Raw genomic sequence first — 121,797 nt, forward strand, 5'->3', positions numbered from 1 at the left:
ACACTTTGGCAGTTGTCGTTCATTTCAAACACAATCCCGTTACAATCTTTTCGAATCAAAAAGTCAAAATTCATTAAATATTAGTGGTTTGCCTACAAAGTGGAGTGGTGGCCCAAATGCTGCCTACTTTGGATCCTTACAGCGTTTAATGCCATACAATTTGGAATATGATTTTACTCTCACCCAAGATCGTACAGCATTTGATGAGGAAGATGATGAGTTCAATGATCAAGATGATCGTATGAAAAAATATTGGGGCATAGCTACTACCGAACTATAGAGGATATTTGTGAGTTATTAGCTACCAGTGCCGGGTGATAGGGATTACGATTGCAAGACGTGTACGACAGGAGTAGTTGCAATTTCGATATTTTTCTTAAATTATGCTTCCAAACGATTAGCATTACGATACCTAGACAGAAACTTGTACAGTAGTCGTAACTGACACCTTTTTCAATTCTCTATTAATAATTGTTAGCCTATCGAACTACGAAATTGTAATAACATTAAAGTAAGGATTAAAATAATAATGTTAAAATATGATAAAAACCAGGGCTGTTCAAAATTTTGTATATTGAAGTGCAAATCACAATACATATATTAAATAAATAATAAATTATATATACGCTCAAACTTTTTTAAATTGAAAAAAAAAAAAAAATAATAATAAATTTTGAATTAAAATTTTTCTCAGTGCTACAATATTTTGAAACATTTTTATACTCAGCTGAGCAGAGCTCACAGAGTATATTAATTTTGTTCGCATAACGGTACCCCGTAACGGCATAAACTAATCGAGATAGATATAGACTTCAAAATGATCTGGGCGAAAAAAGAAATTCATTTAGCCATGTCCGTCCGTCCGTAAACACGATAACTTGAGTAAATTTTGAGGTATCTTATTGAAATTTGGTATATAGGTTCCTGGGCACTCATCTCATATCGCTATTTAAAATGAACGAAATCGGACTATAACCATGCCCACTTTTTCGATATCGAAAATTTCGAATAACCAAAAAAGTGCGATAATTCAAAGACGGATCTAATCCAGTTTTTTTTAAAGAACGTGAAGTTCCGTACGCGCTGAGGGACTCCGTCGAAAAAGAATTAGAAGCATTGGAAGTTTCCGGTATTATTTCTAAGTGTGAAAAGAGTTACTGGGGATCTCCGTTAGTGATTGTCCCAAAGCGACTATGTGTGGACTACAAACAAGGGTATCTGCTAATTACCCAATACGCAGGATCGACGAAATTTTGAACAAACTCAAAGGGTCAACATTTTTCTGTCGCCTTGATCTCTATAAGGCATATTTGTATTTTAGGGTAAGTCCAGAATCCGCCGAAATTCAAACGATTTCGACCCATAAAGGAACTTATAGGATGAATCGACTGTCATTTGGGATAAAGGCTGCACCTTCATAATTCAACCGTATAATAGAACAAATATTATCCGGGTTAAACAAAACCATGTCCTACTTCGATGATATTTTGATACACGGTTTTACAGAAGCCGATTGTAAACAAAACCTAATCGAATGCCTCAAACGATTAAAGAAATACGATTTGCACCTGAACCAAGCCAAATGTTCGTTTCTAAAAACTCGGGTGGAATACCTCGGACATGTCGTACAATTCAACCAAATTTCAAAGGCACCGGCTAAAGCCGAAGCAATTGTAAACATGTGTCGTTCAAAGTCAATCGATGATGTTAGAAGATTCCTAGGCATGGTAACATATTATTCGAAATTCATTCCTAACTTATCATCCATTACGTATCCACTACGCTAGTTACTCCAGAAAGGGAAGATATTTCATTGGTCTTCAAATTGCGAAGCCGCGTTCATAAAGCTAAAAAACACAATCAGTAGCGATCAGGTACTTACACCTTTTAATCCGGAACTTCCAGTCATCATTGCTTGCGACGCTAGTCCTACGGGCATAGCAGGGGTGCTCTCTCATACAGTTAATGGCATTGAACAACCAGTTGCGTTCGCGTCCAGATCACTGACTCCAGCAGAAAGGAACTATAGCCAGATAGATAGTGAGGCATTAGCCATAGTATTCAGTATCAATAATTTTTTCATGTATGTCTACGAAAGGAAATCTCAACTCGTCACAGACAATCGCCCCCTTACAAGAATTTTTCATCAACACAATAAATTTCCAGCAATAACATCTGCCAGGCTGCTACGATATGTAGAATTCCTATCGAGCTTCAATTACGAAGTAGTTCGCAAAAAAGGTTCCGAACATATTACGCTGATTGCCTTTCCAGAGCGGTACAAAACCCTGGGACGCCTTGCACTTTGAACTTTGTTTGCTATCTGTCTTTGAAATTTCCAGTGAAAACATAAACTATGAAATATTGGCGTCAGAAACCGAAAAAGACCCAGAACTTTCGATAATCGTATCGAGTATGATTAGTGGAAAGGAAGAAGGTACCTACATGCTCAATAACGGCGTTATCTTCAAAGGGCAACGAGTTTTAATCCCAAAAAGCCTTCAGTCTAATATTCTACGGGAATTACACCGCACACACCCAGGAGTAAGCAAAATGAAACAGCTCGCCAGCAGGTATTGTTTCTGGAAAGGTATCGACCGTGACATAGAGCAAACAGTACGATCATGTGAAGCATGTTTGAAGGTACAAAACAAACCTACAAAGGTTCCTCTGCACCACTGGGAGGAACCAAAAGAAAACTGGGAAAGGATACACATAGACTACGCCGGGCCATTCCAGGATCATTATTTTCTTGTAGTAATTGATGCAAAATCTAGATGGGCAGATTTTCGAATCGTCTGGGACGCCCCAACATCCCAATCCAAAATTAACATTCTTTCTTACATTTGCGCTACGCATGGGTTCCCTTCAATTATGGTATCCGACAACGCAACCATCTTCAAAAGTCCACAATTCATATACTTTTGCAGCAGGAACGGGATTTGCCAAAAACTCATAGCAAATGGCCTTGCTGAGCGCAATGTTCAAACACTTAAAAGGAAGTTAAAGGCTATGGAGTCAGAACCAGGATCACTGCACAAAAAAGTTAATGAAATTCTACAAATTTACGGCAACTCCTCTCACTAGTGGCTTAAGTCCAGCAGAACTATACTTCAATAGGCGTATTCGAATTAGATTAGACGCACTTAAACCAACGATGAACAGCAAAGTTACTAAACGTGTTCCAGGTGTGCGTCAAATCAGCGAGGGGGAAAGAGTAAAAGTATTACATACACAAAGTAACAAAACGATTTGGAAAACCGGTACTGTACGAGGAATAGGTAAACTCCATTATATTGTTAGGTTAGATGATGGATATAAATTTAAACGTCACATAGACCAACTAAAGGTCACAAAAGTTCAACAGCGGAAGGTAAGCTTCGCTCCAGATCAAACAAATTACATGGAGTTTGTGTGTGTATGTCCGCTCGCTGTTGCCACCTTACGGCTTCACCATGGCTATAGCATTGCCAGCATAATTCAAACATAAAGTATCACGTTTTTGTTAACGTTTTTAACGTTAACGAAAGCTTTTCGTTTCGGTTAAAAACCAGATACAATTTATCTTGATAATTTCTTTATCGGTAATATTTCGAAGTGTTTCAACGGAAACGGTGGACATTTTTTAATAAACGATTAGCTTAACGTTAAGGTGCATCCCTGATGTGAACATTGGATTTCACAATATAAAAATGAATTTCGTTATTTTTAAAGAATTCCATGAAAACTGCAACTATTTTATACCTATGTATGTACGTATATGCAATCCTATATATATGTATATACATATATCGTTAGCTTAATGTGAAAATGTGTTAAGTCACTTTTTTTAAAAAATTGTATTTCAATGCAATTTTAAAACTAAATTCAAAATACATCGATCACAAGAAAAAAATATTTTAATTTTTAATTTTTGGTTGATATTTTAATTTTTCACCCAGGTTGACAATTGGGTTGGAGAAGCTATATATTGCGCTGGGAAACCCTTAAGAGGGTTGCCTACACAACCCCTTGAAATTGGATTCACCCAATTCACATGCCTTTGGTGTCTGATAAATGCTTTGCGCTGAACATAATCTACTTCAATTCTTACATGTCGATAACTACATGCTTTCTTACAGACTAGTTAAAAATAGAAAACAGTTCAAGCTTAAACTTATATAAGTTGTTATTAAAATTAATACTGAATCGATTTGCTAGATGTATAATCCTAGTTATAGGTTCATTCATAGCATAATTCGTTTTATTAGTTATTTAGATAAATAATCTATTATGCCGAAGATCACGCAGTGGAATATATGGAACGAACAAATTAGATAAATCAGAGCAATTCGTGCTAAAGGTTATTACATTATGGGCAAGCATGAGTGAGATAAAAGTTCTTCTGTCATGCAAAGCCTGAAGACCAAGCAATTTGTGACTGTTGGTATATGATGGGAGGCCGTCTGGCCAGTGAAGCACACGTAAAGCATTTTTTTTTTGAATTTTTTGAACTTTCTCAATTTTATAGGAGTTAGATTCATAGAGAGGATTCCATATTATTGAGCAATATTCAAGACCACTTCTGACTAAGGATATATAAAGTGCCTTCAACGTCATAGGGTCCTTAAAGTCACTGGTGTTACTTCTACTGAACCCAACCATTGGAACAAATTTTGAAACAACGAAGTCACTGGTACTAGGAAAAGAGAGTTTGGAGTTAAAAATGACACCCAAGTCTTTACTCGCTTGACAACGATTAAGAGATTCAGTATTTAGTTTGTAGATAAAGTATGTGGCTGTTGTCTTTTTGGAATAAGACACAACCCAGCATTTGTTTGAATTTAAATATAAATTATTGTCTGCGCACCATTCCGCAAAAGAGTCCAGATCAGAACCGTTAGAAATAGTTTGACAAATAAATAGTATTTTTTGTAAAATATATAGTTTTAGTGTTTTATTTCAAATCATTAAAGGTGAGGAGTGATGGGAAAACATATTGAGTAAAAAGTGCTAAGTCATGAGAAAAGATTTATTTTGAGTGCGGAAATTGTGTTAAGTCATAAAATAGCTGCTGGGTGGGCATACATGATTTTTATTTATCTTTTTAAAAGCTTCTACACTCAAAAGCATTTCAATTAAGGTATCCATATTCACAGCTTTGAAAAAAGAAGGTTATTTAAAAAATTGTTCATTTTTTTGTCTCCTGTAAAATTCGTAAAAGTTGACTTAGCATATTTTCACATTAAGCTAACGATATCCTATTTTAACTTATATCCACAGAATGGATAATTGATGTAACGATTTTCCGTCATCGGCGTTGTGCCGGTTTGTCTCGATACCAAATTTGAAAATGGATTTGGTTTTTACGACAATATTGTATAAAAATAGTTGCAGTTTAGATGGAATTCTTTAAAAATAACGAAATTCATTTTTTTATATTGTTCACATTCTGAAATTTGGTTACCTATTCTGAAATTGAATGGAGTTTTCTGAAATAAAATAAACCATTTCTGCAACCAAATTAACATTTTCTGAAATCCAAACGATTTTTTCTGAAACACGCAAAACAATAGTTCGTAAAAATTCCTGAACACAAAGAAAAGATTGGATTGGTTTTGCGCCATAGCAACCATTCCTTAATTTATGCAAGTAATTTTCTCAACAGCTGGGAACATTTTTCTTAAAAAAGGAGACAATTATATAAAAAAAATTTAATTGTGTAACTGTCACGGATTTCTAGTCGAGCTCCACAACTTTACAGTCGAGTACTATTTCTTAGGCCCACTTGCAGAACGGCAAGTTATTTTTTTTAAGCTCAGGGTCAGTTTAAGAGTTTTCAAAAATTTATGAGTTTAGCCCCTCATGTCTGGTTGACTCTGAGTTAAACTTTTCACTTGCCATTATGCAAGTGGGCCTTATTCACTGAGATAACTCATATGTAAATATTGTGTGAAATGTTCAATCAAATGTTGTCGATTGAAAGAAATTAAGAAACACTTTTCCTCAAATTAAAGAAAAGATTTGAATAAAAAGAAGAAATTCTTCCGCATTATATTGAAATTATTTAAAAAAAATGTTTTCCTCATTTTAGATAAGTTTTAAGTAAGTGTAGGTTTTAGCAAAATTGTGGTATACTACCTACGTACAAGGGCTTTTGCTTTGTAGGAAAACGCGCTTTGTTGGCAAAATTTTTATTTCGGTAAAAAAAAAATTTACTAAATTGAACGGAATTCGAACCCTCAACAAATTAACAGAACGCTGCAGACTATACAACTGCGCCAAACACTATGCTAAACATTTGTTGGCTAACAGCGCAATTCAATCCAGGAATAGCAGTCGAGCGATTGAGTGGGGAGATGCATGCGAGTGACTATGTAAATATAACTAACGGTAGTTTTTGACTTCGAAATATACTGATGTGTTTGTGAAGTGACTTAATTTTTGCTAGTTCCTGTTCCGTCGCGAAACTTTAAACACGTAAGTTGAATCGCGAGTGAAAAGTGTGTGAAATATTATGAAAGAATAATTACTATTAAAAAATAGTTATAATTAAAAGTAAGCTAAGATCAATTTATTTACATACATATATGAAAATGTAAAAAGTTCAGTGTATTGCATTTATATAAGAAAATTTTAAGTTCACAAGACGCGATAATACAACAAGTGGCTGCGGAAGCACGAATGTTCCAAAAGTACAGAAAAAGTCTATATGTATGTATGTATGTAGTTATATGAATATGCGCGTTTGTGGAATTCAATTTTCTGTTTGTGCTCTTTGGTAGTATTATTGCAAGTTGAAATTAGTTTTATCTCGCGATTCAATGCGCATAGCTACATACATACTTGTGTATATATGTATGTATAAAAGTGTTGCTTTTAAAAAATCGTTATAGCGCAAAGCAAGAAAAAAGTGGTTAAATGTGTTTTCTTGTAATAAAATATTGAGCAATATTGCTGTAAATTTGTTATTATATAAAAATTAAAAATGTATGTAAGTCAAGTGAAAGTTGCTAAATATGTAAAAGTGCTCCGAAACATAAATCGTAATTTTTAGAAAAAATTAAAAAAAATGTATGAAAGAAGGAATTGGAAGTCACACAATCAAGAAAAGAGGGTTAATTTATATTCAGGTAAGGTGAGTAATTAATTTTTGTTTCTAATAGTTTTTCAAGCAATTACCACCTGATACTCCACATTTTTTTTGGACGAGTATTATAAAATTATCTTTAATATTGTTTAATCCATAAGTATTTGGTCACGTATTGGATTTTGTTATGCTATGTCGTCTTTACGTAGATTCACAATTCTTACGTATATTACCTGATTAATTTTTTCTGAATTCCGCATAATCTATTGCGATGTTCTTATCGTATCGGTTCGAGCACTTTCATAAAATCGCCTCGGAATTAGCGCGTCGTATGGTGGTCGCCGTGGTGTGGTGGTAACGTGCCCAGCCTGCCACGTCGAGGGTCCTGGGTTCAACTCCCGGGCAAAATAACAACAAAAAAGTAGAAAAAAGTACTTTCAATTGGAAACAAAAATTCTTATCTGGGCCGCCCCTCGGTAGTGATTTGGCAAGCACGCCGAGTGTATTCCTGCCATGAAGAGCTTCTTATAGCGTTTTATTTGAAATAAATTGTTGCCTAAGTAAGTGGTAAAACCTTAATAGAGTTACTCTTACCCCAGAAAGTTCTCAACATTTATGGTGCATGCAAAGAACATAAATGACTACCCCGTGTATTAGCTGATTTTCACAAACGCGCTGTCAATGATAATAACAATTCATTAGCAATTATTTCCTTCATTTAAATTTTCTTCGCTAAAAATTTGTGAAGTTACGAAAATAAATTGTCACGATCAGCTGGTTTAGCAAAGTTGCACTGCCACACAGCCATTTTATGCAGGGTAAAAGTGTAACGCTTTTGCGTTATCACCGACACTTGTATACAGGTGTCGTCTGCTGTCCTTGAGTGGGATAAGCGGCCTGTTTACCTATTTTCAGCTCTGCATACATTTTTCAATTGATTCTTCTGCGGAAGGTCAAAGAAAAGGTTGATTTGTTGTTGTTGTTGTATCGATAAGGTTGCTCCCCGAAGGCTTTGGGGAGTGTTATCGATGTGATGGTCCTTTGCCGGATACAGATCCGGTATGCTCCGGTACCACAGCACCATTAAGGTGCTAGCCCGACCATCTCGGGAACGATTTATGTGGCCACATTAAACCTTCAGGCCATCCCCTCCCTCCCCACCACCAAGTTCCATGAGGAGCTTGTGGTCGCCAGAGCCTCGTCTGTTAGTGAAACAGGATTCGCCGCGTTTAGGTGAGGTTGACAATTGGGTTTGGAGAAACTATATATTGCGCTTGCAACCTGAAGGGTGCGCTACACAGCCCCTTGAATCTGGTATTTTAGTCGCCTCTTACGACAGGCATACCTACCGCGGGTATATTCTGATCTCCTAACCCGCTGGGGTAAGAAAAGGTTGATCACATCTCTTGATTGTGTGGAGATACCTGATGGGTAAATTAAGACCAAATTGATGCCTATCGTTTGTGGATAACAATTGTTAATTGAAAGAGTGAGGTATTCGCTCACTCTTCTTTTTAAAATATTTGAAACTGCGTTATGCATTGCTGAACGATGGCATCGGGTTTTGTGTAAATATGATTAGTAGCTAAGACAATGCTAAGATGTCATAGATGCAAACGGAAATTTTGATTCCATGTGACGAAAATGTTGTAATCACATGCCTCAAACGAGATGCAGTAGTACACAATTTCGGTTGTTACTCCTGGTGCTCAGAAAAGATTGTTCATATTCCTTTATTCTGTAATTGTAAAGGTCAGAATATGATGATGCAGCGAATTATGCCATTATTCATAAAATGGAAAAGGTTCTAGATAGACCTCGTATCTTACCAAGGTAAGACCTTGTGATTTTACACCCGATTGCAAGCTAGTTTGGTGCCAAGGATTGTGCACGGAAATGTTTGGCAGATCCGTTATGTGTTTGACACCGTGAGGTTCCGCCATATGATGGCAGCTACTCACGTTAAGCAGGGTGCAGACAAACGTCTCTCCTAATTATGAAATCCTTACAAGCTGAGCGTTTCAAATATTTCCCGGCATATTTCTATTATCCGTTCTTAATTTACTACACAGGAAAAAAATGTGTATCCCATTTTGAAACCAAACAAGTAAACAAAAAAATTAAATGGAATTATTTTTAACAAGTTTTATTTTGTTGTGTGTCAAATAGTTTTTAGGTAATCATGTAGATATAAACATGACATCTTTTTTTCGTAAATGATATTTACTAGTTTGGTTTTTTTTTGTATAAAGCATATGTTTAATAAATAATTTGTCTATATGTCTCAATATGTTTAAATGCTTTCTATTTTACACGAATACCTAATGTTTATTTACTTAAATATATATTTACAATATTTACATGTAATTCTTTATATATTATTTTTTATTGTTTCGAACAAATTGTAACACATTTTCCTTGAAATATTTTAAATAAATGGAAATCACTTGAGTTTTCATCAAGAATAAATAAATTGCGTAATATTAATTGATTTTTTTTTTGTTTTTGGTTTTTAAACAAAACTTAGTTACGGCTTTTTGAGCAATAATTTTTTTTTTGTTTTTGTCTCCTTAATTATAATACATTACTTACATACAATACAAAAATGTCGACATAAGTTCAAAAACTTTTGTTTGCTAACAAATAAATACTTAATTTTAAATTTGCCGCAAAATATTTTGAAAGTTTTAATGTCTACACATTTGCTCAAATATTTAATTTTGTATAGCAATTGTTAATTACTCGTAGTAAATATTTAATGCTATAGGATTTCATGTGAGAATTTAAATTGATGATCGCTTTGTTTGGCGCGCCAATATGAATAATTGCGCATTTGCAAATATTTAAGCAATATCCGTGTCGCGTACGAGTATCAGTAATGAACGCCCGGTGTTTGTGAGTTCGGATTCGATGTTGTATTCCCTGAGTCGCCCAGCCATGAGTCAGGACTTGGTGGAAAGTCTGGATAGCCGTGATCTGGACTTGAATCATTGCTCAAATCCGATACAGTACTACCATGTACTCGATGCGCTTTCGACGCTGACACATTATTCGATGATGTACTATGATGATCTGTAAGTATACAGTAAATAAAACATTAATAAATTTTTTACTTCATGAAGGTTCTTCAGAATTCCAGATTTGAAATTAAACTGGTCAACAGTGTTTGGGTTAATGTTTTAGTTTCATTCTTAAATTTTGTTTTTTGTTTAGTTCCATTTCGGGCTTAAGTGTGGTCTTCAGTTCATAAGAAAGCGCGCAAGAAATTTTTTTCTTTTCCCCCTGGTAAGTCGAAATTGAAGTATTCTTATTTGTAAGCAACTATTTTCCTTTTTTATTATTCCTTTTCTTTATATAAACGCCTTACGAGATGCGTTCTGCATGCATCAAATGATTTGATAAAGAAAATTAATAATAATAATAAAAATAAAAATACTTAAATTTTGACTTACGAAATGAAAAGAAAAATTTAAAATAATAATAACGACCCCAACCCGTGCGCATCTTGCGCAACCAATATAAAAGTCTCTTATCAAATATCAACAGAATTCAGCTGTTCTATCAATCAATTAAAACTTGCAGTTGGCGTATGGTAGCAACTGTCGGTAATGCAGTGAAAATATTCACAATAGCGCCATAGTACAAACAGATTTCTTTGTGTGCTCACAATCGTTTATTTTTAACAAATTATTTTAATAAAATATAGCTAAACAAAAGCTCTACGGCCAAAATTGCCCAAAGCTCGCTAATAGCCCAAATCTCCACCCTTACAAACAAAACTTTATTTATAGATTTGGATTCCAAATTAGAGCGAAAAAGGCACCCGTACATGAAAACAGCAATTAGAAATAATATATATGATTTGTGTATTTAAGTCAGTAAATAAATTTTACCATCTTTCTCGAAAGCTTAACGTCATCAACAAAGACTACGACAAATTGTCAATTGTCAAATCGACAACCATAACAGCCGGGCTTATTTTACAAGTTTAGAGTTGATAAACGTTACTGAATAGCAGCTTTGTAAATCTAATTTACCGCTGTCAAATGTTGTTTAAAACTTTAGTGAATAGCGCTGCAGGTGTACTCTGTATATAGGTCTACAATGTATTATAATTTTTATAGATAGGTTGATAGATTCATATATACCGTTTGAGTGAAATTGGTTGTCGATCCGTGACAATATAGGCCCGTTAGACGAATTCATTAACTTTTAACGATGCGACTTGCCGAAATTTCAATTAACGATTTTTCACTGCGATAATGGCTGTGCCAATGCCGTTAAACAAATTTAAATGCTCTGCTACTATTTAGCGACAAAAACTGTTTCTAGATTAATGAAAATGGATAAAAAATTGTTATTGAAAATCGAAATCGTCATATTTAACGATTCGCTATATAACGATGGCGAATGCCATTAAAAAAGTCACCGTAGTGGCTTCGGTTTAATTTTTGGTGTAGTTTTTAGAAATCAACTGCAGTCTCTATTTTGGTTTCGTTTTTCAAAAATAGTTTCTGTTTCATTCTCCAAACTTTTTCTTTGTTTTTGAAGCATGTTGGGACCATCTCCGTATCATTTAGGGACTTTTTATTTAATATTTTGGGTTTGTTTTTGATCATTTGAGGATGTGCCATTTCTGGATGGAAAATTTTTGAATTGTTTTCGAGACCACTTCGGGGTTTTTTTTTCGTATAAGTACGCTTCTATTTGGGGACTATTGATGGATCATTTCGAGACCATCTCCGAAAATTTTAGGGGTTGTTTTCGTTATTATTTTAGTAGTATTCCCGCATCCTTCCTATTTTATTTCGTACTAACTAGTCACGTTCTTATTTTAGGACAAGTTTCACAATTTTGTAGGTAGTTTGTGTGTTAATTAAGATTGAGGCTTTAATTACGAAAGTGTGCGCTTAGTCTTACCTATATTTGTATAAACGATATTATCAGGATATGAACCAAAAGAGTGATTATGCCCCACAGGTGGTGGTGATCGACTTGTAGGATACTGCGGTGGACTAGAACTACCGTGCAAATATGATCCTCTTATACTGTGTGGTGAAGCACCTTCGTCTAAGCCTAGATTGACCGTACTGTAGCTATCGTTACTTAAATCTGTAAAAAGAAGTGAAAAAATTTAAATATCGTGTAAACTATTAATAAAGGATTCAGCTAGGAAATAAATGTATATCAAGAAGCGATACTTTTTTATATATGTATAGTAGGGTCGGTCAAATTATATGGGGAAAAATGGGGAAAAAAACTTCAGGTGCACATCCAATTTCTGAAGCTATGGGTCATACTGAGTAATATTGTCCATGGGACCATAGGTCTGAAATGAATTTCGAGCCTCCCAAATTTTGTTAGAAAATTTTATATATTGTACTAACCGTGGTGACTAAAGCTGTCGTAGTCTATTTTTAACTCATCCTTGTCAAGGAATTTCTCCGTTCGCGGAGAGCAGCTTCCTTTCATTGATCTAAAATATTGACTCCAGCGCGTTCGGCCAGCATCCTTCTTCAGTCGTTTCTCCTTCGCTCTCCTATGTAGGGAATTTTGAATAAAAAAATTGTATTAAAATAAGTGGAACAGTATTCATAAGAGTAAATAAGAATAAATATGACAAAGGAACCAAATTCTGGAAAAGGCTTTAATGCCGCCTCAAAGGTTTTCGGCCAGTGAATTGCGATTTAGAGATTAGATTTTTGCTCGATTCAAGAATTTTTCTGGAAATAGTCTTTGAAATCAAAGAAATTTTCAACTATACTACATCCATTTTAATTGTACATAAGATTGTAAGAGATTCGCGTAAAAGTTGCCCGGAATACAGCTGTTGTACGGAACCCATATAATCTTAATCTTAAAATAGTTCCACACAATCGCAAGCGACCCTGTCGCGGTTGAAATATAAGATTAAATGTTGAATTCTATCATCCTTGTAGCACTCGACAGCATATCATCCTCCGCATCTTTGGTTGTGGAAACTTCCGCTTGGATGCGATACAGGATCAGGCAACTTGAACGTACATAGAGCTTCTTGCAGAAAACCCCCCTCCCTTCCTTGATTAAGTAAGCGCCTGTCAGGTGAACCGTTGATTGCAGCTGATTATGGAATCCAATGATTTTCCTATAACAGCCCTTATCTCCTACGATCGAGGTCTAAGCTGTATATTTATTGACATCTAGGCGGTCCTATTGGCTAATTTGACAAACCTCAATATCTACCTCTATTTGGGTCCCTTGGCAAGGTTTTCTGCTTTCCGAAGGAAAGTAATAAATTGCTACGGGTATGAACTTCCTACGCTCCAAGGGGAATGATTGCGAGGTCTCCAGTTCCCCATGGTCATGTTTAAATAGCAAAAAACAAGCGCCCTTCTCAAACTAAAGAAGTATGCAGGCGTATAAAGGCGTCGATCAATCACTTTCTCTGCCTATGTCTAGGGCTGCAGAGAAAATGACTCAGATTTCTGAAAGCATGTTTTTTCGATGGTTTCGTAGAGGATTAGAATTATTACAGAAATGTCTTCGTCTACTGTCAACCTAAGCTAACCTTACCTTCCGCTTCAAATGCGCAGTGTATGACCGAGGTTAAAGAATCGGTTAGGATATTATCACTTCTCTAGTAGGGACCTAGTTAGAGTTAATATGCGGTATTTTATTCATTGTGGGTAGCGAAACTTTTAAGGCAGACTCACAATTTTCTTTGTCCTCAACTTACCTATTTTGAAACCAAACTTGTACCACTCGCATATCCAGCCCAGTATCTTGTGATAATTGTTCTCGTACATGTCGTGCAGGCTTAGGACTATTATTGTAGGCAGTTTTTAATGTTTCTAATTGTTTTGCTGTAATTGTTGTGCGCGGTCGTTTATTTGGCTGATCGCCATCCAATGAACCATCCAAATACAATCCTATACAAGAGTAAAGAAAAAGTGACAAATATTTTCAACTTAAATTAATTATTATTATTTTTATTTCGATTATTAAATCACACTAATACACACACACACAAACCCACCTTTCGCCTTCGCATCTTCATAATCTCGTTTACATATTAGCTTTCTATCTTCCATAAGATAGAATTCATCTCCCGTGTTTAGTGTTCGCGAGCATATTGTACATAGAAAACATTGTAAGTGGTAGACATTATCTTGCGCTCTTCGTACGACTTGCGTTGGCGGAATGCCCATATCACATGCGGAACACTTTGTTCCATAACGTCTAGTAGGCCCGAACATTGGAATGGCAGAAAGTTATAATTAGTGCTACTTATTTTTTATTTCAATTTCAATAAATATTTATTAATATTCTGACTTATTACAAAATAAGTATTGTGACGAATATTAGCATCACTAAGTGATACTAGCATCACTAAGCTGATACTAAGCAACCACTTGTATGTACGCAAACAAATCAATCATCATTTACACACATACATACAAGGCAACGAAAAGATATTTTACACACACACATGTGGTCATCAGTTGAAGTAGTCACTCACGCATACACACGCATATGGCTATGCGAGAAGCTATAAACTACAAATACACACTCATATAGCTGGTAACCAAGCAGGAGATTCTAGAAGGAGAAACGTCTCGACCTTTGGAGAAATATGCGGACAAGGCAACAGAGAGTATAAAAGCAGCGCAAGGAATGACAAATCAGTTTTGATTTAAGCACGCTATTGGTTGTGAAGTATAAGTGTTATTGTGAAGTAATCTCAAAGTAGTCTAATAAAGATCATTTTGCATTGTTGAATATTGGAGTTATTTATTCAACAATTTAGCTATTCGAACGTTAGCTGAGGGTTACAAATAAGTGGAATTTCCCAAAATTCGTTAAAGTATAAATATTTTTCTAAACTGCGTCGTTTTTAGTGTTTGATTTGGCAAGCCCTTCAAGTGTGTTTCTACATTGAAATGCTTCTCAGTAAAAAGAGAGTTTATGTTATTATTGTATTTGATCAAAACGATTGCTCTTGTGTTAAACTTAACTCGTCTGATTTTTCTCCAACTGCATCTTCCGCTTCTGTGTAGATTTCCGTCTCTATTTTTCGTTTCGGCCACCTCTGTCTCTCTTTCACTAAGCAGCCCTTAACCTTTCACTAAACAGCCCTTAATCTTTCTTAACCCCTTTCTTTACGACTCCTCCCACTCCACCATCTTTTCTCGTTTATTTACTTTCCTCTTTTCCGCTTCTTCTTGCTTTTCGTCTTCCAAAACCCTCCATACTTTTATTCTCTTTTTCTTCTTCCTACTCTTCATGCCTTTCATGCATGCATTTCTCCAGAAGGGGCATAGTACCGCCCACTTTTCCAAAATTACATATTGCCCTATCTATATGATAGAAATTCTAAAGGCTTGATAATAGCTTGCACTTATGTTGAAAGGTTTCTCCTACCCTTTTACCATCTTTTAACATTCTTTGACATAGTTTGGAAGATACAGCGACTTTGAGTGTTTTACACTGAGCGGCATGGCAATGATGTTGATGGCTTTAATGCTACTATCTATGAGTCATATATTTACCAAAACTGGAGCAGGTTTAAATAACTTATCCATACAAGGGACTTAGAATAATATTGCGGGCTTAGGCGCGCCTATCCTAACAAGCGACAGACATCCACAAACCGGAAGATTCGAGGGGTCCAACAAATTCGTTCCTACGGACTACTCAGATCTGCAACACTCCCCTAAGGATCGAGGAGTGATTTTGTGGCTACAACGACAAAATCATATAAGCAAGTAGTTCAAAAGAGGCTAAGTAGAGCATATCTGTTCTGATAGATACGCCCTCATCTGGCAGAAGTCTGGGTAATTTCCCTATCAACCTAACTTGACCACAGCCACATGCTTATGTTCTAGTAAATATGTATATTTATATCTATTACTATGAATTTATTAATTTTGTAGCTTAACTTACTTAAAAAAGTCTTCTTTACAAAAAAGTTGACCATTTCGCGCGAAGCACTTATCATTGAGCTGGGCGTGGCATTCGCTGCATTGTAAACACTTCGCATGCCACGTTCGCTCTAATACTTTTAATATAAATCGGTCTAATATAAGTTCATGACAGCCTCCGCATTTAGGAATAGTTGCTGAAAAGAGATAAAAAAAGGTTTGATTATTCTATTTTGAACTTAATGTTACTTATTGTTACTTTCCACGTGTGTATAATTTCTTTGGACCCTGCTTGTATATATACATTAGGGTGAGTCGATTTAGTAACCGATATCGCGCCATCGATTTTTCGATAGGATTTGGGCTCAGGAAAAAAAGTTCCACTACGCATACGCAAAAGAATAAAATTCGAAATTGCGAAATTTCATTTTCACTACACATTATTTGAAAAAAAAAAATGTAAAACATTTTCACCACGAATTTTTAATAAATACATAAAAAAATGATTTGGAGCCTTAGAAATGAATGCATGTATGTTGGAAAAACCCTTAAAAAAATGGCGAAAGTGTAAATTTTTCGACCAAAACACCCCCAAAACCCAAAAAATATTTCGCATGCTCGAAAATTATTTTTTTGGATATGCGTAGTGGAACTTTTGATCCTGAGGCCAAATCCTATTGAAAAATCGATGGCGCGATATCTGTTAATTTTCGTCCATACAAATGGACACACCCTATTATACATATCTAATATAACATTACACTAACAAATTGACAGCTAAAAAAAATATTCAAAACTGGGCCTGCATCGTCTTATACGAATTTTGATCGAAGTAAATTTTTTCGATCGCAATAGCTCTGGAATGGTTCATCGGATTAGGGTAATTCGTATGTGAAATGGATCCTAATTAGATCCATAACTTGTTATAATTTTTACGAACCTTTTGACAGTTTCTTATTTATCGTTTGAGTGAAATTGCGATAGGATACGGGTTCTGAATCGAAACAAATTTGTATTCAAAATTAATTCAAGAAGAAAAGTATATGTACATTAAAGTGGTCCTTATATATCAAATAAACGATTTTTCTCCAATCTCATTTCTTCAGATGGTAATACATAGGCCAAAAATATAACATATAAATTTTTATCGCGATTGGAGACGATATAGGGATGTTGCACAAGGGTCGCAGTTAAGATTGTTCTACAGAGACTTAAGAGATTGTACTTGAGTTCACATAAAGTCCCGGGCAAAGCCAAATCAAAAACTTAGAAACAATTAGAAAACTGTTTCTAAGCGGTGTCGCTCCTCCGCAGTGATTTCGAGTGTGTTACTGCCATGGAAAGTTTCTCATCTGCCTTGCAATAGAAAAATTTAGGCAGTGGTTATCTAAAGCAATATTTATACATGGAAATTTACTCCAGTTTACGCATATTCACATACATATTCAATGTACAGGCTTAGTCTACTTTGTGAATTTTTCAGCTAATTAAAAGCTGTATTCGGCTGTGCCGAAGATTTCATACCTTTCATGAATGGCACTGAACAATAATCTTTTCCCATTCGTAATATCAAAATAATCGTTTGTATAAGATATGAAATATATAGTGAACCGATGTATATACCTATACGATTTTTAAGATAAATAAAAAATAAAAAATAGGTAAGTACTTTGTGTGAGGATGCAAAGTTTCACGTTTTTTGTGGTCTGCATGAAATAGCTATGACCAATATATGACATTAAGGTAAGTATTTGATGAAATTTGAAGCTTATAGCCGTTAAAAAGGGGGCAGAAATTACAGTTTATATAATATATATACCACCGATCTTTATGATTTTCTCAGACAGCGATATGTACGACCGATTTCATACATTTCTGATAAAGGAAGATATGGTATAAATCCCCTTTTCTGACAAGTCGCTTGTATGGGGGATATACGCTATAGTGGTCCGATCCGGCCGATTCAGACAAATGTCTAATCGGATAAATAAATATACCCGCTCACCAAATTTTGGCAAGATATCTCTAAAATTGAGGGATTAGTTTGCATACAAACAGACAGACATGGCTAAATCAACCCAGCTCTTCATCCTGATCATTTCGGTATACTTATTGGTGGGTCTATCTATTTTCTTTTAAGGACTTAAAATTGTGAGATTCGGGACAAAGTTTATATATCATTTCATTATCATGAAAGGTACACAAAATTGGTTGCTAGGAAGTTCCTGAGAACTATTTTATTTAAAATTTGTTTTTCCTTTTTTTTCTATACCATTTATATATCGTTTTCGTCTTTTCTCAAGCTGATAATTTCAAATTCTTCCCCCTTGGTACATTGTGGCGTGCTATATTTAAAATATATTGACATTGAAAATTAACAACTGGAGCCAACGAAAATCCGCGAAAGTTAACGATTTTCCATGGAATGATCGTACTATAGACTTTGTCATTATACTGCTTGCTAATGCCAGATTTTTCATGCAAGTTTAAACTCCAGTTAAAGCTGACTGCCACACAAACATAAAATTTTGTTGCTTATCTCAGCTTAAGTGGCAGTCAACTTTAAGTGTAGCTTAAACTAGCACTGAAAAATCGGGCCTAAGCTAAGTGGGGGGGTTTACTTTTACCCAGTTTCGATAGAAATCGGCAAGTAGAAAGAATCTGCATTAAAAACAAATTTTTTTCAAAAACTGGAAGTGCTACGTTTTTGTTTGGACATTGTGAGATGTATTTAGGCCACGGGGCGTTTACATGAGGACCACTGGGCGTATGATGAACATTTCATGGTGCATTCGAGTTTTTGTTCTTATTTTCAGCAGGGTATTCTTATTAGAGGTTTAAGCCAATCACTTTATTGGCGGTGGTGGCGTAGGATTTGTAAATATTTTTCTTTTATTATTAAAAAAAAATTTAACATTAGGAGATATTTTGTTTATGTGTATGCAGCAAAACGGACGTTGCGCCATTTCGAACCTCCCACTACTGACATTTCAATGTAACGCGGCTGAATTTCTCGCGGATTATTCAAAAGTTGCCAACCAAGGTTGCCTGCGGAGGGACTGTCCCTCATGCACTTACTTAAGGGAGGCTTCGAACCCTAGATGCTGAACTGCAGCGCCTGTCGAAAAGATGAAATACTTAAAACGACCACATCCTTGTCTATTTGCCTCGTGCAAATCGCGGTTTCAACGAAGGAGGTATTCTGGGCTAACCCCTAATACACGATTTCCCTAAATTATTTATGGCTCCTTGCTCCTTACGCTCAAATGCGACCTATGACCACTATTAATAGTCTTTTTATACTCACCATACTCAGGCAAAATTCTCGTTGTTGATCACGCCAAAGGGCGCTTTCAAGGCTGTTTTTAAGAGCTACAATATCTGAAGTTTTAGCGGGAGCACTACCGGGCACCAGTCGCTACCGCAGCACTCCCCTTTTTTCCGCACAAGCATTCAAGTGAAACAGCATCATGAGGACCTGGCCCCTCACACCGTGCGTACCGTATGCCAGCACAAACTCTATAGGACTGCGGCTTTAACTTCATGCCTTCTACAAGAGATTAAGCAAATCACCCGATAAACACCTTAAAAGAATAGGGAATAGCTGTTCGGCCAGAAATGCCGCCCTCGAAATCATAAACTGTCTAAGTCCATTGCATAAGTCTCGGGTGAAAATCGTATAACCCACGGCAACTCTACATAATTTCAATTTTGCAGTTTGGCGCTGAACTTCCTTTTGTGTAAAATTTTCCATTAGTGTACCAGACAATAAACATAAATAAGAGTGGGTAGAGGAATCCTCGCAGATCCCAAAGCTCATTTTAAATTGTAAGATGTTAATTTTTACATATGTGACCTGGAATCATGAAGGGACCTATTGAGCGAAAACAAGTTTTCGAGAAAAACGCGTTTAAAGTTTTTCTTTAGCTTGACTCTGTGTAGCGGCCGGCCGTTGTGAACGAATTTTGTAATTCAAATTTAAGTAACTTCCCGATAAGCTAAAGGCTGGAAACTTGGAATATAGTTCAGAACCCGATCACAATGCAATAATAAGAAAAAAAGTCTCCGATAGGTGGCGCATGGATGGAAATATTTCAAAAAATGGTATTTGTGGTCCGATTTGGCGGTTTGTTCCATTTGAAAGAGTGTTAAATTTCCTATAAGAAACACTCAAAAACCGAAGAACGGTATTTTCGCACAATAGGTCCCTTTTATGATTCCAGGTCACATATATGATCAGTCCAAAATGTTTTGCCAGGCATTATAGTCATAAGTTGACCGCGGAAATTCAGTTTCCTGACCAGAATGACTGTCCCCTTCGTTAGGGTATTAGCACACCCGGCCACTAGCCTGACTGTCTTGGGAAAGCTTAGGCTTTTCCACTTTGAGTCTCCTTGAGGGGAGCCAGAGCCCAACTTGGTAAATATGTGTGCCTGAATATTCACATTTGTAACAGGAGTCGCAACGTTTTGAAAGGCTATAATCATTGTGATTCACTCCAATAGACTGTTTGGCATAAGAACCGTCAACTTCGAGAAATCCCATTTCCCGGGATTTGAGTTTCAAGCAAGATAATCGAAATTAACGTCTCAGACGTCATTTTATAGTTACAAAGGTTCGAGAAATAGATAAGTCTCAATTGGGTTTCAATTAAAGGCCAAGCAATTTTCAAACATTTCTCATACGTACGCCTTCAACTTGAGTATGTGGTGAGAATCATTTATATGGAGCATTTAAATCTCTTTGAAATCCGGTAAATTTCTCAACTTCAGAACTACCGAAAATCCCATTTAGTATCTCAAATTGCAGGAACGATCGGTTGAGTGTTGTACTAAAAAAGGATTTAAGTAAACTATCAAGGTTCAAATATTTTACTTGGAAAAAAAAAACCGTCAAATTACTTAGCAGGTGTAAGTATTGAGTTTTCAATGATCACGCCGGTGGACCCGGGCGTTATCGTCCGAAACACGTTGACCGAAGGATCCTCCCTAAAACCCGTAGTTTCCGGGCGAGAATCGGATGCTTGACGGCCCTAGGTGATAGTTGCTGTAGAGAAATTGTATCCGAAAAGAGATTAATATGTGGCAACCCTTTTGAGGAAAGAATTTACACAATCTTTTGCGTACATACATATTTCGTATTTTATACCTGGATCTTGCCATATCAACTGAATTCAATTTGAATGTCACTAAAAACAAGATAAAATACACATAAAAATAAAAATAAAATACAAAAATCTTAAGCACTTCCTTTATATAAATGGACAAAAATCAGCGAAAAATGTCTCCTTATATAAAGATATATTCTTGCTAAACTTTGATTTTTAAATTTTGACATAGAAATTGCAAAAATATTTATGAGAAGTAAAAAAACTCCGGAACTTCATCTCTTACTTGGCGTTATAAATAAACTTTATGAAAGCACGTTAAAAGAATTTGAAATAGAAAGCAATGAATGAGGTAAAGAATGCCATGTAGATCGTGAAGTTTACTTCGGACAGTCTTCTTTTAACGGCAATTGCTGCAAAAAATTGCTTAAAAATGTAGATATTTTGAGAAGAGTTTCAGAAAAACATGGCCGTAAATGTATGAAATATGTTCAGTGTTTTCAAGGTATTGGTCTGGTAGTTAACTCTCGCTTTTCGCATAATCTAGACCCGCAATTCAAAGTGCATATTAATAAATTTAAAACAAGTTATGAGGACTTGGAAATTAGTATTACACCTAAAGTTCATGCTGGAATTGATCACGTGCCTTACTTTTGTTCAAAACATGGAAAAGGACTCGCTTTTTGGCGAGAGCAAGTTTTTGAATCTGTGCATGCAGATTTTAAAAAGACGTGGGTTAAGTACAGTGTTAAAATATCTCATCCAGAATACCCTAGTCGTTTATTGAGAGCAGTTTGCGAATATAATAGTTGCTATTTGTGATTCAAATAAATTGAAGAAGCTGATTAACGAACTTTTGTGGTTTCAAACAAAAATATGCATTATTTTGTAAATTTTGCTTAAAATAACTGTTTGCATTGTATGTAACATTACATGAAATAAATGTTTGCATTATTTTTTGGAAATAAACATGATTATTATTGCGTTAAAATAGATTTCCCTATCAATAATGCGTAGAAAGCTTAATTGCAAAAATTAAAAAGTTCAAATGACTCTAAAGAAAAAGCGCCGAATATGCGATTTCGCGGTTGGCTTTGTTTGACACTAGGCACCGCCTAGAATAAGCCCACAGAAAAATTTCCCGGGTGGTCGGCAGAAAAATTTAAATTTTTTAAAACCCACCGTGTGGATTGCCTTCATTAGATTGTATTGCATTTCTGAGATGACGAAAATTCTGTAGCACCAACAACTACAACTGAATGCGCTTTTTAAGAGATTTTCTTTAAAGCGTATAAATGGCCAAACTGACAGAGTAAAGCTAACTTTTCTTCTAACTGCAGTTTAAGTTGGCACTGAAAAACTGGGACTTATAATTTATTGATTTGCTCTTTTGATTGTAAAGATCGATTCACGGTCACTTTATATAAAATATATCACTATAATACCATTATTCACTTGAGGAATGTTTTTAATTTTTTGATTATTCCACATAAGGATTGCGAAAAGGAATAATTATTCCGGAGAAACAAAAAGGAAGAATGACTAAAAAAAATTATTCATTATTCCAAAAAAAGAAATAAAGGCTGCAATCCAAAAGTGTAATTCAATGGGTGTGCATTGATTGCATTCCGCAGTGATTGCATTCCTTGCCAATCGGGATATATGAATTAGTAAAACAATTCTCATCTTTTAATAACAACTAGTTTTTTTAATAACTCGAAAAAAAAAAATTGTGCGACTTAAGTCGTTTTATTTGCATTTATCACTTTTAATGCATTTTCTGAAAAGATTATGCAAAATGGGTATTTAAATTATTTAACTTTTCTTATGTTTTTTTTTTTGTAATAACTTCAGTGATCATCAGTGATGCAAAATCCATTGGATGTTGAGCTGGTATGGATAGCGCTAGTTTTTTATATATTTTTTGAACGGTTAAAAAGAGTTAAATTTTGCAATTTGATTATAGAATAAGAGAAAACTCAAAGGCCACCGCCGCCGCGCCGTATCACTCGGCGGCGGCATGCGAAAAACGATAAAATTCCGCAGGAGTGCGGCGGCGTTTATCTGTAGGGAATAATTGAAAAAAATTGTGTATGGATAAATGGATAACATTACCTAAACATGTAATTTAGAAACAAAAAACGACAAAAAAAGTTTCCATTCAGAAGGAACCAAGAGTAAATCCTCCATATAAATATCTTCCCTATGGATTTTTTATAAATTGAAGTGAAGAAATACTTGCAGTTGAATAACCTATGCTCCGAAAGAAACGAAATGGTAAATTCAACAAATCAGGGTTGTTGTTCTTAATTTAACAGTTCTTCAACGAAATTTATCGCATTATGATTAATTCAACGGAGTTTTTTTTTTTGCCAAGAGGACTTGTATAGTAATTTCAACAAAACCAAGCTGTTGGTCTCAAGTTAACACTATGCTCTAAAAATGAAAATACTCTCAATCAATCTAACTAATTTTGCTGTTAAAAGAACAGATTTAATTAGTCATTTCAACAGCGAATTGTCAATATTATGGAAATGCATCAGCTTGCTTATTTTATAGAGAAACTTACGCTCATGGCACTCACTACTTTGTTCTTATGACTATGGTGCCATTTGACGGACGCCGTAGCGTGATGGTAGCGTGCTCCGCCTACCACACCGAGGGTCCTGGGTTCAACTCCCTGGATGGGAGTTTTTCACGGAAAATGTTCAGAGTCTTTTACAGATCATGTTTTTCTCTGCCCAAGCTCTTAAAAAATAAAATAAAAACTTTTCAGTCGGTGGTGGCTTACTGTATAAAAAGAGTAAAAAAATATTTATTCGGCGAACTTAGTATTTACCAAAACTAAGAAGATAAAGCTCGGCTAGAAAACGTCAATAGAAATATTTGTATTTTTGTCGTTTAACGACAACTTCCTTTTTTCTACGCCACTGCCCCCATTTGACATAAACTGTGCTACTTGTCTTTTTCTTTCGATTTTATTGGTATATTTTTTTAAAGTTCAACAAGCTCTGTCGGTGTTGAATTCAAGACCAGTCCATGGATATACTTGAACTGCATCTGTCGGAAAATATGTATCTTCATCGTTTGTATGCGGTTCAGCATAACGGTTGCTTCAAACTTGACCCAACCCTAAACATACATACATCATAGTTTCTTTTGGATCTTAAGCCATTCTTAGGGCAGCTAGCTTGTCACTGGTGTGATGGTTCAGCCGAACTCCACAGTGCCTTACTATGTTGCTGAGCGGCCTAAATTGCGCGGTAATTTAACGGTCGCGTGCGAAGTAATGGGTACTCTACCGCAGTAAGGAGCGCTGCTACCACAAAGTGATTGATAAAATAAATAGCGGAAACAAAAGAAACTTCGGCTTACTCATAGAAAATGCTGCGGCTCCCTTTGTCGCCAAGAAGATGAACAAAGCGACGAGTTCCCGATTTTGTATCGCAGGTACTCCTATGGGTGGATATCTATGGAAATTTGGAGATCTGAAGAAAGTTCAGAATTATTTTAAGATTCTCAAAGAGCTCAAGGCCGGTTTTAAATAAGACAAATGAAAATGTTTTTGTAATTAAGACTGAGTTCGAAATATCGAGTGATAATAAATTAAAAAAAAACATATTCATTTGTTTTATTTAAAACCGGCCTTGAGCTCATTAAAAATCTAAAAATAGTTTATATTGACGGCCAAAAACATTCTACAGAAAATTCAGAATGTTGAGGAAAGAACCCAATAAGCCGCTAACACTCTCCAAGTTGATAAACTCGAGCAATAGTTAAATGGAGTTTTTCCAAACTTCCAAAGGCATGACCTGAATCCCATGTATAGTGAAGTCAGAGGACGCACCAAACCGGTTGCAGCATTAGAACAGTAGTATATCGACGCGGGATTAAAAGCTGCTTCGCACACTTCCGTTCTCCAAATAAACAAGTAGGCGGAGTATATGTTGTACCCAGAGCAAAAAGAAGACGTAATCGCAGTGCTCCAAGAGGGGGGAGGGGGGCAATTTTGTTGAATTGTCAATGTTGTTGTTATTGTTGTTGTTGTAGCGATAAGGTTACTCCCCGAAGGCTTTGGGGAGTGTTATTGATGTGATGGTCCTTTGCCGGATACAGATCCGGTACGCTCGGGTAACACAGCACCATTAAGGTGCTAGCCCGACCATCTCGGGAACGATTTATATGGCCACATTAACCCTTCATGCCATCCTTCCCTCCCCACCCTCAAATTCCATGAGGAGCTTGGGGTCGCCAGAGCCTCGTCTGTTAGTGAAACAGGATTCGCCGCGGATAGGTGAGGTAGATAATTGGGTTTGGATAAGCTATATATTGCGCTGGCAACCTGAAGAGTTGCGCTACACAACCCCTTGAATCTGGTATTTTAGCCGCCTCTTACGACAGGCATACCTACCGCGGGTATATTCTGACCCCCTAACCCGATGGGGATTGAACTGGAAATTCATTTCCAGCATTGAGCAACTAACACAGTTTATGTAAAATATGTCAAAGTGGAACTACCTTGTTTTCTTGTATCATGATCTTTATGGTTTTTTAAGTAAAAACTATTTTTAGCAATTTTTTCGCACACAATGGCCACTTTCACTTACATAATAAAAATTCTGGCAATTGACTTAAATTGATTGGTGGCACACGATCATCACATTTTCCACCAACGGAGCACAGAAAGTCACTTTTAAACATCATAAGCTTCAAAAGTTCCATTCTGCTGTTTTGGAATTAGCAAAGCACAGCATTGGATTAAAAACAATGAAAACGAACATTCGTCGTTTAAAAATATTTACACACTCTCCATATTGATTGCTATTAATTATCCATTGCGCTAGCTTTTTTCTTTACTACAAATGCACTAGTGAATGTGAATTTTTATAATTTAAATTTCATAGAAAATATTTCAAATAAATTTTTCACAAACACAAATCGTTAAAAGGCGCCGTTCTTTTTAGCACACATCCAGCACAAAAAAAAAAGTGTTCCGACGACACTCAACTACCGACCGTCCGATTTAGCACAGAATATACGTGAGATGTGTACTCGTATTATTTGAAAGGTGCGTCTCGTAACGAACAATTCACGTTGACCGAATTGATGCACTGCAAACCCATCTTAACGGATGGACGGTTAGGTTAGATGTGCTCTCACTGTGCAAGTGCACTGGATAATTCAGGGTGAAAAATGGTAAACATAAGCGCTGACTATGAAAATACTACAACAACAACATACATACATGCAAATAAACAAACAAACAATGTTGATAACTTTATATTGGTATTATTTTTCTTTCTTCTTATTGCTATTCTTGTCAGTTTTGTATAAAGTTGCTGACATAATCGTGGTGGCTTCTATCCTCAATTTTTTCAAGCTCAAAATTGCTACTTCCAGTGGAAATTGGAAGAAAAATTCTCGCGTGAATGTGCTGAGTAACCACCAAATTGTACAGAGGACATTCGTTCATTTTGTGTTTAAGTAAATGTGTGTGAGTGTGTGTATCCATGAGGTGGTAATGAGGTTGGTGGGCGTGAGGGTAACACTCTAAATGTGAGTTGGTTCATATCCGTTTGACTTTCGATAAAAGGCACAGTGAGTTGGAATGTCGACAGTAGTCGATACAAATTTTGATCTATAAAAGTCCAATTTTCACATCCATTCTGCAACAGATGTCGCAGTGTTGTGAATATCAATTGGCACGAACCAGAATAGAAGTAGGATTAATGAAGACAAACAAAAAACCGCTGTGATGGCTGAATGGTTATAGCAGCGGCGCCTAAACGTTGCCGATGAAGGAATTTAGCAGTTCCCAAAATGGATCTATACAACGAGCTTTGTCAGTTGTCTACATTTTTTTCTTTCTTCTATTCTAATTTAAAAATTTTTTCAATTTAGAAAAAATGTATCATAACAATAATAATGATAAAAAATTATTGTTAGGCCTTGAGCTCGATTCGAACCCGCGATCTTAAAATTTTTTAGGCAACAAAATTCTATAAAGCAGCATGTCATATGGTAAAACGGTGTCAGATCACAAGCAGACCGAGGATTTGGATCTAAAAAATGTACGATATCGATAACATTTTTTAAACAATTTTATATTGAAATATCGATAAATATTAACGATGAATAATAATGTATTGAAATTGAATAAAATTTTTAAAACTGTTAGAATCTGAGAAAAATGTATTGAAATCGATAAAAAATTTCAAACTCATAAAACGCTATAAAAATCTAAGGATCAGCATGAAAGCATTGCAGTCCAGAAAATGCAATAAAATAACAAAATCGAAAATTATATATAACATACAAAAAAAATTTGCATATATGTAGCTACGGACTAAAGACGAACTGCGTAGCTCTTTTTGGATATCATATTTGTAATGAAACTATATGAAAAGATTAAACTTTGCATTTTTTTCAAAATTTTTATTTTTTAATTACATCTGCTTACAATAAAACAAGTAATGTTCTGATAAACATTCAAAGTGAGCGAGCGACAAAAATTACTAGCCCTAATAAAAATTTTAAATATATAAAAAGTTTCAGGGAGCTACGATGGTGACAATTTTTATACTCAGTTGAGCAGAGCTCACAGAGTATATTAAGTTTGATTGGATAACGGTTGATTGTACATATATAAAGGAATCGAGATAGATATAGACTTCCATATATCAAAATAATCAGGATCGAAAAAAAAATTTGATTGAGCCATGTCCGTCCGTCCGTCCGTCCGTTAACACGATAACTTGAGTAAATTTTGAGGTATCTTGATGAAATTTGGTATGTAGGTTCCTGAGCACTCATCTCAGATCGCTATTTAAAATGAACGATATCGGACTATAACCACGCCCACTTTTTCGATATCGAAAATTTCTAAAAACCGAAAAAGTGCGATAATTCATTACCAAAGACAGATAAAGCGATGAAACTTGGTAGGTGAGTTGAACTTATGACGCACAATAGAAAATTAGTAAAATTTTGGACAATGGGCGTGGCACAGCCCACTTTTAAAAGAAGGTAATTTAAAACTTTTGCAAGCTGTAATTTGGCAGTCGTTGAAGATATCATGATGAAATTTGGCAGAAACGTTACTCTTATTACTATATATACGCTTAATAAAAATTAGCAAAATCGGAGAAGGACCACGCCCACTTTAAAAAAAAAATTTTTTTAAAAGTAAAATTTTAACAAAAAATTTAATATCTTTACAGTATATAAGTAAATTATGTCAAGATTCAACTCCAGTAATGATATGGTGCAACAAAATACAAAAATAAAAGAAAATTTAAAAATGGGCGTGGCTCCGTCCTTTTTCATTTAATTTGTCTAGGATACTTTTAAGGCCATAAGTCGAACAAAAATTAACCAATCCTTTTGAAATTTGGTAGGGGCATAGATTTTATGGCATTAACTGTTTTCTGTGAAAATGGGCTAAATCGGTTTATGCCACGCCCAGTTTTTATACACAGTCGTCCGTCTGTCCTTCCGCATGGCCGTTAACACGATAACTTGAGCAAAAATCGATATATCTTTACTAAACTCAGTTCACGTACTTATCTGAACTCACTTTATCTTGGTATGAAAAATGAACGAAATCCGACTATGACCACGCCCACTTTTTCCATATCGAAAATTACGAAAAATGAAAAAAATGCCATAATTCTATACCAAATACGAAAAAAGGGATGAAACATGGTAAGGTAATTGGATTGTTTTATTGACGCGAAATATAACTTTAGAAAAAACTTTATAAAATGGTTGTGACACCTACCATATTAAGTAGAAGAAAATGAAAAAGTTCTGCGAAATAAAAAACCCTTAAAATCTTGGCAGGTATTACATATATAAATAAATTAGCGGTATCCAACAGATGATGTTCTGGGTCACCCTGGTCCACATTTTGGTCGATATCTGGAAAACGCCTTCACATATACAACTACCACCACTCCCTTTTAAAACTCTCATTAATACCTTTAATTTGATACCCATATCGTACAAACTCATTCTAGAGTCACCCCTGGTCCACCTTTATGGCGATATTTCGAAAAGGCGAACACCTATAGAACGAAGGCCCACTCCCTTTTAAAAATACTTATTAACACCTTTCATTTGATACCCATATCGTACAAACAAAGTCTAGAGTCACCCCTGGTCCAGAAAGACCACTTCATCTTAAAATACTCATTAACTCCTTTCGTTTGATACCCATATTGCACAAACGAATTCTAGGGTCACCCCTAGTCCACCTTTATGGCGATATCTCGAAACGGCGTCCACCTATAGAACTAAGGCCCACTCCCTCTTAAAATACTCATTAACTCCTTTCGTTTGATACCCATATTGCACAAACGAATTCTAGAGTCACCCCTGGTCCACCTTTATGGCGATATCTCGAAAAGGGGTCCACCTATAGAACTAAGCCCCACGCCCTTTTAAAATAATCATTAACACCTTTCATTTGATACCCATATCATACAAACAAATTCTAAAGTCACCCCTGGTCCACCTTTATGGCGATATCTCGAAAAGGCGAACACCTATAAAACGAAGGCCCACTCCCTTTTAAAAATACTCATTAACACCTTTCATTTTATACCCATATCGTACAAACAAAGTCTAGAGTCACCCCTGGTCCACCTTTATTGCTATACCTCGAAAATGCGTGCACCTATAGAACTAAGGCCCACTCCCTCTTAATATACTCATTAACTCCTTTCGTTTGATACCCATATTGCACAAACGAATTCTAGAGTCACCCCTGGCCCACCTTTATGGCGATATCTCGAAACGGCGTCCACCTATAGAACTAAGGCCCACTCCCTTTTAAAATACTCATTACCTTTCGTTTGATGCCCATATTGTGCAAACAAATTCTAGGGTCACCCCTGGTCCACCTTTATGGCGATATCTCGAAACGGCGTCCACCTATGGAACTAAGGATTACTCCCTTTTAAAATGCTCATTAACACCTTTCATTTGATACCCATATCGTACAAACGCATTCTAGAGTCACCCCTGGTTCATCTTTACGGCGATATCTCGAAAAGGCGTCCATCTATAGTACTTAGGTCCACGCCCTTTTAAAATACTCATTAATACCATTCATTTGATACCCATATCGTACAAACGCATTCTAGAGTCAACCCTGATCCACCTTTATGGCTATATCCCTAAATGGCGTCCACCTATAGAACTATGGCCCACTCCCTCATAAAATACTCTTTAATGCCTTTCATTTGATACACATGTCATACAAACACATTCCAGGGTTTCCCTCGGTTCATTTTCCTACATGGTTATTTTCCCTTATGTTGTCACCATAGCTCTCAACTGAGTATGTAATGTTCGGTTACACCCGAACTTAACCTTCCTTACTTGTTTGTTTTGTTTTGGTTTTCAATCTTAAACATCAAAGTCTAGAAACTGTTTGAAGGACCCACTATGCTCTGGCGTTAAGGCCGCTGTCAAAATTGGCCTAACGGGTCGTGGTTGGACACTTGCCTCAAAAAACAAAAGAAAATACGAGCGCATGTTATTTAAGATACACGCGATCCGATTCCGAACTAATTTCAGTTCAAGTGCAAATAAAACAATTATTTTACTCTTACACCCGACGTTTCACTAATGGTTATAAGCATCTTTGGGGATTCGGTAAACCTTTGTACGCCGAAAGAGTCCCCGAAATCATCGTAAAATAGCCCCTAAACGACCCCGAAATGACCCTTAAATCACGCCAGAAACCCCCGAAAGAGTATCTAAAATCATCCCGAAACTACTCCAGGAGGACACCGACGGAGTACACGAAGTCATACCAAAATTATCCACAAAATAACCATAGAGTCCCAAAATCATCCAAAAATCACCCCGCACGACCCCAGGAGGACTCAGAGAGAGTATCCAAAATCATTCTGAAATGACGCCCAAATGAACCCGTGAGTACGCCAAGGGAGTCCCCCAAATCTATCCCAAAAGTTTGCGCAAATGACCCCGGTAGGATCCCGAGGGACGGAAATACCAAATTCTATATAATGAATTTTGCTTTTAGCGGATGTGCCAATATTTGTTTTTTTTTTTTTCAAAATCAATGCCATTTGCAGCACTGTGCAACGTGAGCGGATTGTGCGCTCAACACTTTACTATATCGGCTAGCTGAATGGTTGGCTAGCTGTGTGCTTGGGGTAAGCGTTGCATTTGCTAAAGTTGGTGTTGTTGTGCTCCAGCAAGTCAGCTAGGTGGGCTAGTCGTTTTACCTCGAATAATTCAGACAGTGTTCGTGTGGCTGCGCTGTGTTCAAAAATGAGTAAAGATGTGTGTACGCCGCATCTGATTGTTGAGCCATGCATCCATGCTTATGGCTCTTAGTTGAAATTCAATGCACAAGCTTTCACTAGGATATCTGCAGCTACAGGAATGTAGATAGTGTGTACATACAAACAAATGTATGTACTTAAATAAATTATTTTTTTGCTACGGCAAATATTGTAAGCTCGTTGAATATTGTGAGATTTCAATTGGGAATGAAAATGGAAAAGCCAAAAGAGGCGACTTGGGGGAGTAAGAGAGTAAAATGAAGGAAATAATTCCTTTAGCGAGAGCAGACTGAAACGCTTTTGTACTGATCTGGATTGGTTGTTTTGTGAGTTTGCATTTTTAGGGAGTGGTCTTTAATAATGTACGTTTTGTTGTTTGCACATATGTACATATGTATGTATGTGTTTGTGTGCTTGTAAATGCGGGTGCGTATTTAGTGAATTTTGTTTGAACTTGTTTCAAAGCATACATATACTTACAATAATTCTTACATACACACAAACATACATACATACATACATATTTACATATGTACATGAAGTGCATTCAGTAAAATAAAAATCCATATGATGTATGTATTTACTGGCAAAGTTATGTACTTTAGTAGGCACATACCTGTAAGCACATACACTGATTCGTAAGCACTTAAACTACTTAGTCTGTATGTATAGATGTGTTTATGTACATACTTATGGACTTGCAATGCGTTACGAGTCTGATTGTTTTGGCGTTAAAACGTTTTCTGTCATAGACATTAAAGTGACCTTAAATTACTTAGTGGTATGCTTGTTTGTTTGTGTCTGATGTAAAATTCTTACATACATTTCCTTATACCTAGGCACTTAGAACTTGCAGTCCTTTGACAATTATTCGTGTATAAAGTGAAGCAAACAAGTTAAGCCACACGAATCTAGTAAATTTGTATATTTTTTTGTTTTTGTAAGAGTACCTATATTTTCCACACTTGGTAATATTGAACGGCACGTTTATATGCATTATGCTTTCATAAATGCAGAATATATATATATCTGTGGCAATTTGAAAAAACAACCTCTTCGAGTTAGGATATTGGCGATACATAGACCCTTATCTGAAAAGCTAGCCACGATTCGCCATTGTAACTTCCTATATTTTGTAGCTGCCATTTGGCGCTAGGGCTATGAGTAAGTAACACAAGGAGATCTGTAACGGATTTCTGTTATGAAGCCAGAATATCACTTTTATCCTAACTCGAATTAGGTTGTTTTTTCAAATTGCCACACATATGTGCTTGATAAATTTTTTATACTCAGCGTGCTTTGCATACAGAGTATATTAACTTTGATTGGATAACGGTTGGTTGTACAGGTATAGAGGAATCGAGATAGATATAGACTTCCATATAACAAAAGCATTAGTATCGAAAAAAAAAAAATTATTGAGCTATGTCCGTCCGTCCGTCCGTCCGTTAACACGATAAATTGAGTTAATATTGAGATATCTGCACCAAATTTGGTACACGAGCTTTTCTGGACCCAGAATAGATTGGTATTGAAAATGAGCGATATCGGATGATAACCACGCCTACTTTATATATATATGTATAACATTTTGGAAAACACAAAAAACCTGATTATTTAGTAAATAATAAACCTGGAATGTTGAAATTTGAATGTGGACTGATATTGAGACTCTTGATAAAAATTTGAAAATTTGTGATAAAATCAATTTTACAAATATTATTAATCAGAAATCAAAAATCGTTAAATCTATCGTAACAAAATTCGGCAGAGCGGTTTCCTTTAACGAAATGGGTTAAGGACGACGCCCACTTTTATATATCTTTGCAAAAAAGAACTTTATATCAATGGTATTTCATTTCCCAAGTGGATTTATAACAATAAATAGGAAAAACTTCAAATTTAAAAAAATGGGCGTGGCGCCGCCTCTTTTATGACTTAGCAATTTTCTATATTTCGGGAGCCATAACTCGAAGAAAAATTAACGGATCGTAATAAAATTGGGTATACATATTTATAAAAATATTTCTAGTAAAAATGGACGGGATCGGTTAAAGACCACGTGAACTTAGATATAAAACAAGTTAAAAGGGTCGTAGACTAGAATAATAAGCTATAACTTAGCAAAAAATAGTTTTGAATCAATGATATTTCACTTATCAAGTTTTACTGTAAGAGGAAATGGGGAGACGTTTTTCTTTTAAACGGGCGGTGCCACGTGTTGTGTAGAAAAGTAATTTATCTGAAATGAAATGTACGTTGAAGCTCACGCTGGGTATATAATGTTCGGTTGCACCCGAACTTAGACACCTTTACTTGTTAAGTATACATATGGCAGAGTGTATTACATAAATACGAGCCAAACCCGTGCGCATCTTGCGCAACCAATCTAAAAGTCTCTTATCAAATATCAACAGAAATCAGCTAATCTATCAACCAATTAAAACTTACACTTGCGCTGCCATCTGGCGTATGGTAGCAACTGCCGGTAATGCAGTACAAATATTGACATTAGTGACATAGTACAAACAGATTACTTTGTGTGCTCACAATCGTTTATTTTTAACAAATTATTTTAATAAAATAAAGCTAAACAAAAGCTCTCCGACCAAAATGGCCAAAGCTCGCTAATAGCCCCAATGTCCATCTTTACAACCAAAACTTTATTTATAGATTTGGATTCCAAATAAGAGCGAAAAAGGGACCCGTACATAAAAACAGCAATTAGAAATAATATATGTGACCCGGTATATGAAAAAGTGGCTTATGACTCAAAAAAGAAATTGCGAGAAACAGCTGTTAAAGATAAACAATGCATTTCTTCAGTTTCTTAGTAGTAGTAATTCTTTTTTAGTCATAAGCCACCTTTTCATAGACCGGGTCACATATATGATTAAATTTATCTCAGTTTCGTATTGACAATGGTTGCAAATTTGATAAAATCGTAGCTGAATTTAAAAATCGATAGTAAAGCTGATATTTAATGTGAGAAAACTCTTCAACCGGCCCCTTTGCGCAAGAGTTTCCTTTGAAGAGTACTGCAATGCGGAAACTGCGAGGCTTGTAAATGTCCTAAGAAGACCAAACAGTAGAGCCAGGTTCATATCAGGCGCCTGACTTATTCTTTACGGACACAAGAAATGAAGTTGAGCGGTCAATGAAGACGTCACATAGACTGTTAGCTTAACTAAGAGTGATCGATTGCACATTCAAATACCCCGATAATAGGGAACGAAAGTGTGAGATTCAGAAAATGCAATTAGATACATGGTTTGAACTTTGGACAATCTGAAATCGCCTGATCCGAATGGTATTTCAGCTAATGAACTTAAAGCAAATTTTGATGACTCTGAAAATGTTCTCACAGTGCCACTTGCATTAGCTTATAGGTATCCTAGGCATGTAACTATTAGTTGACTTTGGATTCATTATCAAAGTGCGTAAGGACGAGTACACTAATCACAAAAGCGTTACACCGGGAGACATTTTCCGAGACATCTTTGTAGATATAGAAGATGCCTTTGACATCGCCTCTTGCAGTAACGTGACTAGCGCGGGTCTAAGTCACAGCGCAGATGATGATGTGCTAGTAAGACAGGTTCATTTAATGCTGGAGTACAGAGTCAGTGGGGTTTGGGTAGACGAAGGGGGGAATTTAGGGGGGGTTGACTGTTGATAACGCCAAAAAGTGACGGTCTTTCTACCTTAACATGGTTCTTGGTGTTTAACTTACTTCGCCTTGTTTAACCCTAAACATTCTATTTTCATAATTGGACGAACCGACTAGGCAGGGCGATACAGTGTTACTTAAAGTCACTGGTATGGTATGGAATGTCGCTCCGGTTCGGAAAAGAGCGACGATTGCGCCATGCCCACAATGTCTACAGCCGCTGCGGTTCGCGCTGCATGAAAGCATTATCATGAGATGAAGACACTTAGAGGAAGGTATTGTATGGAGCATAAGATAGTAGCTGATGGGAGTAATACCCCTCAATTCAGCCAGAAAATACGGCGGAGGACAGAACGTTTAAAGACGGGGGGCTAATTCTTGCTAACTGGCTAACAGAGCAGGCTTAAGTTATGAAGGCAATACTTCTCCTCATTGTTAGATAACGAGTGGGGTTACGAGGGAATATACATTGCCTAGCCCGACTATGACGAAATGAGAATTGCAACTCTTATTCCGCCTAGAAAATAGAAAAGTGCAGGGAAGCGACGACCTAGCGCCAAAATTATTCAAAAGCGCATACTAAGAACTCGTAAATACTGCGCACTAGCTCCTATCCGAAATAGGTCGGACGAGCGCATGCCTTCAGATTGGAGTTTAAGTATGTTCTGTCCAAGGTGACGGAATCAGACAAGGCGAAGTCTTTCGTACGATTTCTTGAATCTAATGCTGGATAAGATAATTCAGAGCCAAACCGCGGTGGCAAAATCTATTATATATGTTGAATTCGGTTGATATTGATGCCATTGGCTTTCGCAAACGCGGCGAAAGTTCTGCCCTCCAACGATTGAATAAAAGAAAAATTACTCCTATAAATTGGCAGGACGCGACCTACATGTTTTATGTTGACCCCGACCGGCATCTACAGGCAGATGAATTTTAACTGAGAAGAATTTCATGGCAGAAATACAGTCGGAGCGATTTTCTAACACTGCCGACGGGCTACCCTTCTTAGGAAAACTTGTTGCTATCGAAAAAACTGCATTCCAAACCTTCGATGTTGCCCGGGACTTGAACCCAGTACCTTCGGTGCAGTGCGTCTTGTGGTAAATGAGGACAAGAAGAAGTACTTTCATTCGCATCACTGTTGACGGATATAAAATGGAGGCTTCGCCTATTTTGCAATCATCATCAATCCAGCGACAATGTTAGCCCAAAAATCAAACGGTTCTTCTCTGATGTATTTGCTTGAAATCATGGAAGGTATGGGAGACTATGGAAGCGTATTTGAAGGTTTCGAGAGATAAGATCTCCGAAAGATCTATGTTCCTGTCCGTGATGCCAATGGCAAGTATCGAAGGAGGTGTTATGACGAGCTCTGTGAGCCTTACGCAGATGTGAACATAGAGCAGCGAATAAAAATTTCCTATCCGTAATTAGGAACCCAACCAGTGAGTTGGGAGTAACAGGTGTAGAAAAACTTGATCTCTCTTGCTGCTCCTAACTGGCATCAGATATAGTGGAGGAGGAATAGCTGAAGTGAATTGTTACACAACGACCAGAATAGCCTAATATCAATGATGATGATGATAACGAAGCAGGGAAAATAATAAGAATAAATAATCATGATACTGATAGATCTAAAAATATTCAATAGGAATTAGAGGGGAAATGTGTTTGAAACAAGACTTTCCGGTAAATTATGGCGTTTTAATTTTCCGGAGTTAGCAAGACCTTTATATCGACTTTGAACCGGATGCGCCAAGTAGTAGGCATTTTCCTGGGAAGCTTTTCATCGCCATCAATTATTAGCACTTCATTGGCTAAACGATTTTGGATATTTCGTGACAAGTCACGTAAGTTATCCTTGTTTCGTGATAACTGTGGCCATTTGGTAGCATCACGGGAGGTCAAGGCTTCCACCACCTGCCTAGCCTCTGCTTCATAACTGCTTGGCCGGTGCGTCTTGGTCCATTTGCATAACATGATCAGCCTACGAAGCCTTTGGGCTTCATTCGCTGCACTATCCTCATATCTGCGTAAAGCTCAATATAACTCATGCGATACTCGCCATCGCCATCACGGGCAGGGTCACACATAATTTGTTTTTCAAACAATCTTAGAGCCATCTGATCTTCTCTTGATACCGTCGATGAAGTTATACATCAGGACAGGTATGATGAAGGACTTGTGGACCGTGATTTTTTTTCGTCGTGAGAGGATTTTAGTTCTCAACTGTCGACCCAGTCCACTTGTCATGGCTCGAATAAGTCCAGTCGAAGCTTTTGTTCAAACACCGCCAAGTGCATTTTCACTTAAAAACACTTCGAACTAAATCCTCTTAGAATTATTAAAAGTCAAGCAAAAGAGCCTGGAGTGCCATCGGACTATGCAGAACCCTTGCGAATTTCCATGCTAGGTTTTTAAAGTTATTCAAGATTTGGGTTAAAAATTTGAGCAAGGACTTTTTTTGGCAAATATACGCCTAACGTTGCTTTTGCTTTAGTCCATTTCTAGTCCATTTGGTTCTCAATCGGCCTTCCAAATTATACTTAATGTACGGATCGCTTTCTATTATAATTGGATCGGTTTCCAAACAAATGGAACCAGAAGTATAAATCAATAGAAAGTTTCGACGTTTCGGACATTCCTAATATATAGATACATATACTAGGGTGGGTCAAATTTATTGTTGAAAAGGCACATCCAGTTTCTGAATCTATGGGTCATACTGAGTAATATTGTCCATGGGACCATAGGTCTGAAATGAATTTCGAGCCTCCCTAATTTTGTTAGAAAATATTTTTTTTTCAATTTTTATTATTATTTTTGTTAGAAAATATTTTGGGCTATTTAAAAATTGAATTTGCAATATGGAAAAGTAAAATATTCGTCGCTATAGGGCACTTTCCTACTATTTTTCGCATTTTATCGCTTCTTTTTGGGGAAAATCGACGAATTTGTTGCAAAATCCTACAAATATTTTACTTTTCTATATTGCAAATTCAATTTTTAAATAGCTCAAAATATTTTCTAACAAAAATAATAATAAAAATTTCTAAAAAAAAATATTTTCTAACAAAATTAGGGAGGCTCGAAACTCATTTCAGACCTATGGTCCCATGGACAATATTACTCAGTATGATCTATAGATTCAGAAACTGGATGTGCACTTGAAGTTTTTTTTCCCCATACAATTTGACCCGCCCTAACATATACATATATATTAGACTGGGTCTATTTATTAACCGATATCGCGCCATCGATTTTTCGATATGATTTGGGCTCAGGAAAAAAAAGTAAAAGTGATTGTAAAATTTTCATAAATCCAAAAAAGTCCGCTAAAAAATATTTTTTTTTCAAAAATCTGTTATCGCCAACGTTTTTAGCGGAAATTTTTGGGTCGAACAGGGTATTCATATGAAAATTTGTTTAGTAAGTCATGGAAAAAACCTTAATAATCAAAGTCGAAAAAAAGTAAAAAAAAATGAAATTTCGCAGGCTCGAAAATTATTTTTTTGGGTATGCGTAGTGAAACTTTTTTTCCTGAGCCCAAATCCTATCGAAAAATCGATGGCGCGATATCGGTTAACTTTCGTCCATACAAATCGACCCACCCTAATATACATACTACATATATTGTCAAATAGTGCTAAATATTTTACCACCTCACAAATCTTCCTCATGAGTTTAGATTTTCTCACTAGAGTGTTGTGAGCTTTAAAAATTCAAGAACCCAACTTACGAGTACATAAACTTGCATTTATGTGTATAGCTGCTAAACGTTTAAATTGTAATTTATGAACATATAAAAAGTCGTTGCCTTACCGACATAATTTCACTGAAAATTGTATTGTTGTAATGTCTATAAAACTACGAGTAAGTATTGTACGACTAAAAATTGGTGACAACATCACCGAGGGAGTACCTTGGAATTGCCATTAAAGACAATAAAATGGCAACCATTCGTTAAAAGTAAACAAGTCAACATTGTTCGAGGATAAAAGAAAAATTCAGACAAATTTATCGTATCCACATACTCATATATACAAACATACATACATACACAAGCATGTAAAAAGGGCGTGCCACAAATGCCTCCCCACTAGTTGACTCCATATTGACGCATAAATGGGGGTTGGTTCGCCGGCAAGTGCAAAGTAGAAAGCAATGGAAAATCGCGGTTCCTTGTATCTACTAAAGTTATGTACCTTAGTAGGTATATATGTGTGTTTTTTTAGATATGTTGTTGCAAAAAGGTGGGTGGACTCATTGCTTGTTTTGGGGAGGAAAGATTTTTTTTACTTCATTACTCACTTCTTTTACTTTTCTACAAATACGCGTACACTCAAATACTCATACCTTATTTGGAACTGCACTTAAAACTATTTACTTAGACTCAGTCATATTTATGCACATATATGCACATCCACAAATGTTCTAAATGCTTTTAAGCTGTCAAACATTCGTATATAAAGTCATCCATACCTGCACACTTATATTTGTTTATAGTCCTTTCAAAATTTCTACAAAATACAATGTGTCAAAAATAACTTTATGTCCTCATGTTAAATAAAAAAATTGATCGATTTTTAAAAAAAGCTTTGAAATTATTCTTGTCATATTCAACATGATACTAAATTATTATATTATTACAAGCAGACCGGAAGATGTTTTCCTGCCCGAAAATTGGCTTTCACACCATAGAAAAATTGTGAAATCTTCCCTCATCTATCGCCTACTTTTCCAATCGTTGTTGTTGTTGTTGTCGTAGCGATAAGGCCACACCCCGAAGCCCTTGGGAAGTGTTATCGTTGTTGATGATCATTTGCCGGATTCAGATCCGGTACGTTCCGGTAGCAAGCACCATTAAGGTACTAGCCCGACCATCTCGGGAACGATTTGGGATGACCACATGAAACCTTCTAGACCATACCGCCCTTCCACCCCCTCGATCCATAAGGGACTTCGGGTCACCAAAGCCGCGGCTGTTAAAGAAACAGGATTCGCCACGTGTATGTTAGCTTAACAATTGGGTTGGAGAAGCTATATATTGCGCTGGCGAACCCGTGAATTAATTTGGCATACATGCAGCCGGTATATTCTAAGCCCCTAACCTGCTGGGGGTTTCCTTTGGTCCTCCATCTCTCTATTACTCGTCTTCTTCTTCCTCTTTTTACTTCCTCATCATATTTCTATGTTTCGCCCACTTTGCCTTTCCTCTACATAATCCTCCTTCTGTGACTATTTCCTTTTCAGTTCCTCTGATTCTTCTTATATCACTAACTCTATTCCTGCTCCTATTTTAAAGATAAATGTTGAGGAGTTTACTGCGACCACTGGTATATTGTGCCCTCATCTCCTTTGCGACACCTTATCAATGCCGACTTCCCTAATGAAATCTAGTAATTCTCTTGGCTTCTCTCTTCCAACAAATCTGCCAACTGCCAGAAGCGGCTCCGGCCTAATGGGTCTTATAGTCGCTGCCCTGCCAGCAAAACTTATACATTTTTATTCTGTTCATATTGCTATTCATATGCCTACTCCTGCTCCTATTCCAATTCCTGTTCGCACTCATATTCTTGTTCCTATTCCTACTTTTATTCTAGTACCCTTACTATTCCTATTCGGAGGTATGTATAATGAACTGAAACTTTATACTGTCTTGTACGGCACGTGATGATTTTTACCCATTTTGAAAATTTCGTAAAGTACGGAAGTATGGCTCTGACAGGCGATACAGGCGAAACACACATACACGAATATTATAGGTGTCTAGAACTTGGAAAGTTTGATGCCGGTGGACCTACGTCCCGCCTTAGCACCAAATTTGTGATTTAGTACCAAGCAAGTAACAATTCAAATTGTATTCCCATCACTTATATGGAAAAGCACTTTCGGCCTAACTGAAGGTCTAATTACTTTGGACGTCCATATGGTTCATATGAAACTTATCATCTTTCACCTAAGCAATACAACTTTCAAATAATAATTTGATGAATATGCAATGTTTATAAGTTCGCACCTAAACATCTGGTATGCATAAAAGCTAAAATGCCATATTATTTAGACTTATTGGAGTGCCTTACATTACTTAGAGTACCAAATGACGTGCATTCACGTCGTTATTGTTGACCACACGCAATGCATTAGAATCCATCCGAAGTTAATTTCAGGTCATTTATTCACGCTTCCATAACATTTGGTTGATTTTTTTTCGTGTTGCGTAAGCTCATAACGCCTTAAATATTCATTTGGTTGCAAATATACCCGGTGGTTAAATAGGCTACAGACGACCATTTCCGCAGTACAGCGTCAAGTACTGATGGTTACCCAGTTCCTAAGAAGCGTTAATGTCAGAAACAGCCGAACCAGGAAATAACTGCGTTCTCTGGTGTGGCCGTAGGAAGTCATAAGGCGAACTTCATCTATAATGCTTTCAAATATGCCATATACTCTTTATAGTCCAACTAGAAGACCCGGCAGACGTTGTCCTGCCCTAAATTTGGCCTATCTGCATACATTTTAATAAGCTTTTTCCGTCTGACTCTGCCGTCCCCCCTCTTCAATTCTTCCTAATCCTTTTATTCACTCCTCCCTCCGTCTTTTTCGCTCCATCCATCTCCATCTTCGAATCTCTCTATCTCTTTCTCAATCTCCTTCTCCTTCTTTCTTTTCTCTTCTCTCAATTTCTTCTCGTTCTTCTGCATCCCTTATTGCCTGTCCCAGAGGGTGGTATGTATTTTATTCCAGTCCCAGTCTCAGTCCCACTCAGAGTCTCAGTCCCAGTCCCACTCCGAGTCTCAGTCCCAGTCCTAGTCCTAATCCCAGTCCCAGTACGTCTCCGGATAATATATTACTCTGTACAAAAGCACTCATCAACAGCTTTCATTTGATATCCATATTGTATAAACACTGTCTAGGCATTCACTGACCCACGTTTTGGCCTATATCTCGAGACCCTAGTCACCCAGGGATATGAAAATTACCCTCTACACAATTAAAGACTCTCCTGAATTAAAAAAAATGTCATAGTACCTCTAAATCGCGGGCCCCCTCAGAAACCCCCCACACTCTCGGCAGGCCTGGTGATGTGCTATACTTGATATCATTCGCTATAATATTTTTTATTGATAAGCAGGTTGTTTAATTAAACACCAAGCAATTACACGGGGTTTTATCCGCACCACCTGAAAATACGAGTGCCACTGCGTATAGGTAACATTTTATTATTACGTATAAACAAATGAAAAAATTTGCAATAAATTAATATTGCGACTATATACTGAGATATATATCTTATCCTATATCTCAAGTTAGATCAAACTACACACGGGGTGCAAAACAAATTCAAAATCGGTTCAGTAGTTTAGGAGTCCATCGCGGCCGAAAATGTTGTGACACGTGTTTTTTATATATTAAGATGTATGACTCTATTAGATTATTGATTGTGTTACGAATATTAGCAACACTAAGAGGTACTGTCATCTCTAAGCCGATGCTAAGCAGTGACTTGTATGCACATAACCAAATTAATCATTATGTTTACACATATGTACGTACACGCAGCGGAGAAGCAACGCACAACAGCATGCATATATCTGAGATACTCCTGAAAGTATGCAATAATTGTGCAAGTATTACTCACAAACACACGCGCATGAGCTATGAGAGAAGCTATAAAAATTGTGCATCCGTAGTTATAGCTGAGAAATTTATAGCAGATAACCAGTTAGTAGATTCTGGAAATGGAAGCGCCTAGAAGATGCGAACGAGAAATCACACAGTATAAAAGCAGCAACAGTACAGGCGCGACAATCAGTTTGATTTGAGAAGCAACCTGGCGAGCAATAGTAGTGTTATTATGAAGTACGTTATATTGTGAAGACCTTCAATAAACGCCATTTTGCATTATTGAATAGTGGAGTTATTTATTCAACAGTTCAGTGATTCGAACGCTAGCAGAAGATTGCAAATTAGGGGGATTTGCAGTAAATTCGTTACAATTGCATAGATCTGCAAAGTGATATTAGTATCACGACTAAGCAAAACTGAGGCTTACAAGTTTTACCCCAGCGGATCAAGGGGTTGAGAACATTTCCCTAGTAGGCATGCTTGTCGTAAGAAGCGAATTATCCTGAAAGCTGAAGGAGTCATTGACGCAGCAGTAACACTACTATCAGAAAATGCGAGCTCCAGAGCGGGCCGAACTCAATTCGAATAGGGACTTACCATAACTGTATCACTCCCGAGGACTTTTATTGTCAGAAGAATATTATCGACCCCTTAACTCTCAAAAATATATTCCCTACTGCGATAACTTATTAAATATATAGTCTTTATATTGGATCCGTGCTCCATCGCACCATTCTGCCGCATAGAAACACTTCAGAGAAACCTCAGCAAACACTCTCTTCATCGAATGTACTCGTCGTGATCTATGCTTTCCTGTAACCTGCGATGTAGAATCTTAAATGTAAGAGTCTCTGTTTTAGGAGAAATATGGGACATTAACTTATCATAAATATCAGCACAGGTTTACCTGAAGTTCGTCGTTATTTTCGGCTAAGGCTGTGCGTTGACGTTTCTTTTTTTTTATTACCATGAAATGAACGCCAAAGCCGATATCGATGCTGGGACTGAGCGCAATGGCAAGCGAGTTTTTGACGCTGATTAGTACTGAGTTGGCGGTTGCGCGAATGAGTGGGTGAAACTTGTGCGGCAGACATGAATTTGGTGTTATTGGAATGATGGTAGCGCTTTATTATATATGAAGGATGCGGGTAAGACTGTTATTGCTTATGACTTTGACTATAACACAGCACTTTCCTATCTTGTTAACAGATGTTTTTCATTAGGCAGCACTGGTAATGCGGATTTTGTACTAGATAAATTCATTTCCTTTTATCTGTAGCTATTACGTAGATCTTTTGATAACTGCATGTATCTGGAACAATATGGTGCTCGTCATTGAGATGAGATGAGTTTGTAAAAGGCTGATGTTACTGGCACATTACATTGCGCAATGGTGTCTTTAAATAGTGTATTTGCGCCAATAACTTTACACTCGGCATCAATTCAATAGCTCAAGAACGTGCAGAGTTACACAGCCTTAAGAAAATCTATTAGTTAGTTTGACGGGTCGCTCATCGAACTGTCTGAGCTGTTGGTTGATAACCAGCGCTCACAGCAGAGGTGCTAACAACCCGCACTGTTGTGTGCCCCTGATCACCGATTGTGTGGCCTCAACCAGCCGAAAATGAGAAAAAATAAGCCAGCTAGCATCTTTACTGTGCCTGCTCAGTCGTCAGCAAAATAAGGTACCGCTGCTTTAATTAGATTATAAAAGTCGTCTTGAAAAGGTTGATGTGAAGTATAGAAAGGTTAGTTAAGTTCGCAAAAACTCCTACATACCTACCCATATATGTAAAGAAGAGACACTTGAAATATCTTTGCAACTGACGACCAGAAATATTATCGATGCCCTTCCTCAAGTACAATCGTCAGCTCGCTCGGCTTGAAAACTGGCCGAGTCTACTTAACTATTTTTTTTCTCGGTGCAGTTCCGCTACTGCTCCGGACTAGTTGTGAGTTATTTTGTTAAAAGTTGGTTTGACTGCTAGGTATGCATTGGCATGTGTGTGTGTGCATAATGAATATTTAAATAGAGCAAAATGTTCAACACGCGCCAGCATTTTGTTAACTTTCATTAAAAAATCGTTCACTGACCAAAATAATAGCAGTTGTTGTTGGTGTCTATCTAACATTATATTTTGCAATTAAAACAATTTAGCTTAACCAAAAGTTTTGCCATTTAGGATCAAAACCGTAATTTCTATAAGGCTATTCAAAGGTGGCCGCCGTGGTATGGTGGTAGCGTGCGTCGCCTACCGCTGCGAGGGTCCTGGGTGCAACTTCCGGGCAAAGTAACATAAAAATTTTGAAAAAAGTGTTTTCAATTAGAAAAAAGTTTTGCTAATCGTAATCGCCCCTCTCAAGTGATGAGTGTATTTCTGCCATGAAAAACTTCTCAGTGAAAATTCATTTGCCTTGCAGATGCTGTTCGGCCTAAAGCATGTCGTGCCAATTTGTATGGAAAATTAAAAGTAGCACGACTCAAGTTGGAAGAGAAGCTCGGCCTAAATCTTCTCGAAGGTAAATCGTGCTAAGTATTTATTTATTTTATTTATTCAAAGCTTTTTAGTTGGTAATTAAAGAATTTCTGAGCTTTGTGCAAATCAAATGTAAATAAAAGAAAGGTTTATAAAAATGTTCAAACCAAGCGATATCGGAAAAATAGGAGTTGCATACCGCAGGCTCATTTGGGACGGAAATCAAGTGACTATACGACTTTTAATTGGTTTGAACTTTCACAACCTATGAAGCTTTCCTTTACATATCTCTGTAACTGAATGGAAATCTCCGCGTTCTTTTGCCAAGAAACAAGTTAGGAATATTTTTTGGGCCGAAGCGTGTGCATTCATTTGCACCATATGACCTAGCCAGTCAAGCTTTTGTGCTTTTAATTGTTTCATTATTTTCATATATGCGTAGTGCCGATACCTCTCACCATTGCATCTTTTTCAATACACACGTTTGCCATCACGGGAAGGACTATAAATCTTCCCTGGAACCACTCTCTCCAATACTTCAGGGATTCTCGCATCTTCTTCTACACAGTCCATGATTAGGAGCCATATATCAGTATAGGTATAATGAACGACTTATAGAGCGGAAGGCCAACTTTTTTCATATTTATCCAGAGAAAGAAAGCATAACTGCGCGTTTATTGGGGCCAATTATATTAATATCATTGGCATATGCCAGCAATAGACCATAAACTACTATGGCTTACATTTGCTGCTGGAATTATTTTCTTCAAAATCAGGTTAAAGAAGACACACTATAGGGCGACGCCTAGTCTGAAGACTTATTGGGTTTCGAATGGATCGAAGAGATCCTTCTCAATCGTATATCGGCAAATAATTTCGCGCTGTTAAAAGCTGATATGAAGTCGACAATTAGATGGGGCTTTCGTTGCTCTTATTGTGAGTCTTCTCGGGAACAGCTCGCCCGATTGTCCATCCGGAATAATGCTATTCTCTCGTCGCCATAGTCGGATGGTGTAAAGAATATGCCAACCTCGAGCTTTAGGGTATCGGGTTTCTTGGTACGCCGGTACCAGGTAGTTGGATTCTACCGTCATTAGCGGGATTTTTTGGCAGAATTTAAGCGAATTTTTCTTTGCAGAGAGCGGATTTCATCCCTCACGCGTCATGGAGACGCTATTATTTACCGCGCTTACATGCACCAGTACGCAGCGTAGCTCTGCAATCAGTGTTCTTCTTTTCTGAGGCGGTTAATAGATTTGAATTGCGTTGAGTACAACCATTCTGATTTAATTTAGTCTATGTAAATGCTCTTGCATAATGCATGTAAATATGTTTGTCTATGAAAATAATTATAGCACAAGAGTCATTCATTAGTTACACAAACTATAACGATGAGTTTCGTAACTATTCATAATTTCGTAAACTATTCATAATAATAAAGTGGTGGATCGGGCAATTGGGTGGTCACTCTTAATGTCCTTATGTCGCAATAGCTGTTTATGTCAAAAAAAAAAACTGTGAGGGGTGAATTAAAAAGAGCGCGGCAATCAAAGTTTATGCATACATAAATATGTATGCAAATATGTATGAATGTAATTATTTGATAATGAAGTCAAATTTAGGACTTTTCGCGGTGAATCTTAAGTTTATATTGTGTAAATAATGTATTTTTATTATAAGTAAAGCCACAATATTAATAAAAAATCAGCAATTGCTCCCAAAACTAGTAAATGTGTGCATATTTAGGTGCGTCTTGTTGTATAGATATTTTTGTCTCAAGCTACAAAGCAAATATCTCCCAGGAATGAATGTTCGCCAGGTATTAGAAACGCTGCGGGGATACTATTTTCTAGGGTTGTTGCCAAAAGTTCAAAATTTAGTTTAGGCCAAACTGGTAGGTTATGATATGATAAGAGATAACACAACAAGATACTATAGATGTACATAGCTCAAAATATGTTTGATATCATCGGTAATATGAGATGATATCATATCGTCGCCGCTTTGCCAGAAGATGACTGTGGATATTGTTTTCGATTTTGAGCTAAAGGGTTCACTTGGTTAACCACTTAATGCCCTCCTGTATGTTACGTTATATTAAATAGTTAGTATCATATTATATGCCGTCTGACTTGATGTAAAATCACTTGTCGAGTTTACATTTGGGATAGCAAGAATATATTTTAATTGTATATGATGTCATATGATTTAGTGGCATATGATATGATTGGACTTAAAGAGAGGTCGTCTATCAATCAGTCGTCAATTATGATCATAGCATACGACACAATATCATATCGGTATAATTTATAAGACATCACACTGACTCATTGTTTTGATATGACTGTGCAAAGGGATAGACTTGTCTACCCCTCAATTTTCATGCATTTTGACTGAACGACTACTTTTATTAACATGATAAATGTGAAAGTTTAGATGGCTGGAACTATATTGAAACCAATTCTGAACTATTTTGGGATTATTTAGCTTTCTTTTTGAGGTTTATTGAATACAATTTCGGTATAATTTCGAATTGTTTTCTGGGTCGATTCAGGACTATTTCAAGATAATTAAGATAATTTCGATCATTATGACATTGTTTTCGGAATAATTTAGCAGTGGATTCTTCTTAACTCTATGTGAGGCAAGTTTCATCGAATAAGTTCAGCCGTTCTGGTTCAGTTGAGTCACAAAGGCAATATTTGGTTATTCCGACATTAAAACATCCAGATCACAACTGTCCCATTTATTATATACATTTGTATGGTTCATGTTTCATATGGATTTTGATCTAAATAATTTGGGAAAAGTTGTTGGTTTTTCATTCCGGTACTATTGTACTACATACAATTCACCGTATTCTCCGTTTTCTCTTATTCGCAGTCGTTCCGGGGCTATTCTTGGATAAATACGAGAATATTAGGAATCACTTTTGGAGCATTTCGAGACAATTTTCGGGTTGTGTTTGGAATCATTTCGGGGCTATTTCGGAATGATTTTTTAAATAAATGCGCGACTATTTGTGGTAGTTCGTGGCTATGTTTGGAATCATTTCGGAATTGTTTCTGGATTATTTTAGGACCTTTTCGGGATTGTGTTCGGAATCGTTTCGAGATTTATACAGGATTATTCAGGGACTGTTTCGGGTTGATTTTACAGATCTCTTAGGGGATATTTCAAGATTTTTTGGACTATTTCGGGACCGTTTTGGGATTGTGATAAAGATCTTTTCAGAATCACTGTATAATTGCGGTTTTATCTCCGGGTTATTTCGCTATAGTGTGCGCTATAATTTTGGGATCTTTTCGTGGCTGTTGAAGATTACTTTCTGGATTGTCTCGAAACTGTTTTCGAGTTCATATCGTGATATATCACAATAATTTTATGTTATATTTTCTTCATGCAGATTGGGGCTCGAATAAGGGCTAGTATCATATATCTTTTTGCAAATTTATAATGGTGGAATCGACGGTATAAAAACAAACTACCAGGTTATGTCATACAAACGCGATCTGGTATGATTCGGTCTCTCTGTCTTTCAGAAACCCGCATCTGCAAGTTTTGTACAAAAATTAAACCATTTTTCGGAACGATTTCGAGTATATTTAATTGAAATATTTTGTCACGCTTCCAACGATAAGTACGTACATATGTATGTTTGTGGTATATTGCTTTAGTTTCCCTATCAATAACAATAGCCTGCTGTAAACAAAAACAACTAAGGCATTTAAAAAGAAAAAAAAAAAAAGCCAAAAATAAAGCAGCTCAACAGTTCGTCAAAGTGATTTGAGCAAACAATGCATTAAAACCAAACGGCCCGCCACGGCAGTCGACCGACACCCCATTACGAATGACTTGCCGTTTGTCGTATACGAGAGAGCCTTTCGTGTGTCAAAATTGCTGGTGCGCGCATCTGTTATGAAGCATTTATCAAAATGTCAATGCAGCACTTTAGCCAAATCCATTAAATAACTTACATTCATTCATTGGCCACGATGACAAAAGAGGACTCGCCGACGAGAACGAACATTTACCGTTGCCTGAATTTCATTTAAGCTCACACTGATATCTAACTTTGAATATGTAGTAGCTTGCCTATCTGCCTGACTGACTGACTTTTGGGTAGGACAATCAATTGCGGGTGGGTGTGTAAAGAAGTAGCGCACCCAATGCATTATCGCGCCCGTCGCTAAGTCAGATATACTACAAATATACGAACTTTATTGCTGGCTAATGGCTGTAAGGAATATAAGCATGCAACATTCATACATATGTATGTGTGTATGTTTATGTATAGCAATAGCCATGTAATCCTTTAAGTGTATGCAAGTGCAATAATTTGTTTGCAGTTTTCGCTAAGTGCTCTATTTACTTCAAATGGAAACATCATAAATACACATAAATGCGATACTTATAAGCATTAGCGTGCCGTGCAAAAAAGTAACATTTTTTCAATCGGAATTGTGTGTTTTGAAAATATTTGTGGCTGCACTCAGCAGCAGGGAGAGACATGTAAACTTTTGCTTCAGAACTGTGTAGGAGCTTTGATCACTCAAATCTAATAGGTGGCTTGCCGTCTGTTGGTGGAAAAGAAAACAAGTTTGACAACAAAGCTTATCACTCTCAGTGGTAAACAAGTGCTAAGGCTATAATTTATTATTTGGGAAAAATTTAAACAACGTGACATCAGGACGGACAAGGCGACAGCTGTTTCGATTATACCTTGTAAATCTCTTCAAAGCCTTTTCTCCCGGGAGTGGGAGTCGAACTCGCACCCCTACGATAGTTGAAATGGTTGTAAACGCATTCAGCTACGTCATGCCTGTTGTGAAGTCTTTCCCAATTGCCTTCTTTTTGCATATTTTAATCTTTTACACATTGCATACTTCGTATGCACTTATGTGTTAAAGCTATGCTTGGTACGGCGGTTTTCAAAGAAACTTTGGTTTTGTTGCTGTTTTCGTTCTATTTATAGTGCTAAGGCTGTTAACCTCTTTCCGTCCATTTAAACATCCAGGACACCATGGGGTCCACCCTTGTCTGTTACAGTAGAGAATAAAGTATGTAACCTCACTCTATCCAATTTATACAGAGTGGCTCTTCTGGTGGGATACCAATAGATTGTCTATCAACCCGTATGCTAAAAACGCTAGAACTATCACTAGCGTGGCACACAAACAGCAAAATGCCTATTCGTTACACCAGACAGAACCTTCATGCGGTAGGCTCATCTAGCAGAAAAAGCTTTCCGCCAATAGAAGGCCTTGTTCCAATACGACATAGTTTTCATTTGTTATATATGTATATGTAGGCGTAAACTCATTAGTGGCCCACGCTTTCGTCGGACGGCAGAAGGTTAGGAAATTACAAGCAATACTCAATTACATTATTTCATAAATCGGTCGATACGGTTTATTTCAGAGGCGATGGGTGCAATAGTGGGAACAAAATTCCATTCGCTTTTCTTTTAGAGAAAAAGGCCACACTTGATGCACTAAGCTTGATAACGAGAATATGACGAAATATTTATAGACAATCCTAAATTGCAACTAAGTGCTACAAAATCCTTTACGCTCAGAATTCCACGAAACTATGAGAAGCGGCCACCGTGGCAAAGCAACATCAAAAGTTTTAGAAATAAGGTTTTTCAATTAGAAGGAAATTTTCTAAGCGGGGTCGCCCCTCGGCAGTGTTTGGCAAGCACTCCGAGTGTATTTATGCCATGAAAAGCTCTCAGTGAAAACTCATCTGCCTTGCAGATGCCGTTCGGAGTCCGTATAAAACATGTAGGGTCCGTCCGGCCAAATTGTAGGAAAAATCAAAAGGAGCACGTCGCAATTTGGAAGAGAAGCTCGGCCTAAAATCTCTTCGGAGGTTATCGCGCCTTACATATATTATTATTTTTTTTATGAGAAGCTAATTGTGAACCGAATGCTCTGGAAGCAGGGATTCTATACAATGACTTTAACTCAGAGTTTGCGTACGCAAATGGGCGAAAACGCGAGCTAATATTAATGGCCTTAACTTCAAGAAATCGATACCATTTTTTTCAGCGGAACTCCATATAATAGAAGTTTATAGTAGATAAAGCTTAAGTTTATGCTCGAAGCGGGTCTACTTTATGCTAGCTAGCATGCTGGATACTGACTGCCTATGTAGGGTAAAGATAGGACAAACTGTTTATAATTACATCTAAAATAGAGTTGAAGCACCCTAATGCGTACGTAAATAAAATAAAATAAACAACAAAAAAATAAAACTCCAACTCCAAAATACGACCGGAGTGCGACAATATTTAGTGCACAAGGAGTGTACAAACAACAACAAAACCAGCACGATCTCAGCGGGTGGCGGCTTTTAAAGAAAGACGAGCGGATAGAGGTTTGTGGGCAAACAGCAATAATTCATAAGGGTGTTAACGTTTTTCGTAGCAAAATCATTTCGAAACTTTAAATATTAGGGAAAAATGAGGGCGTGCGGAACATGCAACGTGAAAAGAAAGAAAATTTAAGCACCAGCAAGGAGTAGCAAAATTTGTGGTCTCAGAGATATTTAGTGACATTATATAACAAAGTAAGTGTGGGAGTAGGAAGAGTGCGCTGACGAGACAGACGCGACGGACAAGCGTGACGACACGAATACCATTCACACCACTTAAATCACTAACATTTACGAATAGAAACATATTCGATATTGTTTATAAATTATTTTTTTTGGTTTTGAATGCATTTTTTTTGTTGAAAATTGTTGTCGACAAGTATGCATCTCATTAAACCGGTAAACATTGTTTGCTAAATTCTGTTGCATTATGTACTCATTGACTGTTAAAGAAAAACAGAAAATGATGAGTTGCACATGAAATGAACTAAAAAAATCAATCTCTAACATTGGAAGTGTCCTCTGCCAATTTTCAAATAGTTGTACTAAACATATACTCTAGCCCATCGATGATAACGCTAACTTTTCTATTATTACAAAAGTTGTTACAACAAGTTTTTTAATGAATATCTATGGCAATTCAAAAATAATGCTTTTTATTATAATGGGTTTCCGAAAAATATATTTCCGACCGCTGAGTGGAATATCGCGCTATCTCGGCGGTTAGTTCAATAAACGCTCTATCTTAGACATTGTTTGAAGAACGCCCTGCTTATGAAATTTATTCAAAACGCCGAAATCTGAAATAAGGCGTTTTTAAAATCAATCTATCCATATATACGCCCAACGCAAAGCTTCAAACTCCTTATTTGGACGCACCGTTTGGCCGACTTAGATGAGACATCATATATATTATTTATTTTGTTCGCTCTTATTTGGAATTTCATTTCATTTCATTTATTTTTAGTCTATGATTTCATTAATCTTACAGACTAGATTTACATTCATTCAACTTAAATGCTAATAAATTTATTTTATACATAATACGAGTAAAGCTTAGCGCTAAAGGACGCTCTCGGGAGTGCGAAGTCAAGCTCAAGGCTAAAAAAGATCCTGTTATATTCACTGAGGGCCCTAGAGATTGGATCAAAATTGTGATAGTTAGCTCCGATAACTTTCACGTGGAACGGATATTGGGCACGAAGGGTTCTGCTCGGGACATTGAAGCCAATTTGCGCTAGTAGTTCCGGGCAGGCAACCGAACCACATATAAGATCATACACAAACAGCAGAGATTGAATATAACGTCTGGCCGCAAGCGACTTCATGTTTATGAGGGCACAGCGGGCGCGGTAAGAAGGTATTGGTTCTAAAATCTATAAATAAAGTTTTTGTTGTAAAGATGGAGATTCGGGCAATTAGCAAATTTTCGGCAATTTTGGTCGTAGTGCTTTTGTTTAGCTATATTTTATTAAAATAATTTGTTAAAAATAAAGCATTGTGAGCAAACAAAGAAATCTGTTTGTACTATGGCGCTATTGTGAATATTTGCACTGCATTACCGACAGTTGCTACCATACGCCAGTTGCAAGTTTTAATTGATTGATAGAACAGCTGATTTCTGTTGATATTCGATAAGAGACAGGTCCGGCTCGTACAATTTGATAGGAAATAGAGTTGTTCAGTGCAAAGAAAGCAATTTTGGTATTTTCATACGCCATACATAGAGTAGTAATACCAGGACAAAGATACTTGGAAGGCAGATGCCCAACATCGATATTATATAAGTCGTTGCAAAGAATTGGAAAAAAGGGAGTGTGGCACCTCCCACACAATTTTTATTTTCAAATCGTATATCTCATGTACCGGTTAATTTATATTGCTGAAATTTGGCACAGCTGTTAACATTGTTAATGTCAAAATTTTAACGAAAATTGGGGTATATTCGAAAGAGGGGTGTGGCAAATTAAAATTTTCTTATGTAAATATCCGTTACCACAGAATCTGCATCACGGGTATTCGCTGGATATTGATAATATGCGAAGTCTAGTAAATGAAAAAGTGCGAAAAGGTAATCTCAAATATTAAATACACACAAAGTAAAAACCCATAAGACTAGTTTACTTCTCCCCCAGCGGGTTAGGGGGGGTCAGAATATACCCGCGGTAGGTATGCCTGTCGTAAGAGGCGACTAAAATACCAGATTCAAGGGGCTGTGTAGCGCAACCCTGCAGGTTGCCAGCGCAACATATAGCTTCTCCAAACCCAATTGTCAACCTCACCTATCCGCGGCGAATCCTGTTTCACTAACAGACGAGGCTCTGGCGACCCTAAGCTCCTTATGGAACTTGGGGTTGGGGAGGGAGGGGATGGCCTGAAGGTTTAATGTGGCCACATAAATCGTTCCCGAGATGGTCGGGCCAGCACCTTAATGGTGCTGTGGTACCGGAGCGTACCGGATCTGTATCCGGCAAAGGACCATCACATCGATAACACTCTCCAAAGCCTTCGGGGAGCAACCTTATCGCTACAACAACAACAACAACTAGTTTACTTCCGATGCCTTCCACGGAAAATTCAAATAGGTTCTTGTCTGCTATGCAACATTTTTGTATGTCGGTTAGCAGCACTAAATGCAGAAGACTTTAAAACCATTATAAGCCAATTATGCGGATGATAGCACATGAAAAAAATTTGGTAAGGAATTAAAAATAGAGCTGGAATGGAGTACGAGGCCCTTAAGGGGTTGATAGGCGCAGTACAAACTTTTATAGCTTCACAGCTTCCGCAAGCCAACTGTCAACCTCACCTATGCGCAGGGAATCATATACATATTTAGCAGGCGATGCTCTGGCGACACGAAGTTCTTCATGGAGCTAGGGGGTGGGGCGGGATGGCCTAGAAGATTTAATGTAGTTATGTTCTCGTTACCGAGATGGTCGGGCTAGTACCTTAATGGGGCTTGTTCTTGAACCAAGCAAACTGGCAAAGTTTTTGTTTTTGCAATATGTAGGCCTCCTCTTGTAGATTACTCCACATATTATTTTAAAATTCCATCAGTAACCCTTCAAGGCGAAATTGGGAGATATCAGTACAAAAATGCAACATCATTTAAATTGCCCCAGATCTCTTGAACCAACAAGATTTTCGATTTTTTTCTTGCATTATATAGCTACCTAACTGAAGCTTAGGACACAATTTGATTCAACGTTCTATCTTTAACGGTTCAAACGCTACGTAAGATTTCCGATGCACGACATCTACTGTCGACAAAACCGATTGTTGTGTATATCTCTTGAACCAAGCAAAATTTCTAAATAATTTTCTTTTCATTACATTGGCACCTACTTATAGATTAATTCACAATTTGACTTAAGGTTCCATCATTAACGGTAAAGGCGCTAAATGCATTAATCGGTTTTTCGATAAATTGTGTCCATTTCTTGAACCAAAGCAAATGTTAAAGTTTTTGGTTTTTGCAACATGTAGGTATCCTCTTGTGGCTTAGCCCCGAATTTGAAATAAAGCTCAATTATTAGCCCTTTAAGGAGAAATCGGGAGTTATCGGTACACACTGAACGGATAATAATAGAAGAGTATATCAAATTGTGGATTAGTCTACAGGTGGGTATTTATATATTGCAAAAACAAAAACTTTACCATTTGTTTTGGTCCAAGAAATATACACAATTTATCGAAAAACCGATTAATGCATTTAGCGCCTTAACCGTTAGTGATAGAAACTGGAATTAAATTGTGGATCAATCCAAATTAGACGCTGATATGGATGCAAAAGAAAAAAGTTGAAATTTTGCTTTGTTCATGAGGTATACACAAAAATCAGTTCGTAGTTAGCACTGATCGATCAAGCGATAAATCGCACGTAGAAATCGAATGGTTAACAATACAACATTGTGTCTAAATGTTAACTAATTCCCATTAAGGTTGCTACATAATACAATAGAATAGTTTAAAAAATCTAGCTTGATTCAAGAGATATGACGCAATTTATGTGTTGGGCCATTTAGGGAACAATATATTTCAGTTTTTGCCTTGAAGGGTTAATGATGGAACTTTATAGCAAGTTGTGATTAATCTAAATGTGGAGGCCTAAATATTGCAGCAAAAAAATTTTTGTAATGTTGCTTGGTTCAAGAGTTATGGGGAAATTAAGTGCTGGGTCATTTGTGTGCCGATAACTCCCAATTTCGCCTTGAGGGGTTAATGATGGAACTTTATATCATATTGTGGACTAATCTACAAAAAGAGAGCTATACATTTCAATAACAAAAACTTTGTCATTTGGCTTGGTTCAAGAGATATACACAAAGTCACGGTAGTTATCGAAAACCCGATTAAATTGGCATATATCTCTTGAACCAAGCAAACTGGTCGGCGTAAAACATGTGGGTCCCGACCCGCCAACTTGTAGACGACGTGAATTGGAGGAGAAGCTCGGCCTAAAAACCTCTTCGGAGCCTATCGCGCCATGCATTTATTTATTTAATAAGCGAGGTTCACTTTTCAAATGTCGACCAACCAGTTTTCGGTCAGAACAAAGTCTGCCGGGTATTCTAGGTTTACTTTATGTTTGGTAATAGCACACACCTCACTTTAATTTATCTTATACTTCCCATTATCTTTCTTTATAAGACAAGCAATAATAAACTCGTTATTCTTTATGCTCTATTCAACAAAAAGTCAACAGGTGCAAAACGCCTTAAAACGTTGGAGTCTATATAGAATATGTATATGTATAAGTGTATGTATAGATGCTTATTGCAAAATACGCTCAATATTAGAACTTGTCTATAACTAATTATGAACAATAAACACGAAGAACAAACAGCTGTGTTTTATGACTTTCAGCAAAGGATACCATTATCTTTTTAAACTTAGAAAGGTCTATAAGATATAAAATGTATCAGGCTCGTATAGATGCATATAAAAATATTACTTTAACTCCCCTGCAAAAAAATAGTGCGACTAATCCCTAAAGAGACCGGTCTCCGATTGATATCTTTTGTCTATCTTGGAGCATAATTGATCCCCTCTAGTCGCTTTTGGGTACAGTTGGGATTGGTCAGGTTGAAATCTATGTGGCACGTTTTAAGAAACATAAAAAAGTGGCAACGAAGTGAGTTAAATAAAAAAGATTATAGGTGATTGATTCGAATTATTTAGGAAAAATGCAGAGCCCTATAGCGAACCTAAATGACTTGAACCATATGTTGCATTATCGTCGACCCATATCTCTTGGAATGAGTTGGCGACTTAATAATTTTTTTACATAGATATATATAAAAATTTGTTGCACGTTTTAATATTGCGTTTAAAATGTACATAACCTCGTACCATATTGTGGCGAATTTTAACATCACTAAGCTGTTATTAAATAAAGGCACAACAACAATAAAGCAAGCTGCCACTCTTGTGTACGTAAACAAATCAATCATCATTTACAGAGATAAATACAAGGCAACGAAGAGATACTCACAAACACATGTAATCATCGGCCGAAGTAGTACTCACATATACACACGCATATGGCTACAAACTACAAATATGCATGTATATGGCTGGTAACCAAGCATGACCTTAGGAGAAATGGGTGAACGAGGAAACCGAGAGTATAAAATCAGCGCAAGCTGAGGCATGACTAATTAGTTTTGATTTAAGCACGCTATTGGTTGTGAAGTATAAGTGTTATTGTGAAGTACTTTCAAAGTGTTCTAATAAAGACCATTTTGCATTATTGAATATTGGAGTTATTTATTCAACAGTTTAGTGATTCGAACGTTAGCAGAAGGTTTGGAATAAGCGGAATTCCCCAAATTCATTACAATACGAGACTCTTTTATGAGAAAAGAGACAAGTCTTCATTCGTTTCCATATGGGTACAAAGAGATTGGCTCTATCGCTCCTATACAGTTCAAGGAACAGTTCAACGCATACAAAGAGATCAAAACTGGCAATAGTCGCATAGTCCTTTGCGACTCATCCTAGACTAATTGCATTTTTTGCAGGGTCAATATATAATACTTACACATTACTTTCAGCCAACTTTTTCTCAAACTCGTGCTCTTATGTAATACAATAGCTACAAAGGCTCATATTATATTAAATGAGTACATCGCACGCACATAAACACACAAACATACATTTATATGAATATCCTTATGAATCCTGTGTATAGTATTCCTTTAATGACAACTTTATTGTTTTTATATACATATATTTTTTAAACGGCGGCCACCGTGGTGTGATGGTATAGTGCTCCGCCTACCACACCTAATGCTCTGGGTTCACACCCCGGGCAAAGCAACATCAAAATTCTACAAATAAGGTTTATCAATTAGAACAAAATTTTTCTAAGCTGGGTCGCCCCTTGGCAGTGTTTGGCAAGCACTCCGAGTGTATTTCTGCCATGAAAAGCTCTCAGTGAAAACTCATCTGCCTCGCAGATGCCGTTCGGAGTCGGCATAAAACAAGTAGGTCCCATCCGGCCAATTTGTAGGAAAAATTAAAAAGGAGCACGACGCAAATTTGAAGAGAAGCTCGGCCTAAAATCTCTTCGGAGGTTATCACGCCGTACATTTATTTATTTTTTAAAGATATTTTTAAAATTTTTTTTTGTATACTTCACACCGTACACAGTTCGAGCACAAATAAGTTGGGTTAATATTTCATGGCCAACGTTTTTAATTACGAAACACTAAAAGAGTCAAAGTGTTCATTTTATGACAAGAGGAAGCTCTTTGGGTTAAATGCTTGTTGTGTTGCTCATTAACGTAAACGTCTTTTTGTTAGTGTAAAGCTTAAGTGCACATCTTTAGTTACATACTTTAATGTTGTTGTTGCTCATAAAATTGTGCCCTAAGTGTGGTGACCTCACTTACTTACCACTAACAAAGTGCCTACCTAAGTATTTATATGGTTTATTCATAATCACACACACACACACACACGAAACATTTACACTGTTACACCGGAAGTGGCCATGACGTTCACAGGTGCAGGCAAGAAGGCAAATGGCAAATGATAAGTAGAGGAATCGCACTTGTTTTAATGCATTTGACTTAACTTGTACCTTTGCATGATGGTGGAGCTGTAAGACAATCATTGCTTTATCGTACACGACCTACTCGTATGAATCGTCGTCTATATCTGGATACATAATTGTTAGTGGCTTCTTTGGCGTATTATCGCATTACGATTATTTGCACCGCCACGCAAAGCTGAGCACAAGAAGAAGAAACAAAAAACAGCACGTAAATAAATGACTGAAGTTAAGAGAGGGCGTGCTATTCATATGGAGGCTAAGGCAGGATATTTGTTTATACGAGTGCTTGGTTTCATTTGATATTGAATTACTCGATGACTGGCACGTGTGTTGCTTAATTGCAAGCATTTAGTTAAAGTGTTTAAGTTAACTTAGTTTATGTGTGCATGTAGTTAGTAATCGATGTTAGAAGAATACACACACATACATCCATGTTTGCGTATAGTTTCGCTTTGCACGTTAAACAAGGAATTTGAAATATTTTGAGCTTTAATATGTAATCAATGTAAGGTCCTTTAAAGAAAATATTAATTAATAAGATGAGACCTAGCAATATAAGCAAACGCCGCAGCAAAATGCACCACATGCATAGAGATTGAGCAGATGAAGTGCTGTACCAACCGAGCACCGAGATTGAAAGTGATTTTTATTTGCGCGGTGGTTACGAAACAAAACTATCCTAGTGTCTTTTACCCAGCGAAGAAAACTATTCATATTGTGACGAATATTAGCATCACTAAGTGATACTCACATCACTAATCTGATACTAAGTAAATAAAGGTACAACAACAATAAAGTAAGCTGTGTACATCAAATCAATCATCATTTACTCACAAGGCAACGGAGAGATACGCACAAACACATGCAATCATCAGCCGAAGTAGTACTCGCATATACACATGCATATGATTACACACTACAAACATACATGTCAATGGCTGGTAACCAAGAATGAAATTCGCGAAATTACTAGACCTTAGGAGAAATGGATGAACCAGCAAACCGAGAGTATAAAAGCAGCGCAAGCTGAGGCATGACTAATCAGTTTGATTTAAAGACGATACCAGTTGCGAAGTGAAGTTTAATTGTGAAGTATAGTTGTACTACTCCCAACGTAGTCTAATAAAGACCATTTTGCAATACAGAATATTGGAGTGATTCATTCAACAGTTTAGCGATTCGAACGTTAGCAAAGGTTGCAAATAAGCGGGATTTCCCCTAAATTCGTTACAATATGAATTAAGCGGGGAATGCCTTCATTACTTTTAAATATATGAAACATTTATTTAAAGCAATTTTTTATTTATTTAATAATTTTGGGAAAAATTATTATTCATACCTGAATCATCGCTGTGTGGCACAAAAACCGATTTTGAATGGAAGCAAAATACGTAAGAGTTATAGTGAACAGAACACTCACGTGGCATGTTCATCTAGATGTTACCTTAAATAGAGTTTTCTACGCCTGCACTCGAATCTATGTCAAACCATGGGGGGCTAATTCCCAAAATAATATTTCGACATTATTACTGTTGTAAAGCCAATAGTTATCTATGCTTCCTTAATTCGGTGGCCAAAGACCTCGCAATGAACAGCAATAACAAAATTAAGCAAACTACATTGACTGGTGCGGGTGCGATGGAAACGTTCCCTGCAGATAAACTTAGTGCCTTAGTGGGAATACCTCCCTATCTCTGAGTTAAAGAGGAGAAACAAGAAAGGTCATATGAAGTAATAGGAACTACGTGATGCCATGGTCCCTACGCTCAGACGTCTTGTCAACGCATGTCGGAAAAACAGGAGGTGGCATCTATGTGCCGAACTTCAAGGAATCGATGCCAATGGGATGCTGCCTCACTATTTTTTAGGCAGAAATCCATGCAATAGAAGAAGCTTATCCTCGAGGAGTATCATCAGTATGTCAAACAGCCAGACAGCCTTACGTGCCATGCAATCTTACATAATAATTTCTAAGCTAGTGGAGGAGTGCATTGGAGTCACAAATGATCTGGAAGGCAAAAACAAGGTTTTATAAGGAAGGATACCCGGGCATCAAAGACATGAAAGTAATGAATAGGCAGCCTACCTATCCAAGCAGAAGGATTTAGCAGCGTTCTATGGTCAAGAGCTCTTCTATATACTTACACAGGCACAAACTAGAGAAACCATGAATAACTGGGAAATGAAGTAATACAGCGGATACTGGATTGAATGCCCAGGGTAACGAGAGTATCAGCCAAACTCATTAATCCGAGCAGGTAGGTCACGGAGTCTCACTGAATACTGTAGTGTTTCATATCACCTAAGTAAATTAAAGCAAATAAACATCATAATTTTAGAAACAAGTTTTTTCAATTAGAAGAAAGTTTTTCTAATTGGGGTCGGCCCTCGGCAGTGATTTGGCAAGCACTCCGAGTGTATTTCTGCCATCAAAAGCTTCTCAGTGAAAACTCATCTGCCATGCAGATGCCGTGCGGAGTCGGCATAAAACATCTAAGTCCCATCCCGCCAATTTGTGGGAAAAGGGGAACGACGAAAATTGGAAGAGAAGCTCCGCCCAGAATCTTTTCGAAGGTTATTCGCGCATTACATTTATTTTTATTTATAAATTAAGTACATCCGATAAACAAATCTTTTTGAGCTTTTGTAAGCTGGAGGATGACAAGTCGATTCACAATCTCTGCGAATGCTTCGCTCTGAAATAAAGTAAATAAGAAGCCAAAACCTTGAACGCGCCAAACATTTCTTCCTGCATGCCGCACTTTCTACATCTGCTGTTACTGACGATGCCTAATTTAGAAGCATGCGCCGCTAGAAGGCAGCGTCCAGTCAGTACATCCATGAGAAGCATCAACTCTTCTTTCTTTGAAGATAGGATCGACTTTGTTGGTTTGCCCCTCGGCAGTGGTTTGGCAAACACTCCGACCGTTTTTCAGCCATGATAAGATAAGATTTTCAGTGAAAATGCATCTTCTCTGCAGCTGCCGTTCGGATTCGGTATAAAACATGTAAAGCCCGTCCAGCCAATTTGTAGGAAGCACGTAGAAAATTGGAAGAGAAGCTCAGCCTAAATCTCCACAGAGGTAAACCCCGCCAAAAAACATTGATTGTTTAAACCGAATGCTGCACCCTTCTTTGCCAATTTATCGGCCTTTCTGATAACCATCAGCGTTCCGCAGCTTAAGCAAGATGGCTCTGCTGCTTCGGCATGGCTGAAGTTTCTTCCTGAAACACACTACAGGGATATGGTCTATTATTTCCGCAATCCTGCGCGCGAGTAGTTTAGCCAGTAAAGAAGCGGCTGCAAAGCTCAGCGCAGCAGAACCGCTTACAGCAAAACACTCTAAGGGCGAAGATAAAAAATAAATAATTTACATACAACTTTTTAGGTCATAAACCTTTTATAAACGACTCATTTTTGTACCCCTCCCAAGCTGTGTTACTCACTTTTATACTTAAAAGTGAATCTAAAAGAGTTCTTACCAATATCCTTACTGGACATAGAGCATAACTGGTTATACATTACATATAAAAAATTTAAACGATTGCGTGATAAAATAATAAAAGAAAAGCCAAAAGAAATAAAAAAGATTGGATTTCCCCTAATTCCCCCTTTACTTTTAACAATCTGTTGAATCTACTTCAACCAGCCTCACAAATCAAGCTAAAGAAACATCACATACGTGGATATATACATACATACCAATAAAAAAACTTCCTTTGTGTTTCCTAAGAGCCTCTCCCTATCACATGAATATTTAGCCTAACTGGAACTAACTTTAATATTTAGTTTAATACTAAACTGCGTTTAATACTAGAATATTACCGTGAAATGATAGTTGATTGTGTTACGCACTGTGCTAAACTTCGAGGTAAATGGTGAAGTCGCCACACCTCATTGAATACAAGATACAAAGACGCCAAGAGAATTCCATTGGGAATACCGCCGAATACTTATAATAACCATCCCTGGCTAGGAAAATGTTCAAACTGTGTAGTTTTGTGTGGTTGGAGTACAAACATTTGTAGGTAGTAAATGTGCAGAAAGAAACTGATAAATATTAGATTAGTCCAAATTATATGTACGCTTCGACTCGCCAGGAAAATAAAAAATAATAGAAAATATGAGATACAATGTGCCGAACTTTCCATTTTTTGATTGGAACATTTCTCATTCTTCGTCTAATAGGGTTTGGAAACTCGATCCCTAAAATCAAAGCTATAAAAGTAGCCAGTAGAAAATATGGGCATTGAGTTACAAAAGCATCGTTTTGAATCTACTTCGCTGCCAGTTTAGAAGGAATGCCATCCATCTTTTTTGGGGAAAGGCAATTTGAATGGACCATTAACTCTTTTATGCCCTTCAAGTATCATGCGGAATTTAAAAAACCTTTGGTAATACCCTGCCGCCAATCAATCTTTCCTCGTTGCTTTTAAAAGTTCCAGAGCGGGTTTAAGCAACTCAACACGAGGCAAATTTACAGAAAGAGGTCCGTGGAAATAGTCAGGTTGAATTTTTGACCCTGGCGGGCACTTGCTAAGTAAACGTACCTGCAAGTTAATACTTTAGGATTCCAATGGCCACTTACTCTCGACTCTTGGTCAGGTGGCCCTCGGGTCAGCTAAGCCACCGGTGGGCTGACACCAAATCTAGAAAGGTGTTAAGGTATTTCTCCACAGCTGTGGATTCAAACGCTCGAGTCATCTAAAGTTCACTTCAGCAAGCTAATTGTATTGTTGCCAGAACACTGCTCAATGGTAGTTCCTGCGGAGCGTTTTAATATCCTAAATGAACACTCCTAGCTGTGTTTTTGCTCTGTATGCGATGACGAATCACTGTACTGAACCTTAGCGCTGTTGAGCAGCCTTCGCGAACGGGGCGTAAATATCTCGGTCGAGAGACGTGTCGAATATCGGCAAGAAATATTTTAGATATATGTTTGCCTTATCCTTTGATTATCGCTCCCAGGCGGCGTATTACCTCTAGATAATGCTGGTCGCTGTCCCCGACCTTTTTGTTCTTGGCATTACTACCGTATGTACCTATGTAGGTCTGCATTTTGTTAAATGTGCTTTTTCCATATATGTAAGTTCGTATATATGAAGCTCGTAAAAATTTCACATTTCACATTTTTCACTCACTTCATGCTAAATGACTTTGAGTTCATAGAAATTCACCCTTCGAGATTTTATTGCCACGCACACCTACGACAGATGTCCCTTACGGTGGCATAAACCATTATTTCTTTCTTTATTTTTCCCACTTTTTGTTGAAACATTTTTGACTGTCAATGTGTGCTTCATAAAACGCATTGCAATACAATTTTGACTGAGGTTCAAAGCATATTTGCCTAAAACAACCACCAACAATAATACAAAGATTCATACTACGTAGATAGTAAACTCACAACCGTGATGAGTAGTGAGCCACCTCTTAAGAGTATGTAGTGATTACTGCGACAACGTGGCTGACGTGTCTGTAAGCTCTTCCCCCTTTTGACTTTCGCAATGGATATAGAGAAGGTACGCTCTTTTGTTAGGTTTTGGTATCACAAAGTCAGTGTAGGCGTTTGAAGTGAATTTTTACGTTTATGCCAGTGGTTCTTACTAGAATTACCCAGGGATTGCAATGGTTAATAAGAAATTGAAAAATAACAGTTAAAATTAGATTTTTACTTTTTATGACGAATACAAAAAGAAACAATTTAGTACTTTATAGATATTTCTGATAAACACTAGTTCTGTGCTCGTGCCCTGCGCTTGCCAGGCTAAGACTCCAGCTATTAGGAGTGATAGAGCTGTCACATCTAGAAGCAGCCTTAAGTCCTAGGAAGCTTCTAGTATTTGCCAAGAGGACGGAGTTATTTTATAGCATAGGTCCTGGTTTTCTATAGGATTTTTCAGTTTGGTCGTTAAAACAAACTGGTAACACTACGGACTCATTCATTCTATGTGAGGTCCTCATGGACCGGCCAGTTCAACCTAACCTAACCTAAGCACTAGTTCTGCTTTTTCCCAGTTAATAACGAAACATCGCTTTGGTGTGCACTGATAACCCACAAAGTGATAAGTGGACTCTGAAAAATTGTTTAACTTCCGAAGTTGTGGTGCTTCTGCGTCTAAAATGCATTTCCTTGTTTGGACTGAGAAAACTCGCGTTATCTTTAGAACATAGCGGCATTATTTTTGGGTTAAATTCGATAATCACCATATATATTATTTCTAATTCCTGTTTTTATGTACGGGTCCCTTTTTCGCTCTTATTTGGAATCCAAATCTATAAATAAAGTTTTGGTTGTTAAGATGATGTTTCGGGCTATTATCGAGCTTTGGGCAATTTTGGTCGTAGTGCTTTTGTATAGCTATCTTAATATATAAAAAATACGTGTCACAAAATTTTTGGCCGCGATGGACTCCTAAACTACTGGAGCGCTTTTGAACTTGTTTTGCATCACGTGTGTAGTTTGATCTACCATGAAAGATAGGATAGGTTATATCTCAGTTTATAGTCGCAATATTATTTTATTGCAATTTCTGAGGGGGCCCGCGATTTAGAGGTACTATGACATTTTTTTTAGAGAAAGAGTCTTTAGTTGTTCCATGTGCAATTTTTAAGCCGAATTTCAAAAGCAACGGAAATATGCATTTCGTTTTAATATTATAGTGAAATGTGAAAAATAAAAATCTATATATATAAAAAGAAAGGCTAAAATGTGTGTTAGTTGGTCGCCGGTGTTTGAAGAGATGCGTCGGACGATTTGTCCTCACGCGGTGGTTGCTACATAGGTTTGGTTGCGACCGACGTACAGGGTCTCGAGATATAGGCCGAAACGTGGACCCGAGTACCCCTAGTATGTGTTTATTGAATACGGATAACAAATGAAAGCTGTTGATGAGTGCTTTTGTAGAGGGTAATTTTCATACCCCTGGGTGACTAGGGTCTCGAGATATAGGCCAAAACGTTGGCCAGTTGATGCCTAGACAGTGTTTATACAATATGGATATAAAATGAAAGCTGGTGATGAGTGCTTTAGTACAGAGTAATATATTATCCAGAGGCGGACTGGGACTGGGATTAGGACTAGAACTGGGACTGAGACTCGGAATGGGACTGGGACTGGGACTGGGACTGGAATAAAATACATACCACACTCTGGGACAGGCAATAAGGGATTCAGAAGAATGAGAAGGAATTGACAGAAGAGAAAAGAGAGAAGGAGTTTGAGAAAGAGATAGAATGAGACGAAGATAGATGAAGTAAAAAAGACGGAGGGAGGAGTGAATAAAAGGATTAGGAAAAAGTGAAGAGGGGGGGGGCAGAGTCAGACGGAAAAAGCTTATTAAAATGTATGCAGATAGGCCAAATGTAGGGCAGGACAGCGTCTGCCGGGTCTTCTAGTATTTTATTAAAATAATTTGTTAAAAATAAGCGATTCTGAGCACACAAAGAATTCTATTTGTACTATGGCACTATTGTGAATATTTGCACTGCATTACCGGCAGTTGCTCCCATACGCCAAATGGAGCGCAAGTAAGTTTTAATTGATTGATAGAACAGCTGATTTCTGTTGATATTTGATAAGATACTTTTATATTGGTTGCGCAAGATGTGCACGGGTCCGGCAAGTATTTCGCATAATTCAGCTTTAATTTCGGGATAACTTTGGGATCAGTTGCGTACCATTTCGGGATCAATTTATGCATAATTTTAGGACTATCTTCGCATGATTTTGGGATCGTTTTCAGTAAAAAGGGCACAGAAATCGTTTCGAGATTCTTTTCGAAATAATTTCGAGACTATTTTAAAGTCTATCTTCGGATCATTTAAGGACTAACGGTGATTATTTAAGATTAATTTAAGGGAATATTTCGAAATTGTTGGGTGCTTATTTTTTAAAGTATATTTTATGAGAAAATTTTGGCCTATTTCGAAAATAACCTCAGATTATTTGCTTATTGTTTACGTTACCATTTCACGATTATTTCGGATAATTTCTGCACTATTTCGATATTGTGAGAATATTTAGGTATTACTCAAAGGAGCATAAAAACGAAATAAAAAAATTTTAAGCACTTTCTTTATATAAATGGACAAAAATCAGCGAAAAATGTCTCCTTATATAAAGACACATTCTTGCTAAACTTTGATTTTTAAATTTTGACATAGAAATTGCAAAAATATTTATGAGAAGTAAAAATATAAAAGTTGAGCTCACATTACTTGGATTGGAAAGTTGGTAGGAAAGGAGATATTATTAGTCATTCAATTGCGCTCCACCTTTATATTTTTACTTCTCATAAATATTTTTGCAATTTCTTTCTATGTCAAAATTTAAAAATCAAAGTTTAGCAAGAATATGTCTTTATATAAGGAGACATTTTTCGCTGATTTTTGTCCATTTATATAAAGGAAGTGCTTAAAATTTTTTTATTTTATTTTAATTTTCTCTTTTTCTTACATTTTCTCGGTGCCTTAACCTATCTGTTAAGTTTTACGCTTGTAGCTCAATGAGAACTTACATAAAAATCAATGCCAAAGTTCCCTCGGTTCCGTTTCATTTTTCTAAATATCTCATCCCGTGCGCCCCCTAGCTAAACTTTTTTTATTGTGTCATCGGCTGCCATCGAGCTCTGAATTAAACTCTAAATTTTTAGTCTCTAGCTCGTCGAGAAGTTACTCAAAACCCGGTTTCAAATTGCCAAATTATTATCTAATGTTCTCGATCCGTGCGCCACCTAACGGAGTTTTTTCTTATTTTGTTCCTTTGTCACGGTGTCTTAACCTCTCTCTGAGGTTGCATGTTTGTAGCTCAATGAGAAGTTACTTTAAAATCCATATCCAAACATCAAATTTCCAAATTGTTTTCTAAATATTTCGATCTGTGCGCCACCTAACGGATTTTTTCTCCTTTTCTTAAATTTTCTCGGCGTCTTATACTATCTGTGAAGTTTTACAGTTGTAGCTGAATGAGAACTTACATAAAAATCAATCCCAAAATCCCTGTTTCGTACGATTTTTCTAAATATCTCATGCCGTGCGCCCCCTAGCGAATCTTTTTGTATCGTGCCATCGGCTGTCATCGACCTCTGAATTGAGTTTGAAATTTCAAGTCTCTAGGTCATCGAGAAGTTACTTAAAAGCTGGTTTGAAAATTTTCAAATTCTTATCTAATTATTTCGATCCCTGCGCCACCTAACGGATTTTTTTTCATTTTGTTGCATTGTCACGGTGTTCTAATCTATGTGTAAAGTTTCACGTTTGTAGCGCAATCAGAAGTTATTAAAAAATCGATTGCAAGATTTGTATGAAAAGCGGACAAACATTCAACCAACCTAATATAAAGGAAATAAAAATAATAATGATCCCAATTCCTGGACTCGCAACGGCAACTTCTAAGGCAGATAAATTTTGCTGAGAAGATTTACATGTAAGAAATATAGTCGAAGTGCTAGCCAAATCAGTACCGCCCGTATAGCATAATAATAAAAGAATTAAAATTTAGTAAATAAAACAAAAAATATGAGTAGCTTAGTTTCCGCAAGTAATTTGTGGCATCAGTTGGTTTAGTTTGAAAACTCCGTTTTTACTTGAATATCAAAATATCTTTCATATTTTAATCATAAAAGACAATAAACCCTAAATGGGTGCAAATACATACTATAGACATATTTGAAAAAAAAACTGTTAGCATTGTTTTCATATCAAAGTTTTTATTCAGGTATGTATATTTCTCCATACATATATACTATCCTTTATTGGCCACCACATCTACCGCATTTTTATGGTTGTAATGTGCGCGTTTTTTTGTTTGCTTGTTTTCTTCAACAAATAGAATGTGAAAATTATCCTTTTGGATTCATATCTGACTTCAATAGTTTATTGTGATTGCTATGAAAATATCATTCAGAGGGTGACTGGTCGATTTGTGCATAAATACATACAAATACTGGCGTGTATGCGCGTTGGAGTGGTTCAAAATGTTGTTTAGGGCTGCCATACTTCAAAGTTAAAAGGTAAACATGAACTGGACTCAGCACGTCCTCTCTACTAATAAACTGCTATACAATTTTTAAATTGGAAGATAAATGGAAATAACAAATGCATATAGCGACCTCTATAGTAAAATTTTTCGAGTGAATTTCGACGCGGGTAGAATATATTTTAACTCTGCCACACCCTAATGCACATAGTATGAATATACGCATACTCTTGTTGGTGCCTTCTATTATAAAGCCTATTGTAAATATGTACTTATGTACGTACTTTATTGGGCGGCGCCTTAAGTAGCTTACATCAGCGCATGGAACACAAATACAGGGTGTGGTTTTAGTAAAGGATAATCCCTCGCTAGTAGAGGATGATGGGTTATAGTAACGCAGTATAACAGATGTAAATATTTTTTTTTTTGCTACAGAGTAACCATGGTATTTTTAAGTTATGGGATGACCTCGTACAGGTAGAAACTGTTTGTCATTTTATACCCTACTGTACTAGTGCAAAAATACTGTAAAATAAGATTTTCCAACAGTGTAGACCAAAGGTGCTCATAGGGATTCGACTAACGGAGACAAACGAAAACAACTACTATGCAAAATACTTTCGGGGATGACTACAAATAAAGTGAATGTGTTGGGAGCCATACGAAGCCACAAAAGCTATGGCGTGAGGTCCTTGGCATAGCGGAATCAAGAGAGAAAATCAGTTGGCCCCGCAAAGGAAGAGATTTTATCTGGGAGCCATTCAACGAATAAGGGAGACTTGCAACCAACTATCCTCTGAATGCCACTGCACATACTTCTGGCGGAAAGCTACGTAATGTAAGTAGGCGATGAATTAGCATTCAAATGATCCTGCGGCAGTGCCTGAAAACCCAAGGGTGGATCTGCTGATATACGAGAGTCTTGGATTAAACTAATAACTTTACAAACTTGCAATGTAACACCACAGCAGACATTTTAAGATCTACGATGTGCGATAAGCCTGGGTATGTCTAGTTTCTGAAAGGACTATTAAATCTTTCGGCGTTACAAGGGTGATCATGCGGAAAGGCGCCCAGTGCGTGTTGGATGAACAATGAGTTAAATTTTTTTAATGCTTAGTTTATTTACACCAGAAGGAGAAGGACCATCTGAATAAAAATGCGCAATACTAAGGTTATTGTTCTTGCTGTTGCAGCAATAAATACGATTACAGAGGGTTTTAGGGAGTGTCATCGACGTTTATAGTATGACTACATTGAGCCTTTAAGGCCATCTCGACCTCCATCATCTAGTTCCATGAGGTACTTGGGATCGTCAGAACCTCGCCTGCTAAATATGTGTATGATTCATTCACATTTGTGACAGGTACTTGGGATCGTCAGAACCTCGCCTGCTAAATATGTGTATGATTCATTCATATTTGTGACAGGATTCCTCTAAGAAAGGTCAGGTTGACAATTGGATTTCTGAAGCTGTGCAGCTAAATTCATGATGCCAAAGAAGAAAAGTGCTTTTGGTCGAGCAGCTGGGAGCGAGTTCACCTAAGTGCGTGTCACAGATTGGATGCTGGCTTAGATGCTCGACCTGAGAGACAGGATGTGTCTGAAGCGAAGGGTGTTCAAATTGAAGCTTCGATGACGCTCGTATTCTTATGACGCTAGAGACCATCATCAATTTTTTAAGCGCAATTCGTTTGTGGCTTGGTCATATCCAAAACTAAGTTAAAAGACAAAAAGATGTCTCAAGTTATGGCGTTATGGCCATAGTAAAATGAAAAACAAAGAGGCAAAAAATGTAGATACCATATTGCGCTTCTAGCCAACAAACGCTCGAAAATTTTATCGAAAAACTCGGTGAATTCATGTAAAGCGCAAGCGGCGATCTGGTTACCGATGCCAAGAGAGTGCTTGGATTATAGAGGAGATACTTCTCTTCCCTTTAAGACGGCAAAAGTATGGCGCTCAGATGTTGGCGATCCAGATGCTTTAGCTCACATGGCGAATATCGTCGAAGGAGTCCATTTCTAAGGAATGCAATTTAAGTGTAGTTTTTTAAACTTGACATCGACCAGTTTTTGCTCTTCTCACGCGCACCTCTTCGTAGATTTATCCAAGATTTCTCGTAGCTTCACGAGGTTTCAGACCATGTTATTGTAGCAATGTGTAGTGCAAGGATATTGATATCCACATTCGATACAATCTCAATATACTGTGTAAGTGGACATTCAGTTCCTCACATTTAAAAGGGGACAGCCTTCTTAGAAAGATACTTATTTATGAGCCATTTTCAATTATACTGACTTAAAATATTTTCTATTGATACGAGCATAAAGTGAAAGCCAAAAAAAAAAAAAAGATTTTTCTTACAAAATGATATCTCCAATAAATTCATAGTGGAATAGCTCAAAATCTTTTGTTAGGTATCAACCTTCATATGTATTGGACTATAACTTCGAAACCATTTTTGTTTTGTTCACAATAGCTGAGATTTTATTTGTATTATTTTTTCAAATATTCCGCAATGGCAAAATCATTCAGTAGAGAAACTCTTCACAAAAGCCTGAATGACGTTTTGTTTTTGCACAAACACGCAAATACTTGGGGAAAACCTACAGTGCTGTGAATAATTGTGCTTGTCTCACGTGATATTATAATTTTGACAGCCTTAGGTTGGTTTGTTGCGATGGAGAGAAGAGAGTTAGGTGTAGCCTCATGTACTTAAATCTTGTATCATATGAGAAAATGAAACAGCCGTTATCCTCCGTAAGTCCTTCCGCCTATTCTCTCAGCAGTAGGATAGCTTGAGCCAAAATTGACTTACTTTGAAAAAATTTAAAGTATTTTCTGGATTGGGAAGCCTTCTTTCATTCGCGTGATATGTCCACTTTGAACTTTGCTCTCAAATACTCCAATGACCATGCCATCTTCTCTCTTCACCATCCATGATTCCGAGACAAACTTCACTTCAAATCTAATGAGCGACTTGTAGTACGAGATATTTGTTCGAAAGATAGATTTTTAATTTGCGATTTTCCATTCCGTCCAAAGTAACACTCGCTGGCCCGCCGAAAACACGATTAGCTTTGAAGTGCTTAACGTATATCTTTATATAAAGACACTCTCCGAGGGTTTTGGGGAGTGTTATCGTTTCGGGCATATGCACGACGAAGGTACGTTGCAGTAACTAGCACCACTAAGTCACTAGCCTGACCAACACCGGAACGATTTAATATGACCATAACGAACTTTCTGGGCTATCCCGCCCACACCCCGACTGCTAAATATGTTTATGATACATTCATATTTTTGCAACAGAGTTCCCTTAGGCTTACACGTCGAAAGGACGCTACGAATACACCGGAGATTTTCGATAAGATCAATCGTCATGAATTACGTTTTTGGACAGACCATATCCAGTTGGCTAGCAGGGGAAAGTAAGAGTTTGTGCCGAATTTCCGTTTTGAAGCTTATGTTTGCCTGTTTTTTTAGACCTTAAGTATTTCCGCTATAATTTATATTGATAACGCTTTGTATAAACAAAATTGATTATGCGTCTTTATCATTAAGGTATACTTATGTTAGATACTTTATATTAGGGATGTTACGAAAGTGAGCTTATCGGAACCAGAATCGGAGACAATTTTTACAAATTTGCTTCATCGGAATCGATGGCGTAGTCATAATGCCTAAGTCAAAGTCATTTTTTCACTGAAAAATCAAAAGCTCCAAATTTTCGTCATCGAAGCACCGTTACATCCCTACTATATATATAACCAAAAATTGTTATATTGCTCCAAGAATCGTTGAATATTTTTTGTTGACATTTGAAATTAATGCTTTGAGGTTTTAACGGTATGTATTGCAGATACCGTTAAATGTAGCTTAAGAATATACATTTAGAGGATTACCTATTAAATGTAAGGCAGTTAAGGTTTACGTACCTAAAGCTGTTGAAGACTATATCTTAAATATATATATGTATATCTAAAATGATTTAAAAAATTTTTACTCAAATATATTAAAATAACACCTGTGCAGTTTTTAATTTATGAATAATGTGACGGGGTTTGAATCCAGGTCATGCGTGGCCTGAAATGCAAGACCACAAAGTTCGGCAATTTTTTAATAATATCGTCAGCCCGTCCCCGTTCTCATGTAATAGCAAACATGTGGGACATAAAACCTAAGCCAGTCAATCGGACCTGCGGGGTTTTGTGTGCTTACAAAAGAAAGATACGACAAAAAGTGGAACCGAAAAGCCGAAGTCATATCATGGACACACATATTAGGGTGATATTCATGCTATCCTAACGTACGAATCACTGGTGTGCTCGACGGCTGTGAGGATAAACTACATTAATAACATACTAAGGAAAATTCAACGATTTACATGTAGTGAAATTGAACGGTTTATCGATAACTACTGTCAATTTGTGTATCTCTTCAACCAAGTCAAATGACAAAATTTTTGTTTTTGCAATGTATAGCTCTCTACTTGTAGATTAGTCCACAATATGATATATATGATACAAAGTTCCATAATTAGCCCTTCAAGGCGAAATTGGGCGTTATCGGCACACAAATGACACAGCACTTAAATTTCCCAATAACTCTTGAACCAAGCTACATAACAAAATTTTTTTTACGTGAAAACAGAAAAAATGATTACCTATTAAGAGAAGTCAAAACCCTGTATACTCTTTCCATGTGTCATCAATTCATTTTCTGGGTATTGGAACAAACCTGGTAGCCGCCGTGCTGGGATGATAGCGTGCTTCACCTACCACATCGAGGGCCTTGGGTTAAACTCCCGGGCAAAGTTGCATCAAAAATTGAGAAAAAATTGTTTCAATTAGAAAAAAGTTTATCTAAGCGGAGTCGCCCGTCGGCAATGATTTGGCAAACACTCCGAGTGTATTTCTGCCATGAAAAGCTCCTCAGTGTATATTTATCGCCCTTGCAGATACCGTACGGGGTCGGTCAGCATAAAACATGTCCCGCAAATTTGTGGAAAAAATTAAATGGGAGCACTACACAAATGAGAAGAGAAGCTCGGCCTAGATCTCTTCGGAGGTAAATCGCACGAAGTATTTATTTTTTTTTTATTGGCTCAAACCTATTTTTTGAAGAGATTGAGCCATAAGTAAAAAAGTTATTTCCTCGTTTTTCGAATTTCGAGATTGAAAGTTCAAATATCGAACTTCGAAAGCTCATAACAATGTTTCCAAAAAAAATAAAATATTCCAGATGAAAAGGTTTAGCCCAATCAATACCCAGGCGGATACTGTGCAGTGCAATTATTGGCAGCACTGTTTTCTATATACATATGTACATACATACATGCGCGAAAATATATGTATGCACTAATATACGTCAATATGTCTGCATGTTAGACGTAAAATTCTATTCAAATGCCAGTCACTAAATACGCCCCCACAATTGTTCCAACAAAGTTAAACCAAGGATTTCCAAAGCAATAGATGTGCATGTGAATGCGTGTCTGTATGTGTGTGTGTGTATACAAATATAAAGAGCCCATAATCAATGTTTCTCCTTTTGAATTCAATTCATTTCTTGCATCAATTTTTGTGGGTTCTTTTAATTTTAGATACCATAGACTGAGTACTAGTAATTTTAAGCATCGACTAGCAACAAGGGTACGCTTGAGTTAGCATTTAGATTTGGTTTTGCGTTCTCCAACCATGAGATGCTTAATGCCTTTTAACTTTTGTCTCTAACGTATATGGATATGTATCTACTAGAGCATCCAATTTCAGGATACCGAAAGCTGAAATACTCTGATTACGGAGTCAATCGAATGAACAGGATTAACATATCGGTGAGTGAGTCCTATCAAATGCACAAATATCTTTTTATTTACTGCGTGCTGGTGTAGAAAGCCGGAAAGTACATCCGTGGAAGACACACTGAAAAAAACCTGGTTATGGCTGTTAATAGATTGTGACGAATATTATCATCACTAAGCGATACTACCATCACTAAGCCGATACTAAGCAGCCACTCGTATGTACGTAAACAAATCAATTATCATGTACACACATACATACAAGGCAGCAGAGATATACTCACAAACGCATGTCATCATCAGCCGAAGTAGTACTCACATATACACACGCATATGGATACAAAATACGCTATTTACATGTATATAGCTAATAACCAAGCTGGAAGTTCACGAAATTACTAGACCTTAGGAGAAATGGGTGAACGAGGAAACCGAGAGTATAAAAGCCGCACAAGCTGAGGCATGATTAAGCAGTTTTGATTTAAGCACGCTATTAGTTGTGAAGTATTAGCATATACTCCTATAATGCTAATAGCAAAAAATTGTCGCAATGTGTTTTGAGTTCAAAATCAAAACATGACAGCCTATACAATTTTTGTGATTGTGTGCGACAAGAAAAAATTTAAATTTAGGTACATTCGATTATTGAATACAAAAACAAAAACGTTTAAAAAGCAATATATCAGCACTCTGATGTTTGGGAATGTGCCTAGCCTTTTGTAGCAATATAGGAGTATTACATATATGAGTATACGTGTTATTGTGAAGTACTCTCAAAGTAGTCTAATAAAGACCCATTTGCATTATTGAATATTGGAGTTATTTATTCAACAGTCTAGCGATTCGAACGTTAGCAGAAGGTTTGGGATAAGTGGAATTTCAGTAAATTCGTTACAATATAATACTTTTCAAAAGATTTAAGTTGCGCTTATCTAATTTATAGTATGCAACCCGCCTATAGAAGCAGATGAAGAGGGCGGCCGCCGCTGAAAGGACCAGCTGGAAAACGATTTAAATTCCTTTTGTGTAAGCAATTGGCGCCAATTAGCCCAAGGAAGAAGCGCCTGCCGCCTTGTTGGACGGTCATTACCGTTAAAGCATATGATTTTTCATAGGGACCTTTTTAAGTCAGAAACACATTCAGAGGATTTGCCAAAAAAATAACGAAGGGCATTTCCATTTTGAAACACGTTTTCTAAAACATTTTGATGTTGGATGCCAGATATGAATGTGGACGTTTGGTATATTGGGCACTTATACTACACCACGCCGCACAGTGATTTGTGTTTACTGGCAAGCGGAAAAACTCTATGTCTACGTCAAACTTTCTCAAAAAATTTAAGAAAAATAATTTGCATTCGCTTGAAAGTCTTATTTATATGCAATTCCGGCCTAGGTTTTCAGTATACAGTTGACTCGAGATTAGCGCTGCCACTTCGGCTGCTTAAGCTGAGATGAGCAAGAAAAATGTTTGTTATGGAACAAAGTGGCAAGGATAACGGTTCCCTTTAAAGGAAGCGTAAACTCTTGTTGCAAAATCAGTGCTTAGAAATCATAAAACACTCTAAAATTATTCGCTCAATGGCGGAATTTCTTAAACAAACTTGAATAAAAATGATTAAGAAACATCTGCTATTAGCAAAATATACAAATTCTCCTTTTTTTCATGCATACTATATCCTTAACCGTGAAATTGGAATCACTTTTTTGAAATACCCATACAATTAGCTAGTGGGTTTAACAATTCTTAAATGTATACTTTTTTCGCTTCTAACCCACTGGGCGTCGGCTGCCTATAAATTCCGAGTTTAAAGTAATCCCAGTATTATAAAACGTATTTCGGGATTGTATACACTAATGAGAGTGATGTTAATAATGAATGAAAGGCTTCCCTACATTCATAAAATTATACATAAGTTTGAATTTGTCGGAGCATACATACTTATGTACAGTTGTGCTCGCAAAAATACTAGCAACACACACTACATCAACATTTTGTCGGTTATTAACTCTGTTAATTTTAGCGTAAACTTAAATACATAGTGTTACGAAAACTATTTACTTAATTTCAATCACTTTTTCAAAAAAAAATTTCAATATGAAATTTTACACTTTCTGACATTTTCAGAAAATATTTTTATTTTATTTATTTATTTATTTACAGTCTTGTAGACCTAAATTAGGTACATGTATGTATGAGATCATTATCTAAATGGTAGTGCTTTGCAATAGTTATATAATAATTTCTTAAATTTATTGATATTTGGACATTGTTTTATTTCAAATGGTAGATCATTGTACTCTCTCAATCCCTCGTAGTATATATTGTTCTTGTCGAATTCTGATCGAACAGCTGGCAGACGGAAGTTATTCCTGTTTCTTGTGTGGTAGTCATGAACCTCGTTGTTGTATGTTACTCGGTCATTTAAATATTTCGGCAGGTTGCCTAGTTTCATGTTGTGTATGAATTTTAGAGTGTAGTATACAATGAGTTGCTTTACACTCAGCCAATTTAAACTTTCTAACATTTCATGTATTGGGGTATCATATCGTTTTCTAAGAATAAACCGCATTGCTTTATTTTGTTTCACCTGTAGTTTTGCGATGTTCGAGTCGGCTAACATGAATAATATCGTAGGGCAGTATATGAAATGAGGTTCTATAATGGACCTATAAACCATAATTTTATAATATTTGCTGACGTGCTTGCATGTCCGGAACATAAATCCAATTTTTTTTGATATCTTTGCCTCTGTATACTTAAGATGCTCATTGAACTTAAGTTTCTCATCAATTATAATTCCTAGGTATTTAATTTCTTTAACTTTTTGTATGGTACTATTTGCTATTTTCAAGGCTAAATTATTTTCTTCTGCATTCTTTCTTCTCATGGTCATCCATTTCGTTTTTTTCAATATTTATTTTAAGCTTATTTTGACACAACCAATTATAAACAGCATTCAAGTCCGCTTGCATTTTAGTTATGTTAGTATACAGTTTTGTAGTTCCGTCAATTTCGGTGTGAGAAAGTGCAAATTTTAGTTTGGTCAAAATTTCTATTAATTTTTGACTATTTTTTACGAAGCGGGGTTTTTTAATTCTTTTTTCATATTTTTCGAAAATTTGTGAGTATGTAGTTTGCAGTGTCTTTCATTTTAAGCTGGCAAAGCTGAAGTTTGAGACATGCCAAATTTCGCATTAAATTTTAAAAGTTTTTTTCCATGCAAAAACATTTAATTGTACACACTTTGTATGAATGAAAATCTAGAACACCACTCGAGAACAAAACAGCCAATAGTTAGTTCGGATTTTGCAGACTTATAACTTGACTCGACCTTAATTAGTTCAACTACAAAACCACAAAAAAATTATCCCAAAATTCCAAGTGAAGTGTTTGAACGGAAATTTGGAAAACCTTTGGAGTTTTCTAAATTTTTCGAAACCGTTCTTGAAACCGGTTGGCATTGTTTATGTTATCAAAATTATTAAGTTTTTTCTTAAACTAAGCAAATTAAAGAAACAAAACATGTAACCGATAATAGTGTAACGACTTTGCTGCAATTCCCCTTATTTGCAATCTTCTGCTGAGTTCGAATCACTAAACTCTTGAATAAATATCTCCCATATTTAATAATGCAAAATGGCCTTTATTAAAGTACTTCACAATAACACTCAAACTTTGCAACGAGTAGCTTGCGTAATAACCAAACTGATTGATAGCTCAAATGAAACTCTACTATCAAAATAATACTGCTATTGCTCGCTAGATAGCGTCTGAATCGAAACTTGCCCATATTTTTATACTCTGCGATTTCTTCGTAGCATCTTCTAGGCGCTTCCAGAATTTTACTTAGTTATAAATTTCTCAGCTACAACTACAGATGTATAATTTATCATTTGATTAATACTTGCACAAATTATTGCCCTCTCTTGTGACAACTCAGATAAGATATATGCATATGTTTGTGCATTGTTTCTCCGCTGCTCGTATACGTACATATGTGTAGACGCAATTATTGATTCGTTTATGTAGTAGATACATAATGATTGATCTATGGATGTGCATGATATCACTGTTTAGCATCGGCTTAGAGTTGGCAGCACCCCTTAGTTTTGCTAATATTCGTAACAATATGTTAAAATAATTTTTGCTGCTATCTTTTTGAACACAGGTGTAAGTATACATTTCCTTGCATATTTATCATATGACTACCACTATTAAAGGCTTTCCGAAATGCATTGAGAAATAATCAACTGCTCTGATTTTCGCATTCATACTTTAAATCTCAAACTTATTTATGTGTCTGCCAAATATCATCCTTGAAGGACTAAAACGAAGTAAGCAAGCCCTTAAGGGCCATTATCGTGGCTAGGATGAACACTTTTCTATCCATTTTGTTGTTATTGTTGTTGCTGTTTTAACCCCAAAATCCCTCCTAATATACGGGGTACTACGAAGATGGGCGGTCTTTTTGGAAATGATTTCGGTTTATTCCGGTACTACCACCTTCTGGTATTAGCCTCACTGCCGCGGTACTGATTTTCTTGATTTTGGTCGCCTTGTTACGATTGAAAAATACACCACCAGCTCCACTGCAAGAGAACTACATATATGGAGATACAAAAATTATTCTGAAGGGGCTCAGTACTAATTACCAGTACTGAATATTGCAGAGTTAGAGTGTTCGTTTTGAAACATTATTTAGGAAGAGAGAAAAGGAATGGAACCTAAACCGTATTCGTTACCTTTCAATCTAAAATCAGTATCATAAGCATTAGTTTTACTCGAAAAAGAACAATACCGAAACAGCTCCATTTCGAGTAAGGCTATCATATCATTGAGTCAGAGTTTCAAAGATAATTTTTTTTTGCTTTGCCTTTACCAAAAGAAGAGTAGCTTAAAATTAATCACTATCGTTACCCTCCATACAACTTACGCTGAAGAGATTGCCAAATAATGTCAAAGCGAGCTGCATGTAGGACCATAGTGTAATGTGATGCAATGATAAAAGAAAAACTGAATTCCGACCGAATACCTGAATGTGCGAGAGCATACTGCAAAATTCTCTAACTATGACCTAACAACAAAAAAATGTAAAGCGCGATAAACTGCGTAGAGATTTTAAGCCAAGCTTCTCTTCCAAGTTGTCTAAAAAAGATTTCAAGGCGCTCGCATATATAATATTGTATCGAATTTTAGGAATCCTTAATTATCGAAACACTGAACTTTCGAATAAATAACTAAAATATTCAGTATAGTAAAATATTCTTTATTCACAACACTAAACTGGCAGTAGAACTTCACAATCAAATTGCTTACGTACTTTACGTATATCGTGTTAAAATCAAAGTGACTGATTATTCTTCAGCTTGCGTTGCTTTTATACTCTCTGTTGCATCGTTCGCATATTTCTCCAAGGGTAGTGGCTTCTCACGAACAGCCTTCTCGAACAGCTGCTTATTTATTTCTCATTACTTCTTCGATTTTAGCTGCGGAGTACATGTGTGTGTGTGTGTGAAATAAACCCTCGCTCTTAGCTTCGCTGTTTAAATGCATGTGTGGCTGCTTGCTTTAATGTTTACATATGTGTTGCTTGCTTTGCTGTTGTTGTGCATTTATTTACTAGCAGCATATTGATGTATCGAAATGCTAATATTCGCCACAATATATTTTCCATACAACTAATTATTCACATAAGAGGCTCATCGACATAGCCATCGCATAAAGGCAGCAAGAACTGTGAAACTTTCTGTGAGTTTGTAAATATGCCTAAAGTGCGGCGTTCAAGAACTAAAGCTAAATATGTATTCTCTTTTCAGGAGAGTATAGCTTTTTAAACTTTGACCTCATAAGTGGGAAAACCACCCTGCAAACCATTGCTTAACAGTTTGTAACCCTCCAACATTTGGGGCATTGCGACCACATCTACATTTTGCTCTGGTTACAACATATACTCCCCCTGTTTACTTAATAGCAGAATGAATTATATTTGATTAGTTCCCAAATATGCTGATCACGATACTAAGCACCGTCTTATATTCAGATTTCCAAATCCCGATAGATATCGTCCATAGGAAATCTTGGGATCGATTAGCGTCATAGTCAAACTGCTCCGTCGTTTCGTTCATCTTCTTATGGGCAACCGGATTTTATCAATCACTTCTAACTATCAACGTCCTTTGCTCGGAAAAGGTCATCGTTACTATGCAAGGTGGCCCAGTGAGAGGAAGGCTCTGTTCAAATACAGCGCAATGCACACGCGTAGGCCGCCTAAGCCCACACGGGAGCGGCATGCACCTTGGTCTAGTTATATATATACGGTTTTTTTCTTTTTTTTTTTTTGTTTAATTTGATCAGATTATTATTCAGTTCAATTTATAAAAGGTATGAGGTCCATGGCGCCGCTGAAAAGATCGCCGTCCTTACTTGTTATTTTCCACTAGTCAGTGATCAGGAATGCTTTATCAGAATTAAGATAGTCAAAAATTATTTACTTTTAATCCTCTCCCTTAAAAATTGATTTATTCGAAAATATAATTGGCTTGTAATTATACTTTCCAAAAACGTTTTCCCCGATGTATTATTTCGCGTTTCGGCCACAACTGCTTTATGGATAAAATGATTTATTATTTAGACAAATTATGATATTAAAAAATATTGACACTTGTAAAGTTGACCTTTTGCACCCCCTCGTCGCATGTATAATAAGCAAGACCCTCCCTTGCCATACATAGATATTTTGTTACTAAGCATAGTGTAAACCACACCGCACCGAATTCCTCAATGTCCAAATGTTGAAATGTTGACTATGTCACTGCATTTTCGCACTCAATTACTTACATTATCGCTAACAACCGGATTTGTCGTTCCATTAAATTTTTATGTGTACATTTCCGTATAAGGGGATTAAATAATCGTATCCGTAACCGTTTTGCCCATTTACCATTTATCCATTTCTCTCAGTTGTAAGTATAAGTTTCATAAGTACTGGTACGCTTACTTACTCTTCAATATTGGTGCTCTGCTACTTATAGCAAATTGTCAACAACGCTGGTTAGGGTTACATTCAACCCTCTTCCCTTCACAGTGAGCGATAATAAAAAACAATTTGCCACTCTGTGACAATTCAACGCAACTAACGTCACAAAGTTAAGCAGCTAATGGTGCACCATTGTTTTGTTAATTCTTTATATTTATCTTCTACTATTACTAAATTTTGCAACATATGGCCAAGTGGTATAAAATCATATAGTTGAGTGCACCTTGGGGGCTTGTGAGCAGATGCTTTTGATCAATTCGTAGGGTAATGCAGTGATTGTATTTTGCTTTTGACGATGATACTTAAAGGCTTACCAAAGTCCTATCTCAACTAAATGTACAGATTATAAGATGCCTAACTCAAGCCACAGTATTTATAGGTCGCCTTTAAGGACCATTTTCACATCTTCGGTTAACGCCTACAAACAGTTTATTTGACAGAAATCGTTCGGTGACCTATCAAATGAAATATCAGTTAGCGTTAAACGTAGATGGTAACAAGTAAAGGTGTCCAAGTTCGGGTGTAACCGAACATTATATACTCAGCGTGAGCTTCAATTGTACATTTCATTTCAGGTAAATTACTTTTCTACATAACTCGTGGCACCGCCCGTTTAAAAGAAAAATATCTCCTCATTTCCCCTTACAAATATTTTCTGCTATAAAGAAAATATGTGCACCCAATTTTGTTACGATATGTAAATTTTTCTTTGAGTTATGGCTCCCGAAACAGAAAATTGCTAAGTCACAAAAGGGGCGGTGCCACGCCCATTTCTTAAAATTTGAAGTTTTTCCTATTTATTGTTATAAATCCACTTGGGAAATGAAATACCATTGATATAAAGCTCTTTTTTGCAAAGATATATAAAAGTGGGCGTGGTCCTTAACCGATTTCGTTAATTGTTCTTCATTCCCTATAGTAAAGGCAACCTCTCTGCCGAAGTTTGTTACGATAGGTTTAACGATTTTTGATTTATGATTAATAATATTTGTAAAACTGATTTTATCACAAGTGGGCGGTGGCACGCCCATTTTAAAAAATGTTTTCAAATTTTTATCAAGAGTCTCAATATCAGTCCACACGTCAAATTTCAATATTCTAGGTGTATTATTTACTAAATAATCAGGTTTTTTGTGTTTTCCAAAATGTTATATATATAAAAAGTGGGCATGGTTATCATCCGATTTCGCTCATTTTCAATACCAATCTATTCTGGGTCCAGATAAACTCGTGCACCAAATTTGGTGAAGATATCTCAATTGCCTATAAAGGTGCGTATGTCTACTCATGCTAGGACTGCCACAGTTTGATCGTCAAGACTTTTGGCAGAAAGAGTGATAGAGTGTAAGGAAAGTACCGAAAGTGGAAATAAATCTGGTCGCCGTATAGTGAGCCAAATGGTCCGAGATGACCTTCTGTTGTCGAGATCAGTTGAATTCCCAAACTGTGAAGCAAAATCACCGGCTATGCAAACTACAAATGCCACTGAGGCTAAGCGCACTGTAACCAAGCGCCTCTATAGTGGCGAAGAGGCGAGAGAGGCAAGGGTTTGCTTTTGAAAGCAATATTGGATTATAGTCAAGACGTTTTATTTTTGGTAATTCTTCCTACAATAAGCTATCCTTACTAGCCCGAACTCATGCAAAAAAACTTCTAAAACTGAAAAAGAAACTCCTCAGAAGACTAAGCCTGACTTAAACAAAATTTGGAGGCCAATGAAAAATAAGGAGTGAAGAAAGACCTAAGGGCTGTAAAAGTTTCCCATGTTTTCTTCGAAAGTAGCGAAGATCCATTTTGCGCTGCACGTCATGGAAAAGTGTTTTTTAGGGCTATTGATTTGTAAGATCGTGGTTTTGAGCCGAGCTCGAAGCGTTAATAAGAACATGTTGCTATTATTATTTTTCTGATTTTTTTTTAAATATTTTATACAAAACTTAAAGATAAAATCATCAGTTTTACTAGGCATTTATTTTCCAGACTTTGACCTCTCATATCTCAAGGCGTGCGCAAATTTGAAGACAATTCCATTCTGGTGTGTAACCGTAATATTAAAGGCCTATTAATTTGACATATGCAACTTCTTTAAAACCTCTTTAAATGTGGCCGCTAATATTTGGTATTGCCTGATGACTAATACGATTCTATATCATGATTAAGGTTCCCAGTCAACCCAAAATGCTTATCATTAACGGGAGTATGGTGTATTTTATTTATTTATCTAAATCCTTGATGACACAATCTTTGTTTTCGTATTGCTTTAATCAGTGCCACCGAACAATAAAAAGATCATCATTATAAAGTAATAGAGCAAGCGATATGTCAATATTAATAAGTAATAATAGCCGCGATTATTTACCTTATCTTATGGAAATATGTATGAACGAATAAAACAATTTTGTATTTGTTTGATTTTTTTTTAATATTTACTTAAAATATTTCGGTGCATTAGATATATGTGCATGTTTGTGTAGGTACTAGGGTGATTGCCTCGATAATTGTATACCCAGCTGAGCGAGTATCACACTTTATTGGGTGAAAAAATAAATTAATTTATCAATGAGCGTCCGTCCGTCTGTGAACACGATAACTTCAGTAAATTTTGCGATATCCCACTGGAACTCGGTATGTGGGCTCCTTGGCACTCATCCCCCATCGTTATTTATTTATATAAATATAAAAATAGGTAAAAAAAACCAAATTGTATATGTAGGTTGCCATACCAGCCCCTAATTGAAATTTTTAAAATTTTCAAAAAGGGCTGTGTTACCGCCCACTTCTGACGAAATCAATTTTTCAAATATCATTGATAAATTAAGTTGTCAGCACAAAATTCGGTAAACTGATTACCCTCGTCATAAGGAATGAGTCTGTAACGAACTGAATAGCGAACTTGCTGTGGACCAACTGAGTTAGATCTCAAGGTCCTTATGCCATGCGGCCGCCAGAAGTGTGTGAAGTTTCAATGCAGGACATGCTTACCTCAATAACCAAAATCAATCCTACACTACACACAGAAGGTGAAGTCCATTGTCGGCAGCGCTTGAGAAACGCTCATAACCACTTATAAAGCAATTGGCCGACAGCTTATATGCCACGCGTCTCCAATATGGTCGCCGGGCCTAAGAGAACCACATTGAAGGAAACTGTCAAAACACCGGCACTTGGCACCGCCACGGGTTGTGTTCTTATGTCGCCAGAAACTCACTTACAAAGTGAGGCGAGCATACTAAACACAAAGGAGAAAAATGAAATGCTGCACAAACAGTTCATGCTGAATACCCAGAAACCTGGGCATCCCAACGGACATATGATTGAAGAGGCCTCACCTTGCAGGAACTTAAGAAGTCAACTTCGTAAGCATTGGGAAAAAATCTTGCACATAAGAACTCAGCAGTATGAAAAAAAGGAGCATGAAAAGGCCCTCATCGACATCTACAAAAAGGCGTCGCGAGGGATTGCCCGTTGAACCCCGTTCTTAAAGAGAAATACTCTAAACTTGCAGTTGACAAAAGCAACGTTAATGGCAATTAGTGTGCGGTCGCACCTTTTGGATGCAACGAAGCACTGCTACAACAAAAACAACAAAGCAAAAGAATTCAAGGAAATAGCCGGTGTTCAAACCGTTTGACTGCAGTTTTCTTATGACTCCTTTTACAAGATACAGGTGGGATTCAAGGGGTTGTGTAGCGCAACTCTCTCACTTAAACAACTTGAACAATCGCCCCACTTACACACGTATGCACAACCTTCACTAGAAAATTGTCGAAGTAATGTTTGAACCTCCAACCTCATCCCAAATTCTGCTATGTTTATGATCACTTTTTTCGTGCATGTTCTGATTTTTTTTGTATTTTTTTGTTATCAAAATTTATTCAATTGATAACGATTTTTCAGTTAGTCGTTAAAAAATGCTTCAAGTGCCATGCCATCTTACGAAAATAAGACAGTTTTTATTGCTTAGCAAAGAAACGTTGGACATCTAAAAGCACTTACCGTTTGCCGCCTTCTTTTCATATCTACTGTTTGCTTTACGATAACTAATACAGTGATGTGCATTTAAATAGAATATGCGACTGGGCGAGAAGTTAAACAGTAATGCCGTAGTGATAGGTAATCATATCTATTGCTATCGATTACTCTACCAATTTCTACAAAATTTATAATAATATAAACATCAAGAAAACTAAAAAAAATCGCACCATTTTTTAGCATATAAAGTCAGAGAATGAAGAAAAATACTAAGAACTCGGCCAACAAAAGTTTACAGTTATGAGGACAAACTCAAATAAAATTTTAGGTTATGGCACAGTTGATTTCTGACGTATCAGGAAGTGTTACAATATCTTGCGATTGCAATAAGCACAAATCACATTTACGAAATATTTTTTTGCTGAACTACATTTGAATTTCAAATTATGCTGTGATTATTTTCTCTCATAGCGGTATGAAACAGGTGACAGCCGGAAATTTGCTGATTGGTAGTTTTTTAATATGATTTGACACTTCAACTTCCTCCGTAGTATGATTTTGACTTTAGTCTGTCTTATTATGTATGTATATATATCGTCCTGCTGCCACTTGCATGGCTCAACCATGATTTTCTGTGTTATTCCACCGCATGCGGTGTGGTTGTGGTTGGGAGCCAACCGGAACCAAAGTGATGTCTTTGGGAGCCATACAGAGCCACAAGAGCCATTGCGTGGGCACCTTTGGTCTATAGATCTTTTTTAAATGGCGTAAGCTTGCTACTCATTTCCCAAGAACATATAGCATCAAGAAAAAATGAGCATATATTTCTTGGTCGGTGAAATGCTTAGATATCCCTTATTTCTCAACCTACTTATTTCATAAATGTTTTAATGAAGTGACGATTGTTGACTTGGAGAACTTTAAGATTTTTTCGATCAAAGCGAAATAATCTTCACTTCCAAACCCCTCTTTAAATACGATTAGAAGTACTGAATGGAATGTGTTGGTTTTGATGTCATAGGTTGAAGGTATTAGCATATTCTAGCCTCCGGACAAGTTAGGTTTTCGGAATTTTAATGCCAATAACATGGTTGGCGCGCTCGATCATCAATAGAAGTTCGATCATAATAGATTGCAGTTTTTTCATTATAATTTAACTGAATCGCTTATGCTTCGAGGGTTGAATAGAATGAAATTTTGAAACGTCAAAAACGACTAGGTTCTGTAATCTTAATCAAACGGTTGATTCTGAATTGACCGTTTCAGCGGTCAAATCAACAAAAAAAAAAAAATCATCAAATGTAAGCCACAGCTCTGCGAAAATAAATACAATATTTTCGGGCTGGCGTCGCTAGTCATTTTTTTAATTGAAACAACTTTTCTCTAATAATATTGCTTTTTCCTGACTTAGAACCCACTACCATCACCATCATGACTGTTAACTAACAATTGTGAATGTCACCCTGAGAATGCCAATGAAAACTGTTAAAACAACAAATTTATGTCAACATTAGAATAACAATGGCTGTTGATATGACTGAGATTTCTTTAGCACGATAGTTGAAAGAACAAAGTAATAAACCAAATTAGGTGATTCATTTACGTGCTGTTAACAGTTATTCGCTGTTGAAATAACAAATGAAACCATTTCTTTTAAATGAAAAATCAGTTACATTAATTGAGGGTCTGTGATTTTTACAGAATATTGTTAACTTGAGATCAACATATTTTACAAATACACATAATAATATCAAAAAAAAAAATTGGTGTAGGAAACTCTTATTTATTTATTTATTTATTTATTAGTCTACAATTTAAAAATTTATACAGAACAAAATGTTCAATTTACTTAAAATATATAGTATATGCGATATAAATAACATATTTATTCTACAAATTTATAAGAAGGATTAGATTGTTGTGCATCAATTCTTATACGTATGCCCAAGCAGGCAGCCGTCGTGAGGATCTCTGAAGGACAATAATTGCTCAGAAAGGAGCTGTGTGCTCATTAGGGAGCCGACGTGAAGCGCTCATAAAGAAGCCAACGCGAAATGCTCATGAGGGAGCTGTTTGCCCAGTAGGGGGCTCTCGTGAGATGTAATGTATGTTGTAGATGAGGCAGTGACCAGTACGTTTTTGTGATGTATTTATTAGGCGTATGATCTTATCTTTTATGTGTTTTGATTTGCCCGTACTTGCATTAGATAAGCATTTTCTAATTTAGGTTAAATAGTATACTTTTCTTTATTAAGAAAGGCGAGTCTGAAAAATCGAAATTGATGTTGTGCTTGTTGAAATCCAGACACAAACAACGAAAAGCTTCGTGTATTTCAAAATTAGATCTGCATGTACTCAGGAAGAGTGGTTGAAAATGTCTTGATGGCCTCAAAGGGACATTAATCTTTATCTCACTAAGTAAAAATGGGCTATTCACAATCCCTCCCAATAATTTCACCATGAACAATACACCCAACATTTCCCTGCGGCTCTCAAGGGAAGGAAGGTTAATAAGCTTCAACCGTCTATTATAGGATGGAAGATTCCTTGTTGGATCCCACGATAAGTGACTTTACGCAAAAAGCAGGAACTGTTTTTGAACCGATTCGAGCTTGTCACGATAAATCTGATACCGTGGGTTCCAAAGAATTGGCGCGTATTCTAGTATCGGTCGAACTAAGGCAGTAAAGAGTGCTTTTGTGACGTAAGGGTCCATAAATTCTTTTGACCATCGTTTAATGAAAGCTAACACACCTCTGGATGGAGTCACACAAAATTCAATATGATATTTGAAGTATAGTTTGGGGTCCATTGTGACACCGAGATCGATGAAGCTAGTAACTTCCTCAAGCTGGTAGCCACCTATGGAATAATTATGTACCTGATATGGTTTTCTAGTAAAACTCATGAATTTGCATTTGTTTAGGTTGAGGCCCATTTCATTGGCCTTGCACCATTGAACTAAGCTATCCAAATCGTTCTGAAGAAGTAGTCTATCTGCAGGGTTTTGAATGGGTCTAAAGAACTTTACATCATCGGCGTACATTAAAACCTCGGAGCTAGTTAACATACTTTGCAGATCATTGATAAATAATAAAAATAATAGCTGCCCAAGATGGCTTCCTTGAGGTACACCAGATGTAACGCCAGATTAACTTAAAAAAATAGTCTATTCTAGTTTTGCCGACGGAATTTTTGAATATTCTTCCTTTGTGCGGAACTAAGTTGGATTTGTGCGAATTGTGCAAATGCTTACTTATATTTATTTCAATTTAGTAATATAAACTGTTAATAAAGATGTGTGTCTGTAAAATTAAAAAAAAAAATTATAAAATCAAAGCTAACAATTTAGTGCTGAATGTAAAAAATATATTTGTACATATGTACATACATTAATTAGTACATCCTCATATACAATTACGGCACGTCGTGTACAAAAAAATAAAATAAATAAATTAAACTCCCTAAGTATAAACAATTGCACACGCTTCCCTGAGCTTAAAATTATATCACATATTGCACAGTACAAAACTTAAAATCAAACCTACATTTTTTTTTTGGCTTTTGTTGAATAGCAACCAAAGGATGGGATTGAACAAGAGCACGCTGAGACCACCTGTTTAAATCCGTTATGAACAATGGGCGCAGGGATGCGGAAAATGATCGAATACTGATACGATAGGATAACAAGCAAATGGATGGGTGGTGATGGCAAGTGTAAGCGGCAAAAATTATGGCTAAAAATGCAAAAGAAAAAACCTCCTTTTGTGCATTTACTTATGTACACACAAAAATTTTAATGATTCGTAGAATGAAAATACATACATTTGTACACATTCATTTTTAAACTTCCAATCTTATACGGTCTGCACATGGTGACTCTGACTCGCGAGTCATCTGTGTATGTGTTGACTCGCATTCAAAATCAAACCCGTTTTGATTTTCACGTGCCAGACAGAGTCATGTCGTTAATACTCAAATATATTCATTAACACATTGAAACTGACACTTGACTCTTGTACAGACGCTATAAATGGGCAATATGAAAATTTGTTTTGACTGTTGTCGAAATTTCAACTTTAAACAAAATATTTAAAACTTAATTCAAAAGAAAGTAAAACAATTTTATAATTAAAACTTTGATATTTGGTATAGGCTTTTTAAATTGAATGGACAATGCGCAAGAGTGTCGTATTCGTGTAAAACGTTTAGATTTGGGTGTTTCCATGGTTTGCAATATAAATTTTATTAAAGCATAGTACATGCGGCGAATAGGAGAACGTGTGATTTGCATACAACACTTTTTAAAACAAAAATTAAGCTTCAGATTTGGTTCGAATCAAATGTACTAAGAACTTTAATAACATTATTTCAAGGATTTATATTTCTTAACTCAGTTATGCAAAGTATGGTTCAAGGCAGTGTTTAAAAGGAACTACTTGAGCATTGTTTTGGGGAATTTCTTTTTTCAAACACATCCTAACTCCAATAACTCAAAGGTTTTCTTCTAATTATAAATAAGTATAAAACTTTCACAAACAAATAACTTTCTTTGCCATAACCGTAACCCTAACCTAACCCTAACGGTAACCATAACCATACCTTTACCGACAATTGTAACCCTAGCAGACAGAAACATAACCTCAACTATTAACTTACGCAAAGCTGTAACAGCGCAGCCGTCAATGTCAACGTAACAGTAAAAGTAAAAGCTTGGTTTCCTTAAAAGCGGCTGCGGTAGTAGCAATGTGAAACTATTTATATGACCAAGTACGCGGTGAAATTTCCCATTACGTAATGTCGCGGAAAGCAAAGTTTATTCATAAAAAAGTTAGACTATACATTTTTATGAAAATTTACTTAAAAATTAAGAACTAAATTAAAAATTTTAAACACCCCTTAGGTGGAACGCCAATGTGATATTTTTCCAAATTTATAACAAAGCGTTGCCAATAATTACGTTGAGTATATCGAACGGAATTCAGCAGTCGCCGCATTTTCGAGAAACTCGGGCCTTAACTGCTAATACACCCATAACCGCAAGTAGCTCCTGCCGATATTTTCAGAACGCCGATTATATTTTCCCATTATTGTTGTTGTATTAACGATAAATACACTCTCCAAAGTGTTAAGGCAGTGTTATCGATGTTGATGGTTCTATATCCGGGTTGTATCCGGCACGTTTGGGTAACAAAGCACCATTAAGGTACTAGCCCGACCATCTCGGGAACCTTCTAGGACACCCTCCCCCCTCTAGTTCTCTCTTCAGGTAGCCTCTGTGGCCTTGGAAGTTCTAAAAGTACATAATCGCTTGTAAATCTTGCTCTATTAAATAATCTTCTAGTTTGTGGAGCTGCGCTAACAGCGCGGCCTCTTTTTCGGGCCCGCTTTCCTTGAGCTGCCATCTAATTCCTTACCAAACTCTGGAGTTTCTGGTACACCACATGATTTTACATACACATTTGCAATTAACAATGTACAATACTTTTTGTATGAGACAAATTTAATAGAAACAAACTTTTCATACAATCTCATAAACGTGCCTTCATCAACACCATAGAGACAAATCTTTTTGTGAGTAAAAGAAACGATATGGCGATATTCAGTACGTGAGTGCATCAAAGTGTCTGCATTTTGGCAATAAAGACAGCAAATAATATAAATTTCTGTTGATTATGACTTGCACATTTAGCAAAATTGGCATATAAAATCCAATACGAGAAAATGCAGGAAAAGATTTGTTTCGCCATTTCAAAGCAACTAAAAAAAAATATGATAAACACTTCTACTAGGTACGTGAGAATTTTTGAAATTTTTAAATGGCAAGTTCGTGTTGATGGCGTCACAAGTAGTCAGGACCTGGGATTAGAACTACGTTTATTTTATGCTGAAAATAAAAAGTATATAAGCAGTAACGGTGCTCTATTTATTATAATTTCTAAATTCTTAAGAGTATCGGTTCTTGTTAAATTTGGTCGCTTTTTGTTCGACTTTAATGTTAAGAGTTTTATGAAGAGCTTAACTAGCAGCATACAAGGACCACGATTTTTTTTTTTAATTATCGCACTTTGCACTATATCTATAATGATAATGTAGTTAGTTACGTACCATAGAGGCACTGCAAATTTTTAGCCATCACCAAAACTGTAGGCAACTTAAAAAAAAATCCTGGACGTGGTCGTTAACGAATTTTCTCGGCGCTCACTTTTCCAAAATTTTTAAGTTGTCATTGTTTGCTAACTATAACATGAATAATTTTAGGCCGAGCCTCTCTTCCAATTGTTGTTGATTTTCCGACAGGGTGGATAAATAATGTATATTGGAACGATTTTCCGTCCTGATGGCACAACGCCGAAGCCGGTTTGTCTCGAAACCAAATTTGACAAGGGATAACGGAAAATCGTTCCAATATACATCTTTTAACTTTTCTTCTTTTCAATGTAGGCGGTGCTAAGCCCATTTCCCAAAATTTTATCAAATTTGACTTTTTAATCACAAAGTCAACCAAAAATTTCATCACTTTATCGGTCTTTGGTAATGATTTATCGCATATTTTCCATTTTTCGATATAACGACAGCAATTTTTTTTAAGTGGGCGTGGTCGCCAACCGATTCAATTAGTTTTCTGAAATTGTATACATATTGGCGGAAACAACCTAAGTGGCAAATTTCAACATGATATTTTCAACGGCTTTTGATTTACGGTCTGAAAATATTGTTTTACAAGGTTACGTTGAACTGGATCGGCATATGTGTCGATCAATGTGACGGGTTGACTAATGTAAACAAACTCATGTTGAGTTCAAGTGATTATTTAGGTCAGTAAAAAAACTTCGTGTTCTTGAAAAATACTAGAAGTTTTCTAGGACCTATGCCACTTGCTGCTGCTAGATCTGAGATGTGTCACTCCTAAAAACTGGAGCCTTAGCCTGGCAAGTGCAGGGCACGAACGTGCTCGATTCCGTTTTTCAAAATTTGACAAAATTTCTTTTTGTGGTCAACCCACGTATCAAGTTTCATCACTTTATCGGCCTTTGGTATTAAATTATCGCACTTTTTTCCATTTTCTGAAATTTTCGATATCTTAAAAAATGGGCGTGGTTATTTGGCTCATTTTCAATACCGATCTATTCCGGGCTTTTCTTGACAGTATACAAAATTTCTTAGATTCCATTTTTCTCAAGTTATCGTGTTAACGGGCATACCTCAATCAAAATATTTTTCAATGCTGATAATTTTGATATAAGAAAGTCTATATCTATCTCTCTCTATTCCTTTATGTTTTTACGTACTACCGTATCCAATTATAATAACTTTGTGTACAAGTATACGCTTGGTATAAAAAGTTATATTTTACTTAATGAATAGATCGTGCTTCATTATAACTCTGACTCGAACTCAAAATCAGAATCTGCAGTCTTAATCAATCGAAAGTTTCGATGTTTCGGAATCAAGTCGAAGTTCGATAGCAGCCCTATCATGTATATGAGAATCTGCACCCACCTTCAGATAATTTTACATTTAAATAGAATTCGTTTCGTTATCATTTACAATTAGTATGGCCATGTCCTGCTTATCAGAATCAGCAACTACGGCAGCAATAGAACATTTCTTCTACATTTATTTGTATGTTTGTTCTATGGCAACAACATTGCAGCATGTCATGTACCTTGATAGAAACAGCATTTTCCTCTTCTACAACAACAGCACACACGGAAATCGCCTTCTTCACGAACAGGCACATTTCCAATATCTGGAATATGACGTTTGTAAACTGACCTTGCCGAGCGCATTCGAGCAGCCTGCGAAAGTATAACCAGTGGAATAGTGGCAAATACCAGCTCGGTCCAATGCCGAGGGACGCTGCAAACTGCTTCAGCTTAACCCACGGTCTCCGAAGAAGCTGCTCTGGTCATTGCGGGGACCATAGTGCTATAATTTCCCACTGAAGATACAAAAGCAATACACAACAGCATAACAGAAGCGAGTAGAAATGTTGTCGCCACGCAGGTACGTGAAGAATCGATATGACGATGGAAACAACAAACAACTTCAGGAAAGTGAACCAGGAAACTAATCTCGTACTGTGGAGAATTAGACGATGTATGCCACTCCCTTGAATGCGAGCACTTCGCCCAACAATAGCAGGGAAAGGTGGACAAGATATTTGGAGTCCTATCCCCGTGCAGTTTCATCAATAACATGAACTGCCATAGTGACCGATGGGAAACGGTTAGCACAAATGTGAAGCATAAACTTCTCACGAAACAAGCAAATGTTTACCTAGCCCATTAGCGTGAGAGTAGCCATGTAATGCTAAATGCGGCCTCAGTTACGGTGAATTGCGCGGAGAATAGAGTCCTACACTCGGAGAAGCCTCAAAACACCTCGTTCACTGCATAAAGCATTTGCTCCTTCAATGAAACTGCTAAAAAGAGCAACCTTCAATCTTTATGGCTTAAATACAAGATTTCTTACATCAACAACAAAAGTAGAGTATTGTGACAAATATTAGCATCACTAAGTGATACTAGCATCCCTAAGCCAATAATAAGTAGCCACTCGTATGAACGTAAACAAATCAATCATCATGTAGACACATACATACAAGGCAACGGAGAGATACTCACCATCAGCCGAAGTAGTACTCACATATACACACGTATATGGCTACAAACTACAAATATACATGGATATGGCTGGTAACTGGTAAGGACCATTTTGCATTACTGAATATTGGAATTATTTATTCAACAGTTTAGTGATTCGAACGTTAGCAGAAGGTTTGGACTAAACGGAATTTCCCTAAATTCGTTACAGTATTTTCCATTTAAAGCTTAATTCACATGAAGTATACTCAAACATACATACATACCATATCTATTGTATATTCACCAAGCTATAACCATATCACATGATATGAAATATGTAGTACTTTTCGACGTATATACGTACATACACAAGTACATACACTTGTCCCCAAGAGATTTGTAATGATGCCAAACAAAGCTACAACCTCGTATTCCCTATAAAATTTCAAACGTTCAAAATATTTATGTATCTTCATGAGCATTCCTACGCAACTAAGCCTGCTTAGAGTTTTGGCTGCTGGGTAAATAAAAATGTTAAACAGAAGACATAATTTATAACACTTACTACATATAATAAATAAAAACTGAAAAGGAAAATGAACGTCAAAATAAAATAATTTAATAAAGTTCACGGCGGGATATTATTCTTCCTCGCCCTTATGGTTTTATGCATTAGCTTATACATACACATATGTACGTATGTATGTATAATACTTAACCCTGGGGAGAAAGTTGCAGTCGATCGAAGGACTCTTACGTTCTCATTCGTGCATTCTGGGAAGGTGTGCAATTTGGATATAACTCTAGAAAAAAGAGTCGTGCTGAAAAGAAAATTAGTCCTGGATTGCTACATGGTCGGTTATAAGTCCAATCACCAGAAATATGCACCCCTACCAAGAAGAAGGAGACTTCTTGTGCGTCTCGCGTCCCATTCAGGCCACACGAGCTTAGAGTACTAGCAGGATTCAAGATTGTTCCATCTCACACCCGCTTTTCTAAGGAAAATCTCTTTCAAAATGAGCTTACAGGTAGCGAGCGGCATGCTCAACCCCTTCCAGGACGACGAAAGCCGAACGGATGTGCCCCTCCTGCAAGTTCGTCAGCCATCTCATTGCCCAGTATATCCTAGTGTCCAGGCACCCACACCAGAATGAAGGATGTTTGCTCAGTGATCTCGTTAAGATATTTGCGGCACTTCTTTACCGTCCTGGACTTATATGTGACCGATCCAAGAACTTTTAGTGCAGCCTGGCTGTCAGAGTAAATAAAAATTTGGTTATAGCCGTGAGCAGCCTTCCCCAGGTGATCAGCGCCCTCATTTATAGCAGCCACCTCCGCCTGAAAGACGCTGCAATGATCGGGTAGGTTAAATTATAGATTCCACCCTAGTTGAGGTGCAAAGACACCGCTACCCACCTTATTATCCAGTTTGGAGCTGTCAGTATATATATACAGCCTATAGCTCAGGTCCGGCGGCTCCTTCAACCAATAATGCAAACATACATTATAGTTTCTTTTCCACAATTGGATCTTAAGCCATTGCTACGGTAGCCTAGTTTTCACTAATTTGGGGGCTTACCCGAACTTCACAGATCCTTGTTACGTAGCTGAGCGGTGTGCACGCGTGCAATGCGTCGTGTTTAAACAGAGGCTTCACCTCAATGGGCCACCATACCTAGTAACGGCAGCCTTACCACAGCAAGGGTCGCTGATGCTACGAAACGATTGATAAAATAAACGTAAGTAGCAAAGAGACTGCAGTTTACTCAGAGATAATATAAGAAGCGAATGGTGGCGACTCCTATTGTAACCAAGAAGGTGAACGAAACGATCGCAGGTATACCTATTGCTAGATATCTATCAAAACTTGGAAATATGAAGGACGGTGAGAATGTTGCGGGAGGAATGAAACAAACCGCTACAACTCTTCAATTCAGCAGGTACAATGCAGTTAAGTGATAAACCTGAGCGATATTAGCATCTTGGACTGAATCCCTTGTGTCGTGAAGTCGGGGAACACGCTAAACCAGGTTTAGCATCAGAACCGTAGTATGCCGAGACGGAGAATAAGTTGCAGAGCAAAAATAAAAAGACGTAGTCACAATGCCCGAAATTTTGGAGAGGGACAAACAAATAAGTGTTGCGGAGAGTCTTATAGATCAACCACAGTACAATAGCGTCTTATCGATTGAGCTGGGTTCGGTGTGATTCCAATACACTAGCCTCGGCTCTGATCTGAAGAAAAGATTTCGGGAAAATTTTTAAAATGTATTACTTAGTACAGTTATATAAACAAAGATTCTCGATTATATTGGTATCTTTGCATAAACTTCTACCAATGGCTTGCAAGGTTGTTCCCCTTTCTCTCCTCAAAGGAGGATACAGCTATTGGTGTAGCTTGGACATTATCAATATCAGCCATCATCTTAAGCTCGCCGCACTCATGCCAACGTCGCACTTACTACTTCGCATCACGATAGCGCTCCTATCAACAGTGCATTGCTGCAATTGCTATAGGCAGCGTCGTATAAGAGCCGAATGGAGTAATCATCAGCTGTCTGTTGCAAACTAAACGAAAAATTAGAATGTAAATCTAACATGTCGAAAGTTATTCCAGTAGAAAATCGCGCGAATGACGTTCGGGTTCAAGACCGGGGCGTATTCCTGAAGGATTATTCCTGAAGGATTGTTCCAATAGAGTGTGCTTTAGTTGTAAAAAAGTTCCTCTTCTCGTTGCTACATAACGCGGAAATAGACGGATATAAAGAAAGAAGAGTGTCAATATTCCGGCTAAAGTATAAAAAGGCGCCTGGTCACAATGGAATAACGGCTGAACTGTTCAAACGTGGAGGAGGAGAGTTGGTAAAGAGCATGCAACAGCTCTAACACACAATGAAAGTGAATTAGTTTACGTAAGTACCTGCGTTCGTCCCAATTGGTGATGTGAGCGGACACGTCATCACCTCGGTGAGGTTGTAGCCGCTTACTTAGCATACGACTACACCGCAATAAATTTAGTTATATACCTAAGTCAAAAAAATGAAATTTCGAAAATTATCTTTTTGGGTATGCGTAGTGAAACTTTTTTTCCTGAGCCCAAATCCTATCGAAAAATCGATGGCGCGATATCGGTGAATAAATCGACCCACACCAATGTACGTGCCGATATGTTGCAAACATCGTATTTTTAGAAATTGCTACTTTTATTTTTTTTTCATATTAACGCAAGCAAGTCAAAGCACTTGGCGCTCTACTCAAAACCACTCAACGGAAATCGATCCTAATTTAATTTAATAACTTCTAATAAGACTAATAATAAATGAAATCCTGTGCTCGAGTGTGTGTTTTGACTTAACTCAAGTATCCTCACCACTTGATAAACATTCAAAACGGTGCTGGTTATGGGAAGCGTGTAAGTGCATCCGCTACTAAAATAAACATTTATTCAAAGTGGGTAATGTGGGTTCCGCATCTGAAAAACAAAACAAGCCTGCTGACTAACCCAAACCGTTTCAAAGGAAATATTGAAAACAAAAAAAAATACAATACAATGTTGACATAGAACAAATTATGATCCACCCTTGGCCATGTTCAAATGAATGTAAATAAATATGTTTTGGTGCATTCACGGGTATTTATGTATCCAGGAGAGATTTCGTGTTAGGGTGGTTGGCTTACAATTATGGAATAATAACGCCGTCTAGTTGAAGTAAAGAGTTGGTTCGTCACGTGTTAGGTTTTATTTTCATTTTCATGCTAACAGTTTTGTTGTTTCTTTCTGTTTTCCAATCATATATATTATTTCTAGTTGCTGTTTTTATGTACGGGTCCCTTTTTCGGTCTTATTTGGAATCCAAATCTATAAATCAAGTTTTGGTTGTAAAGATGGAGATTCGGGCTATTAGCGAGCTTAAGGCAATTTTGGTCGTAGTGCGTTTGTTTAGCTATATTTTATTAAAATAATTTGTTAAAAATAAACGATTTTGGGCACACAAAGAAATCTATTTGTACTATGGCACTATTGTGCATATTTTCACTGCATTACCGGCAGTTGCTCTCATACGTCAGATGGCAGCGCAATCTGTAATTATTAATTGATTGATAGAACAGCTGATTTCTGTTGATATTTGATAAGGGCCTTTTAGATTGGTTGCGCAAGATGCGCACGGATACGGCTCGTATATTGATAAAGCACATTCTGAACGGGGTACACACTCGAAGTGATTTCAGCCGACAAGTTTTTGTCATGTGAGACCCTACCCAATCAATTAGCGCCGAATCAGCCGGCGTTATTACACCGCAAAACGCACACAAACAACGCAAAAGTCACAGAAAGAGTGGCTAAGCTCAGACTCTCGTTAACAGCAGAGAAAACGGAGCTAGTCCTTCTAACAAGAAATCAGATACCGCTGGGAGTTGGTTTCGCAATAGTTTTCTACATAATTTCTGACTAACATATTGAGCTAAAATTTAGCATGCATTGTTGTTAAGTAGGTTGGGAAACATCGGAGGACTAATAGAAAGCAAAACTAAGCTGCTAATGAGCATGACCCTATCCGCGCTACTGCATGGCTGTGGGCAAACACTCTTCATAAGAAAATTCGGTGTAAATACCTGAAATCTGTACAGCGGAAGCAGAATTCGCTTATCCCATCGTATGAGTACAAGCCGTATAAGTAGTTATCGAAATTTTATATCAATCGCACATATAACGCTGAAGAGAAGCGCAGAAAGTAGTGAGCAAATATTGAGCCCGTGGCGATACTGCTGGGAAAAGATATGGGTACTTCAAAAAATAGCTGCCCAGAAAAGTAGCAACAAATCATTAACTTAATTGAAACCATACTCAAAGCAAAAAAGTGGGATTTTATCGCAGAGACAACAAGGTTGGGCGGTGCTTTGAAAAAACAGGACGTATTTTAGTTGCGATGGCGTCAATTGAGGTGCATTAGACATATTTTCAAAAATTATTCTCAATTTTGATATTTCGAACCTCAAAAGCTTTCATTTGAAAAAAGAAAATCCAAATCGTACGACAAACGAGTAATGTACAGCGTTTTAACTCTACATTTTAATACTGAATTTCCCTATACGTTAAACGCGGAATAAGACTCAGTTGCTTTATGATGTCATGACTGAGCTTATGTTCCCTCGGAATCTTATATGGCTTCGCTAGATCTGCAACGAGGAAGGATCTCTCCGAGCCATTAGAAACCAAACGAAGCTTCAGACAAGGCGAGATTGGAGAAATGAAATTTCCAGCAGCAGCTCTCAAACGTGAGGTACAATTTATTATATGAAATGGACAACTGCTGGTCTTTACAGATAATATAATTTGCCTAAACGCGTTGCAGTTGTTGTTGTGTAGCGATAGCCTGGCTCGTTGTTGTTGTTGTTGTAGCGATAAGGACTCTCCCCGAAGGTTGTGGGAAGTGTTATCGATGTTGGTGTTCCTTTGCCGAATATATATTACCACCATTAGCCCGACAATCTCGAGAACGATATAGTATGACCACATGGAACCTTCAAGGTCATCCCTCTATCCCACATCCTAGATCCATGAGGAACTTGTGGCCGCCAGAACCTCGGCTGCTAAAGAAACAGTCTTCGCCACGGGTAGGTGAGGTGGATAATTGGGCTGGAGAAGCTACAAATTGCGCTGGCAACACCTTAAAAGAGTTGGCCTACACACGTGAATCAATTTGTCACCTCTTACGGCAGGAACACCTGCCGCGGGTATATTCTCAGCCCCCTAGCTCTAACTCATCGTAAGTGCTGCCTTCTCTGGCCGTGATAAAAATGTAAAAAGGGCCTTGCACCGTGCAAAGAACTCGTTGTGATCATGATCAAAGTAATGAGAGGCGCATTCACACCTAGGCAGCTGAGTCTCTTGTTGGATAGCAAAAGCAATGTAATCCTAGAAATACAACGACTGTATAAGTAATTGAAAAATGTAGTCCTCTCGGCGGAAAATTTGGCGCTCTCTAAGTCTGTTATTATCCCTGCTGAAAAAAGATGAACCAACAGGTCCTTATATATTCCAGAGTAAAGTTCTACTGATGATTAATGGCCGTTTCCAAAGCGCGGTCGCCCTTCGGTGGTTTGGCAAAATCTTGTTCGGAATATACGTAAAACTTGTTGGACCTGCCAATCTTTAGAAAATATTAAAAAGGACCACGACCCAAATTGGAAGAAAGTTTCGGCCTAAATCTCCTTGAAGGTGAGGCAGATCACAAATGTTTGGACTACCCCAATTTCATACGGTCGCACAAAAACAAGTCAATTTGACACGATAATTCCATGGTACACAACGGCACGCGGCAACTGCGACGTATGGCTAAAAGCCGAAGTCATAGATGCGCTTAGCTACGCTTTGTGATAAATATTACATACTACGAATATGTAACTAGCGTTTTAAATTCGTTAAGTGCGTGCAGCAAGTGAAATGACAAACATATTTACTCAATTTTTGACAGTGAGCAAACAATTACTCTCAATAAGCAAACAACAACAAGGGTGTGTGGGTGTGGATGCCGTTGTTGGTTGATAGGGGTGTTGGATTCATGAACGAGTTCGTGTAAGCGACTGCAGCAGCAGGAAGCAACATCACCACAAAATGCCACCAATACCACCAAACAACCGAACAACAACAACTTGTGAGTTTTTCGTTAGTGAAGTTGTAAATAAATTAATGCAACAATAAAATACTAGTAATACCGGAAAAGCTAGCGCCCTTTCACATTTGCCAGGGGTGTTGTGTGTGTATGTGCGATTGTGTTTATACTCGTTGTTGATTTTTATTGAATGCGGACAAGCGAACATGAGGTACTTGTGTTAATAAAAATATATTTGTTTCTGGTTACAGGTTTTCGGTTACACAAAAGCCTCAAGCAAATAATTCAATTTTTCTGCTCGCTTTGCAAAAGGAGTCAACACAACAAAAACAAGAGCACATTGTGGTGCAGACGCCGCCGCATCAGTCACAACGTGTGTCAACTCCATTGGGATTATAAATTTTGTAAGGATATACTGCTGGGAAACCGTTGGAATACAAGATGGAAAATAATAAGCAAAGGAAATATTGTATTAATGCCGCGTGCCTGTTGATCTTTTGGAAGACTTACAGAGCACACCCAAAGAACATAAAAAATAAAAAAGACTAGCATAAAACCATTACTACAACAACAATGTGAGCTACTAGAGAAGCGTGACCAACCTTATGCACTTCATCAAGTAAACTGATTACTGACTCACTATTGCATTCACCAACATGAGCGTAGTTAATCAAGGTTCGAGCAAGAGCAGGACTGAAGATTATATACAGATATGGGTGAAATATATATTTGCGTCTCGTTGTTGTTCGGTATGATATCCGAAACTAGCTCTCCTGTTCATGCCATTGCTTTAAAATTAATGAATTTAAATAATTTTCCTTTTGGTCCTGTCAGCGACCTATTCCTCTGCTTCCGTTGACAGATTTCGATAGGAGTACCTTCTGGGCCGGAGCATCATCTGACATTCGCATAACATGGCCTCGCAGGCGTAGCCGCTGTGTTTTAATGTTGATGCTGACAGCCGTCGTGGTGTCATAGCATCGTTCTTCGGCTTCAACATCGAATTTCCTGCAATCAAATCCCGATCAAAGTAACATCAGAAATTAAAAAAAGTCTTTTTAATTCGAAAACATATTTTGTAAGCGGTGCCGCCATCGTCAGTGGTTTGGTAAACATTCTGAGTGTATTTTTGACATACAAACGTTTTCAGCAAAAACTCATCTTGCAGTTACCGTTCCCGCCAATTTGTAGAATAAATTAAAAAGACGCAAATTGAAAGAGAAGCACTTTCTGAATCCCATCGCAGGTGAATCGCGCCAAGTATTTTTTGTTTTAATGTTGTTGTCTGCATAAAGCTTGTTCAGCTCATCATTGAATCTTTTTCGGTAGTCACCATCGCCAATGCGTAGGAGTCAGTAAATGGTTCGAAGGCTTTATCTCTTGAACACTCCCAGCGCTGCCTTATTTGTCCTTGTTCATGCCTCAGAACCTTATAGCTGGACGTGTGCGATAAGTGACTTATAGAGGACGATCTTCGTTCGCCAATTTTCAATTGCCTACTCAGTTGAAAGAAGCATTTGTTCTCAGGAGTACTTCTCCGCTAGAAATAAACAAAGTTCTTTACTATTTTAAAATTATAGCTGCGCTAACCCTTTGCTTGATTTCAATAGATATTTCGTTTTTCCTCATTCACCATCAAAACCGTCTTTTCTTTTTTTTTGTTCGGCCCATTGATTAGGTGTTTCCCGTTTGTTATCATCCACACAGTTGTGATTTTGTCTACTGGGGACGCCGTATGGCCAGACCTGATGGGGTAAGGGTCTTAGAATATTCCTGCGGTAGGCATGCCTGTCGTAAGAGGCGACTGAAATCCGCAGAACCAAAATGCTCGAAAAATCTTTATCGACGGGATCGGCGCTAACACCAGACTGCCCACATCCGCAACACTCACATAATCCTTACAACGCCGAAGTGTCTATGGTTCGCAAATTTTGTAGCTCTCGTAGGCTTATTAGAGCTCATGTTAATTTATAAACTGAGCACCGGCTCATATGTGGTGGCTATGGGAATGCTCGAAACGCGGCGGCGAGTACCGAATAAGATTTTGTATTGAGTTGTACGAGCTTTATGCTGACACTAACATAGTCCAGCGATTTAATAAAGCGGCAAAAGAGAACCAGTTGGCCTAGTAAAGAGATCTTTACAAATAAGAGCCTCTAACGTAAAGATCTGCATTTAGACCAACGCAAAATGATTAAGATTGTATCCGTAATGAACATACTTACGCACTGTTTTGGCCTAAGCATTTGTCAATGGTTCCTCAAAACTGTTTATTACAACCCTTCTTTTGGCATTAGATTGCGAGAAGTTTATATTTAAAATTCTTTCTTAAAAATTAAAGTTCTTTAAACCTATTGTTGAAAAAGTATATGTACTAAAAGGCGATCAATGTTAACGACGGCTTGTTATCCCCTCTGCATGTTGTTGTTGTTGTAGCGATAAGGTTACTCCCCGAAGGCTTTGGGGAGTGTTATTGATGTGATGGTCCTTTGCCGGATACAGGTCAGATACGCTCCGGTAACACAGCACCATTAAGGTGCTAGCCCCATCTTCTCGGGAACGATTTATATGGCCACATTAAACCTTCAGGCTATACCTCCCTCCCCACCCTTAAGTTCCATGAGGAGTTTGGGATCACCAGAGCCTCGTCTGTTAGTGAAACGGGATTCGCCGCTGGAAGGTGAGGTTGAGAATTGGGTTGGAGAAGCTATATATTGCGCTACACAACCCCATGAATCCCATCCCCTCTGCATCGAGTGCCGCTCTACATCGTTTACTGATTGTGATCTAGAGGACCTCGGAAAGAAAGACTTTTGAGCTAAAAGCCCATCTTCACATTGCGCTACATCCCCTACCACAACAGTATCTAGGCTATCTGTGAAGAAATGCGACTAGGTTGCCTGCGACTGCGAGACCTGCGAACACTACAGGCACTATGCAATATTAACAAATAAGCCTCCCGCTAGATTTGCACTTGAAGTACGCCTCTGTTCGCTTGAGATGAAGAGTTAATAATATAAAAAAATTTTAGGAGGATCATTGATCCCCGTACTGTCCCCCTCCCTATATAATTCTCATTCATGGCCATCGCTAAAATACAACCTGCCTCACTTATTACTTCCTCTTAACTTACAATTATATCCGATATAATATGAACAACTATTGTGGTGAAGAGGCGGAAAAGTGATGGCGCGTGCAGCTCAGCTGTTACTGCACTCAAGGGCTATGCGCCACGTGAACGAAAAATGAACTGTCTATTCATGGTTCTCATATGTGCAAGTTGCAACTGTCTCTTTGCATTAGCGAAGCTTTGAAGTGCGAACGCTCACCACTTACCGCCCAATCACGTGTCGTCGGCTGGCTCAAAGTGCGGTGTAGTCGCATTCGAATTGATAATTCGAAAATATTTTATTTTTCATTTGTTTGTAATTACAATTATTACGGTGGACTGTGACAATTTTTTTTTCCAAAGCGAACTATTGTATGTATTCTAATTCGCAAATCTGTATTTACGGAAAATATACACGATTTTCTTTGTTTGGTATTTATTCCCGTGAGGCGGGTCGCGTGATTTACTCATGGTGCTTCTTTGATATTCATGGGATTATTTGAGTTATTTATTTCGTATGAGGGTTGTTGCTCTCATTTATCAGCTATAGTAAAATTTGAAACGCTACATTAATGGTCAACTTTGTACACTAACTAACTAGAACTGATGTTATTGTCGACCCCAGAGCCACAAGAGTCGCCTAGCCACCGCAAAATCTAGCTACGATCAAACTCGTACTATTTGTATTCAAAAATACATCACAAGCAGCCTAGATAGTGAAAATTTGAGATTGAAATACTCACTGAGTCCGGCAGACGCATACGTATGGACGTGGCCTAGAGTGTGGCATATACTCCTGCTCAAATTCTCAATATTTTCTTGTGGTAAAGGGTATGACATAGTCGGCATCGAAGGCAGCCATAAGACAGCGGTTGGCATTGCAGACAGCCATAGGTTAGTGGATTTCGGAAAAGAAAAATTAACGCCCAAGCATAATTTTTGTCTTAAAACTTTGTGCACATTTGCAGTTGGTTGGACAGCCTCACCTGTTAACCTTCCTACTCGAGGACTTAGGTTTATTTCGTTTGTATTATTAACGCTGTAGAAAAGCTGGAAATTTCGATCAACACAGTAACTGACAAGTGAAAAGTACACAAATCTTAGGCTCCCCTTCCCTAGCTCCTGTACAGATACATTTACTCATAATATTCGTATGATAAATAATTCCATTACTGCTGTTGTTGGAATGGACTTGATTCAGATCAGCACGGCATCGATCGGTCTGAACAGACGTTCTTCTTTATCAGACTAAATAAATGGTTGGGGAGTACTCGTTTTTATACCCAGCTGTACTTGGATTGATTGGATAACGGTTGGTTGCGCAAGTATAAATGAATCGAGATAGATATAGACTTCTATATATCAAAATCATCAGTATCGAAAAAAAAAAAATTGATTGAGCCATGTCCGTCCGTCCGTTGAAACGATAACTTGAATAAATATTGAGATATCTGCACCAAATTTGGTACACGAGCTTATCTGGACACAAAATAGATTGGTATTGAAAATGAGCGATATCGGATGATAACCACGCCCACTTTGTATATATATAACATTTTGGAAAAACAAAAAAAACCTAATTATTTAGTAAATAATACACCTAGGATGTTGAAATTTGACGTGTGGACTGATATTGAGACTCTTGATAAAAATTAAAAAAAAAAATTTTAAATAGGCGTGGCACCGCCCACTTGTGAGAAAATCAATTCTACAAATATTATTAATCATAAATCAAAAATCGTTAAACCTATCGTAACAAAATTCGGCAGAATGCTTTGAAGAAAAACTAAAAATCGGTTAAGGACCACGCCCACCTTTATATATAAGAGTTTTAGAAAAATCGTGGACGAATAAAATAAGCTATATCTTTGCAAAAAAGATCTTTATATCAATGGTATTTCATTTCCCAAGTGGATTTATAACACTAAATAGGAAAAACTTCAAATTTAAAAAAATGGGCGTGGCACCGCCCCTTTTATGACTAAGAAATTTACTATGTTTCGGGAGCCATAACTCGAAGAAAGGTTAACGGATCGTAATAAAATTGGGTACAAACAATTTTCCTATAGCAGGAAATATTTCTAGAAAAAATGTACGAGATCGTTTAAAGACCACGCCCACTTTTATATAAAAGATTTTTAAAAGAGTCGTAGACGAAAAAAATAAGCTCTATAAATAAATAAAATAAATGTAAGGCGCGATAACCTCCGAAGAGATCTAAGGCCGAGCTTCTCTTCCAATTTGCGTCGTGCTCCTCTTTATTTTCCCTACAAATTCGCCGGACGGGACCTACATGTTTTATGCCGACTCCGAACGGCATCTGCAAGGCAGATGAGTTTTCACTGAAAGCTTTTCATGGCAGAAATACACCCGGAGCGCTTGCCAAACACTGCCGAGGGGCGACCCCGCTTAGACAAATTTTCTTCTAATTTAAAAACCATATTTCTAAAATTTTGATGTTGCTTTGCCCGGGGTGCGAACCTAGGGCATACGGTGTGGTAGGCGGAGCACGCTACCATCACACCACGGTGGCCGCCAAGCTCTATATCTTAGCGAAAAAGGGCTTTTTATCAATAGAATTTTACTTTATAAATTGAATTATTACATTAAATTGGAAAACACTAAAATTCTTGAAAATGGGTGGGGCACCGCCTCTTTTTTGTCTAAGCAATTTCCAATGTTTCTGGAGCCATAACTCGAAGAAAAATTTACATATCGTAACAAAATGGGGTACACATTATTTCCTTATAGGAAGACTTATTTCTAGTAAAAATGGACAAGATTGGTTAAGGACCACGCCCACTTTTATATAAACTACTTTAAAAAGGGTCGTAGGCAAAAATAATAAGTTACTTAAATCTTAGCGAAAAATAGTTTTGTATCAATCGTATTTTGAGCCATTATAACAAAAAATGGGAAAAAATACAAATCTTGAAAAATGGGCGTGGCACTGCCCCTTTCTTACAATGCTTTTCCCAACGTTTCTGTAGCCATAACTAATCACATAAAAAGTAGTAATAACTTCAATACTTTTAAAAAAAGTTTATTGGAGCATTGTAAAACCCTTCCAATAAGATACAGTTTTTTTTTTCTTTTATTTTTTACATGACATACCGATACTGGAGCGCGAAAAGGGAATGGTAATACTGGTAGCAGCAAATTACAATGCACCCGGCCCTAAGGAAAAGAAAATCAGTCGCCACCTGTAACTCCAGACAGTTCCAACAACAAATTTCGCTGGAATTCGGTATTTTCAGCCTATATTTACTGTTGCTGATCGGGATCACTCGCATTCCGACAGCATTAATATAACAATAAAATTATATGATGTATAACCAAAATAAGGTCAAACAAAAGTAGGAGCAGGGGGGATTGGAAACACGTCCTTTTCAACCTCCCAATATATTTTGAGCTGTGCTGATCGGAATCTTCATGCGTTCCGACAGCGTCTTTACTAAACAAAGTTGAGGGGTGATTGGGTACACTTCAATTTGCAACATCCAAAGACATGTTTAGCTGTGTTGATCGGAGACCAATACATTCCGACAGCTTAAAATACAAATATAATTGAAAAATATAAGTTCCAAATTTTGTTGCCTTAAGCTGGGAGCCCTGGAGGATTGGAAACGCGTCCTTTCCAACCTTCCTTAAATAAATGTAAGGCGCGATAACCTCCGAAGAGATCTAAGGCCGAGCTTCTCTTCCAATTTGCGTCGTGCTCCTCTTTATTTTCCCTACAAATTCGCCGGACGGGACCTACATGTTTTATGCCGACTCCGAACGGCATCTGCAAGGCAGATGAGTTTTCACTGAAAGCTTTTCATGGCAGAAATACACCCGGAGCGCTTGCCAAACACTGCCGAGGGGCGACCCCGCTTAGACAAATTTTCTTCTAATTTAAAAACCATATTTCTAAAATTTTGATGTTGCTTTGCCCGGGGTGCGAACCTAGGGCATACGGTGTGGTAGGCGGAGCACGCTACCATCACACCACGGTGGCCGCCAAGCTCTATATCTTAGCGAAAAAGGGCTTTTTATCAATAGAATTTTACTTTATAAATTGAATTATTACATTAAATTGGAAAACACTAAAATTCTTGAAAATGGGTGGGGCACCGCCTCTTTTTTGTCTAAGCAATTTCCAATGTTTCTGGAGCCATAACTCGAAGAAAAATTTACATATCGTAACAAAATGGGGTACACATTATTTCCTTATAGGAAGACTTATTTCTAGTAAAAATGGACAAGATTGGTTAAGGACCACGCCCACTTTTATATAAACTACTTTAAAAAGGGTCGTAGGCAAAAATAATAAGTTACTTAAATCTTAGCGAAAAATAGTTTTGTATCAATCGTATTTTGAGCCATTATAACAAAAAATGGGAAAAAATACAAATCTTGAAAAATGGGCGTGGCACTGCCCCTTTCTTACAATGCTTTTCCCAACGTTTCTGTAGCCATAACTAATCACATAAAAAGTAGTAATAACTTCAATACTTTTAAAAAAAGTTTATTGGAGCATTGTAAAACCCTTCCAATAAGATACAGTTTTTTTTTTCTTTTATTTTTTACATGACATACCGATACTGGAGCGCGAAAAGGGAATGGTAATACTGGTAGCAGCAAATTACAATGCACCCGGCCCTAAGGAAAAGAAAATCAGTCGCCACCTGTAACTCCAGACAGTTCCAACAACAAATTTCGCTGGAATTCGGTATTTTCAGCCTATATTTACTGTTGCTGATCGGGATCACTCGCATTCCGACAGCATTAATATAACAATAAAATTATATGATGTATAACCAAAATAAGGTCAAACAAAAGTAGGAGCAGGGGGGATTGGAAACACGTCCTTTTCAACCTCCCAATATATTTTGAGCTGTGCTGATCGGAATCTTCATGCGTTCCGACAGCGTCTTTACTAAACAAAGTTGAGGGGTGATTGGGTACACTTCAATTTGCAACATCCAAAGACATGTTTAGCTGTGTTGATCGGAGACCAATACATTCCGACAGCTTAAAATACAAATATAATTGAAAAATATAAGTTCCAAATTTTGTTGCCTTAAGCTGGGAGCCCTGGAGGATTGGAAACGCGTCCTTTCCAACCTTCCTTAAATGACTGGCTCCCAGACTCCTCCGTTTGTTACGCCAGTAAATATGCTGATCGGAATCACATGGCATTCCAACAGCATATTCAATAGAAATAAATGTTATAATAATGAATTGTACTTAGTAGTTTAAGTTTTAGGCCTAAACAGCCGTAATAATAAATAAATTAAATTAAATTAAATAACTCGACGAAAAATTTGGTGCACATGTATGCCTTTTAACAGGAAACTATTTCAGTAAAAATAGACTAAATTGGTTAAATCGCCTTCTTTTATATACAAGATTTTGTAAAAGTGCGTAGATGCAGGTAATAAGCTATTTCTAGTAAAAGTTGGAAAATTTCGTTAATAACCCTGCCCTTTTCTTTGTAATAACGCTTTTTAGTACAATGGCACTTGTGTGTTTATGTTTATTGTTCTGTTATATCTTTATTTTAAAATAAACAGTAGGGAAATCCCCGTATCTGAAGGAAGACTGCATTATTTCCCGCTCAAGGTCGTTGGTGTTAGCCTCTTTTGCTTCTTCCTTTTTGCTTCTTCTAAACGAAAATTAGTTCAGCCTTGTAACACTATTAAGCACACAAAACAAACAACAGCAGCATTTCAAGTGTACAGCTGGGTATGTAATGTTCGGTTTCACCCGAACTTAGACTTCCTTACTTGTTATTCTTTCATTGTTCGATACGATTTATATATGTATGTGTTTTCGGATGACCCATAAATCAGTAATTATTGATCTTAACATCTAGGATGTAAATCCCAATTTTCCAATTAATTAATTTGAACAGTTTATGTTTTTGAAACAGGCATAAGCCATTTAATAGAAATGCGGAATATTAAATTAGTATTTATGAGACGAGTTTTCACTCAGAAGCTTTTCATGGCAGAAATACACTCGAAAAGCTTGCAAATCACTGCCTAGGCGTGAACCCAGGATCATCGGTGTGTTAGGCTGAGTACGCTACCACCACATCAGGGCGGCCTCCTAAAATCTCTTCGGAGGGTATTCGCGCCTTACATATTTTTATTTTTATTTATTTATGAGCCGATTTAAGTCATATTTCAATCATACATTACCCATTGAATACCGAGGTTACCCTGAGAAAAATTAGCCAAAGTCTTCCCTCTCCGCCCGTCTGTTCGATGGTTCATGAGCGAATTTTTTTTCAGTAATAGTAAAAGCCTGATTTACTGCGCAGAATGGTGCAGCCGGTGTTGGTTCGGCCGAAGTAGTTTTTTAGAAGGCAATCTGCGCAGAAGTATTGTGGATCCTGTAGTTAGGTTAGGTTAGGTTGAACTGACCGGTCCATGAGGACCTCACATAGACTGAATGAGTCCGTAGTGTCACCAGAAGTTTGTTTTAACGACCAAACTGAAAAAAATATAATAAAGGCGCGATAACCTGCGAAAAGATCTAAGGCTTCTCTTCCAATTTGCGTCGTGCTCCTCTTGATTTTCCCTAAAAATAGGCCGGACGGGACCTACATGTTTTATGCCGACTCCGAACGGCATCTGCAAGGCAGATTATTTTTCACTGAGAGCTTTTCATGGCAGAAATACACCCGGAGTGCTTGCCAAACACTGCCGAGGGGCGACCCCGCTTAGACAAATTTTCTTCTAATTGAAAAACCTTATTTCTAAAATTTTGATGTTGCTTTGCCCGGGGTGTGAACCCAGGGCATACGGTGTGGTAGGCGGAGCACGCTACCATCACACCACGGTGGCCTCCAAACTGAAAACCCCTATCAAAAACCAGGACCTATGTTATAAATTAACTCCGTCCCCTTGGCAAAAAATAGAAGCTTCCTAGGACTTAAGCCACTTGCTGCTTCTAGACCTAATAGCTATATCACCCTCAATAGCTGAAGTCTTAGCCTGGCAAGCGCAGGGCACGATCACAGAACGTGCTCGATCATTTCCTCCTCCAACCCGCACTTCCTACATCTGCTATCACTGACCAAGCCTAGTGTAAAGGCATGTGACGCCAGAATGCAGTGTCCAGCCAGAATATCCGTCATGAGTCTACAGTCCTCTCTTTTTAATGATAGAAGCAACTTTGTTAGTCTAAGGTTGTAAGACCTTCACATAATCGTCGACACTTTACAGCCCCGCACTTGAACCCACGCCTTTACTGCTTGGTCGATCATGTGCACCTCTCGCCTTCGCTTAATCTCGCCCAGTCTAATTGGGACGTTTACGGAGCAAGCTTCACGCTAGTTCGTCCGCTTTTTCATTCCCATCTATTCCCATATGCCCTGGGACCCAATATAGATGTATGCTTCTTCCTGTCCCGATACTCTCCAGGGACTGCTTACACTCTAACACGCATTTAGATGCTGTGCTATGCGAGATTATTGCCTTAATTGCTGCTTGAATATCAATATAAAAGTTAACACGGTTGCAGCTCAAGCTATTCTCTTCCAGGGTTTCTACTGCTTTGGTTACGGCTAATATTTCCGCTTGGAAAACGCTACAGTAATCCGGCAGCCGGTAGGATCTGCCTATTTCCGGATCAGCACAGTATACCGCAGACCCTACTCCTTCCACTACTTTCGAATCATCTGTGTACACATGTATCGCACCGTCTTTCATTTGAGCACCCTTGCGCCAACCGTTCACCTCTATTGTGGCTTTAAGATCTCCGTCGAAGCGCAGGTAGGGAATCAGGTAGTTAAGTTTAGGAAGTTTCAATATTATTACTTTTTTTGAATTTATGTATTTATTTTGTTTTGGTAATATTGGATCTGGGGATTTAAATACCAGTGCATTGAAAATAAATAATTTGTCGTGAATTTTTATACACTTGTGGTATGGAGGCTCCGCAGTGAAATCGGATGAGCTCAGCCGCTTTAAATGCATAGAGAATTTGTCACTTAGATTTGGTATGTAGGTTGCTAAAACAATTTTATTTCATGGGCATGCATTAAATTGTTTGAAAAAGGGCGTGGCATCGCCTACTAGTTTAGTCATCCATTAAATGGCGTTAGGCGACCCCGGTGGCAAAGAGGTTGCATGTTGGCCTAACTATCCGAAGGTACTTGAATCTGGTGGCGTATGTACTAGTACATGTTTGCAATGAAATTTCAAATGTTTTTGGAAATTATTTAAGATAGAAAACAAAAATTCTGCAAAGAGAGTAATTTAATAATCATGTTCTTTACAACAACCACATGAAAACTTTCAATTTTGTTTGCAAATATCTCTGGAAAGGAATAAAATTTTAAATTTCCGCTTCCGGATTCGTGGTCCTGGGCCTAAAGCGCGTCTTTGGACACCTCTCCCGATATTTAGACGAGTTTTAGCAGTTGTGAGCTAAAGTAAAGTATTATCCATGTTTTCATAAGGAGCGCGGCACCACACACATTTGTCAAGTTGACTAAATGCACATGAATTTGACTATCTCGGCTGCTCTTTCAAAAGTGCCATATTTCAGAAAACTTTTAAAAAATTCCTTATTTCGGAATTTGTTTCAAAAACGCCATTTATGAGCTTAAATTCAATATATTTTGAAATTAGCTGGGGCGTTTATGAAAAATAAATCTAAAATAGGACGTCATTCAGTCAGTCCGACGCCTGTTTGTGGAGTTCACTAAGTCAAAAACTCAAAAATACTCAATTTTCAGCCTTTTTAACAAGAATGTTCATTTACATTAACAATGGAAACATCTGTTCACTACCCCAACCCAAAAACTTCGATTCTATTTAAACTTTTATACACAAATACTACTGAGCAGATACAAAGTCTTAGAATTGAGTGCAAAAGCTCTTCAACTTTTCTTTTCAGACATTTTGATGGACAGCTGGTCTAATTCATGCAATTTAGTTACTCAAGCTGTATGACTTACCCTCGAGCGCTCGGTTCCTTGAGATCAAAGCGAGTACCATTTCAGGATTTGGTTCATCGTCAAGATGGACAGCAACGGACGCGCCGGTAACAGCAGCCGATGCAGCAGAAGCAGCATTATTTTCTTGTCGCAATTGATTGTGATTATGCTGCAGAATACCCCCACCAACACCACCACTAGGAATGAGACCAATACTTTTACCTATGCCTATGTCTATGCTGGTATTCGTTATTGAAGGTTGTTGTGTTGCTAAAGCTGTTGGCAATGTTGGCAATAGAGGTAACGTAGGTAACGTTGGAGGTACTAGGTGATTAGGTTGCGGTTGTTGCATCATCGTTTGTGGATTTTGATGATTATGCAGCAAAGGTTGTGATTGTTGTAATTGTTGTTGTTGTAAATGCTGCTGATGGATACGATTACTCATAATAGAAATACTATTGCTGCTAAGCAATGACGATGCCAATGACGACGAATGAGGCTGTGCCTGATGTTGATGCTGTGCAAGTTGATGTTGATGATGGTGTTGTAGTAGTGGTGGTGGTGGTTTCAAAGTTTGCATCATTGCTAATGCAACAAACTAACAGTTATAATATGGCTAATAGATATATATATGTGTGTGTATGTATCTTGGAGCGTCGCTTATTTATTATGCACAAACATCAAAGAATTTCCAAGTATTTATTATATCCTTGTTATTAAGATTATTCACACACACACAAAATGCTCCAACATCGAAAACGTAGCCACAAGCAAACACATTCAACCGTTTTTTATGTATTTAAGTATAGAAGTCGCTTGGTGGAAGGTAAATCTAACATATGCCATAAGGATTTATTGTACCATTTTGAGTTAGTCTTCATTGGTTTAATTTTGATTTAAGACAAATATGAATTACATTAGCGACGGCTATTGCTTAATTTAAATTTTTACTTTTAACTGCTATTCTTAATTATTCAACACTTCATTCAGTGCATAAGTTAAGCACGAAAATTTACCTAAATCATAAGCGCTCTAAAATATAATTTAAACACAAAAAAAAAAAATCCCATTCAAACACTGAAATCACAGAATATTTCCAAAAAGAGCTTTTATGCAATAATATTGAGGTATTCAAACTTTTTCAATGTCGCAATCGTCACTTTTTCTCATTTCCCAACAAACGCACTTCTATGTCAAGTCATCCTATCGGAGGTTCTTGCGTCATTAATTTGGTTAAAACGTAAACGCCTTTTGTAGCTTTCTAAATGTTAAAAAAATATGTTTATACTCTTACTTCCAGCCAATCATTGGATATAGCATTTTTAGGTGAAGTGAAGCTTTTTTCAAGTCAAATGAAACTTTTTTCAAGACAAATGAAACTTTTTTCAAATCAAATAAAACTTTTTTCAGGGCAAGTGAAACTGTTTTCAAATCAACTGAAGCTTTTTTCAAGATAAATGAACCTTTTTCAAAACAAATGGAACTTTTTAAAATAAAATAAAACTTTTTTCTTTTCAAATAAAACTTTTTTCATTTCAAATTAAACTTTTTTCATTACCACAGTAATTGCCAATATATTTATATTTTCTTTTTTTATACTCAGCGTGCTTTGCACACTTTGATTGGATAACGGTTGGTTGTACAGGTATAAAGGAATCGAGATAGTTATAGACTTCCATATATCAAAATCATCAGTGTCGAAAAAAATTTGATTGAGCCATGCCCGTCCGTCCGTCCGTCCGTCTGTCCGTTCACACGATAACTTGAGTAAATATTGAGATATCTTCACCAAATTTGGTACACGAGCTTATCTGGACCCAGAATAGATTGGTATTGAAAATGAGAGAAATCGGATGATAAGCACGCCCACTTTTTATTTATATAACATTTTGGAAAACACAAAAAAACTGATTATTTAGTAAATAATACACCTAGAATGTTGAAATTTGACGTGTGGACTGATATTGAGACTCTTGATAAAAATTTGAACAAATTTTTAAAATGGGCGTGGCACCGCCCACTTGTGATAAAATAAATTTTACAAATATTATTTATCATAAATCAAAAATTGTTAAACCTATCATAACAAAATTCGGCAGAGAGGTTGCTTTTACTATAAGGAATGCTTTGAAGAAAAATTTACAAAATCGGTTGAAGACCACGCCTACTTTTATATAAAAGATTTTTAAAAGAGTCGTGGACGAATAAAATAAACTATATCTTTGCAAAAAAGAGTTTTATAACAATGGTATTTCATTTCCCTAGTGGATTTACAACAATAAATAGGAAAACCTTCAAATTAAAAAAAAATGGGAGTGACACCGCCCCTTTTATGACTAAGCAATTTGCTATGTTTCGGGAGCCATAACTCGAAGAAAAATTGTCAGATCGTACTAAAATTGGGTACACAGATTTTTCCTGTAGCAGGAAATATCTCTAGGAAAAATGGACGAGATCGGTTAAAGACCACGCCCACTTTTATATAGAAGATTTTTAAAAGGGTCGTAGACGAAAATAATAAGCTATATCTTAGCGAAAAAGAGCTTTGTATCAATAGAATTTTACTTTTTAAATTGCATTATAACATTAAATTGGAAAAAACTATAATTATATAGGCTTTACAGTTGTCACTAATAATTTACGTTTGAAGTTTAACCTCGTACAACTTTTAAACGAGTGAACGGAGCATAATGCCATCTAAGATATTTTTTTGGAGATCCATATTGGTCATCATTTTGGTAAACAGGTACATTTTTTATTAAAAATTTAAAAATCTCCGATGTAATTTGTTTGGAGAAACGAAAATCGCGATGAGGTACTTCGAACAGCTAACTTTTTCGGTGTCGTGAACAATATTTTCACTATATCAAAATTGATTTTAATTTATTTGGGAAACCTTAAAATATTTACATATCGTCTTCTCAGTTGAATGTCAGCCTTTGTTGATGAAATAAGTTCTTTTTCGAAAGTTCTTTGAGATACGACGTTTTCAAATCAGCAGCCGATATATAAAGCTATTCAAAACCTGTAAATCTCATCAGCTGAAAAAAATTAATTTGATTTTGAAAAAGTTTCATTTGATTTGGAATTAGTTTAATTTGAATTGAAAAAAGTTTCATTAGATTTGAGAAAAGTTTCATTTGATTTGGAAAAAAGTTCATTTGACTTGAAAATGCTTATAAGCTTTTGAGAATTTTGTAAGAAGCAATATTTTATTATTAAGTCGCTTTCATTGTAGTTTCAATACAAAATTGCAAAATTTTGCAATCTATTTTTCAGCAAATGTTTGTGAAGCTAGAGTCTTGAAAATTGGAACATACATTGGAACCGGATAACAATGCAACAGAAGGGAAACAAACTTTCTCTAGTTGGTGCAGAGATCGTAATGATAAAAAATTCGTACGAATTTATGAATTTTTGCTGTCGAGTTTTTGATAACCCTCCGATAAAATAGAGACGTGAAACTTTGAACATAGCTTAGAGCCCTATGAACCAGTATTAAAATAAAAAACTATTCTCGCTAACCTAACTTCATATCGATAAAAATTCTAAAAGCCGAATAGATGGCACAAGGATCGATGTATTTAGAGATATTAAGAAAATCAATCTCAAAAAGGTTTTCGAAAAAAATCGAAAATTCGATAAAATTTCGCACTTTTTTTTTTTTTTGAGTTTCCCGAACTTTTTCGAGTAGACAGTCTTGTAGCCCAATCAATTTTAGTCTAACAAAGCACAAGTTATAGGTCTTACAAAACTTGCATTGATTTTTACAACTCATTTTCGAATGGTATGGTATGGTAATGGCATATTTTCTTCCACATAAAAAAAAGTTTCACACTTTGTGCGACTACAAATTTTGGGATCAGGGTTTAAGTAATTTGCAGCTGAGCTAGAGAGTTAAAATTTTAAACGTAATGCAATAAAATGGGAAAAAAGGATCATTAGATGGCGCACGGGTTGGAATCTAACTATAAATTGCGAAGAGACTTGCCATTGAGCTAGAAACTTCTCCAGCAATCATAAATAAATAGCAAGAGCAGAATTGGACCAATGTGACTGCCCTGTAGAATGACAAAGGGGAAATCAATGACATTTGAAGGAATATTTTTGAAAACTACTTTTGTGTTCGACCGCAGTCGTATCTCTGCGAGATCCACTGGATGAGACCACGTTGGAAGCAAGGTCGATCCAGATTGTAGATAAGCAAGGAGTGGTAGACTTTTTCAAATGCTATATTGAAGTTAGTATAAATAACAGCGGCGTGAAGTTGTAACCTTGACTGGAGAATGATTTTTTATAACGATTTGAGAACTGTACATTTCTCGAAGGCTGTAGACATTTTTTTTTTTTGTATTTTGATGTTTGTTGGGAGCATATTAAATGTAGCAAACGCATAAATATAAATCTCGCGGTTCGAATCTCGGTGAAACCTTTGATAACATTACGAAATTGCCTGATGATGATTACGTGGCGGTTTTCGAAATGGTACCATCGCAATATGCCAGTAAATGTTTCTTTCTTTCTTTTCAGTTTCTCTTAGAAAAACATAATAATTGAATATTCAATTATAATAAGCCGGTGTTAAGCTCATGAATTCTTAATAATAAGTATAAATTGAACACACCATTAAAACAAACAAACATAAATCTGTTTTGTTAAGTACAATTCTTGCAATTTACACAGTGTTGTCTTTATTCAAATTTTACCAATTTGTTTATTTTTGTTTCCTTTTGTATTCCAGAATGGCGATATTAATACAAAAACAAATCACTATTCATTTAACTAAATTTGCCGCGCTAAATCTCTGTTAAACAAATAGGTATTCTTTATTTATTTTTATGTATATTTGTATGCTTTTATTTATATTTGTATATACACAATTTGATTCCGATACGTTAAATAGCACAACCGCACCGCTTTTATGGTAAAACCACAATGTTTAACGCTTTTCTGTAGACGGACCCAAGTCAAATTGTGATATCGAAGAAGGTGGTAGCAAGATTGTTTCATATTTGATGGCATGCATGTGCGTATGTATGTAACGTATGTGTGTATGAAGTACAACTCTTTAAAATAATAGTCGCCTCTTATCACCTTGAATTGAAATTGGTATTCGTTATATTACTATTAGGTGCTTGATTACGTACACATGCCCTCAGTACCACATACATACATGCATTTGTGTGCATTTCAAAAACACCTACTACTATTCCACTTTGTTTCGAGTACTACTATCTAAATACATATCTGTCTTGCTCCTCTTTGGGGTTTGTTTATTCTCTGTATCAGTTGCCGCTTGATTTTTTTAGAAGTTCCTATCAGTTGGCTACGTCTGTGTACAACTGCGACCCTCGATAAAGACCTACACATACAAACATACCCAGTTTCTACTAACTATACCTATTTTTTCATATAAATAGATATGACTGCTTGCATCGAATTTGAAACAAAAAATAAATAAAATAAAATTGGTAAAAGCTTACAACGCTACTTATTCAAATATTTGTTTATTGGTGTTCGAAGATAGTGCGCAAAGGTAAGAGATAAATTTGCCCATTGTTGGTAAAACTGATATGAATTGGAAATTGAAAAATTGTTATATTCTAATCTATATTCTATAGCTAGATTTTGCTATTCATTCTGTGGAAATTATAAAGCGTTTACTTGTCGATGAAAAAAGTTCATAATCAACAAAAGTAGCGGACAAGCCCAAGGCCATTATGAGTTGACTGGGTTTGAGTTTCATTTATATCACATTTACATTGGCTTACGGTAACTGTTTCGAAAACTAAGATGGTCTGGTAAACGTTCAATTATATTTGGTGTGGCTTGCGATTTCTTCTTGAATAGAAGTGATAATTTCGATGCTGGAGAAATCTAGAACATTTTTCTCACGAGATACTCGCATCTAGTAAAGCACGTGAGCTTTTCTGCATTAAATTTAGTCGCTGATTTGCCTGTATTTTTGTAGAGCTTACGATTTTTTCGCGAAATACACGCATGTGCTCGAGAGGAAATCGTTAGCTCAATATAATACAGCCAAAGCGGCCGCTGTGGTGTAGCAGTAGCGTGCTCCGCCTACACCACCGAAAATACTGGGAAAGAAGAAACATTTTTTAAGCGTGGTCGCCTCTCGGCAGTGATTTGGCAAGCACTCCGAGCGTATTTCTGCTATGAAAAAGATGAAATCTCAACTGCCTTGAAAATGCCGTTCGGAGTCGGCATAAAACATGTGGGACTCGCCTATTTGTAGGAAAAAGGTAAAGGATCACGACGCAAATTGGAAGAGAAGCTCGGCCTAAAACCTCTTCATTTTAAATCGACCAACGAGTTTTTGTAAGCGCAAATTTACATAGAACTCTTGCCGCGTTGCTTCGCGCCATAAATTAAGAATAGCTAAGTTAGCTTTAGTCCGGTCCCCGTGGGTATTGACACTTTTTTCGATGCATCTTTCGATAATTTGATGGTATCGTTTCATACCAAGGGTGCACTTTTATATGTTTATTGCTTTTTGAAATTTACATAATACGACAATTTTCGATGCATAATTTTTCACGCACATTTTATCGAACTTTTTTGAACATCTAATACATTTAAACAATTATGAGGCCGTATTTGTTATTATGGTTAAATCTTTTTCATTAGTTTTCAATATTATAGAGAACACCGTCGGTTTTTGAAGAAGATTCACAATAATCTATTCGGCAACAGCACGGCACATCATTTTACCGACGGCCAATACAACACTACAGAGCGAGCGACGATAGCGAAACTTAAAATTTGCGTCGGCTTCCGGTTGCACGTTAACATATGTGATAGCGTCGTGAGTGGTTGAAAATTTGGCTGCTCGTACGACGCGTTAACGGATATGACGACACAACGCGAAACGCTTTTCACTGCCCAAACGCAACAGTACAAACTCAAGTGTGTGTGCGTTTGTGTGTATGCAAAGGAGGTCATGAGTAGGTATGGTTGACGTTAACGATGGCAGAGACGAAAAGTTAAAAGCCAACCAATTTTTTTTTCATTATTTGTTTGTTTGTACCTTAGAGTATGCGTGGTCAGCAAGTTCATATTTATATACTTTACAATTGATCTTAATGTGACACAAATGATATCTATGCTAAGAAAATATAGTGAATTGTTGTGTTGTCGCCGTCGCCAACGCCGCACAACTTATGATACAAATGCGATAGTGAAAATGGTAAAAAAAACAAAAACAAGGAAAAAATTACATAAATATAAATGGACAAATTGTTAACAACGCCAAGAGATATGAAGAAGTGCTGCTGTTGTTCACTTTACGGTGAATTGTCCGTTTTTGTTATATAATTTTCTGCTTAAATACATATTTGCGTATATCTCTGTACATGGATATATACATATATGTATGTATATGTAATCATAGGTATAAATAAAACCACCATTTGGCTTAATGCTGCAAGCTTATTGTATTTGAGTTTACTTATGTAAGCACTTTCATAGAGACAGACGTACATACACGCGTATTTAATGCTAAACGCAAGCATGTACTAACATAAGGGCGGGTAAATTTTTCTTGAAATTTTAACGAATTTTGGGAAATCCTTGTTATTATACACCTTCTGCAAACATTCGAATCGCTAAATTGTCGTATAATTAACTCTAATATTCAGTAATGCAAAATGGTCTTTATTAGACTACTTTGAGTGTACTTCACAATAACACGTATACTTCACAGCTGTTTCCGTGTTTAAATGTAAATGATTAGTTATTACTCAGCTTTCGCTGCTTTTATACTCTCTGTTGCCTCTTCCGCATATTTCTCCAAAGGTCCAAACATTTCACCTTCTAGAATTCTTGTTACTCATGCTTGGTGATTATTTACTAACAGCCTAGTGATGTCAACATTCGCCACAATATGTTTTTAGTTAGGAGTTCTTAGTATTACTTAAATTTCAGAATTCTTTTCAAAAAATTCCGCGGTCAGATAAAATTATATTTAATGTTGAATGCTGCAATGTGACGATGGTCGGGCTTGTACCTTAATGGTGTTTGTTACCGAATATATCGGATATGTATCCGGAAAATGACCATCAGTATCGATAACACTCCGCAAAACCTTCAGGGAGTGTCTAATACGAAAACAAAAACAAGTGATGATAAAATTGCGCATAAGTCTTACTTTCAATAAGTCCTTTGGAGTTCTTGGGAAGTGGGCTCAAAGCAGTTTCACTTATTCCTTGCTAAAGCTTGACAGCTAAACATTAAGTGGTTTTAAGATTTTACCTCCATTTCTTCCATGCAGCTACTGCAAAATGGGTTGAGCCGCACCACACAGCTTTCCATTAGTATGGGATAAATGAGTTTATGGTTTGCCCATTTGTCCAAGAACGGATAGCAAGCCGTCAGCGGAACTTCGAAAATATCCAGATAATAACTGTCGGCCAAAATCGCTAAGGCGGTTAAGCGCCTATTAATGATGAATGATGATGATAATACTGGTCCTAAAATACTTCCAGGACAACAGGGCCTTGGGCATAGGTTTATTAAAAATTAAAATATTGTCTTATGGACAATGTAATAGAATAGTTTGAGATCCTAAGCTGTAGGTGTGTAAATTAGAAGTAAAGGGAAAGGTAAAGGAATTGAATTGGAAATGGGAAAAAAATAAAAATAAAAAAAGGAAGGGGAAGTGGAAATATACAAAAAAATATATATATACAATAAATAAGAAATTTTAAATTGATAAGATTGAAGCAATTTAAAATTAAAGATTAGATTAAAATTAAACAAAACATTTATGTAAATGTGAAAAGGAAAAATAAAAATAAAATAAAAAAAAAGGAAAATAAATTTTAAAGAAATAGTGACAAAAAGAAAAAAGTTTGAAATAAGTTATAGGAAATATGAAGAATTAGGCAAAAGGAAATCCAAAAAAAGAAAAATTGTGGCATAACTTTTATTATGTCAAACTAATAATAGAAATTGAAATTAAATGAATTGAGATGAATTTTTTTCTCAATATTTTCTAGCAAAAATCAGCAAACAAATTCCAAAGGGTGGTCTTTTTGTTTGGATAACCGTATTGCGTTTGAAACATAGCGCTTACGGTGTGTAAGGCCAGTAGCTATTTCCACATACTTATAAGATTAAATC

At 36.9% G+C, this 121,797-nt stretch overlaps 2 protein-coding genes across 4 annotated transcripts in view; one reads left to right on the forward strand and one right to left on the reverse strand.

The window, feature by feature from the left end:
- The window catches only part of Phlpp (PH domain leucine-rich repeat protein phosphatase), a 12,562-nt gene extending 11,962 nt beyond the window's left edge, over positions 1-600 (forward strand). Inside the window, exon 3 of the mRNA XM_067764232.1 lies at positions 1-600. This exon is cut by the window's left edge and continues 2,401 nt beyond it. Coding sequence (XP_067620333.1) covers positions 1-280 — 280 coding nt within the window. The 3' untranslated portion in view covers positions 281-600.
- An 8,766-nt stretch (positions 601-9,366) lies between these two features.
- Positions 9,367-119,379, reverse strand: Lim3 (Lim3 homeobox protein). 3 transcript variants are annotated; one of them, XM_067769320.1, is made up of 8 exons: positions 119,220-119,379; positions 112,681-113,691; positions 15,992-16,166; positions 14,085-14,287; positions 13,785-13,977; positions 12,457-12,608; positions 11,990-12,181; positions 9,367-10,141 (listed from the first exon to the last, which is right to left on the reverse strand). In XM_067769320.1, the coding sequence occupies exons 2-8, from the start codon at positions 113,240-113,242 to the stop codon at positions 9,942-9,944; spliced, it is 1,677 nt and encodes a 558-aa protein (XP_067625421.1). In that variant the 5' UTR covers positions 113,243-113,691; positions 119,220-119,379; the 3' UTR covers positions 9,367-9,941. The 3 variants fall into 3 exon arrangements, with proteins under 3 accessions (XP_067625421.1, XP_067625422.1, XP_067625423.1); XM_067769321.1 differs by lacking the exon at positions 119,220-119,379 and adding an exon at positions 117,536-117,603 and having other exon boundaries at positions 112,681-113,491; XM_067769322.1 differs by lacking the exons at positions 112,681-113,691; positions 119,220-119,379 and adding an exon at positions 25,684-26,137 and having other exon boundaries at positions 9,370-10,141.
- Between the last annotated feature and the right edge of the window lie 2,418 nt (positions 119,380-121,797).

This window comes from Eurosta solidaginis, chromosome 2 (assembly GCF_040869045.1).
Source record: "Eurosta solidaginis isolate ZX-2024a chromosome 2, ASM4086904v1, whole genome shotgun sequence".
NCBI classification, from domain to species: domain Eukaryota; kingdom Metazoa; phylum Arthropoda; class Insecta; order Diptera; family Tephritidae; genus Eurosta; species Eurosta solidaginis.

What these genes read in the sequence shown, in the direction of transcription:
- Lim3 (XM_067769320.1), bottom strand. Translation starts at nt 113,242, where the DNA reads ATGATGCAAACTTTGAAACCACCACCACCACTACTACAACACCATCAT. An exon ending in TGTAAAGAAGACTTTTTTAA is followed by an intron (nt 14,288 to 15,991) that starts GTAAGTTAAGCT and finishes CGGGCCTACTAG; the next exon opens with ACGTTATGGAACAAAGTGTT. An exon ending in CGACAGCTTTAGTCACCACG is followed by an intron (nt 12,182 to 12,456) that starts GTTAGTACAATA and finishes TTCTTTTTACAG; the next exon opens with ATTTAAGTAACGATAGCTAC.